Source organism: Cavia porcellus, unplaced genomic scaffold, assembly GCF_034190915.1.
Source record: "Cavia porcellus strain 051 isolate PalLab524CR breed Dunkin Hartley unplaced genomic scaffold, mCavPor4.1 scaffold_26, whole genome shotgun sequence".
Classification (NCBI taxonomy): domain Eukaryota; kingdom Metazoa; phylum Chordata; class Mammalia; order Rodentia; family Caviidae; genus Cavia; species Cavia porcellus.
In genome coordinates this window covers 21,997,048-22,108,462 of record NW_026947509.1, presented here as the reverse complement: position 1 = coordinate 22,108,462, position 111,415 = coordinate 21,997,048, and the positions used below count along the sequence as shown (strand labels likewise).

General features: G+C 42.1%; 6 protein-coding genes across 12 annotated transcripts in view; 3 read left to right on the top strand and 3 right to left on the bottom strand.

Moving 5' to 3' along the window:
* The first annotated feature begins 17,977 nt into the window (after positions 1–17,977).
* Rnf212b (ring finger protein 212B) lies at positions 17,978–54,890 on the top strand. The gene is made up of 14 exons (XM_013157657.3): positions 17,978–18,110; positions 24,503–24,555; positions 25,269–25,343; positions 38,282–38,397; positions 39,009–39,069; positions 40,482–40,510; positions 42,160–42,206; positions 42,542–42,584; positions 42,744–42,812; positions 43,442–43,482; positions 50,299–50,338; positions 50,619–50,713; positions 52,235–52,296; positions 54,825–54,890. Exons 1-14 carry the CDS (start codon positions 18,011–18,013, stop codon positions 54,888–54,890), a joined length of 897 nt encoding a protein of 298 aa, XP_013013111.1. The 5' UTR covers positions 17,978–18,010.
* On the bottom strand, positions 46,301–67,121 carry Homez (homeobox and leucine zipper encoding). Of its 2 annotated transcripts, none has more exons than XM_063236887.1 (2): positions 67,076–67,121; positions 46,301–58,678 (listed from the first exon to the last, which is right to left on the bottom strand). In XM_063236887.1, the coding sequence occupies exons 1-2, from the start codon at positions 67,119–67,121 to the stop codon at positions 57,093–57,095; spliced, it is 1,632 nt and encodes a 543-aa protein (XP_063092957.1). In that variant the 3' UTR covers positions 46,301–57,092. The 2 variants fall into 2 exon arrangements, with proteins under 2 accessions (XP_063092957.1, XP_005005706.1); XM_005005649.4 differs by lacking the exon at positions 67,076–67,121 and adding an exon at positions 65,198–65,412.
* An 867-nt stretch (positions 67,122–67,988) lies between these two features.
* On the bottom strand, positions 67,989–78,641 carry Ppp1r3e (protein phosphatase 1 regulatory subunit 3E). 3 transcript variants are annotated; one of them, XR_010043365.1, is made up of 4 exons: positions 78,262–78,582; positions 73,391–74,262; positions 69,567–73,181; positions 67,989–68,314 (listed from the first exon to the last, which is right to left on the bottom strand). XR_010043365.1 is itself a non-coding variant. In XM_063236891.1 (4 exons), the coding sequence occupies exons 3-4, from the start codon at positions 73,805–73,807 to the stop codon at positions 72,759–72,761; spliced, it is 840 nt and encodes a 279-aa protein (XP_063092961.1). In that variant the 5' UTR covers positions 73,808–74,262; positions 78,262–78,348; positions 78,503–78,641; the 3' UTR covers positions 67,989–72,758. The 3 variants fall into 3 exon arrangements, 2 of the variants coding, with proteins under 2 accessions (XP_063092961.1, XP_003474540.1); XM_063236891.1 differs by having other exon boundaries at positions 67,989–73,181; positions 78,262–78,348; positions 78,503–78,641; XM_003474492.5 differs by having other exon boundaries at positions 67,989–73,181.
* A 39-nt stretch (positions 78,642–78,680) lies between these two features.
* On the top strand, positions 78,681–83,553 carry Bcl2l2 (BCL2 like 2). Of its 3 annotated transcripts, none has more exons than XM_005005648.4 (4): positions 78,681–78,818; positions 79,109–79,196; positions 79,656–80,095; positions 80,676–83,553. In XM_005005648.4, the coding sequence occupies exons 3-4, from the start codon at positions 79,664–79,666 to the stop codon at positions 80,823–80,825; spliced, it is 582 nt and encodes a 193-aa protein (XP_005005705.1). In that variant the 5' UTR covers positions 78,681–78,818; positions 79,109–79,196; positions 79,656–79,663; the 3' UTR covers positions 80,826–83,553. The 3 variants fall into 3 exon arrangements, with proteins under 3 accessions (XP_005005705.1, XP_013012892.1, XP_013012893.1); XM_013157438.3 differs by lacking the exon at positions 78,681–78,818 and adding an exon at positions 78,825–78,992; XM_013157439.3 differs by lacking the exon at positions 78,681–78,818 and adding an exon at positions 78,845–78,863.
* Positions 83,554–91,591: 8,038 nt separating this feature from the next.
* On the top strand, positions 91,592–96,657 carry Pabpn1 (poly(A) binding protein nuclear 1). Of its 2 annotated transcripts, none has more exons than XM_003474490.3 (7): positions 91,592–91,958; positions 92,298–92,412; positions 93,424–93,491; positions 93,756–93,862; positions 94,567–94,654; positions 94,736–94,887; positions 95,760–96,657. In XM_003474490.3, the coding sequence occupies exons 1-7, from the start codon at positions 91,608–91,610 to the stop codon at positions 95,797–95,799; spliced, it is 921 nt and encodes a 306-aa protein (XP_003474538.1). In that variant the 5' UTR covers positions 91,592–91,607; the 3' UTR covers positions 95,800–96,657. The 2 variants fall into 2 exon arrangements, with proteins under 2 accessions (XP_003474538.1, XP_063092960.1); XM_063236890.1 differs by lacking the exon at positions 91,592–91,958 and adding an exon at positions 92,063–92,149.
* Positions 96,658–106,174: 9,517 nt separating this feature from the next.
* The window catches only part of Slc22a17 (solute carrier family 22 member 17), a gene marked incomplete at its 5' end in the record, with an annotated part of 6,273 nt that continues 1,032 nt past the window's right edge, over positions 106,175–111,415 (bottom strand). The window contains 8 exons of the mRNA XM_013157285.2: positions 106,175–106,794; positions 106,944–107,055; positions 107,345–107,562; positions 107,714–107,819; positions 107,926–108,071; positions 108,259–108,424; positions 108,968–109,122; positions 111,270–111,373. Coding sequence (XP_013012739.2) covers positions 106,506–106,794; positions 106,944–107,055; positions 107,345–107,562; positions 107,714–107,819; positions 107,926–108,071; positions 108,259–108,424; positions 108,968–109,122; positions 111,270–111,373 — 1,296 coding nt within the window. The remainder of the gene's footprint in view (positions 106,795–106,943; positions 107,056–107,344; positions 107,563–107,713; positions 107,820–107,925; positions 108,072–108,258; positions 108,425–108,967; positions 109,123–111,269; positions 111,374–111,415) is intronic.

The following is a 111,415-nucleotide window of genomic DNA, read 5'->3' as shown; positions in this document are numbered from 1 at the left end:
AAGTAAGAGTTCCCTTGACTCTGCATTTCTTTCCACCCAGCTGCTCTGCTCTCATGTCCCCTTACTCACTTCCACGCATGTGTGGGTCTATTACATGAGAGATTGTATCCCCACTACCTTACAGAAGTCATGCTTGGCAAGGGTCCCCCAGGACCACAATATGGCCCAGTCCATACATCACTCCAGTGCCTCACTCTTACTGATCTTTTTGTTTTCTTTTCTTTTCTTTTTTTTTGTCTTTTTCCCTTTTTATCGGTACCAGGGATCGAACTCACGACTGCCTGCTTGCAAGGCAGGCGCTTATGCCGCTGAGCTAAATCCCCAGTCCCTACTCTTACTGATCTTGCAGCAGCATGTGGCCATTTAATTAGCTCAGGGAGCTCATTCTCGGACTTTCCTCAATCCCATCAGCCTCTAGGATTCTGGTTGACTCTTCTCCTTTTTCTGACTATTCTCTCTTCTCTATCTTCCTTTACAACCGGGGTGATCTCAACCAATCCTATTGATATAGGGGAACGAAACTCCTGACTTACTGTATATTTGGTATGAGTTCATGTAAAACTGAAGAATGAATTTTAGGAACAATGGAGGTGAAGAACAGAAATACTTATTGAGAGAAAGAAAGCTTCTGTCAGGGAGAGACAGAAGGGGTCCCGAGTGGGTTGGTTGTATTTTTAAGGGATTTTTATAGAGTAAAACCATGAGGTGAGGTGGGCCTAAAGTGGGGAAAACTGGGAACTTGCAAGGCAGATGGGCATGAGGTGGGACAGAGTATAGTCAACCAATAAGTTTAATTGTTCAGGAAAAATTGACCAAACTGGGGGCAAATGGGGAAGCGACTTGTATAGCAAGTGAGCATTTTTTAAGGATCAGTGACTTTGTATAGGGGGTTATGATGGTGACTCCTGGCTTTTCAAGGTGATCAATACCCAGTCCCTAAGGTTTATACTTAAGAGTGTGGTTGCATTTGTTTTGCCTTCTGTCTTGAGATCTGGCCCACAGAAAGAGGGGTGTTTCTCCTCCAAGGTCACAAGATCTTTGGCCCTCTGTGCTGGCTTCTTCAAGGGCCTAGCCCTGTCTGACTCCTATAATATTTCCAAGTAGCTCAACCACCTGTAACACTATGATTTTTTTTTTTTTTTTTTTTTGGTCTTTTTGAGACAAGGTTTCACTATGCAGTTCAGGTTGGCCTTGACCTCACTTGGTAGCCCAGGCTGGTCTCGAACTCTCAACGATCCTCCTGCCTCAGCCTCCCAAGTGCTGGGATTACAGGTGTGTGCCACCATGTCCAGATCCCTGTGTTCTGTACAGTGGTAGTTCCCAAATTTATAGAACTAGTCTCATCTCTCACAAAAACTCTAGAGTCAGCTATGTAACTACCTAATTTATTTCTCTGCATGTTTAATAAGCTCCTCAAATTTATTATACCCCTAAAAGAGAGTATATTTCCCCCTCCAAACTTGGTCTTTCCCTGATTTTCTCTCCTCATTTTAGTGATCGGTTCCAGTCGCTGGATGTGGTGGTGCACATCTGTAGATCCCAGCATGCCACTGAGGTGGGAGCATCAAGAGCTTGAGGCCAGCCTAAGCTACATATCCAGCCTGTAGTAGGGATTGGGTTAATGGCTCCTTCTGGCTTACTCAAGGTGATGCATACCTATTTAGAATATCAATCCCTGATATTTATCCTTATGGTATGGTTGAACTTGTTTTGTCTTTTGCCTTGAGATCTAGCCCACAGAGGAGGTGTCTGTCTCCAAGGTTGCAAGATATCTGGTCTTCTGCACTGTTCCTTTGAGAGCCTGGCCCTGTCTGACTGCCTGTCATATTTCTAATTAACTCAGCTACCTATAACAAGACCATCTTAAAAAGGAAAAAAAATTCTAATCTTCAAAGGTAGACTTTACACTCCATCCTTCCAGGCCATGCATCTAAGAATATAATAAGTGTGGGCCTAGACTAGCCTTAAACTCCTAGTGATCCTCCTGTCTCAATCTCCTGAGTGCTGAGATGACAGATGTGTGCCACTATGCCTGGTTACAAAGTTGTGAAGGAACACAAAAGTTCAGTTGGGTGAAAACTTATGGACTCAGACACTTGAAACTTTTGAAAGACTATAGTTGGGAGATCAGTAGACTATAAAATTCATGGTAAACCTGACATTATGGTACATGCATGTAATCCCAGAATTTGGAAGAGTTAAGTGTAAATTTGAGGCCAGTTTTGGCCACAAAGTAAGTTCAAGGCCAGCCTGAACTGCAGAGTGAAACCTTGTCTCAAAAAGACAGAAAAAAATCCATGGCAAGAGACTGTGGTCTTTTTAGGAAACTTCAAGTACTACATAATTTATCAGACTAATAGAGAAACAAATTCTTTTTTATTGTTTTGTTTTGTTTCATTTTTGTTTTTTTGGAGGCAAAGTCTCACAGGCTAGCCTTGAAAACTCACAGTGGCCTCAAACGCACAGCCTCCTGACTCAGCCTCCCAGATGCTGGAATTACCAGTGTGTGCTACTACACCTGGCTAGAAAGGTTTATTCCAGCTCATAGCTTCAGAAGTTTCAGCCTATGCCCAGATGGCTGCAACATTTCTGGGCATATGGTAAGGCAGAATAGCATGGCAGAGGAAATCTGCTCAGTTCATAGCTGACAGGAAGCAAAAAGAGAGAGCCTGGGAGGAAAGGGTGGGAGGCAAGAATGTATCCAGGGTCACATCTCCATCATCCTCTACCTTCAGTTAGGGCCAGCTTCCTCTTTCCATCACCTCTCAGCAATGCCATTAAATTACGTTCTCACTTGTGGATTAAGCCATGATAAAGCTGGAGCCTTTGTGATGCAATTATAGACCCAAAGCCTGTCAGTACCCCAGGCTTCAGCACAATGATCCTTCTGGGGGGACACTTTGGACCCAAGCCTGAACGTGGGGTGTGTGGAATTCGTGTCCTCAAACATTCGGGCCATGATAGTCTTTGGGCCATGCTTACTCTTCTAGAATCTGAGCTAACATGATGGCCAAAGACTGTCTGCCTCCAAGGACTTCAAGAACCTTAGAAACAAATACTTTCAACTACTTTCTCTTTCTCTCTGGAGTCCAAGTTCATCTTAGTTACCTGGGCTAACCAAAAAAGGCTCACTGGGCTTTTGAGAAAGGCCATGGCATGCAAGCCAGAGATGACAATGTCGTGGCCAATGCAGGGAGCAGAAGACGTCCCTGAGTTCCAAGAATAGAGGACATTGCTTACCTGAAACACAAATGGCAATGCCAAAGAACAATAGGAAACTTTTAGACTTGAAAACATGGAAATAGGGCTGGGGATTTAGCTCGGTGTTATAAGCACCTACCTGGTACATGCATGTAATCCCAGAATTTGGGGGCTGGGGATTTAGCTCAGCGGCATAAGCGCCTGCCTTGCAAGCAGGCAGTCGTGAGTTCGATCCCTGGTACCGATAAAAAGAAAAAAGACAAAAAAAAAAAAATCATCTCGATAATCCCAAAATTTGGGAGAATTAAGTGTAAATTTGAGGCCAGTTTTGGCCACAAAGTAAGTTCAAGGCCAGCCTGAACTGCAGAGTGAAACCTTGGGGGAGAACAGGGAAAAGAAACAACATGTTGAGGTCATGAGTTCAGTACCAAAAATAAAAAACAAAACAAACAAACAAATAAAAGCCATGGGAATAGAAGTTAGAATGTTCAGTGAGAAGACAAATGTTGAGAAATCTGAAAAGTAAGTTTAATAAAAGTTAAGAGATTTGACTGGGGATACAGTTTTGTGGCAGAGCACCTGTCTAAATGTTTGGAGCTGAGTTCAATCCCTAGCACTATAAAATAAATAAGTCAGTAAATAAAAATAGACAAAATACAAAGTAATACTAGCACTTTGGGAGGCCGAGGCAGGAGAACTGTAATTCAAACCTAGACTAGAAAACAGCTATTTAACAAGATCTGTTTGAAAAATCAAAAAATTAAAAAAGAGGCTGGGGATGTAGCTCAGTCCTGCAATATAATCCCCAGTAATGCCAAAAATAGAAGTAAAAAGTAAAAGGAGCGACAGAGACAGAGATGGGGTGGGGGTAGGAGAGAGAGAGGAGGAAGAGGAGGAGAAAAGAGAAAATACAATAACCAAAGAAATAATCCAAATAATGCAAGAAATTGTCCTGGAACTGAGGGTGAGTAAGCTCAAATAGCACACGGAATGGCTGGTATAATAGATAAAAAAGCAAGTCCCACAAAGCATGTCACCGGAAAGTCTGTAACACAGAGGATCCCTAGGGAATGAGAAGGGTATAGAAGGTGGCCCTGAGCTGGGTGGTTTCACTTTCCACTGTTTCAATCACTTGCAGTGAGTGAGGGTATGTACAATGAGATGTGTTGAGAGACCATGTTCATATTCATTTTATAGTATATTGCTATAATCCTTCTTTTTACTAGTTATTGTTAACCTCTCATTGTGTCAATTTACTTTTATTTTTATTTATTTATTTATTGCAATTATGGGGATTAAAAACAGCACTTTTATGCCAAGCTACATCCCCATATCTTATTTTATTTTATTTATTTATTTTGGTACCGGGAATCAAACCTATGACCTTGTGGTTGCCAGGCAGAAGCTTATGCCACTGAACTAAATCCCTGGACCCTACCTTATTTTATTTTTGAGAGAGCATCTGGCTAAATCACTAAATTGCCCAGGCTGGGTGTTGGGATTACAGGCATATGCCACTGCAGCTGCGTAACGACTGTTCCTGAAAACATGCTGTTTCTTTTCCCTGTTCTCCCCCCAGTTTGTGCGTAATTGAAGGGTTTTTGATCATGTCCTTTTTTCTTCTTTTTTTTGTGTGGTAAATACTAGGTTATAGTAGTCTGCCCTTATCTGTGTCTTCAAAATTCTAAAGGAAAATGTTTTTCAAATTAGAAAATTATACATACCTGTTATGCTTTGGGTGTAGATGTCCCCCACAAAGCCTCATACAGTCATAGCTGGGACTTTTTCAGAGGTGGCTGAATCTAGAGTGTGTGACTGATTCCTGGTACAACGCTGGGAGTAAGGGAGAGTGATTACTGAATCAGTTTACTGATTGGTTTGGCGTCACCCTAATCTCAGTAGCCTGGATACAAAATAAGGGACAGAAATAGATTTGTCTTGTCCCTTGCTTGCTTTGCTAACTTTTGCCTGCCATGAACTGTTTCTCCTCTGTGATGCTTGTCTGCCAAGCCACCCTGCTTTGGAGCCAGCTGATTATGGACAGACACCTCTACAAACTCTGAGCTAAATAAAACCTTTCCTCATTTAACTTTCGGTGTTGGGTATTTGTATTATCCACAAGAAAAGTAATAAACACAATACCTGAAATATCAATCAAGTGTAGATATAGAATAAAATCCCTTTCAAAACGTGAGATGTCAAATTTACCTTCTGTTATCAGTTAAAAACTGGTGGTCACTTAGCACCAGCTGAATTAAATTGAGCATGGTGTTGAGTGTAGATGGCCCACCTGAGGAAAGCTGCCAGAATAAAAGGAGACATGGAGAGGAAGAGTGAGGTGTTGTGGGTTCTCCTAAGTGTTGCTGTTTGGAGCCACTGGTTCTCCTGGAGGAGTTGGTCATGGCTAGCTTCCCTGATATTAATTCAGCTATTATCATCGGAGGAGCTCAGGACCTTGTCACTGAGAGTGACTGCAGTTCACTTTGGGGAAGACCGGGTCCTTACGTTGAGCATTGCTTTCTGGCTCTTGAAGGGAAGATGTCTGCAGTTTAATCTCCCAGAAAAAGTTGTCACACTGACTTCCTGGCGTGTACTCTGTTGTTCTCATTGTCAGAGAAGATCAGGACTTCATTGTCACTGCGGATGGTAGTGGTTTTTTTCAGGACAGCCCCAGTCCTTATTTTGAGTGTGACTTCTCAGCTCTAGTATAGAACCTTCAACCTACTAGCACAGCTCCTTCACCTCGCTGGCATAGACTTTTCTAGCTTTCACTGCTGACCTTTGAGCCTTCCCAGCTCAGATCCATAAGATACTGGCATGAGTCCTTGTCTTGGGCTCTAGACCTCCAGTTTGATTTGTAGGAGCCATTGTCATGGACTCTAGGTTTTCAGTTACACTCATACAGGACACTGCTGTGGGATCTAGCCTCTTGGCTGAATATTCTGAGTCTTTAGTGTTGTGGATAGATTTCTTGCACATTCTTGTATTTAACTCCAAGTGACCATCATAAAATATTATAAATTCTGTGTCCTGTATATAATTATTCTCCCTGCAATCATTGTCTACAGCACCTTCCTTTGTGTGTTTTTATGGAAAGCTGGAGAGTGACAATCACCCAGATAAGGGAAAGTAAAGAGGAAAAACCTGGGTTCAGGAGCAAGGTCTCCCAAACCAGACCATGAAGGAGAATTCCAGGGTGAGGGCAAGTGGGCAGGCAGCCTACACAGCTACCCTCCAGAGGCAGAGGAGAATGGAGGAGTCTAGAGAATGTCATCCAGAAAGCAAAACACAGCTGAAGGTCACTTGGGGTTTGTCAACTGAAAACATGTTATTCAAGGCCTGGATGTATGTTTTTATTAAATAAGTTAAAAAGAACACAGTGGCAGTTAACAGAAAACCAAGCAAATAAAAATATGAGGCAAATATTAGCTTCACGATAAGGTTTGGAAGCCAGGCATGGTAGCACACACATGTAATCCAAGCAATTGGAAGACTGAGGGAGGAGGATTTTAAATTTGAGTTCAGCCAAGATAACACAAGTGGCTGCTGATATTGTCACCCAGAAAGAATGCTTACAGGAGAACATGGGACTCAACCTAAGGCCCTGGATGGACCAGTTGCATTAGTCAATTGTCTGGTACTATGGCAAAATACTTGAGATGATCAGTTTAAAAGGAGGAAATGTTTATTTTTGCTCATGGTTTTAGAGAGTTTAGTCTCTGGTCACTTGGTGCTGTTGCCCTTGGCCTGTGGCAGCATAGAGCACTGTAGCCAGGCACCAGACAGCTGCTCACTTCATGGATCCTAGAAATCAGAGAGGGGGGACTGGGGTTCCAATGTCACTTTCAACAGCAAACCTGGGATCTGACCCACTAGCCTCACCTGCAGTTCTACTACTCCCAACAGCAACATTGGTGAGGGACCAATTCGTGGGCCTTTGAGGGCATTCAAGACCCAAACTCCAGCACCAGTCATTGGGCTTAGGCCAAACTCTCAGTTTCTCTTCCTGCTGTGTTTCAGCCACGACCACAGCACCGTGCTCCTGATCATCCGTGCTGGAAACTGTAACTGCCTCCCCCTTCCTTTTCTTTGGTGCCCAGGGTCTGGCTGGTTACCAAGTTCCATTGGTTGTACCTCTGAAATTGTTCCCAGCTGCCTTTTTCTTCCCCTCCCATAGATGTTTCCCTATTCCAGAACTATTCATCACCTGCCCCACTGTAAAACATACCAGATAATCTTGCTGTGACCTCAGGTCTCTAAACTTGGCTCCCAGAGTTATGTTTTGTTGTTGTTTGATTTTTATTTATTTTATTTATTTATTTATTTATTTTTGTACCAGAAATTGAACTCAACCTCTGTTGGGCTCAGGCGCTCAACATACCATACCCAATCCGGGACTAAGGACCACACCAGCTTCCGCAATGCGCTATGTCCCTCTTTAAATTAGCCAACCCGTGCGCACCCCGTGCTCACTCCGTACTCTGTGGCAACTCCTGATTGGCCACAGCTGGATATAGTAGCCAGAGCCTGCGTCCCATTCCCGCTTCCTCGTGGCAGCCTGTGATTGGTCACGGCCAAATATATAAACCAGAGCCCGAGTAAATAAAGCAGCAGTTAAGTGTCGCCCACAAGAGCGTCTCCTGTTTCATTGGGGCTGCGCTGGTCAAACCTCGTGCTTGCCAGGCAAACTCTTGTGCCACTGAACTAAATCACTGGTCCCCAAGAGTTATGCTTTATTTCTATAAAGCATAACTGTTTCACGTTTCTGTCTTGTTTAAAAGCTTTTGATAGCTCCTCTTTGAATAAAGCAGTAGTCCCCAAGACTGGCCGGATAGCATCACAATCACCTGAAGAATTTGAAAGTAGACTTCTTCTGGGTATAGTGGTACACACCTGTAATCCAAGCACTTGGGAGGCTGAGACAGGAAGATTGCCACAAATTTAAGGCCAGCTTGATTTACATAGCAGGTCTCTGCCTTAAAATAAATAAATAAATAAATATGTCCCCCATAAAACAAATAAAATTTCAAAAATTAAAAGTAAAGACAAGACATAAAAACTGGACCTGAAAGTTGGTCTATGTCCTTAAGTTCTATGTAGGAGTAAGACATTCTGGCAAGGGCTGGGGATGTAGCTCGGTTCTTACCTGGTGCATGCCAGCCCCTGAGTGTGATCCTCAGCACAGCAAGGAAAAAAAGGGAAAGAAAGAAAGGAGAAAGATCATTCTGAAGTGTTACTGCACACAGGGTGAAAATAGCTAACAATTACATACTGTATATTTCAAAAACCTGAAACGTTTGATTTCATCATTTCCTGTCTAACATGATCTAGGACCAGGGATAGGATAGGTAGAATTTCTCTGTATGAAAGAATTTTAAAAGTTTTGAGCATGAAGAAATGGTAAAGCCAGGGGTGGTGGTAAATGCTTATAATCTCAAGACTGAAGAGGCTGAAGCAGGAGAATTTTAAGCGCAAGATCAGCCTGGAAAACTTAGTGAGACTGTCTAAAAAGAAAAAGAAAAAAAATTTTTTTTGAGACAGGGTCTCACAATGTAATTCAGGGTAGCCTTGAAATCACAGCAATCTTTCTTCCTCAGCCTCCGGGGTCCTGGGATTATAGGCATTCATCACCAAACCCTGCAAGAAAAAGAAATTTGAAAAGATAAAGCTAAAGAAATGATAAATTTTTGAAGAGATATATTTATCCTGGCTTAAGCATCACAGAATGTTTACATGTTCCAGAACATCGGGTATACCCGATGTTTTATTTTAAATAAACTAGTTGCTTAAATAAAACTAGTTGTTTTAACTTTAAAACAACTAGTACATAACTAGAGATAGACTTTCTCCTGTGGTACCCTCTGATGGCAACTTCCTGCAATCACCCCCCTAATCTTCATTTTAACCCACAAAATTCTCACTGAAACTTAACAGATGTGCCCTCTGCCTGAGGGAACTACTAGTTTAGAAATAAAGTCTAAATCCCTACACAGAGACTTCCACTCATCCCTCAGGCTTTGTCCAACAACATCTTGTTGTTCCTCTCCTTGTCCCATCCTTGCTTCCCTTCAGCCACCCTGGACCTCCCCATGCTTCCTCTTCTAACCTGCCTGGCAGCAGAAGGCTTCTGCCCATCACTCTAGGATGAGACTGTTGGGAGCCGTGGAACCTGGAAATTGGCCACACGTGCAAGGCTGGAGCATGGCCATTCTAAGGACAAAGAGCACCCCGGGGCAGCCACCTGAAGAAGCTGAAGCCCAGAGAACACCTGGCCCCAAAACAATCTAAACAGTGGGTTGCTAGGACAACAGGGTGTCTAGTGATAACCTTCTTGGTGGCAGAGTCCTGAGACAGTGCAGGACATCACAGCAAGAGACAGGCTTGTGTGGGTGCGTCTCTGTGTGTGTTCTCATCTTTCTCTTTTCTTAGTCACGAAGATCCAATCATGGGGGTTTCACACTAATGATCTTTTCTATTCCTTATCACCTGTCAAAGGCCTCATCCCTAAATACCACAGCTGGATTAAATTTGCATTTTTTTTTTTTTTGGCTTTTTCGTTTTTATCGGTACCAGGGATCGAACTCACGACTGCCTGCTTGCAAGGCAGGCGCTTATGCCGCTGAGCTAAACCCCCAGCCCCAAATTTGCATTTTTTTAATCCTTTATAAAAAGGACAAAATTTTCACACCTAATGCCTTGGGAGATACTTAAACATTATTCAAACCATAGCGCTGGCTGTGCATTCATCACATTTAAGAAACCATTGCCAGGGAGTTGGGACTAGGGATTTAGTTCAGTGGCATAAGTACCTGCCTTGCAAGCAGGTAGTCATGAGTTTGATCCCTGGTACTGATAAAAAGGAAAGACAATTAAAAAAAAAAAAAGAAAGAAAGAAACCATTGCTGGGCTGGGGATTTAGCTCAGTGGCATAAGTGCCTGCCTTGCAACCTTGTAGTCGTGAGTTCAATCCCTGGTACCGGTAAAAGAAAGAAACCATTGCCAAAATTAGTGTCATAAAGATTCTTCCTTTACATTTTCTATTAAAAGTTTATAGTTTAAAAAAAAAATCTGGGCATGGTGACTCACGCCTGTAATCCCAGCACTCAGGAGGCTGAGACAGGAGGATCATTGTGAGTTTGAGACTAGTCTGGGCTACAAAGTGAGCTCGAGGCCAGCCTGAACTGCAGACCCTGTCTCAAAAAGACAGTAAAAAATAAAAAGTTTTATAGTTTTTGCTCTTACACCTAGATTTTTTATCTATTTTGAATTGTGTTTTGTACATGGTATAAAGGGTAAACTTTATTCTTTTGCATGTGAACATAGTTTCCTCAGTACTTTTTTTTTTTTTGAGACAAAGTCTTGCTACGGAGTTCAGATTGGCTTCCGGATTACTATGTAGTGCAGGCTGGCCTCAAACTCAGGATAATCCTCCTGCCTCAACCTCCTAAATCCTGGGATTACATGTGTGCACCACTACACCCAGCTCCCAGTACTATTTCTTGAGATTAGGCTTTCCCTGGTTCAATAGTCTTGGCATCCTTGTTGAAAATCAATCAACTAGGGCTGGAGATTTAGCTCAGTGGCCCAGGTGCTTGCCTGATAAGTGTGAGGTTTTGAGTTCGATGCCTGGTATGAAAGAAAGAAAGAAAATCAATTGATCATAAACATAGCATTTATTTCTGGATTTTCAGTTCTATTCAAGTGATCAATATGTCTATTTTTTTTTTTTTTTTTTTTTTTGGTACCAGGGATCGAACTCACGACCTCACACTTGCCAGGCAGGCACGTATGCCATTGTGCTAAATCCCTGACCCCAATATGTCTATTCTTAATGTTCATAGTACATTATTTGGCTACAGTAGATTTGTAGTAAAGTTTTGACATTGGAAAATGCAGGTCCCTTGTTTTCCTTCTGAAAGACTGTTTTGGCTACTCTGGTTCCCTTCAAATTGCACATGAATTTTAAAATGGGGTTTTCAATTTTTGCAAAGAAAACAAGCAAAACAAAAACAAAACCTCCCACAGTTGGCATTCTGATAGGGATTGCTTGATTCTGTATATTGCTTTGGTTAGTATTAGCAATATTATATAATTTTCCATGTAGAAGTCTTGCTTTTTTTTTTTTTTTTGCTTAGTATACTCAAGCCCCTGGGCTCAATGTCTATAGTAGTAGACTGTCCAAAAAAAGACATCTTACACTTCTTAGTTAAAATTGTTCCTAAATACTTTCTTCTTTCAATGCTCTTGTATAGAGAATTGTTCTCTTTTCTTCTTTGGTTCCCCCCCCCCGCCCATCCTTTTTGAGGATAGGTCTCCTTACATAGATCAGGCTAGTCTTGGATTACCAATTGCTGGGATTACAGGCATGTGTCATCAACCCTGGACAATGGACTAATTTCTATAGCTAATTTATTTTTGGCAAAGACAATTTCCCTGAGGAAAGATGATAATTTCAACACATGGTGCCGGAACAGTTGGATATCTATATGTAAAACATACATACACAAACTTTAATCCATTCCTCGCTTCATATACAAAAATTAACCCAAATTGAAATACATACCTAATTGTAAATTCAAAATTATGAATGTACATTTCTAGAATTTTTCTTTTATAGGGGGGGTACCAGGGATTGAACTCACAACCTTGTGCTTGCCAGGGAGGTGCTTGTGCCACTGAGCTAAACCCCCAGCCCCTTTCTTTTATTCTCTCTCTCTGTTTTTACATTTCTAGAAATTTCAAGAAACTTTGTAGAAGAAGATATGAGAAAAAATCTTTGTGATCTTGAACTAAGCAAACATTATCTTAGAAGTGATGTTGGAAGCATGTTCCACTAAAAAATAAATTGGTAAGTGAGATTTCACAAAAAAAGAAAACTCACTTGCCTGGCAGGCAATTACTCCTGCTGAGCTAAATCCCCAGCTCAAAATTTGCTCTTTGAAGAGGCCAAAAAGCTACAGGCTGAAGAAAAATATGTATCTATGAATTTTGCTTATAAGTTATTTCTGTTTTTTTGCAAATGTATTTTTGGGACAGATTTCTAGAAATAGGACTGTTAGATTAAAGATAACTATGTATGTAACTTTCCTAGATATTTCCATTTGCACTGCAGAGCAGTTGTACCATGTGATACTCTCACATATTGTGTGAGGGCTCATTTCATAGTATATTATGAAATATTTGGATATCTGTCAACCTAATGGATGAAACTCTTTGATGGAAGTTTGTATGTATGTGTTTTTTCCCTTTGATACAGGGTTTCTCCATATACTTCAGGCTGGTCTTGACCTCACATGTATCCCAAACTGGCCTTGAACTCCAATCCAGGTGATCCTCCTGTGTCAGCCTTCCAAGTGCTGGGATTATAGGTGTATACCACCACATCCAGCAAAGGCATTTTTCTTTTGTATGTTTTTTAAAAATTGTAAGTAAGGTAGAATATATCCCCAGGCCATTTTAAACCTTTTTTGTTTTTAAATGAATAGTGGTTCATACCTTTTTTTGTTTAAATTTCTGTAAAGTTGTTGGCTTTCTTTTTTGAAAAGCCCTTTGTAGACAGGTATAGTAATACATCCTTGTAATCCCAGCATTTCAGGAGGCTAAAGCAGAATCACAAGTATGAATCTAGCTTGGACTATTTAGCAGTTTAGGAAGATCTTGTCCGTTTTTTGAGACAGAATTTTGCAACAGTTCAGGCTTGCCTTGAACTCACCATGGTAGCCCAGCTGGCCTCAAAATGGCAGGGATCCTCCTGCCTCAGCTTTTTCAATGGCTGGGATTACAGGTGTATGCCACCATGCCCAGCTACAATTTTAAAAAATAATAATAGTGAAGTGCTGAGAGTATAGCTAAGTGCAAAGGTTCTGGGTTCAACCCTTAGTACCACAAAACAAACAAAAATGAAAGAAAGTCTCTTTGCATTTTAAAACCTATTACCTCTTTATTATTTAAATTGATGATTTCCCAATTTGTCACTTAGTTTCAAACTTCATCAGTAGTGAGTTCTGTGTGTCTGTACCTGTGTCCATGCAAAAGTTTTAAAACATTTTGGGGATAGGCATTAGGAATTAGACTCAGGACCTCATGTATGCTAAATATACACTGCATAGTGAGTTCAGGGCCACACAGCAATACTGTCTCAAACAAAACAAAACAAAAATTAACTTCCCTTTCCCACTGAATCCCATACCTTTTACTCTGGGCTTTCGGTTGTGTTTCATTACATGTATGTTTTGTTTCTTGTGGGATGTTTTGCTTTTTGGAGACTAGCAGCTTTTTATTATGCCACAGAAGAGATTACCAATATGCCAAAAAAAAAAAAAAAAGCCATTCTTTTCACTAAGATTTTTTTGTTTCAGAACATTTATTTTCCATGTGTTATATATAAACATTTAATGGGTTTATTATTGTAGTTTTCTTTTTCTTTTTCTTTCTTTTTTGGTACGGGGGATCGAACTCACGACCTTGAGCTTGCCAGGAAAGTGCTTATGCCACTGAGCTAAATCACTGGCCCCATTACTGTGGTTTTCAAATAAATGAATAAATATTATTACATTTCTTGCTTTTATTGACAACACATAAATGCTGACCAATAAAATCCACATAGCGAAAAGCTCGTTGAGGGTTCTTTAACAATTTTTAAAATGGAAAGGACTCCTGAGAGTTGAGAACTACTGCTCCATGGATTCCTCAGGAAGTTTGTGGTTACATTTTTTGTCAGTATTCTTTATACTTGAGCACGAAAGGATATGAAATTCTTGAATCACATTTCCCTTTTTGTACAATCTTTTTTTTTTTTTTTTAAATACTTGGAGTTGAACCTGGGCCCTTTGAAATTTTATTTTATTTTATTTTGTATTTTGGAATGGTTTTGCTAAGTGGCTAAATTGCAGGCTAGATTTGAGTTTGCAGTTCTCCCGCCTCAGCCTCTGCACGCTGGACGGGATTACAGGTGCTCTCTTGAAAATGTCCCATTAACATAATGTGCAGCTTTGGAGAAATCTGATGTCAAGCTCATTCTCTCTCCCTTATAAATGACTAGTACTTTTTCTTTTGTTTCATTTTGTTTTTTGAGGCAGGGGCTCGCATATACTTTGGGGTGGCCTTGAACTCACTGTGTAACCCAGGCTGTCCTCCAGCTCACTGTGATCCTCCTGCCTCAGCCTCCCAAGTGTTGGGATTACAGGCATGAACCACCACACACACTAGACTAGTACTTTTTATCTGGATACATAAAGAATTTTTCTTTACCTTTAAAATCCAACCATTTTCCTGAAAAACGCCTTGGTTTGACTATGTTGGTTTTTCCTGGTTGGTTTTTTCCTTATCCATTTCAGTGTAGAGTCACAGAACTCAAGATTTTTTGGTTTTGTTTTTAGAGCTGAGGTCTGGCTTTGTTGTCCAAATATTATATAAAAATGTACCAGAAACTCCCAATTCTTGGGCTTTAGCATCCCACGTACCTGTGACTACAAGAAATGGCTTCTGCATCAATCTTTTTTAATTTCTGCAAAACTTTTTTTTTTTTGTACCAGTCATTGAACTGGTGACCTCGCGCTTGCCAAGCAGGCGCTTATGCTGCTGAGCTAAATCCCCAGCTCAAATTTCCCCAAAATTTTTGAAAAATAATTTGTTAAATATTTGTTTTAATGCTTTGCGTTAGTTTTCTTTGGAGTACGGAATGTGTATGTAAATTCTCTCATTTGTTTTTTATATTTACAAAGCTTTTGTCTTTCGTTACTTCTTTTTTAAGTCTCTGGGAGGCTGAGGCAGGAAGATAGAGCTGGAGTTTAAAGCCAATCTGGGTTAGGAGAGTACATGTTTCAATAAAAGGAAGGTAAGGGGCCAGGGATTTAGCTCAGTGGCATAAGCAAGCACCTCTGCCTAGCAAGCACAAGGTCATGAGTTTGATACCTGGTACCACACACACACACAAAAAAAAGGAAGGTGGAGAGGGGAAGTAAAAGTAAAAAGAATTAAGGTATGTTATAAACATATACCAACGCCTCACAATGAATGAAATCATGTGCTACAAGCATGGACCAATTAAGAGTTAAAAAATGAATACGAAAAATCTTTCATCTCATAAAAGTTTAAATATTTCTCCCTGAATTGAGTTCTCTTCATGTCCAACTGTTTTGTCTATACTGGAGTTCACTATTCCTGACTTACGCTGCTAACAGCATTCCTGTTTTCCTGCATTTTAAAGTACGCATAAGGTTTACTTCTACATTTGCTTTGTAACCCTGTTTTGTAGCATTTTCTGGTCCTCTGTAGGAACATCATTAGGTTTACTGTCATCTTTCTGCTTCTGTACTAACACGTATGAGGCTAGATCACAATTATTTATTCCCAACCCCTAGAACGCGGTGAACTTTGCTGAGCAGCCAGGCTCGCGCACTTCCCATAAGTGAGATCTAGACTTTAGAACTTCATGGCGGGCCCCGCCCCCACGTTTACCGCCGACCTGAGCCCCGCCCACTGCCCTGCGCCGCTCAAGGTGCGGGCCCCGCCCCCGCCTCGCGCTAGTCCCGCTGGCCACGCCCTCCCTTGCCTATCCCGGGGCGCTGGGCGGAGTATTTATTTTCCCGCCATTCCTTCTCTTCTTGAGGAAAACTGGATGTTTAGGTGAGGTCTGAAGTATTTTGGGACTCTAGTGGCCACCCTGGTAGGGAAGGTAGCTAGGAAATGGGAAATTTGAACTGCTGATTATCTTCATCCCTTTAACTGAGGCGAGTTTTGCCCTCGCTTGGCAGGCGATGCCGCCCCTCCGCCTGTGCTTAAACTGCGATTCCTGCCCTCAGCGAGTCGGGGGTTCTCCAGACTTCCGACGCCCTGGTGGGAAGTTGGTGCATCCTGGGCAGCACACACAGATCAGAAGCTCCTGGCCGTGTGGGTTGTCTTTGTGTCAAAACTGTTTATTCTGTAACTGTTTTTGGTCTTTTGAAAAGGGCCTCGCTATGCAGTTCAGGCAGGCCTTGGGCTCCCTTTTGTAGCCCAGGCTGGTCTCGAACTTGCAATCATCCTCTTGCCTCGGCCTCCCGAGTGCTGGGATTAGCTACGTGTGCCACCATGCTCAGCAACTACTGAGTAATTTTTACTGTAAATCTTGCCTTTTGTGACAAAATCATTAAAGTGGTGAAGAGTAGACTGCATTAATTTAGCAAACCTCTTCACAATACAGTTTTTGGGGGGACTTGAGGATCCTTGCCTACCATGTGGGAAAAAATTTTTTAAAAGACTTAGTAGGGGAAAAGTTACCTTCTGTTTTATTTTTCCAATTAACGTTGAAGGAAATCAGATGAATGACTATTATATCCTTAGACAGCATAGTCATTAAGCATACTATAGCTCACTTACATATTTTTATATCAATTTATTTGTTTAAAAATCCACAGTAATGTTTACTTACTTAAGTACTTAATAAGTTATATGAAATTGGTGTTGGCAGAATATATACGATGTATGGTTGTCCATGTCTAACATAAAGGCTATTTAATGGGAGAGGAAGGACTTTACAATGGGAGTCATGAGACTGGGATTCTAATCCCAGAATTATCACTATCCGTGGAATTTTGATGCTCTTTAAGAGACATTCAGATACATCTTTTAAAGAAATAATACTGGACAAAAGGAAACGATTTTCAAATACATCAAACCAAAATACCTGTTTGAAGCCAGAGATTTAGCTTAGCAGCATACGTGCCTACCTTGCAGGCACGCAGTTGTGAGTTCGATCCCCAGTACAAAAAAAAATAAAAATAAAAATAAACACAAAGTACCTGTTTCAGTACAGTGCTTTGCACAAAAATGGTTCTGGTTTGCACTTGTACTGCAAGTGACAACACACTGCCATTTGTAATTCTATCACTTTTTTCTTTCTTGTTATATTTAATAGGAAGACAATTTGCCAATTTATAAATTTCTTCCTTGAATCACATTACTACTTTGAGAAAAATACTAAAGTAAATGATTGATAAAGCTTTAACATAAACACATACTTTAGCACCCACCAAAGTAAATGATTTTCAAGGTCCATCCCAGATGTATGATTTTGAGTTTCTGCAGAATTGATGTATAAGCTGAGACCATATTATCATTGACCAAACCCTATTTTCTTTACGTAAAATTTCTGGTTCACTGACTCCTTTCTTCTACTCTTGATGTATTACAGAAAACTTAAGAACAAGTTTGTTTTTCTAATTACAAATTGGTACCTGAATTAAACCAGAAAATTTGGAAAATTAAAAAAGTAAAAGCAACACAACTAAATCTTTTTAAAAAGTTTCAACAGTCTATGTATCTATAGAGATATATATGTATATATATGTAGATGTAAATATATAGAGACATATAGTATATATGTATTCTGTGCCATATACAGTGGTTCCTCGGTTCATGAACACTTGTTTGCAAATAATTTGGTTTGCAAGCATAACATCTGGCAAAATATTTTGTTTGTAAATTATATCAAGTAACAAACACAGCCATGGCCATCTTTCCCATACAAACATAAATGTGGCCATCTTTTCCAAAACTAGAACAAATTAAGTTCATGAACTGAGATATATAGATATATAGATATTGCCATATACTTGTGCATATTATATATATTAGCATAGCATACTGAAGTCTACTTTTTCTCATTTTATGTGTACTTCTATACAACTAATTGGAATGTTCACAATGATGTGCCCACATCCCAATAAAATATCAGAAACTAAGCAAACAATTTTATATAGATTTTTGAACAGCTATAATTATATGATGCCTGCCTCATTCTTACTCATTCTCTTTTATCTGTTCCAGAATGGATTGGTTTCACTGCAACCAGTGTTTTCAAAAAGATGGGACCCATTTCTTTGTCACCAGCTGTGGCCATATTTTCTGTAAAAAATGTGTGACTATGGGTGGGTAATTTGTTTTCAGATTCAGTCAAAGATGTTTTTTTTGGTTTTTTTTCCACGCACAACTTATGAGGATAGTCAAAAATGTTTGTAACCTAGATTCAGCTTTTAACCATTTCTCTGACTTAGGAAAAAAATCACATGGTAGGCCAGTAGTAGTGTGGCTACCTTGGAAAACTATCAATTTTGGAAACTGGAATCCATTAATAAAAAACAGTGTTAAATGATTTAGCAAATCTGTTACTTGAATACCAAAAGGTACTCATCAGTATTTTTAAGTCTGTGGTACAAAAGGCCATGATGGGTCAGAAGTGATGATGGTGGCATAATGATGATGGTGTCACAAGCCTGTAATTCCAGCCCTTTAGGAGGATGAGGCAGTAGGATCACTGTGAGTTCAAGGCCAGTCTGGCCTACATAATGAATTAAAGGCCAACCTGAACTAAATAGTGAGACCGTGTCTCAAGAAAACAAAACAAATAAAATTCACACACACACACAAAAGTATTTTTGCTTGTACCAAGCCCTAGGTGGTAATTATTAGTGTAGCTATTTTAAAAATGTGGAAACTAACTCAGAGAAGCACTAATGTGACCAAACTCTTGTAACTATTCAGCCTTAGAAGACTTGGGGGCTGGGGATTTAGCTCAGCAGCATAAGTGCCTTCCTTGCAAGTGTGTGGTTGTGAGTTCGATCCCTGGTACCGAAAAAGACAAAAAGAAGACTTGAGTTTAAGATTGGTTTCATTTTGTTTGTGGTGCTGGGATGCCAGGCATGAGGGTACATGATTGTAACCTCAGCACTTGGGTGGCTGAAGCAGGAAGATCTGGAGTTGGAGGCCAGCCTGGACTATATAGAGAGTTCAGAGAAAACAGAAATACAAGGGCCTGGAGAGTAGATATGGTGTTATGTACCTATACTCTAGCTACTTAGGAGGCTCAGGTAGGAGAGTTCAGGGCCAGGTTGGGCAATATAGTGAGACCCTGTTTAAAAAAACAAAATGAAATAAAACAAAAAAAATCAAACAAAAAACACCTAGGAAGCTAGGCATTGTTGTACGCCTATTATCCCAGTACCCTGGAAGCTGAAGCAAGATTATGGCCACAGTTTTAGACCACCCTAGGCTACATAGTGAGTTCAAGCCTAGATGCTGGGGATATAGCTTAGCAGCACAACAGTTGGCAAGTGTGAGATCCTAAGTTCGATTCCCAGTTACAAAAGCAAAAACACACCAGCCTGCAACTGCGGGGTCCGGTCTCAAAAGCAAAACAAATCCCAAGGTATGTAGTTATGCAAATTCCCAGAAAACTCAGGGTACTATGCTTTGGTAAGGGAATATTTCACAGAAGAGGTGCCATTGGAATATTGTTTTGGATAATAAAGTAGAGTTTGCCAAATGAATAAGGCAGGGAAGACGATTCCAGTTTCAGACAACAGCGTGTATAAAAACATATGCTATTATGAAACCATGGGAGAGATGGGCACAGTGGCGTACTCCTATAATCCTAGCACTCAAGAGGCTGAGGCAGACGGATCCCAAATTCAAGCCTAGCGTGGGCAATTTAGCTACTTAGCAAAACCCTGTCTCAAAAAAGGGTTAGAGTAGCTCAGTGCTAAGCCGTGGGTTTAGTCATACTACAGCATAACAAAATCAAACTGCAGTGCATAGTTGAGATTGTTAAATATAAAGAGTAAAGAAATAGTAAAAGGTGAGGCTAAAGAAGTAGGCAGTAGCACTAGACTAAAGATCCTAAACTTTATCCTGTAGGGAATCAAGATCGGTGGAAGTTTGTTGTTGTTTTTCTTAAATAAATTAATTGTACTTGCTAGCTCACACTGGGAGCAATATGGAACTGACTGGGAAAAACCTTTACTCCTCAAAGAAAAACATATAGTTTAGCTAGCTTCTGTAGAAGCTTTTTTCCTCTGTGTCTATCTCATGACTCTTTTAAATTATCTGCTAATGTAATAAAGCATTTCACTATGGTAACAGCAGCTCACCTTTTTTTTTTTTTTTTTTTTTTTTGGTGTTTTTGAAACAGGGTCTCACTGTATAGTTTAGTTTGGTCTCGAATTTGCAATGATCCTCCTGCTTCAGCTTCCCAAGTGCTGGGATTACAACAGGCAAGCACCACCACGCCTAGTTCAGCAACTCACTTTTTTTTTTGGTACTAGGGATTGCCTCCCACTTACCAGGCAAGTGCTTGAGTGCTGAGCTAAATCCCCAGCCCAGCAGCAGCTCACTTTTAAGTGCTGTGTCTCTGTGAAGCATAAGTTATATGATATTTTCCCCTTCCATGGCATGTGTCTTCGTCAGTAACCAGCACTACTACTAAAATTTCCTTGACAAGGAAAGATGAGGAATTTTATGTTTGCTCCTTTGAGACTGGAGTAACTGGAAACTAAGAGCATTTAGTCAAGGTCTAAGAATATTAATAAAGTGAGAAGAGGAAGGAATAACTGCTGAATTTCTTATAATTCACCAGTGTGTGCTTGCTGACATGTAGCTAAGATTTAAAAACAGTGATTTAAAGTTAACATTACTGTGATGTAGAGGATGAGGGAAGAAGAAAGGAAGAACTTGAATAGTTCAGAAAGAAAGAAAGAAAAAAGAGATAAGAGATAGGACTTTGGTGATGGTACTCAAAACTTCAACCAGAGCAACCAGGCAAGAGAAATAAAAGAGATACAAATAGGAAAGGAAGAAGTCAAACTATTGTTACTTGGAGATGATGTGATTTTTTTTACATAGAACACCCCAAAAAACTTCACCAGAAGACTCTTGGAACACCTTAGAACAATAAACATAGGTATGCTGGTGCATTCCTCTGATCTCAGCCCTCTGGGAGGCCGAAGTAAGAGGAATGCAAATTCAGGCCCCACCTCAGCAAGTAAGAGACTTAGTGAGACCTTGTTTCAAAATTTAAAAAAAAAATTGCTTTTAAAAGCTAGTGATGTAGTTCAGTGCAAAAGCCTTGGGAATTCCCCAGTACTACCAAAACAACAATTACAACTAAACCTTTAAAATGAAACAAATAGGGGCTGGGGATTTAGCTCAGCGGCATAAACGCCTGCCTTGCAAGCAGGCAGTCGTGGGTTCGATCCCTGGTACCGATAAAAAAACGAAAAAGACAAAAAAAAAAAAAAAAAAAAAAAAAGAAACAAATAAAACACAGAATCCTAATAAATTCAGTATATGGAAGGGCATAAAATCAATAGGATTCTTGTGTACCAGTAATGAAATCACCAAGAAAGAAATAGAAGTGTCTCATTCATGGTAGCTTAAAAAAATTAAATATTTGGGAATTAACCTAACCAAGGAAGTGAAAGAACCCTATAATGAAAACTATAGTACTCTGAAGAATAATTGAAGAGAACATTAGAAAATAGACATCCTTGTTCTTGGGAAGACAAACTGAAATTTTAGAATTGGCCATATTACTAAAAATGATAAGTAGATTTAATGCAATTCCAATAAAAATACCTACAGTATTTATCACAGAACTAGAAATAAATTGTAAAATTTACGTAGAACTGGAAGAGACACAGAATAGCCCAATCAGTCCTGAGGAAAAAAGCAAAGTAGGAGGCATTATAATCCCAGATTTGAAGTTACATTGCAAAGCTACAGAAATAAAAATAGCATGGGAATAAAATTTTTAAATATGTTATGCTGATCGATAGAATAGAATTGAGAATGCAGAAACAACTCTATATACTTTCAGGCATCTCATCTTTGACAGAGGTCCTGAAACCTATGCTGGAGAAAATAAAACCTCTTTAAGAAATGGTACTGGTTCTCCAATGCAGAAGAATGAATCTATACTCATTTCTCTCACATTGTGCTAAAATCAAAATGGATCATAGCTTAGATATAAAAATAAATGCTAAATCTGTTGGAAGATAAAATAAGAACAGCCAAGCATGGTGGCACATGCCTGTAATTCTAGCACTCCGGAGGTTGAAGCAGGATTGTTGCGAGTTCAAGACCAGCCTGGGTTACAAAGTGAGCTCAAGGCCAGCCTGAACTGCATAGAAGACCATGTCTCAAAAAGACAAAAATAAATAAATAAATAAAACTCTTGGAGACATAGCCATAAACTTTCTGAACAAACCCAAGTTGCACAAGAAATAACCAAGAATCAACCAATGGGATTATATCAAATTTGAAAGCTGCTATACAACAATGAAACAGTGAATAGAGTAAAAAGACAATCTACAGTATGGGACAAATATTTGCCGGTTACTCCTTAGAGGACTAGTATCCAGGATATAGAAAGAACTAAAAAAATTAGAACCTTCCCAAATAAAAGACCTGGTCAAAAATGAGTATCATAATTACTTTCCCAACACCCACAATTTAAAGGAGGAAAAGTTTATTTTGGCTCACAGTAGTTAAGAGGCGTTAGTTCACAGTCTGCGTGCTTCAAGGCAGGGCAGCATGCAGGAGACAGATTGCTTGTGGCATGGCAGGTAGGAAGAGAGAAGGATCAAGTGAGAAGAAGAGACAGACCTTTCTAAATCACACCCTTCGTGACCCACTTCCTCTAACCAGATTTACGCCCCAAGTCACACTGAGCTATAAACTCACTGTTGAACTAATCAACTGATGAGTATCATACTCATGATTCATCACCTCCCCAAATCCCCACTTACGAGTGCATGAGGCTTTGGGGAACACCTAGGTAGAAACCATAACAATGAGTAATTCAAATGAGTAGGCACTTCTCAAAAAAAAAAATGTGCAAATGACAAATAAGTACATGAAATAATGTTCAGCATCTTCAGCCATTACAGAAATGCAAATCAAAACAACTCTTAAAATTCCATCTTACTCCAGTGAGAATAACGTTATCAAAGACTCAAAAAAAATTTTTTTGGCAAGGTTGTAAGGAAAAAGAGAGCTTCCTACATTGTTACTAGGAATATAAATTAGGACAACCAACATGGAAACTGGAACCCTCAAAAAACTAAAAATAGAAATTGCATTTGACCTAGATATTCGTCTTCTAAGTATCTTTCTAAAACAGTTAAAGTCATCACATTACAATGTGTGCATACCCATGTTTGCAGCAGCGTAATTCACACTAGCTAAATTATGGAAATAACTTGTATGCCCATCAACAAATGAGTAAAAGAAAGTATGAGTCGAATGTGGTAGTGCATGCCTGTAATTGTAGCACTTGGGAGGCTGAGGCAGGAGGATCTCTTTGAGTTCAAGGCTAGCTTTGGCTACATTGTAAGTTCAAAACTAGCCAAAATTACCTAACAAGACCCTGTCTTTGAGGCTGGGGATTTTACTCAGTGGCATAAGCGCCTGCCTTGCAAGTGTGCAGTCGTGAGTTCGATCCCTGGTACTGATAAAAAAGAAAAAGACAAAAAAAAAAAAAAAAAAAGACCCTGTGTGAGGGGGATATATGTACAATGGAGTACTACCTAGCTGTAAAGAAGGACAAATTTGAATCATTTGTAGGAAAATGGGTGGATTTTGAAATCATAATGTCTAGTGAAATAAATCAGACACAGGAGGAAAAATGCTGCATAGTTTCTCTTACATGAGAAACCTAGAATGTAAATAATTTTTTTCAGAATGTAAATAGTTTCAAAAGCAAAATAGAAGAGAGGTGGTAGGAAACTGGTAGATTTTGTGGAGATGAGAAGAGAATGTAGGAAAGAGGGAAAAGGAGAGGGGAGGAGAGGAAGTAAAAATGATCAAGATGCAACATACAATATGCATACTAATTCCCCATGATTGTGATTACTATGCACTGTAAAGAGCATCAAAAAAAATCACTGATTCTCTTGTACCTTTACCAGTAGCTTTGTAAATGTACTCCAGCACTCCTGTTGGGTGTTTAGAATTGTCCCTCCCGACTCATAAAAGAAACCCAGAAATTCTTTTAAAAAGATGGAAGCCGGGCCTTGTGGCTCATGCCTGTAATCCCAGCACTCATGAGGCCAAGGAAGGAGGATCGAGGATCATTGAGAGTTCGAGACCAGCCTGGGCTACAATGTAAATTGAAGGCCAGTTTGATCTGTATAGTGAAACCCTGTCTCAAATAGATAAATAAGTAGACAGGGAGTTTAAGGCCGGGGATTTAGCTCAAGAGCACAATCCTTGCCTGGCAAGGAGAGGTCATGAGTTCAATACGTGGTACCAAAAAGAAAAAGATGAGTTGATGTAAAGTGTGAAATCCTTACTTATACTTCAACCTAGTAGTTTGAAACTGATTTAGAGACCAGAGTCTAAGTTGATGTTCTTTTATAACAATAATATTCTAACTTTAGGAAAAATCCTTTTTTTCCCTTCCTGTCTACTTGACTATTACTGTGTACTTTAGGAAAATTTTAATCTTACACTGAAGAAAACCAAACTTTTTTTACTCTTCTCCCAGAAAAATGTACCATTTGTGGAACTCCTTGCAAGCATCTGGCTCTATCTGACAATGTAAGTTTTCCCCTTACCAATTTTATCTCATTCCTGGCCTGTAGGAAACATACACAAATTATATATGATGTTTTTTTTTAAAAGATATTGTAGAATATATCTATAATCCCAGCATTTTGAGGCTGAAATATGATGATTGAAATCCATGTTTGCAGCAGCATAATTCACACAAGATAAATTATGCAAATAACTTGTATGCCCATCAATGGATGAATGGGTAAAAGAACGTGTGAGCTAGGCTGGGGATTTAGCTCACTGGAGTAAGCACCTGCCTGGCAAGTATGAGGTTGTGAATTTGATCTCTGGTACAAAAGAAAAGAAAAGAAACTGTGAGCCAGATGTGGTAGCACGTGCCTGTAATCCCAGAACTCGGAAGGCTGAGCAGGGAGGATCCCTGCAAGTTTTTGTAGCCAGCCTGGGCTACAAAGCTCAAGCAACTTAGTGAAACCCTATCTCAAAGAACAAATAAATAAAATAAATTTTAAAAGAGTTGGGGATATAGTGTGAAGGCCCTGAGTTCAATCCTTAGAACCTGTATGATGATGATGATGATGATGATAGTTTAAAAAAAAGAAACAGAGGGGTGGGGGTTTAAAAAAAAAATTGCAGGTAGTGATTGTAGAAAGAAAATTAATCTTATTTCATTTTAGTATCACTATTTTATTTCATTTCACTGTAGACATTTTCACTGTGTATCTTAATTCTCTTTGTAGTTGAAACCTCAGGAAAAGATGTTCTTCAAAAGCCCTGTGGAGACAGCTTTGCAGTATTTCAGTCATATCTCTCAGGTATGTGAAACAAAAGTTAAAGAAATATGACTTTACAAGCAAATTCTAGTTGTATCTTATTCCTTTATCAAAAGTTTCTTTAGGCTGTGTTTGTACATAAGTGAGAGAAACTACTCTTATTTCCCTTCTTCCTTGATGATGCCAGTCTCAACCAGTTAATTATGTAGTTAAACTTCATCGAGTACTTCTCAGTTGCAGTGATAATTAACAACTAAAGGATGGCCTAAGGAGCTTTATCATCTTTCTCTGCACCCTCTGAGTATTACCTGCAGATTGCATGACCCTGCAAACACTGGATGTGGTATTTTAACTCTTAATCTTTTGCTTACAGATTCAAGTTCATTAAAGTATGTCTTCTTCTTCTTCTCCTCCTCCTTCTTTTTGAGGCAAGGTCTTACTACATAGTACAGACTAGCCTTGAACTCAAGGTGATCCTCCTGCCTAGCCTCCAGAGTGCTGAGATTGCAGGTGTGTGCAACCATGCCTCACATTTGTTCTTCATTTTTTTTTATTTTCAAGTTTTACTTTGTAGTGATTTTATTTTATTTATTTTTTGGTATCGGGGATGGAACTTATGAACTCGCACTCACCAGGCAGGCGCTTGTGTTGCTGAGCTAAATCCTGGGTTCCAGTACTGTTTAACTCTTAGAATTCACAACTGGTTGCCTAAATTTTACACAGTATTTGTATTTTCCTGATGACTCACATATTGGTAAACCTTTGAGTTGGCAGGAACAGTAGGAATGCAGAAGTAGAGAGAAGGCAGAGCAATCATGTGAAAGAATTCCTACCTTGTAAACACTTTTGTTTTTTCTTTCCATTCTCTAGTTCTCTGCTGAAATTATTTTATAGCCTCCTGAGATTCCTATCTTGGCATATGTCTTGAGCTTTTATTACTTATTTTTTTCCTTACTCTTCCTCTCCATTTTGTTTTCAATGCTGTGGTCAAACCCAGGGCATTGAACATGCTAAACCAGCCCTCTACCACTGAACTACATCCCAGTAGTTCTTATTTTTTATGAGTGTACCTTTTCCAAACAGAAAAATGATACTTAGTCATTTTCTCATTGATGATAGCAGATTGATCTATCTACTGATCTGTCTATCTTTATCTATCTATCTATCTATCTATCTATCTATCTATCTATCTATCTATTTTCCCCTCTAGACCTTAACCCTGGAGTTAGAATAAGGGTAATTAAAGGTTAGGCTGCATCTTGTCTTTAGCTGCTTAAGTGAGCCATCATATTTGAGATACTATCTATGTTCAACATTTTGAAAAGATAAAATCCAGCTGATACTCAAAGAGAAATATTTTAAAAGATCACATGAACAAGAGAAAGAGCAGGTCTCTGGTTAATAACTAAACACAGAGTTAGTTAATGATCAGTAGAAAAATCATATGTAGTCTGAATCTTAACCTGCCTAATCATGGGACGAATTACATATGGTCAAGTAGTCAAGATAAAATAAATAGAAATGTTTAGTTAACCATCACTTTAGTGAAAGGCCAGTTTGGTGAAGTCAGCAAAGTCAGAAAATGTGTTTTCCTAATCTGTGAAGCTGAATAACTGATGTGCCTAATACGTAGGTTGCTTCATTCAGCTCAAAACTTCCTTTCTCTGTCAAACGTTTACTAACTCTGATATCTCAAAAGTAGGCCCAACATTCTTTACTCCTTCCCCTACCTTATTTCTTATCATAGCTCTCAGCCCTTAATATTATATTATGTATGTGCTTATTGTCTGAATCCTATAATACAGTTTTATTTATTGGTCTCTTTGAATACTTCCTATATATCAGTTTTTAACAGACTATGTGGGACATAGAAAGATTTAATAAATATTGGAAAAAACAAGTATAATAGTCTTCTCTATTGAAATATTCCTTTAAGGTATATGAAATATAATAAAGTGGAAATACTGAGAAAATTATTAGAGTAAAAATATCAAGACCAAATCTACCTGCTGGTGTATAGCTTCGTTCTCTGAACCAGTCTTTCACATGTGTTGTAGTCAGGGGTTGCAAGGAGAACAATTTACATACAAAACACAGAATTTATAATATTATTTTATAATGGTCACCCAGAGTTAAATACAAGAAAGTGCAGGAAATCTTCCACAACACTAAAGGCCTAGAAAAATGTAGCCAAGTGCCTGGATCTCACAGCAGTGTCCTGAATGAGTCCAGCTAAAAACCTAGAGCCCATGACAATGCCTCCCACAAATCAAACCAGGAGTTTAAAACTCACAGCAATGACTCATGCCAGTCTGTTTCGTGGATCTAAGCTGGGAAGGCCCAAAGGTCAGTAGTGGAAGCTAGGAAGTCTATGCCAGTGGGGTGAAGGATCTATGCTAGTAGGTTGAGGGTTCTACATTGGAGTAGAGAAGTCACACTCAAAATAAGGACCAGGGCTGCCTTGAAAAGTACCACAGCCATCCTTACTGACAATGAAGTCCTGATCTCCTCCGACAATGAGAACAGTGGAGTACAAGTCAGGAAGCCAGCATGACAAGTTTCTTCAAAAGATTAAACAGCGAACATCTTCCCCTCCAGAGCCAGGAAGTGACGCTCAATGTAAGGACCAGAGCTTCCCCAAAGTGAATCACAGCCACTCTCAGCGACAAGGTCCTGAGCTCCTCCGATGATAATGGCTGAATTAATATCAGGAAAGCTAGCCATGACCAACTCCTCCAGGAGAACCAGTGGCTCCAAACAGCAACACTTAGGAGAACCCACAACACCTCACTCTTCCTCTCCATGTCTCCTTTTATGCTGGCAACTTTCCTTAGGTGGGCCATCTACATTCAGCACCATGCTGATTTAATTCAGCTGATATTAAATTGACCACCAGTTTTTAATCAATCCATATGTAATACTCATTCGACTTCTTGTACAGATCCAATTAGGTAATGTTTTTTAAAGTATTCTCCAAACTGTGCCTTACTGGTTTAAAAAATTATGTGAGAAATTCATAGAAGACTATGAAAGATCACAAACTCACAAGAAAATTAAAGGACTCTACAAGTAAAAAAGAAATATGTAATTTTTATTGTTTTCAAAAGGAAGTACAGGCTGGGGATTTAGTGCAGCGGCAAAAGCACCTGCCTTGCAAGCACACAGTCATGAGTATGTAGCTCAGCAGCAAAAGTGCCCGCCTTACAAGCATGCAATCATGAGTTCGATCCCTGGTACAAACAACAAAAAAAAAGAAGTATAAAATGCCTCAGCTACTTTTAAAATAACAGTTTTATTAAGATAAACTTTAGAAGGTGGAACTGTAATCCCACACTCGGGAGGCTGAGGCAGGAGGATTGTCACAAATTAGAGACCAGCCTGGGCTACAAAGTGAGCCCAAGGCCAACCTGAACTGCATAGTGAGACCCTATCTCCAAGACAAAAAATAATAAGGTAAACTTTATACACCATAGAATTCACCCTTTTGAAGTATGCAGTTCAGTTTTTTTGTTTGTTTTGTTTGTACTGGGAATTAAACTCATGACCTTGTGTTTGTTAGGCAGGCATTTATGCTGCTAAGCTATATCCCTGGCCCACTAGTTTCTTAAAATGGTTTTTAAGAAACTTATTGAGTTTTGTAATCACTACTACCAATTTTGGAACATTTTTTTATTTGTGGTTCTTTGTTTTTGTTTTTGTTGTTATGTCATTTGTTTGTTTGTTTTATGTTTGGGGGACAAGGCCTTACTATGTGGTTCATGGTGGTCTTGAACTCACTTTGTTGTTGGACTCCGAGTTATCCTTCTGCCTCAGCCTTCTGAGTACTGGATTACAAGTGTGTGCCGCGAGGACTGGCCTTTGAGACATTTTTATCACCCCCAAAAGAGACCTTATGCTCATTAGCAGGCATTTCCAAAATCTTGCCCACTTTCCATAAACCCAGGCCATCACTAATTTACTTTCTAATCCTGTCCTATTCAGGACATTTCAAATGTCCTGTCCTGTCCTATTCAGGACATTTCATAAACATGGAATAGCACGACATGTGGTCTTTTGTGACTGGCTGTATTTTCCAAGCATAATGTTTTCAAGGTTCATCTGTGTTGTAGCATGTAGCTTCATTAGTATTTCATTCCTTTTGTGTGTGTGTTGAGACAGAGTCTATACTAAATAGTTCAGTTCAGGCTGGCTTTGACCACTATGTACTCCAGGCTGGGCTTGAACTCCCAGAGATCCTCCTGCCTCAGCCTTCTGGGTGCTGGGATTATAAGCATGTGCCAGTATGCTCACTTCTTTTTTTTTTCTTTGCACCAGAAATTGAACTCACAACCTCAAGCTTGTCTTTTTTTGTTTTGTTTTTTAGAGACAGCGTCTTGCTATGCAGTTCAAGCTGGGCTTGGGCTCATTCTGTAGCCCAGGCTGGTCTCAAACTTGCAATGATCATCCTGCCTCAGCCTCCATAGTGCTGAGATTACAGGAGTGTGCTACCACACCTGGCTGTCTTTAAAATGAAATTTATTTTATTTTATCTTTAAATGAAATTTATTTTAATTCAACTAAATTTGATACAAGTTTTTGTTTTGTTTTGTTTTGTTTTTGGTACTGGGGATCAAATTCATGACCTCACACTTGCTGGGCAGGTGCTGTGCCACTGAGCTCTATCCCCAACCCTTTTTTTTTTTTCAAAGAGAGTCTCATTTGTAGTCATGCTAACCTTGAACTCACTAGGTAGCCTAGGCTAGCTCTGAATTCATGATCCTCTTGCCTTAGCCTCCTGGGTGCTGGAAATACAGTTATATACCAACACACCCAGCTAATATACTAGTTTTTGTATGAGCATATACTTTCATTTCTCTTGGGTAAATATGTGGCTTGGAATCACTGGGTCAAATGATACCTCTATGTTTAACTTCTTTTTTATTTTTATTTTTTAAAATTTTTTTCAGGTACAGGTTCAGGGGATTGAACTCGTGACCTCACACTTGCCAGGCAGGCGCTTATGCTTCTTTTCTTTTTCTTTTCCATGCCAGGGATTGAACCCAGAGCACCATGCATGCTTAGATAGGCACTGTATTTCTGAGCCACATACCCAACCTCTTTTTTTTTGTTGTTTTGTTTTGAGATGGAGTCTGTGTTCTCTAGGGTTGTTTTGAATTTCCTGGCTCAAGTGACCTCCTGCCTCAGCCTACACAATGGCTGAGAAAGCATGCCTGACTCTCACCAGTTTAACTTTTTTATTTTATCTTTGATGATATTAGATATTAGATCTAGGGCCTCATACGTGCTATGCAAGTACTTTACCACCAAGCTATGTTCCCAACCTCAGCCTTTTTAATTCCTCTATTTTGAGACAAGGTCTTTCTAAGTTGCTCAATTTCCCAGACTGGGGTCAAAATTGCAATCATCCTGCCTCGGGTTCCCAGAGAGCTGAGATTACAGGAGTTACCACCATGCCTAGCTAATGTTTATCATTTTGAGGAACAGATTGTTTATCCAATAATCCTCCTGCCTCAGCCTCCTCAGTGCTGAGACTGAAGGTGTGTGTCACCATGCCTGGGCTGCTGTTCTATTATAAACCATATAGTTTTATACCTTGATGCCCAGAATGCTGTTATACTAAAAACTGAATTAACAGTTACCTTTTAATTATAATTAGTGTACTTTGTACATACTGCTGCATATCACATTGTATTTTATTGGTTTACATGTCAGAATGCCTCTTCTATGATATGATGAGTTACTAAAGGATAAGAACCCATGTTATTCATCTTAGTACCTAGAATTACTGCACCTGGAGTAAAGTATTAAGTAGAGGTTAAGTGAAAGGATGAATAATCTTTGCACTATATATTTCTCTCTGACCCTGCATGAGGTGTTTTCTAATACCAGCAAGTTCTCTGGCACCAACTAGGTGTCCAGTAATTGAATTATTTTTTAAATGAGAACATCATTTTTACTAACAGTTTCAGTTTCACAGAAAACAATCTCAGAACAATGAAGTATATATAAAATGTCAAAGGACAGCTTAACACTGTACTCACCCTTGTCTTCCCTTTTAATGCCTCAGTCCCACAATACTGGCTTCACTTCAGATGCTAGCCACAAGTAGGGTACCCAGGCTATCCACATTTCAACCCAGGTAACTACAAACTCAGAAGTCCACCATCCTCTTCCTCTGGTCATCCCAACTTTGCTAATTTACTAGAAGGACTCACAGAACTCAGAAATACATGATACTTACTACTTGTCAACTGTAAAAGGTACAACCCAGGCATAGTCATATGGAAGAGATACATAGAGCAGGGACACAGAGCTCCCTAACCTTCTAGGTATACTATTTTTTCCAGCACCTCAATGTGTTCAACCTGGAAGCTCTCCAGAATTCCTTGTTGAGGATCTTTTATGAAGGTTCTGTTATTTATACGTGATTGATTAAATAATTGACCTTTAGTGATTGAATTTAGCCTTGAGTACTTCTCTTGCCCTAGATGTAAAAAGAAAAAAAGGGGTTAGAGTTGAAAGTTCCAATTCCTCTAATTAGTTGATTCCTCTGGCAACATGCTTCCACCCTGAAATTTTCTAGGAGCCCACCAAGAGTCACCCCATTAAAACAAATTCAGGTGAGGTTACTCCTGTAAAAATCAGAAATTTACATATTTCCAAGATATGGTACAGGGTGAATATTCTCATTTACAAAGGGAGAAATAAGGATATAGGGATGAAGAGAGTGGACCAAAGCAAGACCGGAACTGACCAAGACATATGTTAGATTTTGTATCTCTGTTCCTGACATCCAGGGAGCAATGTGGTGGAATTTGGGCCACCAAAGGCTTGCGTTGCTCTGCCCCTGTGTCTTTGATGCAAGCAGCTTACCTCGTCTCTCTCTTGGACAGATTCTGCTCACTTCCTGTTGTTCCCTTTGCAGTGGTTCCACATTCTTGGCATCTGTAATTTCCTAGTGTTCAGGGCAGCAGTGGTTTCACTGTCACACTTTCATGAATTGCTCTGTCAGAGTTTGCTTGCAAGGATTTTGATTCTAACCAGACTTTCCTCTGATATCATAGTAGAGGCTTTCATCACATCATAGCTCCTTCATTCTGCATGCTTGTAAAACATCATGTGGATGAGCCCAAGGTCTGGCACTACTTTGAGCAGTACATAGGCCCATGTGGACATAGCTGCTGTGACCTTACTGGGAAGCTGAACATAAGTAAATGAATCCCAGGGAAGCAAAACCCCAGGTAATCCTGTGAAAACAGATCACCTCAGGACTCTGAAACAAGTCGTCAATCTTCAGTGGGTCTCACTGATTTTTGAGATGCTCTCAGACATCCTTCCTGCTGTTCTGGTACAAAGTACATAGCTTATTTTAATTTTAATTCATTTATTTTCAGTATTGGAGATTAAACACAAGACCTTTGCACTGAGCTACATCAACAGCCCTTTTGTATTTCGAGATAGGTCTTGGTAAGTTGCTCAGGCTAGGCTTAAACTTAAAATCCTCCTGCCTCTGCCTTCCAGACTGCTAAGATGATAGATGTGTGCCACCATGCCCAATTTTGGCTTCTTTTTAATGATATTAATCTTTAATATCTATAGCCTCCTTAAATGGAAAGAGTTCCGTGTGTGTGTGTGTGTGTGTGTGTGTGTGTGTGTGTGTGTGTCTGTCTGTCTGTCTGTCTGCCTGTCTGTCTTTTTGAGGCAGGGTCTCACTATGCAGTTCAGGCTGGCCTTGAGCTTTCTTTGTAGCCCAGGCTGGTCTTAAACTTGTAACAATCCTCCTGCCTCAGCCTCCCAAGTACTGGGATTACAGGTGTGTGCCACCATGCCCAGCTTGGAACTTTTTTTGAGACAAGGAATCACTATGTATTCCAGGCTGTTCTTGAACTCACTATGTAGTCTAGACTGGCCTTGAATTTGCAACAATCCCTCTGCTTTAGCCTCTCAAGTGCTGAGGTTACAGATGAGCACCACCACATCTGGCCTTAGATGGAACTTTAAATGTACTTCTTTTCTGGCCAAAAGGCAAGTTTTTCAAATATTTCCACTCTGATTTTTGTTCCTTATTCTCATTTTATATAGTATCTAGTATCTAGTATATTTTATATAGTATATTGTAAAATAAGCTAGTAATACCCATGCTGCTTCCTGAATGCTATCCAGTCTTTAATTTTCTTCTACCAGATTAACAGTCCATCACTTTTAATCACAATTTCCCACAAAGTCTTGGGGCATTGAACAACTGTAAATGAGTTATTTACTAAAATGTACCATGACTAACTCCATTCTAATTTTCAGCCAAGTCTTCATTTCCACCTGAAACCATTTCATGAACGTAGCCCTCACTGTCCTCATTTCTTTTTACATTCTGGTCTTCAGAGCTCCACCAGAATTGCCCGTTAACATCAGTTGACAACAGTTTTAAATTTTCTCCAGGTTGCCTCTATAAGCTTTTCCATATTCTCCCCTCAAACCAATTCAAGGGCTTCTGAATTATCGTACTAGGTATAGTCACAGCAGTGACATCACTTCTTAGTGTAGCAGTTTTCTGTTAGCTTTCCGTACTATGATGAAATAAGGAGGAAAAGCTTATTTTGACACATAATTTTGGCGGAATTATGTGGTTGGCTAACTGTGTTATTTTAGACCTGTGGCAAGGAAGAATATGGCAGAAAGCGTCTAGCAGAGCAAAGCTACTCATCTCATGGCATTGACAAAATAGAGATACAAAAAATCAGGCCAAGGTCCCAACAACCCCTTCAGGCAAGCCCTGATAACCTAACTTACTTCTGCTATGCTCTGCTTCCTAATGGCTCTACTGTCTCCCAACAGCACCATCAGCTGTGACCAAGCCTGCAACACATGGCTTTTGGGGATATTTGAAGATCCAAAGCGTAACAATAACTCTGGGCTAGGAATCAAGGATAAAGATCAAATATATATTTCTTATACCTCATTTTATTAGAGAAAGCCTCAAAATCAATTTTGAAATAGTTTTAAAACTTTTGAGCTGAGCATAGTGGTACACATTTGCAATCCCAGCACTGTGGGAGGCTGAGGCAAGATGACGGCGAATTTAAATCCCATCTGGGCAACTTAGCAAGTTAGCAAGACTCTCTCTCCAAATAAAAAATTTTTAAAGGGTTAGGGGATATAGCTCACTGCAAAAAATTGGGTTCAATCCCTAGTACTGCAAACAAAACAAAACAAATACACAAAAACATGCTCTCCCACACACAAACCATTTATGTTAAAGACAATTTTAATCATCTAAAAATAGAGAAAAAATTTAAAACTAACAAAAACAAAAACATAATATAATAATGTATACAATATAATAATTTTTCATGTATTCACAACCCTACTTCAACAATTATCAGCTGATGCCCAATTTTAAGCATTCACATTTCCCCAGTTGCCTCAAAATTATTTTAAAAATTTATTTGCATTAGGTTTCAATAAAGTCTCTGTATTCAGTTTGTGGTTGTTCCATTAAATTTGTTTGATTGTTTAATGGCACAGAGGACTGAACTCTGGTAACACTAAGCTACATCCCAGGCCCTTTATATTTTATTTTTAAAATTTTGAAACAGTCTTGCTAAGTTGTCCAGACTGGCTTTGAATTTGCAATTCTCTTGCCTCAGTCTCCCAAATAGCTGAGATTATAGGTCTCTATAACACTCCCAGTTTCTTTTTATCTATAAGTTTCTTCTCATTTCTTTCTTTTTTTTTATCTTTGAAGAAAATAATCTTTTATTCTATAAAATTGTTCTTAGTGTGGATTTTCTTCATCACATTCATGGAGTCATTCAATATGCTAGTGTGACTCTGCTGCCTATAAGTTGGTAGGTAGATTTAGACTCAATTGCCATCATTTGGTTTATGGAGAGGTAACCTAGTACCATTTTATAGTTATGAAAAGTTTATCATAATCTGTCATTTGTATGATGTGCCATTAATGAACTTTGCAAAGATACATTCACTCGTTAGAAATTGTGAAATGTGGGGCCTGGGGATTTAGCTCAGCGGCATAAGCGCCTCCCTTGCAAGTGTGCAGTCGTGAGTTTGATCCCTGGTACCAATAAAAAAGAAAAAGACAAATAAATAAATAAATAAATGTTAAGTTTAAAAAAAAAAAAGCAATTGTGAAATGCTACTATATTGCCTGTCATTTCTCTGTCAACTTTTTAGTTGGACTACTTCTAAAGTAAAAAATTTCCTTCTCTTAGCTAAATGATTACCCTGAAATATAGTTTAAAAATACTAAGACTTGTAGATACTATACAGTAAAGGAGTCAGTTTCACAAGAGATAAAGCCAACTAATAGATTCTGGACATGATTTTTGTTTTGTTTTGTTTTGGTAATGGGAATCAAACTCATGACCTTGTGCTTGCAGGACAGATGCTACGCCACTGAGCCAAATCCCCAGCCCTACTAATAGGGCTGAATGTGAAAGAGAGACAAGAAGCTTACCAATAACTTTAAAAGAAATTTCTAGGGGGCTGGGGATTTAGCTCAGTGGCATAAGTGCCTGCCTTGCAAGCACGAGGTGTGAGTTTGATCCCCAGCACCAAAAAACAAAAACAAAAAAATACCACATGGGAAAACAAGTTCTCAAATTAAAAAAAAAAAAAAAAAAAAAACCTTAAAAATAAGCATTAAAAAAACCATTCTTTAGTACAAAAAAGATAATCAAGCTAATATTCATTTCCAAAGTGTGTACTACTTTACAAATGGAATGCTTTTGTTTTTGGTAACTCATGTTAAATCAAAATAGCTTATGTCTCATAATGAACCTACGGAGCTTCCACTTTGCTTCCCTTACCTGTGCCTTTTAGTATCTGCTCTAGTTTAGATCTTGAGTGGCCCCCAAAGATTTGTGCATCAAGAACTAGATCACCATCCTGTGACACTACTGGAAAATGAAGAAGGCTTTAAGAGGTGGGGCTTAGTAGAAGGAAATCAGATCATTGGGGATATATCCTTTTTTTTGCTACCCATGGAGCAAAGGGAGTTTGGGGGTATACCCTTGCCCAGATGTTGGAACCCTGGTCCCTTTCTTGCTGCCTTCTGACTATCATGAGATGAAGGCATTCTCTACCACATACTCCTATGTGACACACTGCCTCGTCACAGGCCAAAGACTGCAGGGCCAAGTGACCATTGGCTGAAATTCCTGAAACTATAAGCCAATATAAACTGTTCCTCCAGTTTATTATTCTAGGCATTTTGTCATAGTAACAGAAAGCTGACTAACGGGTAGCATCTTTCAGTGGTATTTCCCTTAGTTTCACTTGCCTCAAAAGCTGGGATTACAGATCTGCCTAACATTCCCTTTTACTGGACCTAATTGAGAACTAAAGTTTAAAAATATTCTTTCAGTAAATAGAAATTATGTTCCATGTGTTAAATACAATTTATAGGAAACCATTAGTTTGGACTGAATGTCTACATTAGGCCTAGTTACCCAAAGTAGATTTATTCATGCTGAAGTTTTGCACCATCAAGCCCCAACTGTTTTTTCGCACCTTCTAAGAAATCAGGGGAGACATAGAGGTAATAGCCAAAACAGGCCAGTTTTACCCTTAACCTTTACAAGGAAATTTATTTTGAAATTATTAATCTGTTTTCTTTGTCTTTGCTTTGTTCTGCCCTTTTGCTTAGACCTGGGCAAAAGGGCTTCCCATAGTGTAGTCTGGCTCCCTAGGGTTCCACAGTGGGGTTTGCTATCTGTGTACATAAGAGGCTTGGTGATCTCAGAGAGAAATGTAACTGGTCTAGAGTAAGATTTGGGTTTTCTTGATGCTAAGAAACTTAATTTCATCATAGACTGATACCAAGAGTAGGATTAGAATATTAGGGATACTATGTCTTAATTATCTGTTATATCTACTCATAATGACTGTTGCTTCCCAAAACTCTTCCCTTAATTTTAGGTAACTCCTAAAATTGAGTGACTTTTTTCTGTTGCTGCTGTGGCCAGATTTTCTAAACTAGACAAGCCTTGTTTTTATAAAACAAACAAACAAACAAACAAACAATATCTCTAGCTATTCATGGTGGTACATGTCTGTAATCCCAGCTACCCAGGGGGCTGAGCAGAAGGATTGCAAGTTTGAGGCCAACCTGGAAAACCTTGAAAGACTCTGTCTAAAAATAAAAGTAAAAAGGCTGAAAATGTTTGTTAAGAGAGTACTACTATCTAGAGAAGGACCTTTGATAGAAGTTCATAGCTGAGAAGGGAGAAAGCAGGTGAAACATAATACTGCTATGTATTCAAAAGTAGAGGTTGACAAAGCTAAAACACAGTCTAAATACTAACTTTTGATCTGACTCAGCAGTCTCATGATAAGTACTGTACCTCAGTATAGCAACTGTTAAAGTGACACAAAAGATACAATTTGTGTCCATGCCCAGAAATAAAATTCAGAAATACGTACTTCTGTGCATCTTCACCCTTCACTGCAGGAGCACGAACCACTTGCAAGTGACTGTATACCTGCTTAGGGAAAGTAAAATGGTCACCAGTGATCTGTAATAGCTAAGTCTATGGAAGGTGAGTCCAAGATAATTGTAGACAAGTTAGAACCAATTCTGAGAGGACAAAATACTGCATTTTTAAAGGACCATTTTATGTCACAATATTACCATTAAGAAATTAGAAAGCGGGGCTGGGGATTTAGCTCAGCAGCATAAGCACCTGCCTTGCAAGCAGGCAGTTGTGAGTTCGATCCCTGGTACCGATAAAAACAAAATAGACAAAAAAAAAAAAAAAGAAAGAAAGAAAAGAAATTAGAAAGCTAGTGTTTGGGAAATGAAAAACTTTTCCCTAGTGCTGAGCTAGAGTTATGAATTAACCCAAATGTTCTAGAAGTAAAAGAGCAGTAATAAACTATGGATTGATAGATTTTCATTCATTGCCAAAAATGAGGGGAAGGGAGTCTTGAAAATGCTGCCAAAGGCCTATTTTTCCTAGTAGGTGTGGAGTTTCCAGAAGAAACAAACAAATCTCCTCATTGCCTTTTATAAGCACAGAATTATAAAGTTAGAAGCAGCCATTGAGGAGGCACAGCAGACAGTGGCCAACCGGGACAAGTAAGTAACAAGTAAAATTCACAGATAGCTTTTCTTCCCTTCAGTGATGTTATAGTCCTTATTTCCTTGTGTTTGCAAAGATCAAAAATTTTCCCATGTATATTATGTTTGTTTTGAGAAAATCAGGTACATAATTTTTGGTTGGTCCCCTCAGTCTCCATTTGGTATTTTTCTTTCTTTCTTGGCTCTTCTTACTTTATAGCGTCCTTTAACTTCCCTGCATAAAGACCACTTCTTCAGTCTTTTGTCACACTGATAAAAATGGGATATAACATTTAAAATATTATCTCTGAGAGGGTGTATTTTGGAAATCTTAAACTAAAAGGTGAAATCCTTGATGGAACTTTTTAGACATTAGCAGGCTAATTATGTGAGAGGAATGGAGTCTATGCAGACTCCCCAGAAGTTGTAACAAGTGTCTGCTTGTTTTGTTGACTTGATTGTTTTTATCATCAATGCCCTGCCACTGTCCCTTAAAATCATCAGATCTCAGGTAGAAATACTCTGTATATCTGTAAGCATCTCTCACTAAACACTACCTAGATGTTGGTAATAATAATAATTTTTTTATTCCACTGACTTGGAATTTATTGCTTCCATCTTTTGCCTAGAGAGCTGTCAATCTTAAGAAAAGAGAATGGAGAACTGAAGAAACTTATAGCCTTCCTAAAGGTGAATGAATATAATTACATTTTCTCTTACTTTTTTATCTGTCTATCTGACTGTATAAAATAATACTTCCTAACCCATTTCATATCATAGAACACATGTAGACTGATATTTGTACTCAAGCACACTGTAGTTAATAGATGAGGCCATAGAAAATCTGTAAGGGTTGAAAGAATTGATGAATATTTAGGACACTTGTAACCAATTCTTGAATATCAGTGAAAACTAACATACCAGTTAAAAGTCTCTCTCCTCTTTCTCTCTCTCTCTCTCTCTCTCTCTCTCTCTCTCTCTCTCTCTCTCTCTGTGTGTGTGTGTGTGTGTGTGTGTGTGTGTGTGTGTGTCTGTGCTTCTGCCTGTCTTACTAGTCTCTTTGTCCTTCTCTCTGTCTCTGTCACTGTCTAGCTATGTCTCGTTTCTCCTCATATTTCTGGGGATTGAACCCAAGGCTGTTACACTTAGCTGTATCCCTAGCCCTTTTAAATTTTTTTATTTTGAGACAGAGTCTTGCTAAGTCCCTAAATTTTCCAGGCTCCCAGAGTATCAAGATTACAGTATGTGCTACTATACCCAGAGAGACAACTCTCTTATAGATAAAACATGTTACCATTTTTTAAATTCCTCTTCAAGAAGTCCAAGAAATCCAGGAATGATGGCTTGTGCCTCTAATTCTAACACTCTGGAGGCTGAAACAGAAGGAGGGTAAGTTCAAGGTTAATGTGGCCTAGCAAGACCTTGTTTCACAAAAAAGAAAAAACAAAACAACAAAAAGATGTCTATGATGCCTCCGGACTCTTCCTCTCATACATACTCTATTTCCTAGACATTTCTTTTATCCTAAGACTGTTTTGTGTATTTATGTGATTGTCGTGTTGATCCCATTCCTGTAACTATTCTAGTACAATGTAATCAGTCCCCCAGAGACTTCATACTTCTCTAAACCAGGAGTAGTGGTGCATGCCTGTAATCCCAAATACTTGGAATGTTGAAGTGGGAGGAATGCAAATTCAAGGGCTGCCTCAGTGAGACCTTATCTCAAAAGGAAATAAAAGAAGGGCTTGAGAATATAGTTCAGTGGTAGAGTACTTCTCTAATGTGCATGAGGGTCTGGATTCAGGCTCCAATGTTAAAAAATGATAATTTACAGGATTCCCAGCATGCTCTTAAGAAGAGAAACTAAAATTTTATTCCCTCAAAGCTAACAATTTTCTAAGGAAACATTGCAGCTTTACTTTCTCCTGCTGGGAATCTTAGCAACCACTAGGGGACACTGCATCTCAGTTATTTTACCCACCAGATCACCAGGAAAAGTTTACAGCTGAGTTACCTAACAAGTAAGATGGGGTCCTTTGGTTAGGACCTTTGATCTGCAGCTTCCTTTACTTCATTTTTTTTTTTTTTTTTTTTATCTACAGGAATCTCCAAGTCGGTACCAAGGAAGCAGGTCAGTTTTATCAGTAACTGTACTAGCCCCCGACCTTGAAACTTTCTGTGCTTTTTAAATTTTTAAAAGATGACACTTAACAATTATACATATTTATGGGGTATAACATGGTAATTTGGTACCTATATACAATGTATAACGATTAGATAAAAGTAAGTACCATCTGCCACTCCTTAAACACTTATAATTGCTTTGCATTGGGAACCTTTGAGCCTGTTTTTGGACTCCTGGCTGTGTGGGCTCTGAGATGGAGAAAGTGATTGATAAGTTTATCTTTTACTTCTCTAATAAAGAGTTACTTACAGATCCTTCTTACTGATCTGGAGATGTAGCTCAGTGGTACAGTGCTTGCCTACTGTGTGTGAGGCCCTGGGCACGCGCACACACACACACACACACACACACACACACACACACACGTATTACTAAAGAGTGCTGATGTGAAATGTTAATTATAAATGCTTGCCTTTGCATATTGTCTTTTGAAGTCACACTCATTCAAAATTCAACTCACATCATTTTCTTTAGAAAGACTACATTAGGTAGAGTCTGTTCACTCATTCATCAATAAATGTTCAGTGCCTACTGTTTAGCAGGAAGTATGTCACATGCTGGATATATAGCTCTAGTTCTTTCAAATGGTGCTGTGTCGTTCCAACTGTGAAATACTTGTACTGTCAGCCCTGCACTGGTGGATTAAAAAACACACCTCTACACTCATAAAAATTACTGCCTCATGGTCTTTTATGTTTGCATATTTCTGATACATCCATTATTAACACTGTTGTGGTTGTCTTCATGGTTCTGGACGTTGAACTCAGGGTCTCAAAAGTAAATGTCCCACCACTGCACTCTGTACCCAGTTTCTGATTATTTTTTATCTTTCTTTCTAGCCTATGAGCCTGTCAAAGAGAATGTTATTCTAGTTGTCTTTGTAATCTTAAGACATAGGTGATATAGATACTATATAAGTGTTTGCTAAGTGAATAAATTAGAGATGAAGGGATGTATGATTGGCTGGACAGATGTAAGACTGAGTACTTAGTAAAGTAGTATAGGAAGGAAGAAAAGAAATATTCCAAAACTTCTGTTATGACTCTGGCAGGCTGAGGCAGGAAGATCACAAGTTTGAGCCTAGCCTAGGCAACTTTAGTAATTTAGTGAGACCCTGTCTTAAACAAACAAACAAAACAAAAAAAGAATTGGGAGTGGTGCAGCTCAATATGAAGAGCTTGAGTTCAATTCCCAGTATTGAAACAAAATAAAACACTAATATGGACAGGGGAGAAGTGGAGGTTTCACTTAGGGAGTTGGAGAGTAAAAGGCCTTGTAAGAACCTTTACTTTCATGTGATACCTGTAATACATGAAAGTAAGCAATCTGTGATATATATATATATATATATATATATGTGTGTGTGTGTGTGTATATATATATGTGTATATATATATATAATTACATTATATAATTTTTTTGATACTGGGGATCAAATTCACAACCTTGCCTTTGTCAGGCAGGTGTTGTGCTACTGAGCTATATCCCCAGCCATGTGCTATATTTCTATGGACAGTGATCTGATCAATCCCCTAAAGTGGCACTTAAATTCTGCTTAGTCAGATTAGAGCAGCCTCTTTCTTTGTTTTTTGTAGGCTGACCACACCTCGACCAGTGGGCATTACTTCTCCATCACAGTCAGGTAAAGAATAGTTTTTCTCCAAATGTGAGATGAATGAATATCTTTTCCTCATATGAAAATTTTTTTCTCAGAGACCATGTGATTCTCCTAATCTTATGTATTATATTAGAAATATTAGATCATCACTCACAACAAATTGGCTAGGTGAGGCAGAGCATGCTATTGGTGGCAACTTTTTAAAAATCACTTTTATTGATACATTTTAGGTATGTATAATGATCACATTCATGATAGAGAATTTGTACCTGCATATGATATAACTTGCTTCTTTTTTCCCAATTCCCCTACCCTCCCTTCAACCTGTTGACAACTTTTCATACTGTACTATTTTTTAGTTACACCACGACCCAGTTCCCAGCATAGCAGCCAGGTGGTCAGGTGAGTAAAAAGCCTATAAGCAAAATTTAAACCACTGGCAAAAGATAGAAGATGAAAGAAATATTTACATGTGGCTCAGATAGGCACTGAAGAGACTTTAAGTCTGTGTCTAAGTTGAACAGCAGTTTTTGTTTGTTTGTTTGTTCTCCCCCTTTACAGTCGGTCCTCCTCTGTGGAATCTATGCCTTATAGAGTGCCTGGCTTTGGTACTGTGGGACAAGTAAGTAATATTCACCTTTTCTTTGTAGACTGAGCTTATGGGGCTGGGGATTTAGCTCAGCGGCATAAGCACCTGCCTTGCTAGCAGGCAGTCGTGAGTTTGATCCCTGGTACCGATAAAAATGAAAAAGACAAAAAAAAAAAAAAAGAAAAGAAAGAATAGACTTAGCTTTCTAATGGAATGCTTAATGAAAGCAAAAAATTAGGACTAAAATCTTAAATTTATATTGGCTTTTAGCATAAATAATTTGATGCTATCCAGACTCTATTTTGGTTTAGCCATGGAGACAAGGTGTTAGAAGCTGACACAATAAATAGGGGTGGAAGGAGTGAAAGCTACTGGTGTTCATCACGTTGGTTTTCTGAGACAGGGTCTTGCTGTGTGGTTCAGGTTGGCCTTAAACTCACAGCGATCCACCTGCTTCAGCCTTCTGAGGGTTGGGATTTACAGATGTGCACCATTATGCCCAGCTTCATCATTTTTATTTTGGAAGTAAAAAGGACAAATCTTTCTTAGACTAGTATGTCCACTCCCAGAGAACAAACTATGCTTGAAAGTGTAGATATACAGAAATAGGGAATAGGGAAGTTAGAAAATAGAGTTATCCTTATTAATGCATATTATTTTTCTATCTCCCTTTCCTACAGGGAAGGAGCACTCCCAGAGACTCTAACTTTGGTAAGAGGCGGGGGGTGTGGGGGCAGTGTCAAAAGTCAATTTAATCTGTGCAGAGACCAGTGGATTTCTGTGCATTATGCCATTTTACTTTGTTTTTTCCAGACACTGATTCCAGGTATACTAACATGTATTAAAAGTTTTCAAATAATATTTTTGTTGGGGTTGGGAATTTAGCTCAGTGGCATAAGTGCCTGCCTGGCAAGCACGAGGTCATGAGTTCAATCCCCAGTACTGCAAAAAAAATTTTTTTTTGTCATTAAACTGCAAAGGGAAAATAAAAAGTTGAACAACAAAAAAGCCAATGGAAACCTCTGGTCAGCAATTTGAAGGTGACTTCTGAGGAAGAGTGAGTGAATTTTTAAAACTGCCACAAGATGGCAGTATAAGTTAGCTCTGAAAGGAACCTTTCTGTGTGTCTAGGTATATATACGTATAGGTGCGTATGCATAGATCAGTAGATTTTCCCTGTGCTGGAAATTGAACCCAGAGCCTTTGCACTAAGCTATATATACCCTAGTCTTTTTGTTTTTTTCTTTTGAGACAGAAAAGAAATTGTTCTTTTCTAAAACAAAATTTCTAAAATTTGCTAAATTGTTCAAGCAGGGCATTTGTAATCTTCCTGCCTCAGCCTCTTTCAGTGCTAAGATTACAAACATGTTATAAACATGAACATATTTCAGTGAAGAAATATTTTGGTTCCAGCCACTTAGTTTCTCATGTTTATATTCCTTTGGAACTATAATTGTTGCTATTTTCAAGGGCATTAGCCAGTCCCTAGAGAATACCTATCAGTATGATCTTTTCTTGGTTTTTGTGTATACTGGAGAATACTGTCAGAAAATGTTTTGTTATTTTGTTTTGGGTTTTCTTTGTGGCACTGGTGATTGAACCCAGGGCCTTCACACTGAACTATATTCCTGGCCCTTTTAATTTTTTTAAACAGGGTCTTGCCTAAGGTAGACTCAGACTTGCACTCCTTTTCCCTCAGGCTTCCAGAGTGCTGGGATTATGGGCAGGCACCATTGTGCCCTGCCAGAGAATATATTATTTTTAATTTTTATTTATTTATTTTGTTGTCGGTACCGGGGATCGAACTCACGATTGCCTGCATGCAAGGCAGGTGCTTATGCCGCTGAGCTAAATCTCCAGCCCCGATATATTATTTTTTTTGAGAATATATTCTTTCACAACAGGAAAATTTGAAATTTCCAAATTTCTTTCATTTAAAAAAATCACCAAGTCTTTAATTCTTCTACATGCACCTTTGAAAAATGTAGATATTCTAGATTTCTATCATGTTGGTAGTATTCTTTCTTCATTCCTAATTTTAGTAACTGGGATCTCTTTTGTTTGTTTTGTTTTCATTTATGTATTTGTTTTTACTGAGGTCTTTTTTTCCCTGGTCATTCATGTCAAAGAACTAACTTTTGGTTTTCTCTATTGTTTTCATTTACTTGTGCTTTAATCTTATTTCCTTCCTTCTGATTGTTTTGGCTCTAGTTCTTTTTTTCATTTCTTTTCTTTTCTTTTCTTTTTTTTTTTTTTTTTTTTTTTTTTTTTTTGTCTTTTTCCTTTTTATCAGTATCGGGGATCGAACACGACTGCTTGCTTGCAAGGCAGGCGCTTATGCCACTGAGCTAAACCTCTAGGGGCTGGGGATTTAGCTCAGCGGCATAAGCACCTGCCTTGAAAGCAGGCAGTCGTGAGTTCGATCCCCGGTACCGATAAAAAGGAAAAAGACAAAATAAATAAATAAATAAATAAATAAAAATAAACCTCCAGCCCCTTTTTCTCATTTCTTAATGTGGAAAATTAGAGATTTTTAACATAGATATTTATAGTCATGAATCTCTTGACTGTATCAATTTTATAAAACATTGAAATTTTAAATATATTTTCATACATGCATGTAACCTTTTGATGGTACCCAGCCCATACAGCTTTTCCCTACATCCACTCCCCAGTCCTCTGTATTCCCTTCCTCTCATCTCTAAGCCAGGCATAGCGGCATATACCTTATAATTCCAATACTCTGCAAGGGCAAGGTAGGACGTTCACAATTTTGAGCCCAGCCTAGACAATTTAATGACTTACCAAGACTCTGTGCTGGAGTACAAAATTTGAAAAGTGTTAGGAATCTAACAGTGCAAGGCCCTAGATTTAATCCCCAGTACTGTAAAAAAAAAAAAAATCTTTATTTTGAGATGTCTCATATTAGGGAAAATGTAATACTTGTCTTTCTGAATCTGGTTTATTTCATTTAATATGATTTCTATTTCATTCATTTTCCTGAAATGACATAATTTTCTTTTTCTTTGTGGCTATCTAAGAAGAAGAATGTATTTTCTACTACTGTCAAGTAGAGTATTCCATAATGCCTGATGGGTTTATTTGGTATTTAGTGTTGCTGAACTCTCCACTTGTTCTGTTCATTGTTAAACATGCGCTATTGAAATCTTCAACTATTATTGAATTCTTTTTCTTCAATTCTGTCAATTTTTAGTTTATATATTTTAGGGCTCTGCTTTTAGGTGCACATATAAATATTATATGTTACTAGTGAATTGACCCTTTTGTTTATTATTTTATTTACTTTTGGATTTTTTTTTTATTGGTACCCACAACCGCACCCTTGCAAGTCAGGCACTTATGCCACTGAGCTAAATCCCCAGCCCCCTTTTGGATTTTTGAGACAGGGTCTCACCACATAGTCCAAGATGGGCTTGAACTCACTCTTTAGGCTGCCCTAAATCTTGGAGCAGTCTTCCTTCCCCAGACTCCTGAGTGTTAGAATTACAGGCATACACTACTACACATAGCTTGTTATTATAATTTTTATTTTTATTACTACATGTTTGCCACACATAATGATTACATTCATAGGGAGCTGATATGTGTACATAGCACATCTTAATTATTTTTATATCTCCTCCTCCTCCCCCTATCTCTTGGCTTTTATTATTATAAAACACCATTTTTTGGTTTCTGGTAACAATCTTTCATAAAGCCTATTTTGTCTATTATCAGTACAACTATTCCTTTTATTTGTTGTTGGCATGGAATACTTTTCTCTCCTACTTTCTTCTTTCTGTGTGTGTGTGTGTGTGTGTGTGTGTGTGTGTGTGTGTGTGTGAGTGAGTGTGTGTGTGAGTGAGTGTATCGTACAGATCAAACCCATGGCCTTGTGCATGTTAGGGCCACAACTCTGCCCCTGAAATATACCCTCAGCTCCTCCATTGTTCTGTTTTCATTCTATATGTGTCTTTGAATCTAAAGTAAGTCTCTGAAAAAGAAATTAGGGAGCAATACCATTCATAATAGCATCAAGAAAAGTTAAATACTTAGGAATTAACCTAACCAACAAGTGAAAGACATCTTTAACAAAAACTACAGTACTTTAGGGCTGCGGATATAGCTCAATGGCACAAGTGCCTGCCTGGCAAGCACAAGGTCCTGTGTTTAATTCCCACTACAAAACAAACAAAAAAAATCAAAAACCAAACAATAACCACTAACCCCAAAACTACAGTATTCTGGAAAAGTAGAACAAAGACACATCAGAAAATGAAAAAACATCTACTATTCCTGGATAGGCAGAACCAAAAATGTCAAAATGTCCAAACTTCCAAAATGAGTATTTGTGACACCTTTTTAAAAAAATTTCTTTTATCGGTACTGGGGATCGAACTCACGACCATGCGCTTGCAAAGCAGGCACTTTTGCCACTGAGCTAAATCCCCAGCCCCTTAAAATGGGTATTTGGATTTAATGCAATCCCTATTAAAATAACAACAGCATTCCTCACAGAACTAGAGAAACAATCCTAAAATTCATATGGAATCATAAGAGATCCAGAAATAGCAAAGTAATCACGGGCAACAAAGCAAAGAAGAGGCATCACAATCCTAGGTTTCAATTACACTATGAAGCTACAATAATAAAAACAGCATGGTGCTCACACAAAAACAAACGTGGATCAATGGAACAAGATAGAAAATACAGAAACAATCCTAGACACATTCAGCTATCTGATCTTTGACAGATAAGCCAAAAAACAAACATTGGAGGAAAGATACCCTCTTTAGCAGTTCTGCTGGGAATGCACATGCAAAAGACTGAATCTAGACCTGTATTTCACCATGGACTAAACTAAAGCAAAATGAATCAAAGATCTAAATACTAAATGAGATCCTGTCTCAAAACAAAATTGTGTGTGGGAAATTTATTATATATTTTTGAAAATTTAAAGTACACTGTTATAAAATGTTAATGTTCATTTCTAAGAAAATTCCAAAAAATAATAAAAGAACAAAGAAACTAAAATAATATGCTAGAAAATAACAACATAAAGACGACAAAAATAGAAGAAAAGAGAACTAAAAAGACAGAGACAAGCCAGGAATGGTCATGCAAGCCTGTAACCAGTCCCGGTACTCTAGGAAGCCAAGGCAGGAGCATCATAAATTTGAAGCCAGTGGATCTACATATTTCAAGGACAACCTAGGACATAGGATGGCCCAATTAAAAAACAAAACAGACACTCGGGAGGCTGAGGCAGAAGGATCTTTGCAAGTTCGAGACCAGCCTGGGCTACAAAGTGAGCTCAAGGCCAGCCTGAACCGCATAGTGAGACCCTGTCTCAAAAAGACAAAAAAAAAAAAAAAAAACAGAGCGGCTGGAGATTTGGTTCAGTAGCATAACCACCTGCCTGGCAGGTGCAAGGTCATGAGTTCAATCCCCAGTACCAAAAAACAAAACCAAGGGCCAGGGATTTAACTCAGTGGCATAAGTGCCTGCTTGGTAAGCTTGAGGTGGTGAGTTCAATCCCTGGTACCAAAAAACAAAACAAAACTGGGCTGAGGATTTAGCTGAGTGATGCAATGCCTTCCTGGTATGTGCAGGGTTCTGAGTTCAATTCCCAGTACCAAAACAAAGCAAAAAAATAAAACATCAATAAAAATACTTCAGACATATGGAAAACAAATAGCTAAATGACAAAAGTTCTTCTTCATCAGTAATTACATTACATGCAAATGGATTAAACTCTCCAATTAAATACAGACCTTCTATATCATCCCTTTTCTTAGCAACACCATTCTTTCCTGCACCATCTTTTGTCTCCCTGAACAGAACAATCGTGATGATCACATACTAGTTGATCTACTCTCTATAGCAGTTGAGATTTGAAACTATGAAATTATGCTTTTATATTTTTAATAAATCTCATATGTACTTTCTTTAGGCTTAATCTACCTTAGCAAGTCTGCAGTTTTGTTTTTCTAGTAAATTTATTCAGGACAGTAACATCTTTTCAAGAAAATTTAGCACATTTACCCATGAAATATCAAATGCATTGAGTAGATGCACATTATTTGTGGAATCTTTTTCATATTTATTTTACAAAAGACAGGTTCAACTATGTGCTGTCTATAAGAGAATCTATTTTTTTTCCACAGTGCCAAGTGTTTATTTGTGTGCTGGGGACTGAACCCAGGGTTCTACTTTTATTACCACATGTTTGAAGTACGTAGTGATCACATTAATTGTGGGGAGTTGGTTCATGTACATAATACATCTTATTTTTATATCCATATTGCCTCTCCTTGTTCTCGCCTCCCTTCATTTCTTGGTGCCCTTCCCATTTGCAAAAGATCTGTCTTTTTGTTTCTTATTGTTTACTTTTTATTTTACTCTCTATGTATACTTGGGGTTTCCCATATAAGTGAAACTATACAATATTTATTCTTCTATGTCTGATTTATTTCCCTTAACATTGTGGTCTCAAGGTACATCCATTTTCCTATAAATGTATCTTTCTTTATAGCAAAGTAGTACTCCATTGTGTAGAAATACCACATTTTGAGGCTGGGGATTTGGCTCAGCGGCACAAGCGCCTGCCTTGCAAGCGGGCAGTCATTAGTTCGATCCCTGGTATTGATTTTAAAAAAAAATTTTTTTTAAAATACCACATTTTTTCCATCCATTTATCTATTGATGGACATATAGCCTATGTCTAAGATTTAGTTATTATGAATTGTGCTGCTATAAATATGGGAATGCATGTATCACTGTAATATGATGACATTACCGTTTTCAGAAAGACATCCAGAAGGGAATAATCAGGTTGAATGGAATTTCTATTTTTACTTTGAGGAATCTCTATACTGATTTCCATAGTGGCTATATTAGTTTATATTCCCACTAACAGTATAGAAGGGTTCTTTTTTTCCCGTAGCCTCATCAGCATTTGTTATTGTTTGATTTCTTGATGACAGCCATTCTTTCTGGAGTGAAATGGAAACCTTAAAAAAATTTTTTTTGAACTGTGTATGTATGTTGATAAATTGCTCAAGTTAGGCTCAAACTTGTGATCCTTTTCAGCTTTCCAGAGTGCTAGGATTAGAGCTGTATACTTCATGCCTGCTCTTATGTATACTTGTCACTGCTCTTATGGAAGAAATAATTTACAGTGCTCTGTCCCACATCTTGGTTAATTTAATGACTAGCTAATTTAACGACTTTAGTCTTTAGTTGTACTTTCTGGTAATCTCCCATCTTAAAGGGGAAACCAACACAGGTACATTAGAGCACATCAAGATAGTAATGGATCGTGATCTGCAGACTCCTGAAATGGAGGAGAAAGCACCTTTGTGAGGTATTGCTATGTGCCTTGTAAGCCTGTTACTCACTATTGGCCCCTAATCCTAACATATACACTGAGTTTTTGATCCCCATTACTTTTGTTCTGGCCCCTAGTATCTTGAATCTCTTTTCTGGTTCCTGGATTATCATACAGGCAAATTTTATATTTTCTAGAAACTCCCTCACCAGCTTCAACTCACAGCCTGCCTTATAGGTGAGTAGCATCATGCTTCCTCTCTCTGAGGATCTGTTCACACTGACACTCTACTAGGGTTACTTCTCCATTGTTCTATACCATTAAAGTTTATAATTTGCTTTACAAATAAAAGAGATGGTTGAATAGCATTGTATTAATGTACATCTGAATTAGTTTTGTTTTTACAAGCAAAGAATTTTTTTTCCTCTCTGACCTAAATGTTTAGGCCCTTCATTGCATATGGATTTTACTTTTATGCTTCCTTTTCTCTGCTTATGTTTTTATTTCTTTTCCTTAGAACTTCATCTGCCTCCTCCGGGCAGGGGACTTTTTTTTTCAGACCATTTAATGGAGAGTCAGGCCACACAAGAGTCCTTAACCCCAGCAATCCTGGTAAGTTTTAACTATTCTCAATGAGTAGAGTTTTAACTATTGTAATCCCAAATATCGAGTTTAGTCATCTAAGTATTGTAATCCTCTTTAGTTTTAGTTTTCCTCACAATCCAAAAAATTATATTTGTAATCCCATTGAGACGTTATTAGAATCCCAGCAAGTTAATTTTAATCTTCTACCACCACCAATGCAACCCATGGGGAGAGTAAAGACACCAAAACATATTCCAAGTTAAGGGCATCCAAGGGGTTTTTAGTCTAATCCTCCTTGTGAGGTCATGTGGACAAAGGCCTTGATCCTAGTCCTCTCCCAGAATTTATTATCTTGTGAAGAAGGGGGGGGGGGGTGGCTCAAGGATGAGTGACAGTGATGTTGGTGGGAATTATGTAACTTGAGCTGGCTGGCCAGGTGGAAGAATGGCATCTCTGTAAATTGCAGAGATAAAGATATGCAGAAGGATCAATTTATACAATCTAATTAAGGTAACAACGGAATTCTTTGGGGGGGGGGGGCTATCACTTCAGTTTCTGATATGTAAACTCTTGTGCCCTGAGAAGTTATAGCCTCTTTATCTTGAGGCTCATACTCAGTTGACATTTTTGGAGCTATTGGCTCTAGCATCCCACTGTGCTCATATCCTGTACATATCCTATATGAAGAACACTATGTGAGGAAACAAGACTGTCTGCTGAATTTAGAGATTATATACAGCAGCTCAGCTAGCTTTATTTGCAATGCTTAGAGCCCATTGAAGAGGGAAGGAAATACCCTAGCCAGCTTTTTACATATCAGTATAAGGAAATAAGTCTCCAAATAATCAAAAAGGCAAAGTAATTTTTTGCATTCAAGGGGAGTTACTGGAGTTGTCCCGCACGTTAACTACTGACACAAACTACAATTAAGATTTCCAAGGTGGGGGCTAGGGACTTAGCTCAGCAGCATAAGCGCCTGCCTTGCAAGCAGGCAGACATGAGTTCGATCCCTGGTACCGATAAAAAGGAAAAAGAAAAAAAAAAAAAAAAGAATTACCCTATTTCCTTTACAGTGGAGAGATTTTACCTGGATAACACTCATCACGTCACCAGTTGAATTCTACTGTTGAGCCAGATTGATCTACAGAATTGGAACAAACTGGCTTTTTTTTTTAGATCTCTATGTTAAACATACTTATTTTGAACATGCTGGGAGCTCAATTGTGAGTTGTATAAAATCAACACCTTTTTTTTGTCTCCATCTTTTAAAGTAAGAGTACCTCTGCTACTAGCCCTCTTGCTAAGGTGCCACTATCTTTCATATTTCCATTCATAGCTAAACTCAAATCTCAGGTGGCTTTGTTGACATCCCATCTTCACAGGTAATAATGGACCTTATGATTATAAATATCTCTGATATTGCTTAGCTAATAGTCTTTTCCTTTTTGAGTAGTGTTCCTTTGATTTAGGAACTACCTAGCGACCCTGACCATAATATGTGGCACTGCTGAGCAACTGCCCAAATTGTCACCATTTCCTTGTCATCAGGTCAAAGGGAGAACAGAACGCCTCTAGAGAGTTTTTCTGGCTTTCAACTACCAGTCATGCAGGTAAGGCCTTGCTAGTCTAACTTACCTATGCACAAAAACTCACATGGTTGGGCCAACACACTACAAGCCTTCTGGTTTAGTTAAAGTGTGGTAGAATGTAATCAGTGCAGAGTGAAATGGGTTTCAGATCTAGTAAACATGTTTTTACCATGCTATCCTTGTTTTGTCTTTGAAACAGAGTCTTGCTATGTAGTTCAGGCTGGCCCTGACTTGTGGCAATAATCCTATATTCCACGTGCTGAGACTACAAATGTATACCACTATGTCCGGCTCCTTGCTCATTTTCAAAGGTTCTGTCGTACTGTCAGATTATGTTCCTGGTTTGGGACTTTTACTTTAAAATTTGTGTGTGTGATACTGGGGATTGAATTTAGGGCTTTATACATGGTAGAAAGTGCTCTAGCACTGAGCTACATTTCCAGCCCCTTTTTAGACAAACTCTCACTAAATTGCTCCGGCTGGCCTTGAACTAGTGATCTTTCTGCCTCAGCTTCCTAAATGGTTAAATATAGCTTTGTAGTTCGTGGGATTTTGTTTTGTTTTTTGAGGCAAGGCCTCTCTATGTAGTTCAGACTAGCCTTGAACTAGCAGCAATCTTTCTGACTTAGCCTCCCAAATGCTACGATTATAGGCATGTACCATCACACCCTGTTTGGAGTTTTTAAATTAAAGTCAAGTGGAAGTAAGATTTCAACCAAGAGGTTTTAATCAGTGGCAGAGTGACACTTTCCAGTAGTTCTACAACAAAGAATTTTCAGTGGACTGTACCTTTTGGGTGAAGGTACTATTTGAATTAAGAAAAATCACATTTCTCCAGATAGGTAGAATAATGCTTTGTAAATTTATGGGAGTATGGTTTTTATCCAGGCAACAAAAGGAAAAGAACATGGCAATGAGAAGTTTGCTAAAGCCTCTATTAAAGGAAAAGTCTGATCTTGCCTTTCAATTTTTATGACTTCGGTTTTGAGGATATTAGAGCTTGATTTTTATTTATGTTTTGGTACTGGGGATTGAACTCATGACCTCAAACTTGCCAGGCAGGCACTTGTGCTGCTAAGCTAAACCCCCAGCCCGGATCTTGATTTTTTCAAAGCTGTTAAAAAATTCCATTGAAAAAATAGGGGGCTGGGGATTTAGCTCAGCAGCATAAGCACCTGCCTTGCAAGCAGGCGGTCGTGAGTTCAATCCCCGGTACCGATAAAAATCAAAAAGACAAAAAAAAAAAGAAAAAATAGCCCAAATGCCTATAAGCTGGTGAGTGGATAAAGATGATTTTTTTTAAGTACAGTGGAGTACTACTCTGCCATAAAGGAAGATACGCTTGAGACTTTCCTAGGTAAATGGATGCACCTTGAGATCTACTCTTAAGTGAAATAAATTAGACATACATATATAATACATTGTTTTTCTGGTATGAGAAGCTGAAAACAGAAATAAGGCCCCAAATGCATATTAGATGTTGTGAAATAGGACAAAAATATTAAAATGGGGAGGAAAACAAAAGAGGTAAGAGAGGAAATAAGAGAAAAGTAAAAAAATATAAATAAATGGGGAGGGGAGAAGGGGTTGAAGGGCAGACAGAGAAATGGGAAAAAAAATCAAGTTATATTATGTACAGGTACAAATTCTCTATGATGAATGTGATTATTATATATATGTAAAATATAAATAAATAAATATTTTTAAAAAGGTAAGTTCACATTCCCAAAGGAATGGAGTGGTAGTGCCTGCCTGTAATCTAGTGCTTGGGAGGCTGAGGTAGGAGGATTGCTATGAGTTTGAGGTCAGCCTGGGCTACAAATTGAGTTCAAGGCCAGCCTGAACTGCATAGTGAATCTTGTCTCAAAAAGACAAAAGAGAAAAAAGTCTAAAATGTACCAATAAAATCCTATTGAAGAAAAAAGTATACTATTAGATAGTTGAGGGATATCAAATGTGTATTGGACATTTGTTATTAAAGACTGGGCATTGTTTAGGCACGATACTGTTTTTTTATTTTGTAGATGCATACAAAATTTTATTAATGGAAAATTAATGATATCCAGATGTTATTTTAGTATAATTTGGTAGATAGGATCAATGGCAAGTAGAAATAGAAAATTGGGCATGAGTTATTTGTTGAAGTTAGGTGATGGGTATATGAGTTCATTATTCTAGTTTGCCTTTTTAAAAAATAGTTATTGAGGAAAGTACTTCCTTGGAGGCATAAGAATTCTGTTTCCCTGATAATCATCTCTGGGCATGGTAATCACATGTTCTAGATCTTCCAAAATAGTTTGATTTTCAAATATTAGTGTCATAAACCACTACTGTCACCTTTAGCCACTGAAATATTTCAGTTCTGTAAGCAACAAGCCTGTCTCACAAGATGCATTATCTTTATCTGTAACTGATCATTATGCAGTAGGAAAAATCTCGGGAAAGCAACCATGGTTATGTTCTGATGAACTTCATATATGGCTTGCCAGGGTCTTACTAGCCATTTTTGCTATAAACACTCAAATCTGCCTTCCTGCCATCTGTTGCAGACTCTTTACCAACAGAGGCAGATGGGATCAACCAGAGAGAGAGAAGGCCACTCCACCTCTAGATAGACCATCATCGAAGTCCGATCTGTACATACTACTGAAAGCTGGACTTAATAGCATCCCGCACCGGTCCAAGGAGATGGCCTAGGAAAACGAACCTCTACTTTGTCTCCTGGTTTCACTCTGTACCTTACTCATTCTGTAGCTTTTCCCTGTCCATCCTGTATTCCCTCCTAGGAAAGTAGTCAAGTCTTACATAAGGTTAGTGCTTCAGGAAGATGTTTTAACTCTCCCTGGGCATATGTAGCTCCTTTCATGTACTACACTATGAAACTTAAGTTGTAACAGTAATTCCTGGCATCATGCTTGAGAGATTGGAAATATACTCAATTTGTTTTGTTTCTAGACTTCATTTTTTAGCTTTGGATATACTGCCCCATTGCTAATGTTAGCAAGCAGCAGCTCTCTGTTCCTTGTATACTCTTCCTATTTATCTATTGTTGCCTGTGTGCCTGGTTACTGTTAAATGTTTTTTGGTTTTCTTTGATACCACGAATCAAACTCATGATCTCACACTTACCAGGCAGGCACTATGCTGCTGAGCTATGTCCCCAGCACTAAATATGTTGATTTTTCCTTTGCTAGAAATATTTGGAGATGGAGATTTCCCATTTACTAAACTCTGTAGATAACAAAGAAGGTGCCCCTTTATTATTGCACCTATTACTTTTTTTCCTTTTTTTTTTGTGGTACTGGGGATTGAACTCATGACCTCACACTTGCCAGGCAGGTGCTTATGCCACTGAGCTAAATCCTCAGTTGCACCTGTTACTATTAAAAGCTCTAGTGGGTTGAATAAGTAGAGTTATCTACAGACCTTCTTTCTCTCTCTGTTGAAGCCTCAGAAACTTTAATCATTCTCATGTGACTTCTGTAAACAATGAAACAATGTATGTGGTGACAGATGCTGACCTACTGCCTTATAGTTTTTGTTCTTTTAATATACCTCAACAAAGCCTTTCCCTTCAAATAATAAAAAGTACACTACATCAGAAAAAAATTCTAATTGATGATAGGAATCCAATCCAGGGCCTCATATAGGCTAGGCAAGTGGTCTACCACCAAGTCACACGCTGGCCCGTAAATTAAAAATATTAATGGATTTGACTTCATCTCTAAGTGCTAAGAGTAGCAAAGTGGAAAAGAAACAATTTAATTTGGGGCCTTTTTATTATCTTCTAGGAATGCAGGGTTTCCACTCTTATTTTTAGAAAGTTAACTAATATGTTTGTTTTTATAATCTCAACTGATGAAAACCATTCTAAAACATCATAATTCAGTTAAAGACTATGGGCCCTCTGTGCCCCAGACAGATCCTATAGAGAGGAAAAAGTCTTTTTTTTTTTTTTGGTCACAGATTAAACATTAAAAAAAAACCTGATAAATCAGTCTCTGTCAAGCTAGACAGGAGGTAGTGTCAGGTTTGTAAAACCAAATATGGTACTACTTTACCACCCTTTGCCAGAACTGTCCCTTTTCCATCACTCTGTAATGTAATTTTATTTTTGTAAAAGACATCTCCCCTAATTCCCACTTTCAACAGCTATCTAGACTAAGTATTTACACGCAATTTCTAAACTTTGTCAAGACTGTGGGAAAGATTTACCCTGAGACAAATAGTGAACAAAGAGGGCGTTTTGTAGCATTAAAAAAGTAGGAGGCAAAGTGGTCCCAGTATCAGAAATGAGAACATTTTGCTACCCGTGATTCAATGAAGCAAGTGAAACGCAATTATCAACCTGGTCTGAGAGACAGGAAGTATCTGAGGCAGGCTGGGATAACGCACTGTGCCCAGAAGGGAAGGATGCGATCCAAGGAAAATGATTGGATTAGGATGCACTAGAATCAACTGAATTATAGATCTTTACTCCTCCTTTTCTGTTTCTCCTGTAGATGTGGGGATGAGGCCTGGCCTCTAGAACGCTAGAGGAGAATAATACCAGAAAAAAGGAGCTCGTGAGCCACTTCCTGGCTCATTGTCTGATCTTTAGCCCTCTCTACTTTTAAGGCTAGAGGACTTTCTGGTATCCTCCCCATCCACCCTCAGCTTACTACATCCCCATCACCACCCTGAAGAACACCAAGCTTCACCAAGCTTTTTAGTTCTTTGCCACAAAGTAATTTTTAAAATGTGGTTTCTTTGTTTAAACAGTTACTAAGTCAGTTCATCCTTTAGTAACAAACTTTTCCCTTTCCTTAGTCCCCCACTCAGTCCTGTATAATCACATCATCCTCCTCCTCTTCCTCCTCCTCCTCCTCATCATCTTCTGGCAGTTCTTCTTCTTCCTCTTCCTCTTCTTCATCTAAACAAACCACCACCTCAGCTGGCTCCTGTAACTGAGAGTCAAACCAATCCCGCACCTGCTGGGCGCTCAGCCTTGACGCCCGGCACAGCTGAGGGACATCAGTTTCCCAAAGCTGATGATGGGCTGCCCAGTACTTCTCCAAGGGTCTGATATCTGGTGGAGGTGGGGGTGCCGGCAGAGGTGGGGTCTTGGCCCATTCTTTCAAGGAGCGAGTTGATGGTGGTGTGGGAGTCGCTGGGTCTTGGAAACTAGGGGCACCAGGTACTGCATTGTCTCGAAACCATTTTAGTTGCCCATGCTTCAAGGCATAGCGTGTATCACCAAACCACTGAATGATCTCAGGCCTAGGTAAACCCGTGATCTGTTCCAACTTATGGTAATCCTCACGCCGTGCCCACTGGCACTGTAGAAAGAAAGATTTGAGGATTGCCAACTGCTCTTTGGTTTTGCGCTTAATCTTTCGCTGGTGTTGCATATCAGGGGAAAGGTATCCCGTGGGGCTGGCCCTACCGGCTAGGGAGTTAGGCCGTAGCCTTTGGGACCAGCTTGCTTCCATGGGTGGAGGCTGTGCCTGTTTACTGGGTGACGGTGACTGTGAGACACAGCCTAGTGGCTGGAGGGGTTTAGGATTGGCAGTAGCTCCATTAGCTAGTACCTGGAAGGAGGAAGAAGAGGTAGAGGAAGAAGAAGTCACACGAGTTGCAGTCTCCTTACAACTACTGGCCAGCGATGAGACTTGTGGAGGTTTATCCCGAGAGCGTGGCTGGTGGGCAGCCGTGGAGTGGTTCCAGGAAATAGTACCTATGCCATGTGAGTGGTTGGGACCCTTGCCTGCCTGCTCCTTAGAGAGGCTACTACTTTGATGATTCTGCCAAAAATCTGTTTGATGAGAGAATGCTCCACTGCCAGGTGTCAAAGGGGGTTCCTTTCCTTTCTGGTGACTTGGTGGCAGTGGCAGATTCTGAGAGGACTCTTCAGGTTCTACCTTCAGTCCTTTTATCTGGGTGGGCTCACTGAGAGTCAGAGGACCTATTCCAAGGCCACCTTGCTCTGTAGGTGGCATTTGAGAAGATGGTACCTCCTCTGGGGGCCGTACTGCATGATGAGTAAAAGACAGAAGAGATTTGAAATGGAGTTGGTCTTGATGGTAGACCACTCGGGCTCGGGTCTCTTCTATTTCTTCAGATGACCAGCTAATGCCACAGCGGAGGCGCTGGGCCATGAACCATGTTTTGACTTTTTCCATCTGCAGCCCATAACGTAGGCAGAGAAGGGCAATGTCTGCTAGACTGGGATAGGGAAAGTAGCTGAAGGTTTGCAGCAGGTGTTCATTGCTGTCCAGCTCACTGGTCTGGGCTGCTTGGGTCCATACCAGCTGTAGCTCCTCAGAGATTGGAGGGAGGCAGATGAGCCCTGCTGGTGAGCTGTGAAGACTACTGGCCTCTTTACTAGGAGGCATGGCTCCTGATCTTTGCCCTTCACAGACAGCTGTAATAAGAAGAGAGACGGCTCAATTCAGAGGCTCCTCTTTGGGCACATTACACAATTTCTACCGAACAGATTGTTGATGCTGAATAATTCTATTGTAGGAAAGTACTTTTAAAAGTCATGGCATGTTGCTTATAAAGTGTTCATTTATTTTATTACTTTTTTTTTAATGTCGTCTAAGTTAGTCTTTAGTTTGTCTTTTTGAGTCAGTGTCCCTATGCAGTTTAGGCTGGCCTTGAACTCACAGCGATCCTCCTGCCTCAGCCTCCCAAGTGCTGCACCACTATATCCAACTTCTAACTAATCTTGAACACCTGAGCTCAAGTATTGTGCCACTTCAGCCTCCTGAGTAGCTAGGACAGAGGCATATCACCATACCCAGCTGTCATTCAATCTTCATAATCAATCCTCATAGCCTACTATAATTTCCAATTTTTGTATGAAAAAAAATAAGGCCCAAAAAAGTTTATCCTAAGTCACTTAACTAGTGAATGTTGTTACCACAACAAAAAGCCTGTATTACAGATTAACAAGAGAAAATTATCCTTATAACAGCTATTACCTTTTTTATTTTGGTGGTACCGGGGATCAAACTGCAACCTTGCCTTTGCCAGACAGGCACTTATGCTAAATCCCCAGCCCTACCTTCCTTTTCAATTCAAATTTGCATTAGCTTTCAAATTCAAACTTGCTTCTGGAAGCTACCCCCCAACTCTCAACTTCTATATTCATGGAATGAAAGCCACACAGCAAAGACAGCCACAAAGACAAGAGGAGCGGTAACCTCAGAACTACTACTACTCTCCTGCCTAACAGGAACAGGGTTACTTCTGTAATACGGAGGGAGGTTGGGAAAACTGTCTGGAAGGTCGGACAGCATTATCCTTTCCCCAGCCCACCGCACATTTCTTTCTTTCCCTTTTTTGTGGTGGAGTGTTGTGGGGAGAGGAATGATAGTACCTTCTACACCTAAATGTAATCCAGATAGTCCCCTCCTTGGCTCAGTAGGTTGAGGTACCAAGATCTGGTATAAACGGGCCCATGCCCCCAGGGTTTAGGTCATGTGGACAGGAATGTTTCCTCCCCCAAGTCGGCCTCAGAACAAAGGTTATCCCCTCCCCCAGCCTTTGTCTCTTCCAACAGCTCAGCCTCTCTCCAGGGAGCCCAAAGAGCTCCTACCAACATTAATAGCCCCCTCCACTCTGGGGGAAAGGCTTGAAGCTCTTATCTGTGCTTTCTTCTCAAAACCAGGTGGACAGCTTCATTATAAACTGTAACCAGTTCAGGCAATGGACTCAGCACAACACTGCTCCCAGGGGTACGGACTCCCAAGGACAGCCTCCAACTGAAATACAGTACCTGCTAAGGTTATTTCCCAGATTATTGAATTTTAATTCAGCTCTCAATATGGGCACGAGAGATCCTTTAATACTTTTTACCTTTTATTCCTAGAAGATTACCAACTGTGTTTATAAATACTACTTCTGATCTGTTAAGGTTAGCACTCAAGTCCATCAAGTTCAAACAATGTAACTTTAGGATCCCAGTCTGCCACTTGCCGGCTAACTATGTGAAATTGGTAAAAGTACTGAAATTACATGAACCTCAGTTTCTTTATGTAAAAAATGAAGACTGCTGCCTGGTACGTGGCACACATCTGTAACCCCACCACTCATGATGCTGAGGCAGGAAGTTTGAGGCCAGCCTGTATTACACAGGGACACACACACAGAAGGGAGAAGGGGACTGCTGAGTGTACTGTATTCTTTTTACGAAGCACCTACTGTGCACTAGGGATTAATGCACAGGCAGTCATTAGAGATGGAAATCTGCGGTGTGGCAGATTTGAGATTAACTGCAGCTCTACACTTTCTAAAATGCTTTTTGTCCTTATCAAAGTTATTTAACCTTTTTTAAGTTTCTCATCAGGAAAAAGAAAGAAAAAAGTACCTGCCTGGCAAATTCATGACTAAATAAAAAAATACCCTTGACACTATGCCTAGAACAAAACATGCTTAATACAAAGCAGTTTTTATTATTACTTCAGCCTTGTGGATGACTCAGATAATGTGCTTCTTTGTGGGGAAAGTAGGGCAAGACTGAATCCTTTAACACCAGCTTTTCAATCTGTTTTTGCAGAGTCTTAATTCTACCCAGCAGTGGAGGAAACTAGGGTATTTATGATTTTTTAAAATGTACTTATTTTTCTTCTGCAGTGCCAGAGATGGAACCCAGAGTCTCACCTTATGCTAGGCAAGTGCTCTACCAGAGCCTCATCCCTAGTCCCTATAGTCAACTTTTTATATATTTATATTGGATACAATCTCAGAATGGATTTTGCAATGTTTAAAAATGTATGAAATGGGTATAGCTCAGTGGTATAGTGCCTGCCTGGAAAACACAAGGTCCAGAGTTCAATTCTTAGTACAAAAAAAGAAAAAGTATGAAAATCATAGCTTCAGAGGATGTGCTTCCATAATTTGGATCCTTTCTGTTTGCTACGTGAATTGACCGAATAATTGCTTCATCTTTTCCCTCCAGGTCCATCCTAACCACTGCTTCATGGCTGGAGCTACACCATCACTTACAAACTGTGGGCCCCCAAGAACACCAATCTCAAAATGGGAAATACTTTATGATGGTAGTGCTTGACTCTTTTGTGTCCTTTTCTGTAAGGACACACAATTCACTCTTTAGATATGAGGAAAAGGTAGCATAAAGAATGAAATAGTCTAGTCCAGTGTGAGGATGAGGGCTGCCATAAAAGTACAAGGCACACACAGCCAAAAGCTTATAGATTGACAGCCTTTAAATTCTCCTAGCATCACCTTGCCATTTCAGTGTAACATGTAATAAGGCAAATAAAATTTCTTGGGATATCAGATATCATTTTCACTTACACAAAATACAAGTTATGGAAAACTTTCTCAAAGAGAATAATGGCTTGAATCAAGGTACAACTAGCTGTGTAGCTGATACTTCCCTGGAAACATAAGGGTTTGAATTAGGAGAAAACTATAACCCAGAATGGCTTATGAAAATTATAACAAGTAGGACTGGGGATTCAGCTTAATGGCGTAAGCGCCGGCATGGCAGGTGTGAGGTCAAGAGTTTGATCCCTGGTACCAAAAAAATAAAAATTATAACAAGTAGGGAAGACCCTCTTGTAACCAAAACAATTTAGATTCTACAGTGTATGTGTTCTCCGTGTCTTCATTTTAGAGTAGGTAGAGAAAGGGAATCAATTTAGAGAACTGCTAGGGGAAAGCTGGTGGTATAATGAACAATTACTACATTTGCATCCCTATTAAGTATGCTAGCTATGCTTTCCTGCTAAAGGCACTAATGAGAAATAGAGCCAGAGCTGGGGAGGTGTGAGTGGTGCACACCTGTAATCCCAGTATTATGGAAGGTGTGGCAGGAGGATGGAAAGTTTGAGCCCAGCCTGGGCAGTTTAGCAATGTAGTAAGATGATCTTATCTTGAATTTTTAAAAAGGTTAGGGACGGGCTGGGGATTTAGCTCAGTGGCATAAGCACCAGCCTTGCGAGTGTGTGGTCTTGAGTTCCATCCCCCGTAGCGATAAAAAAAAAAAAAAAGGTTAGGGTCTCAGCTCACTCAGTGTTAAGGCCCTGGGTTCAACCCTGAGTGCTGAAGGAAAAGAAATTGTAAGGCCCTTCCCTCCCTTGGGCTTTTCTATTCTGAGCAGATGGCAGTAAAGAATTGGGGGTCAAACCAGGTGAGTTGGTGCACTCCTGTAATCCCAACACTCGGGAGGCTGAGGCAGGTGAGTCGTTGCAAATTCAAGACCAGCCTGAACTGCATTTTGAGACCCTGTCTCAAAAAAACCCAAAAAAGTCAAAAAACAAAACTTAAGAGTCTTAAACTTCCAGTTTGTTTTATAGTCCTAGGAAAAAGATTTTGGAGCTTTCTAGTTGAACCTAGTTTTATGGTTAAAGTAAAAGACAAAGTGGAAAACAGGTATGATGCTGAATTCTCTAAATCTTTATTCAAGAGAAAACCTGAATTATTGCCTGAAATGTTTTCATGGTATAGTATTAAGGGCCTTAAAGACTTTTCAAGAAATTTAACTTATATGCTTCGTAACTTTTTGGATCCTGAACCTGGGAGTCAGATAAAGGTTGGACTGTTGGATTAAGAGCTCTGCCTTGTCTTTCCATCTTAATAAAGCCAGTGATGGTAATTACTTAAAGATGAAAGAGCAGTTTAATGTAAATGAATGGACGGAGTGGGAGATGGAAGAATTCGATTAAGAAGGGAACTAGGTATTTGTGGTATCAGATGGAATTAGCATGAAAAGTGCTCAATTGGGCAAGAGCCTGGCTTAGCTGACCTACTGGATTACTGGTTACTACATGACCAGTAACCACAGGGCCCTGGAAGCTAAAGGTTAGTAGGCTACTTCTAGTGCACCCAAATCACTAGCTTCATTCAGTTGTCTGTGTGCTTAGAACAGTTTTGTGTGACTCCAAAACTGCTTAACCCCTGGTTTTTCAGTATCTATGTAACAATGTAATTAAACATCACTAAACCTGTGAAAAAGAGTAATTGGGACAGGGGAAAGGAGAAAAGGGAAAACAAAAACACACACACAAGACAGTAAAAGATAATTATACTAATTTCTCAGTTCATTATGGAAAAGAAAGGTTTGTACAAATATTGTTTGGACAATTAAATGCCTGTTTCTTAAACTTGATTAATTTACAGACAACAATACGCAATGTATTAATCACTGTTATCCTACTATCCTGTCTTGAAATTCTTTTGTCTTTCTTAAAAAATTTTTTAAAAAGGGGGACCCATTCGGCCCCCTTCCTGTCTCTCAGGAGCTATTCCTACTCCCCATTGCTTTTCTCCAATAAATTTTCTTTTTCTTTCTTTTTCTTTTCTTTTTTTTTTTTTTTTTTTGTCTTTTTCATTTTTGCCTTGCAAGGCAGGTACTTATGCCGCTGAGCTAAAGCCCTCTCCAATAAATTTTCCTACTCTGAAAAACAAAAATTTCCTATGAAAACGAATCAAATGCTTTGGAGAGGCAGGATATAACAGAGAATATACATTTAAAGAGTGATGAGTGAGAAGAGGTAGGAAAACTGTAAAAGATTAGGGGTGAATGGGGGCTGGGGATTTAGCTCAGAGGCATAAGCGCCTGCCTTGCAAGCAGGCGGTCGTGAGTTCCATCCCCGGTACCCGATAAAAATAAATAAATAAATAAATAAGATTAGGGGTGAAACTTAAAAATCTCAAAAGCATTCAGCATAGGGGGCTGGGGATTTAGCTCAGCGGCATAAGCACCTGCCTTGCAAGCAGGCGGTCGTGAGTTCGATCCCCGGTACCGTTAAAGTTAAAAAAAAAAAAAAGCATTCAGCATATTAAAGATTGCTTCGAAAGTGTCTAATCTCACTTTAAAGAAACCAAAACTGGCAATCATAGGCGATCCAACTGCTTGAGTAATTCTCACCTCAGAATGCACACTAAAAACTACCTGGGAAACTTAAAAACCAGGCCACTCTCCTCTCTGGTTTGATTTAATTAGTCTGGACTGGGGCCCAGTCATCCATAGTTTTAAAAATTCTCAGGGTGCTGCCAGGTTTGAGACTCCCATGGTAGTTAACACTAGAAAGGCAACTGGGAACTTCACTCAGCAGGCTTACACGTACAAAAAAGTCTCAGTACTACACCAGAAGTACGGTGAAATAAATGTATTTTTAATTGCAATGTTTTAAGATAACGTATATGCATTAGCTTTTAAAATTCTCAACTTTAACTTTTTCGATTACTGCTGTCTACCTATTCTAAATCAGACAAAAGGGATTCAAATATATAGTGAGAAGGAAATTCATATAGGTTGAGAAAGATCTCCTGATCTGGGCCAACATTACCAAACAGGTCTCAGCTTGAGTCTTCTTTCAGTTTAGAAGTCTCAGATTAAGACGCAAACCAGGAACCTCAGAAGATTCGATTCAAACTGTTTCCTGGTCTGGTCTTTAGCCTATGCTGGGCACGGGCGTCACAGGGGCAGCTGCTTCTAAATCTTTCGTTCCCAAAGCCCACTGTTCCCCAGAAGTAAGGTCAGGTTCTGTACATGTGTTATGGTCGCCTGGAGGTAGTCATGGGGATTGGGGGGAGGGCTGGGAAGAAACGTTTCTCCTATCCTCCATTTCACCGGCAGTCTAGAAGGCTCTAAACTGGGTCAAAGAACAAAAAGTTACTACACTTGGGGGCGGTGAGCCCCAGGAGGCAGGCGAATCTCAACCATTCCTTAGCCAAGGGCGTACCAACGCTGCCGTCCCCTCCTCCCTACACACCCCTTCGCCCTCCCCCAATTAGAACGGGGAATCAGAAAGTCCAGAGCAGAAAGGGGAGAGAACCGGGCGACTTCGAATCTGGTCCAGTACAGTATTCTCCACCCCCCGCTCCCAGCCGGCCGGGGATGGAGCTCCGGAGGTCGGACAGCGTACACCGGCTGGGAGGGAAAGTCCCAGGGGCTGGGATCACTCACCGCGGTCCGGCCCGGGCGGCGGCTCCCAGCCTCGCACCAGGGACTGGGGGGAAAGGGAAAAGAGGGCAGAGGGCCTCCAGGTGGGAGTGGGGTACTGCCCCGTGCGGCCTGCTCCGTGCCCACCCGCACGACGGCCAAGGACCGCGTACTGCCCCCCACTCCCCGCCCTCCCGCCCCCGGGAGCGGGCGGATCTAGCCCAACCCTCCCAGCTCCGGGGAGTTGGAGGCGGGGCAGACGGGTGAGGCGGGCGTCCGGGGCGGTGTTAAGGTGGCCCGATTCCTGATTGGTGGATGCAGAGGGCGGATGCTGGCGCAGCCCACAAGGCCGGCTATTGGCTACGTGGGTCTTGGCAGGAGCCAGCTATTGGTTGCGTGATCCTCAACGTGGGTCAGCTATTGGGCGCGTTGAGCAGGCAAACATGTCTACCAGGGCTAGGATGCTGTGAATGGTACCTCGCTGTACCCTCGACCTGTTGGTGCCGGAGCCTCGGAGTACACCAGCCTACGTTCTCCGAAATTTCTCCTTTAGCTAATTGTCTGGACCACAGCAACTTCTTCATTTGGCTCCTTATGAAGGAATCTCTCTGGGAAGACCTTTTTAATAGCCCGTCCCAGCCTTATTTAATAGCGCCTTCCCCGACTCAGAGCCCAACCACTGCCAGCAGCATCAGCTGTAAAGAAGCCTTTAAAGCAACTGCGAACTCATTTGGAGCTAGATCAGATGTCTTGCCACCCAGAAGGACCAGAATCTTAGGAACCCGGAGCCTTCACCAGACTTGTGTGTCCAAGGACTAAATGCTGGCTCTCTCCTTGCCCTAGTGAAAAGGACCTGGAGCTGTATCATATTTGGAGACCTTGGTATTCTCTGTCTTTCATTAAAGTATTATCCTACAGTGTATGAGGATCTGGATCAAAAATTGTATATTTAGGATTCTCCACCTTCTGATTAAAACTTGGGAAAAATACTTTCTGAACTGGCCCTTTTGGCCTGACATTAGTCGTTGAAAAGACTTACTCTTGCCTACATAGGTCGTTTTCAGGCTTCCTCCCTTATTCTCAGAACTCATCACTTCTTACGTATTCCAAGAAACCAACCACAGAACCCCATTTTCACTCTTCATTGCACCAGCCAGAGCTCTTTTAGGGTTACCAGACATCCTAAGTCTGCTTCCTAAGCCTTTTTTTTTTTTTTTTTTAAAGGCAGGTTCTCAGTGCAATTTAAGCTGCTCTTGAACTTGCTGTATAGCCCAGGCTGGTCTCAAACTCAAAGTGATCCTCCTATCTCAGCCTCTAAGGTGCTAGAATTACAGATAGGCACCATCATGCCTGTTTCAAAATTTTAAAAGAGCTGGAAATATAGCTCTGTGTTCAGTGGATAAATATAGAATCTAGCCATATACAGAATCATATGACTATGAAAAGATCTGTTAATGAGCATCAAAAAATAGAAAATTGTATAAGTTTGCCAGGTGGATAACTTCTCATCGGCTTTTAAAAACTCCTATTTTTTTAATCTTAAAATTAATCACATTTGTGCCCAATTTTATGCTTATATTTTCTTAAAAAGAGGTCCCAAACGTTGTATATCTAGGCACCCCAAAACCTGTATTTACTTTTAGGACTAGATGGATATGGTTATTTTGTCCCGTTTAGGAAAACCTTGGTCCAGCATTCTGTGCCTTCTCTTCTAAGAAATATCAGAGCTGGAGGGAGCTGGAGAGCTGGTGAATTAAGACTTGAAGTATTGAGAATCTGGAGTGGGTTTGGGATAGCAAATGCTGCACTCACAGTATCTGTGAAAGAATGAGTGCAGACAAACCTAACACCAAACTAGGATGTAAAAAATCTGGACCGGTCAGGGATAGAGCCCCCACTTACCTCTCCTTGGGTGTCTGCTCCTCATGCTGAATCCGCTCTTCAGCATAGCTGGCCCCACCTATAACACTCACTGAAGGGTGAGTGTTCTCCAGTGACTTCACAACTTGGCCTTTATGATGTAACAAGGACACATCTGATTATGCTACCCCTAGGGCTCCCTCAAAGGAAGGTCTCATTACAGTGTGATTTGATTTTTTTGTCATCCAGTGATATAGGAGTCAATCCCATTAGCACTAGATGTTTTCAAGAACTTCCTTTATTCCCATTGCTCCATCCTGGCTTAGAAAGAGATACTTGCTTTTTTTCTTCATCATATTTCTCATCCTTTGCTTGTGTTGCCAGTGATAAGCAAAAGACTTTGCTTCTACAGTGGTTAAGGAGCAAAGTGTAATTCAAATGGTCTACTAAGGAAGGAGTCAGCCTAAAAGGAAACAGAGCTTTACTTAAACAGCTCCCTTTCACTGCACCAGCAGCTAATGGTGGGTGCCAGGAACTCCAGAGCAGGCCACTCCCCCAGAGCATTAAGATCCTGCCACGGTTCCTTGTACCAGGGCTATCTAATTCCTCTGTATCGCCTTCCCATGCAACTTTTGCATAGCCAGAGGACTCCAGCAGAAAGGGAATACAACCCATGCAGGATTGGGGGTTGAACTCTGGCCTTTGCACTGAACCATAGCCCCAGAAATTTTTGAGACAAGGCCTTGCTAAATTGCCCAGGCTGGGTTTGAATTTACGATCTTTTTACCTTGGTGCCTTAGAGTGCTAGAATTATAGGTGCATGCTATTATGTCCCGAAGGAATAGGACTTTTATGAAATAGAAAGACCAAGAACTGCGGAAAGGACTCAGAGAAGCAATCTTGCTCTGGGTATTTTGTAACTTTTGGCCCAAAACAAAGACTACTTCTGAATGCCTTGTATTTTCATATTTCAACTTTATTTCAAACATGAGGTTTTGTACTCATAAGGGAGGACAGCTGCATGAAGAATCTGGAAATGAGGCACAAGATTAGCAGGCTTGGGGCCCAGAGCTGCTGGGAAGGGTTGGGGAGGCTCTGGGAGGGCCTGGCAAGAACAGTGGTTTTGGGGGGCTTCATGTAACAAACTTTCATTTCCAAGCTGGGTTACCTGTTCAAGAGGTGGACTATTCAGTCTTTATAAGGTCAGTAATGTTTAGCAGCAGTATCAAAAGAAATCCAAAGGCTGGGTACAGGGAAAACTATCATTGTTCCTCTTTATGCCTGGAAGACAAAGTGGGTAGAAATCATAACAAAAAAAAAATTTTTTTTTTTTGGATGTAGTCCTTCCCATGAAAGACCATGGTTCTGAATGTGTGAAATGTTTCTCAGACTGGTAACAGGATGTCCTCAGGGGGCATGAGCTTAAACCCAATCGAGCTGCACTAACAAATGATCTGACCCTGCTGCAGTTCTTTCTCATCTCTGAACCTGTTCTCTGTAAAAGATCCTGATCTCAATGCTCTCTTAAGCCTTTCATGTCTGATTCTATGATCAGTGTGAGTGGCAAGGACCCAGAAGAGCTGCAAAGAAACACTTGTGAGAGTTAGACTGGGAAGTTCAGGGGCTAGGGCTTGCTATGACATGAGCTACGTATATAAAGACAAAGCAATGGAAGAAAGACTATGGGAAGGGAGGTGCAGGAAGACTTCAGGTCTGGATTAGGGGAACTAGCTGTGTGCCTGTTGGACTGGCTCACGGGTCAACACCCTGACCTCTCTTACAGCTCTTCCCAATCCACAGCTGCTATATTATACCCCAAACTGCTCCTATTCCTCAGCCGTTAGAAGACCTCTCCACTACAATGCCTAAGACATAATACCTAATTGGGTCTCTCAACCTTCAGCCAAATTCCTAGTAGTTGCATATCAGGTTGGACAGAATCAGCTGGAAAAAGCCAGCACTCTCATCTGTCAGGGTGTAGCACTTTTTATTTAGTGGGGGTTTTGGAAAGAGTAAAGACAGGAATGAAAGAAAAGTACTACCCCATGGCACTAGATTTGCAGATGGTAAGATACATGATAATGCTACACCAGCTCAGCAGAGGGTGAGGGAAAATTCAGGGTAGGAAGAGCTCAATGCTCAAATCCTGGAGGAGTGCACATCAAAGGCAGCTGGGCAGGGAATATCTTCAGAGAATCTCCAAAGGACTAGGCACACAAAAGCCACTCAAGAAGTTACTAGTTTCTTCCCTATTTTACAAGGCTTGGTGGCACTGGTAGTTGTGTAAGTTCAGGATCAAAGAGATAGACATCCATTATTTGTGTGCAAGAAAGTGGTTCAGTCCAGGCTCAGGACTGGGATAAGAATGGGGGAAACTGTCAGCTTACTTTAGGGCAGCACATGGAAAGAACCAGACCTGTGTTTTTCTATAGACTCATGTTACCCTCTAAAACTGCTTCGAGCTCAGGCTCAGGGAACAGTATTATTATTATTATTGGTTCCCTCTCCCAAATGTAATTTTGTATTTACTCACCCACAGTATTAGGCTGTTCTAGCCAGGGGCTTTTCTAGTGGAAGCATCAAGGAATCTGCCCATTCCCCCCGGTTGGTGGGGAGGGAGAGTGGTACAGCAATCCAACCTATATGGAGGGCTGGCAAAAGCCAGGAGAGAATTCCACGGTATACAAAGCTGGAGTTTAAATAGGTTCCCATTTTCTTGCAGGTAGGTGGGGTGATCCCTTGCTGATCTTGTGGAGCTGGGACAGGCACAGAAGCAAGGCAGCAGCAGGTCCGTGGCAGAACAGAGGAAGCCTAGGACCTGTGCTTTTCCCTCTCCAAGCCAGTTCAGGAGGCTGGGAAGGTAGAGTACAAAAAGATGATATATAGCAAGGTTTGAATTTTTTTCCTTGTGGCCTTACAGACTGAACCCATGGCATTCATATGGAGCTACATCCTCAATCAGTTTTTTTTTTTTTTTTTTTTTTTGTGCTAAGGTCTTGCTAAGTCACTAAACTGCCCAGGCTGGGTTTGAACTTGCAATCCACTTGCCTCAGCCTCCCAGGCTGCTAGGATTACAAGTGTGTACCACCATCCCTCATTTTGTTTCAAAACAGTACAAAACAACCATGGCCTATCACATTGGCTCTGGGAATTGCTGGGTTATATAGGTTATATGGGTCTGCCATGTGATCTTGAACAAATTACTGAGCTTCTCTGGGACTTATGTCTAAAATAGGAATAATGATAATGCTTAACTCGTAAGGTTGTTTGGAGCATACATGTTAAACAATTTTAGCAGATATATATTAGTAAATGTGAGCTATTTCTATTATTCATATGTCCTAACAATAACATACTAGGCAAGACATTATTACATACTGAACCTTGACCCAGACTTCCTGGGTTTCTTGTCAATGCCTAAATAAGTGCAATGCCCAGGAGCCTCCAGTAGTTTCTTTTCACTCTGTTGGAACTCAGACCTAAAGCTGATCTACAAGATACATGAAATTCTTTGTTTTTATTATGATGACTTTTTTCTTTTCTGGTACTACAAATTAAACCCTGGGCCTTCATCCTGAGCCACATCTCCAAACCCTTTCATTTCTTCTTGAGACAGGGTCTCACTAAGTCACCTAGTTGCCCAGGCTACACTTGCAATCTTCCTGTTTCAGCCTCCCAGAAAGCTGATTATAGGTATGAACCGCCATGCCAAGCTAAGCATAATGCTTTAAATTTCTTTTTGGAGTCACCCAAAGTCCTTTTGGCTTTCTTCTAAGGCTGTGGACAGAAAGGGCATGGTAACAAGCCCTATCCATTCTAAATGCAAGTGAGGACACATCACTTGATGACAAAGGAGACAATCTTCTGAGAATTCAGTAAGAGAAAAAAGAAATCTTTTGAGAATTCAGTAATATAAAAAAGTTAAAAAAAAAAAAAAAAGGTATGGAAAGCTGATTACCTGTGAGCCCCTTGTTATCTGTAATGCCAGGAACAGCTGCTCATCCCCTTCCCCGCTTTGGAAGAGTAGCAAGGAGCCTGAGGAAGGGAGGTAGATCACCCGTGGTTTTGAGGAAAAGGAGGGAGAAGAAAGAGCAGAAAACAAGGATGAAGAGAGAAAAGAGGAAATAAAGATAAATACCCTACATGTTCAACGAAAAAGTGATGAGAAGGAAGAGGAACAATGAAGCAAAGAAAAGAGGTTAGGTATAGGGCAAGAGGAAAGGAAAAACAAGCAACCAGCAAAGAAATGACTTTCATATTAAAAGTAACCAACAGGAGAGACTGCAAGCATGAACATAAATGAGAGTCCAACTTCTTCAATTTCACTTGCTCAGAACATGGATCAAACTGCCATGTTCTGATACCATTTAAATTTCAAGCTGCTCTCACGCTTGATGTTTTTCATTCATTTTACCTATAACCTTTTATCCTCAAGAGATGCCCACATTGTTTCATTCTGGTGCTACCAAGCATCATTTTCCCTAAAGATGTCTTAAAGCCCTCAGCCTTGAAGTTTATGGAGGCAACAGCAAAAAACAAGGGGCAGAGGATGAGCCGTGAATTGGGAAAGGCTCTGGAATACCCTGAGATTGCAGACTGTCTGTGGGACACTTCCTCGGTTCTGGAATACCTGTGCCAAAAGCTAGAGGGCCCATCCTAAGCCCCATCACAAATTCAGGGCTCTATGTACCAATGCAGCGTGAGATCAGAGATTCTAACCTACATGGTGCTCTGCACAGATCATAAATATCGAAAATGCAGCCTTAAGCGATCACCTAACACAAATCCAGTTTCCCCACGCAGGAAACTAGGGCCCAAAGAACTCAAGTAATTTGCTCTAAGTCACAAAATTAGGCAGACTTCCTTTTTTTCTTAGGTAGAAGGCATAAATCTCAATTTATTGTTGCGTTCACGGTCCCTTAACAAACACAATCCATAAAGTGCTTAAAGATTATTAGAAGGCACCCAGAAAAGTAAAGCTGGTACTTTTTTCTGGAAGCCCCTGAGTGTATCAACCCCTCTGGTGTCCCACAGTTTGGCCACAAGGACGGACCTACAGCTGCTTTTGCCTTCATTATAATCCCTATCACACTGCCTGGCGGCTGGAGGAAGCTCTACTACCTATCATCACTCCCCATCAAATACATCATGACTGAAATCCGAAACTGTCAGGTGACCGGCAATCCTGTCATACATAATGTCCTGGGAGCAATGACCAAGTTCTGGGAGTAAGCGAGGCAATGATGGTTCAGATAAAGCTCGGATGGCTGGGGCTGAGGGACCTGAAGTGGCCGGTAAAAGGGGAAGCAACCAGCAGCTTAAAGGACTTCAACTGGGGAGGGGTATACATAGCAAACCTCCCCAGTCCTTAATGTTCCTCAACCCAAAGAGGTCCCTTAACCTTTGACTATTCCTGCGAGGCCAACTTTCTGAAGAAGGCACCATCATCTCCTCTCCGCAGTCCTCCAATCCCTCCAGCGCCCCTTGCGGTCTCCCCTTTTTCTCTGCGTCGGATTCTCTCCACTCACAACTAACCCGGGTGCTCCACCCCCAGCCCCAGCCCCAGCTCCGGAGATGCCCCACATCCGCCTCACCCTCCCTCGCTAGACTCCAAAACAGCTGCGCGCCAGTCTCGCTTTCTCCCTTCCTTCCGCCACAAGGGCTTCCCCCTGCCTCCGGGTGCCTCGAGTACTTTCCCCCAGGGGTGGGTTGCAGCTGCCTCGTCTCAAATAAAGTGGATCCAGCCCTGGAGCTCCGGAGCTCCTCCACTGCCCGGGTGCTCCGGGCCACGTAGAGCATAGTCACGGCCGCCGTTGTTGTCCCAGAACTCGTGACCCGTCACGCGGTAGCGCAGGGCGAAGAGGAGGGCGCCCCCGATAGGCGGCGCCGGCAGGCGGAAGGCGAAGCGGTCTGCGCGCGGCGGAGGCGGAGCCGGGCCGGCGTAGGCGGCGGGCGCCTCGCGCTGGTTCCGCCAGCCGTCTGCGCTCCAGCGCACGGTCACGCGCTTCTCGTAAGCCAGGTCCAGCACGCGCGCGCTCCCGGTTACGCCCAGCGGGCCCGCCTCGGCGCGTTCCAGGCAGATGCGCTGAGCCTGCAAGCGGGCGGTGAAACCCGGCTCGCTGGCTGGCTCCAGGGCGCCGCGCGCCTCCTGGGGAAAGAGGAGCGAGAAGGGAGCCAGGGGCGGGGAGAGAGACAAGGGGCGGGGTCAACGTGAGGCCCTGGCCAATCAGAGGCCAGTGGCGCCGGGCCTGCCAAGTGAGGCGCAGCTTGAGGGCCTAGCGGCAGTATCACGCAAAGGAACCCGACACGGGTGGGCAGGTGCAAGCTCAGGCTTGGGGACCGACGGGTGGTCCCTACCTGGAGGCTGCGGGCGCGTGGCTGGCACGGTACAAAGTGGCGGAGGGCGTCCCTCTGCAGCTGCACCTGCACGTGGCGGGGCACCCGGGGCAGCTCTCCCGGGCGGAAGCGGCGCACGGCGGCCAGCTCTAGCCCCAGCGCGTCGGCGAAACGCACTCTCTTTCGGGTGTCGGGGCTACGGCTGTGGGGTGCCCTGTCGCCACCGCCTCCTGCGGGCGCAGAGCGGGCCCGGCGGCCCCGACTCGGAGCATGAGCGCGGGACCGGGCCCCGAGCCGCGTCCCGCCCTCGCCTGGCTCCTCCTCCTGCTCCTCCTCGAGGCTGGGCCGCTGGCTGCGGTAGTAGGCGCGCTCAGTCAGCGCAGCTATAAAGCTCAGGTTGCGGGGGATGTCAGTGTGGGGCGGCCGCTCGTGGGACATGGCACCTTCGGTCTCGATGCGGCCTGCCCTTTCTCGCTCCCGCTCACCCTGGGTCCTGCGTCTGCACCAAAGTCTCCGGGCCCGCCCTGCAGCAGTCTCTGGCCGCTGCGTACTCCCCTTGCTGTCACCTCCAGGATCCTCCACCCTTGCTGTCACCTCAAGGATCCTCCACCTTCCGTTGCTCGGCCTCGTCTCCGTGACTACCCATCCCTCTCCTTGGCCGTCAGGTGCCAGTCTTACACTATCCCATGCTTCCTGGAGTGGTTTCGGAGCTGCCAACTCCGGGCACCAGCTTCCAGCTGGTTCTGCGGGCCTAGCTGCTTCGCCCCCGCCCACAGCCCTCTGAGAGGTGGCTTCTGATCCGTCTCCGCTGCTGCACCAGGGGGCGGGGACTCCATCCTTTTGGTCCCAAGTGAGGCCACCCAGCCTTTTTACTTTTAACGTCCTTTAACTTTCTGGCACGGAGAGAGTTAACACAGGATGGAAAAGACTGTTACTTTTCTTGAAGATTCAAAACTCCCAATGTGTGACTTTGTCTTAAGGATTTACTATTTCCAAAAGCCTAGGTTCCAAGTTTAAAAGGAGGGTGGCAAAGCCAGAAATGTTCTGAGAGCTAGTGGAGTCAAATAGGTGAGTTGTAGCACTCAAGAAACCTGGAAACTGCTCACTGGAAAGAGCCCAGAACTGATTAGCCCTAGCCAGGCCTGGTGGTTAGCTGTGTGCCCTGGAGCAAAGCACAACTTCGCTGGCCTTAGTTGTCTCCTCTGATTTCTAATCCAACTGTAAACACTGAGGGACAGGGGCTGTGTTTGGTCAGTTTTACCACAGGTTAGGTCATCAAAATAATGAATGAGCGGGCCGTGGATTTAGCTCAGTGGCATAAGCGCCTCCCTGGCAAGTGCCAGGTTGTGACGTGAGTTCAATCCCCAGTACCAAAAAAAAAAAAAAATAATAATAATAATTTTCCTTCTGATCTTAAAAATAGCACTTACAATGTGCTAGGTACTGCCGTAAGACTTCTAAAATTATTCACACACAAAATACAGTTATAGGAATACTGAGGGAAAAGTGGAGGTAGGACTCTTGTTCAGAGTCACATAGTTAATAACAGGGAGCTGAGATTAGGACCTCAGCAATCCAACTCACAGTCCACGCTTACCTATTCAAATATACAGTATAAGATTAAAATTTTAATGATAGTGTTGAAGCCAGGCATGGTGGCTCACGTCTGTAACCCCAGCACTCAGGGGGCTGAGGCAGGAGGTTCATTTTGAGTTCGAGACCAGCCTAGGCTACCAAGCCAGCTCAAGGCCAGCCTGAACTGCATAAAGAGACCCTGTCTCAAAAAGACAAAAAAAAAAAAAGATAATGTTGATATCTTCAGAGTAGTAAAATGGGAAATATTAGAATAGAAATGAAGTCTAAATTTAGAACTGGATAGTTTAGTTGAAAAGCTCACAAGTGACAATTGAAAACAGTGAAACACATAGTATCTTGTACAATTCATTTGTATTAGCATTTTCACACAGTATCAACCATAGCAAACCACTTTTTTAAAAACCACTCATTTTTTTTTTTTTTAACAATGGAGGTTAAGACCAGAAAATGTTTATTGATCTATTGGTTTTTTTTTTTTTCTTTTTTGGTCTTTTTCCTTTTTATCGGTACCAGGGATCAAACTCAGGACTGCCTGCTTGCAAGGAAGGCGCTTATGCTGCTGAGCTAAATCCCCAGCCCCTAGGGGATGAACTTTCAACCTTGTGCTTATCCTGCAGGCACTTACAAGACTGAGCTAAATCCCCAGCCCAGAAAATGTTTATTGAGAGAAAGAAAGCTTCTGAAAGAGAGACAAGGCATCCAAGTAGGTTGCCCAAAACCACTCATTTTAAAAGCCATATTGAGTGGGGCTGGGGATTTAGCTCAGCGGCATAAGCACCTGCCTTGCAAGCAGGCAGTTGTGAGTTCAATCCCTGGTACCGATAAAAACAAAAAAGACAAAAAAAAAAAAAAAAAAAAAAAAAGCCATATTGAGTTTTATTTTCTTCACATACACAAAATCCATTAATCTGTTTATATGTTAGGGGATAAAATCATCATACACTAATGTCACAGTTAAGCAGTTTAAAAGGATCTTCTTTGCACTGGAACAATGGTGTGTCACTGAAGTAAAATAGGGAGGTTTGCCGGGGATTTAGCTCTGTGGCACAAGTGCCTGGTAGGTGTGAGGTCATGAGCTTGATCCCTGATACCAATAAATAAATAAAATAGGGAGGTTCAAGGCCAGCCTATGTGGCCTCATCTTTTCTGATAAAGGCTATGTTGCTTTGTCTACAGGTTTTTAGCTGCTATTCTTTGGTTCTATTGGTGTTGCTCTAAGAAGATCCTTGAGATACATAGCTTTGGACTGAGTAGAAATTGTGGCTGCTTAGGCTGACACTACTAGATCTTTAACCCAAATCAGTATTTCTGGGCCACAGATTTAGCTAGGTGGCTCAAGTGCTTGCCTGGTAAGCATGAGGTTTTAAGTTTGATTCCTGGAACAAAAACAACAACAGCAACAACAAAAATAAACCAAATCAGTATTTCTTAAACAGACACCGCAGTGATCTCCAAGCATCTGTCTGGGGCTAATCAATCACTAGCTAGAGGTGTTGATTAATCCATTCAGTCTACATTTACTCAGGGCCCATTTGGCCTACACGAAAATGAGTCCATCTCAGTTCTGGCTCTTAAGGAACTCATAAGTAAAGGGGCAGATAAATGTATTTGGGTTGCCTAAGACATTTTCTTGAAATTTAAAACAAAGTATCTATTACAAGTAAGGGTTTTAGGGGCTGGGGATTTAGCTCAGTGGCATAAGCATCTGCCTTGCAAGCGCGTGGTCATGAGTTTGCTCCCCGGTAATGGTCTTAGGAGCCAGGATTGCAAATAAAGGCCTAGATTAGATTTGCCTCCAAAGCGGGGGCAACTTCTATGCAGCTGGAATGATTAGCTCAAGAGAAAGAAACAGGATGGTTGAAAGAATACAGCCATAAAAGAATGGAATCAGGTATGCATTCCACGGACTTGTAAATGGTGTGCATTCCAACTGCAAGTACAACATTGACTAGCAGTAGGACAGAGGCAATCTCTGGAGGCAATACAATGTCTGAGTCAATACTAAATTTTCAGGTCACACAGATTTAGATTAAGTCTCAGCCTCTTCCTTTAGCCTCAATTTCCTCATCCATAGAATAAGACTAAAACAGCATAAGGATTGAAGTGAAAATAAAATGTAACCGAGTATGGTGGTGCATACCATAATCCCAGTACTCTGAAAGGCTGAGGCCAGTTTGAGGAATTTATTGAGCTAGCAAGATACTGTCTCAAAATTTTTTTTTTTTGTCTTTTTTGGTTTTTATTGGTACCAGGGATTGAACTCACGACAGCCTGCTTGCAAGGCAGGTGCTTATGCCGCTGAGCTAAATCCCCAGCCCCTCAAAAAATTTTTAAAAGGGCTGAGGATATAGTTCAGTGTGAGGGCACTGGGTTCACACCCCCCCCAAAAAAATTGCTTAAGATTAATTATACCTGAGAAAAAGATTAATTATGCCTGGATATGGTGGCAGACACCTATAATCTCAGTACTCAGGAGGCTGAGGCAGGAAGATTGCCATGAGTTTGAGGCCTGCCTGGGCTACACAGTGAATTCAAGGCCAACTTAAACTACATACATAGCGAGATCTGTCTCAAAAAACCAAAATAGAAAACAAAATAATTAATTACAGCAGAACCAAAACAAAACCATCTAAAGAAAGCACTTAACAACAACAAAAAAGCCAGGCATGGTGGCACATTCCTGTAATCCCAGCATTTGGGAGCCTGAGGCAGGAGGATCACTGCAAAGATGAGACCAGCCTGGACTACAAAGTGTGTTTAAAGCCAATCTAAATTGTATAGTGAGACCCTGTCTCAAAAAGACCAAAAAAAAAAAAAAAAAAAAAAAAGTACTTAGCACTTAATAAGACTTCTCAGTTGTGTTAACTATTATTGTTACAGAAAAAAAAATTCTGCTTTTCTAGTAACCATAGGGAAGACAAGGGTACTAAGGCATAGATTGGAGGTAGAAGCAAAGGAAACCAACAGAAAAGAACCAGAGTAGAGGAAAAGAATTGGGCTGCCTCATTCTAGCTTTTGTTGGGGCGGGTTCCCAAAGGAGCTGAAGGAATTGCCAGGTCTTGCCAGGTCCAAGAACCCAAAGGGGCCTGGTTCGAAGCCTGAGTGCCCCCAGCGTGATCAGTTATGGGCAGACCACGCATGTCACCTGGAAGGCTAAATATTAACCTTCATTTTGGCTCGGGGAGGGGCGGAACTTTTATTTTTACGATGTATTTCTTTTTGTGTGGCTGTTTTTCCATTATGAAAATGAGTTCATGCTTGGGTTTAAAATAATTGTAAAACAAAACATGAAGTACCTGCAGAGGCCGCTTGCAGGGTGAGTCCTGGCTGCTTGATGCCCGGCTGAGGACCCCACCCGGGAAGAAACCACCGGATTACGAACCCTTGGGAAAAGAGAATGAGAAGAGTTGGTTTTCCAGTAGTGTCTGCTAGTCCCACAGGGCAAGACAGCCCCTAGCTTCAAGGGAAACGCTCCACTCTTCCAGACAACAAATCCAGGGTCGGAAAAGTTCAACAAGTGCATGGAACATTAGAGACCTTCCGGAAATGCTGAACTGTTCTCCGAGACATTCGGAGGCAGCTTGTATTTTCCTGGGTAGCCGCGAGGCTCTGTTCTCACAGCCATTCTTCGCCTTCGGCTGTCGTCTCTCCAAACTGTAGCCCTTCCCGGGCCTGCGTTGCAGCCCCGCCCCTCTCCCTGGACGCATCTCTGGGCCCCATCATCACCCGGCGCCGGGCCCTCCCTCCTGCCCCCGCTTCTCCTCCCTCCTTCCCTCCCTCCCTTCTTCCCTTCCTCCCTCCCTCCCAGCTCCTGCACCAGGAAACGGCCCGGATCCCGGCAGCGGCCTGACCCGTGAGATCTCTAACCTGGCTGGCGGGCGGGGTTGGAGACGTGGGGGTAAAGGAGGAGCTGGGCCTTTGGGCTCCTTTTAGGGGAAGCCGAAAATAGGATGGTGTCGGCGGGAAGCCCTTGGCCCAGGGATTCCCGGGAGGACAGTCATTAAACATGGATTCGGCCACACAGCTGGTAGAGCGTTGGGGGCAGGGGCCAGGTCCCAGGAGCTGCAAACCCTGTGCTTCTCAGGCTAGCTTCTGATCCCTGGCCTTCCCTTCTCAGCTCTGATCGCTCTCTCCCCTTTCCAGGACTCCAAGCTGGCCGGGAGGATGAAAGGCCCCAGCTGGGGGCTCCTTGCCACCAGCACTGGGTCCTAAGAGCTGCCATCCAGGCTGGGTGAGTGTCCCCTTCATTATTCTGTCCTGGGCAGCCCATACCTTCTCCCATCCTCCTTTTCAGCCTCATCCCCTTGTCGTGGTCACTTCTTTCTTCTGGGGAGGTCTTAAGCCCGGTCCTTTAGCCAAAAAGGTGTTCACTGTTGGGGCTGGGGTGGGGGAGGGGGTATCAGAGTGCCTTAGTGCTGGTGTTGGTCTTTTGAAAAGAATCTGAAATATTAAAAAATAAAATTCTATTTTTTTAAATCTAATTTGGAATATTCCAAATATATTGTCCAGCTCCTCATGCCCTGACCCACACCATGACATAAATATCTGGTTCTTGCCTCTCCTTGCCTAGTAATCTCTGCATGCATTCCCCATACCCCCACCCTGCCACACCATCTTTTTGGGTTGGCCAGACTGGGTCCCTGTCCATACCTCCCTGTATTCATGCCAGTCTCATCCTTACCCCATACAGCCGCCCGGATGGCGACCCCAGCCTCGGCCCCAGACACACGGGCTCTGGTGGCTGACTTTGTAGGCTATAAGCTGAGGCAGAAGGGTTATGTCTGTGGAGCTGGCCCTGGGGAGGGCCCAGCAGCTGACCCGCTGCACCAAGCCATGCGGGCAGCTGGGGATGAGTTCGAGACCCGATTCCGGCGCACCTTCTCTGATCTGGCTGCTCAGCTGCATGTGACCCCTGGCTCAGCCCAGCAACGCTTCACCCAGGTCTCCGACGAACTTTTCCAAGGTGGCCCCAACTGGGGCCGTCTTGTGGCCTTCTTTGTCTTTGGCGCTGCCCTGTGTGCTGAGAGTGTCAACAAAGAGATGCAACCACTGGTGGGCCAAGTGCAGGAGTGGATGGTGGCCTACCTGGAGACGCGCCTGGCCGACTGGATCCACAGCAGTGGGGGCTGGGTAAGAAGCTTCTCCATTGCTGCTCTGACAGCCCTCTGCAAAGCTGATCTCCAGGGGGATGATGGGGCTCTAATTGGCAGCTGGGGCAGCCGTGCTGGGAAGGAGGCTTGGGGCCATATCCCCTGCATTAGGTGGAGTCAGACTAAGATACCCTCATTGTGAGCATCACATTGGATTCTGCACTCCAGGCTGCCAAGCAGTAATCTCTGGATGGGCTCATAGTACCTACGGAGTGCCTATAAATCCAAAGATGTCACACCTGAGCACGAAGCATGGGAGGTGGGGAGGCTCAGTGATGGGTGGTGGTCAGGCAAGCCTTGGCAAAGAATGCCAGTTCTAAGTAGAATTTTTTGCCAAGGCAAGAATGAATTTCACTTAAAGCAGAGAGCACAAGTGAGCTGGCCTGGCACTGGGGCGGGGAGGGGCTCACAGTCAGTAGAGCTTAAAGAGACAAGCTGGGGATGGGGTAGTGCTCACAGTGGACGGAACTGGAACTCTTCCCTCTCCTCTTCTCTCCACTCTTTCCTTTCCTGATATCCCTTTCTCCTCCTTTCTCTCCTACTTCCCTTCTCTCCCACAGGCGGAGTTCACAGCTCTATACGGGGACGGGGCCCTGGAGGAGGCGCGGCGTCTGCGGGAGGGGAACTGGGCATCAGTGAGGACAGTGCTGACAGGGGCCGTGGCACTGGGGGCCCTGGTAACTGTAGGGGCCTTTTTTGCTAGCAAGTGAAAAAGTCCAAGGCCAAGTGGGGCTAGGTATGGCTGGGAGAATAGAAACAGAACAGAGAATGCCCTTAGAAGAAGTGGGGTGAATGGAGGGACATGAAACAGGGCAGGGTGGGGAGGGTGAGGAAGCTGAGTGTGCCAGGCAGAGTTGGAAGAGTGAGCTGGAGACACTGGGGAAGGGGCCAAGAGATAGGATCATTCCAGTGTTGGGGGTGGGGGGGAGGGATCTTCCCAATAAGTCCTGCACAGGTCATAACCCCAAGGAAGGTGCACTTGCATAAGGAATTGGGTCTCCGTGGAATGAGTGGGATGTGAAGAACCTGGAGGGCTCACCTCTGAGCTGGAAGCTTGGGGTTCTCAGGTGACTAGGGGAGGTGGCTATAGCTGCCGGCTGTCTGACACGCGTGTGCATGTGCACGCGTGCTCATGTGCATGCTAGGCTGTTCATTTGATCTGGTGGTGGTTGAATTCTTCAAGGAGAAAACATTCCCTCTTGCACTGGCAAGAACAAGGGACAGTTCTCTGCCCCTCTTCCCCTGTTTGCCCCCTTCCTCTTCCCTGTTCCCTTCCCCTTCCCCTTCTCCGGATGTCTGGAGGCTGAGGGAGAAACGCTGTATCCTGACTGAGGGTGCTGGCTCTTCTCTGCAGAATCTTTGGCTGGGCTTTGGACTGAAGAGCAGCTCTGCAGCTGGCCTTGTTCCTTCATCAGCCCCTTCCTTGTGCATCGCGCACTTGCTGCTGCCTCCTGGGCTCTGACAGAAGGGCAAGGCTGCTAAGGCCGGGCGGGTGGAGGCTTTGATAGCTGGTTGCCACCTGCTTGCCACCCTCCCCTCCGACTGGGGCATGATGGTGCCTAAAGTGTTTCCGATCTCTGGGACCTGTTTACCCAAACTTAAACTCTAAATTGGGGCTCTAATTTTCCTTTTGAGGATGTAGACAAACGCTGACCTAGAATACAGTCTGGGTTCTGTACTGTGTCTTAGTGAGACTGTTGATGTCTTGAGAGGACCATTCAGCTCCGAGCCCCATGGGTGTGAGGGTGACAGGTACTCCATAACTGGCCTATTCTGTGCGGTGGGCTTCCATGCTGCTTAATGAGGGGCCAGGTGTATGGGTTCTAGAGTACCTGCCATGACCTAGAAGCATTTCTGTTTCATTAGAAGCCACGCTGTTTGCATGGGGGTTATGTGTACCTCAGAGTCTGAGAATGCTAACTTTAGAACTCACTGTCCTCTAGAACAAATTCAGACTATAGCTTTTTCTCTTGAAGAAGAAATGATTCACTCCAAATGCATGCCCTGAGCCAGACTCACTGCTGCACTTTTCAAGGTGCTCAAATTGCTGCTCTCCAATGCTGATTTCACTCACAGTGCTCTAGAACCCTGCCTGCAATTCTAAGCAACAGTCAGTGTAGCTTGACCACAGTTGACACTTCCTGGAGATTTTCACTTGGTCCCAGAATGTGGCCACACAGCAACTAAGCTAGAATGTGGGACCAAATTGGCCTCAGGTGTTTTAGTCCAGACCTTTGCTTTTGAAAGAGGGCTGCACTTTCTAATGGTATTCACAGGGGAAGTGGTAGCTGCATGTGCCACTGGGTGAGTGAGTTTGCTGATAGCAGAAACTCAGAGCCAGTCTGCGGCAAGCAGTGGGGTGGGGTGGGGTCTCTGACTTGCTCAGGACAAGCTAGGCCAGTGGTTTTCAAGCTGCTTGGCAGAACCCCAAAGTGTCCTAGGGGTTGCCTCAGGAGTCCTTGGGGAGACGACGAAAGGGGTGGGGAGCTGAGCAAGCTCTGAACTTGCCCTCAAACAGAACAGCTCCCCATATCGCTGTTTTATATATCGGGGTTCAGGGTAAGATTTCATTTGCATTAAGGGGTTTGCTGCTGAAAACAAAGTTGGAAAACCACTTATCAGACCATCACTTCCAATTGGAGCCTGTGCTCTCCCAGGTTTGGGGCAGATTTCACCTCATCCTCTACCACAGGATGCCTATCCATGTTAGCATTCCTGGTGACCTTCAGCAAATGGTTAGCAGGGACTATGGTCAGGTGATGGGATTAAAATGCCCTGCATGAGGCCTTTACACTGGGGTAGAAGAAGAGTTTGTTTTCTGAAAGGATCAAGGGTTTGGTCTGGTTTCCCAGAAGCATAGCTTGGATGGGATCACAGTGGGCAGTGTTAACCTGCCTACCCTTCTTAATTTGAGGGGCAATGTAAACCCCAGAGACTTCTGTCAGGGAAAACTAGGGACTGTCTTCTAGAGCCATATAGTTCCTTGGGATTAGCTCTTGGCCAGGAAGGCTGAGTATGGCTCCCAAGTTTTAAATCTGTTTTTTTTTTAAATGAGGGAAATAAGTGTAATTCCACTTTCAAAGAGTAAATAGGTAGAGAGAGTGTTTCTTGCTTTCTGGAGCCCAAAGGGATAAATAGGGACTTTGCTTAGGCCAAGGAAGGAGCAGAAGTAGGGCAACTCGGTCCTGCAATTATTAATCGTACTCCCCACTTATTCTAGGGCATACATACACTATTTTAATTTTTTAAATCATAAAACGGCAGGAGAACAGATTTGGTTAGTTTAGAAGAAAAGAAAAAGCTCTATAAATATAAATATATATTCCTGTATTTTTATTTAATAATTTATAAATACCAAGTTCATTTGACTTTTATTTTTGTGTAATATGTAATGGTGATATTAAAAATAAATAAAGCCCAGAAGTTTAATGAGAAGGACTTAACAGGGTTTGTGACTTCTATACTTTGTAGTCTGGGGTCAGAATTTTCCTCTATCTGATCATTTCTTCATGACTTTGCTAAGGGCAAGATTTAGGAGTTGTAGGAGCGGGCGTGGTGGTGCATGCCTGTAATTCCAGCCCTCAGGAGGATTTTTGCAATTTCAAAACCAGCCTGGGCTACAAACTGAGCTCAAGGCCAGCCTGAACTGCATGGCAAGACCCTGTCTCAAAAAGAAGGATTTGGGAAAGTTGAGATGTGTTCTTTAAAAGAGTTGTTCCATTGTCTTCACCTCACTCCAACCCTGTCAAATATTCAAAGTGAAGAATTCCATGTATCCCAACTCTCACCTGAAGAGGGTGCAGGTATATGATACTGTGGGACACATACACCTAAACACAAAAAACTTACCAAAAGTCTTTGTGTAAAATCAGCTCCCCAGTTGTGGTTTGGCCTCTAATCATAAGTGTGCAATTATGAGTATTTCTCCTTGATGCCTACATTAGACTTAAAATAGGTCTGGCAAAAATGGGGCCCCTGGGGCTGGGGTTTAGCTCAGCGGCATAAGCACCTGCCTTGCAAGCAGGCAGTCCTGAGTTCGATCCCTGGTACCGATAAAGATGAAAAAAGACAAAAAAACGGGGCTTCTAGGGGCTGGAGGTTTAGCTCAGCATAAGCGCCTGCCTTGGAAGCAGGCAGTCATGAGTTCGATCTCCGGTACCGATAAAAAGAAAAAAAAAAAAAAAAATGGAGCCCCTGTTTCCTTACCTGCTCCCCTAAGACATTGGGTTTCAACCCTTTTAATGCAAACTGATAGACCAGACAAAATCTTTATGATTGTTCAGCTTATGCCCCTGTACTCCATCAAAATTGAGTGCAACAGAGTGACCCTAATTCTAAATTTGAAGAGGAAATTCCTCTTTCTATAATCCAGTGTGATAAATTGGTATTTGGATTTTGTGTGGTGATAAATGTCATTGCTTTCAGCAATTCAGTATAATCAAATCCAGTGTTCCCTTTCCATTCTCTCTCTATGGGGAAAACCTGCAGGAGAAGCTGTAGTAAAATCAGAGAGTGGTTTGATGAACATGGCACCAGGAGAAGTGGGATTAGATGTTCTAATAGTTTTAACAGGCATAATAGTTGGTGCATTTGTCCCTATACACTGTGACTGAGTTAAGCAACTGACTGGTTTATATTTCACTAGTTCTAAAAAAGCATTTGCAGTGTCTTACAATAATATACAAAACACAGGCTGGGGATTTAGCTCAGTGGCATAAAGGCCTGCCTGGCAAGTGTAAGGTCATGAATTCCATACCTGGTACCAAAAAAAAAAAAAAAAAAAAAAGACAATAATGGGAAAATACAGGTTTATTTTTTTTTTAACTAGAGTAAAAGGAATATCAAAATATAGTAAGATACAGCAAAAGGAAAATTAATACACAGGAAAGTGAGGAAAGTGTTCTATAAATATGTGGTATCCCAAATACCAAAGTTAGTCTTTTGAGTACCTCTCTGAGCTTCTTGGCAGCCAAAGCAAATTAGAAAACAAGATTCCCATTCCTCTCAGGATTTCTAAATTCTATCATTTACTAAAGGAGAGCAAAAAGTTTTGTGGATTTTCTGAGTAGTCATCTACTGAGAGTAGACAGCATTCTCTATTAACCCTTAACAGCAAATTTGATGTGGACTTCTACTCATTTGCTCTAGAAACACCAAATGGAGATTCACAAGGTCTTAGATTTGTTCTCTGAAGCTTTTCACAATTTAGCCCAAAGATGCTGCTTTATGATGGTCTGGGTTAGTACAGAGCTAAATCTTAGACTATCCAGATGGATGTGTTTCCTTCAAATAGGTCTCCATGAATATTATTTCTTCAAATGGCACTTTTTCATGTGAAGTTGGGCAACATTTGGTACAATGTCTAGCAAATGGATTGATCGTACAATTGTTTTTACTTAATAAGCAGCTTCTTTGAAAACTGCCTTAAGTATGGATAAAGAAGAGATATATAAATAAATTATTTTAAAACACAAGCAGGAAACTATAGTGGAATGCTATGTCATTGGGTTTTTCACCCATCATTCACTCGTGGAACAAATATTCAGGCATCTTCTGCGTGCTCAGCACAACTCTAGGCACTGAGGTAAAGTGAACGGAAAGATTCTTGCCCATTAGTGCATATATTCTAGTGAGGGATAAACCAGTAAACTTCATAGATGTTAAAAGTGATGAGTACAATAAAGAAAATAATTGAAGTGGGGTAAAAATATGTAGTTAGATTTTTTTTTTTTTTTTGTGGGGGATTTTTGAAATAAAGTTTCACTAGGTAGTCCAGGCTGGTTTTGAACTCACTATGAAGCCCAGGCTGTCCAGAACTCCTGGTGATTCTCCTGCCTCAACCCTCTGAGTGTTGGTGTTATTGGAGTATACCACCATGCCTGGCTGTAGGGTTTTTTTTTTTTTTTTTTGTCTTTTTCATTTTTATTGGTACCGGGGATCGAACTCACAATTGCCTGCTTGCAAGGCAGGCGCTTATGCCGCTGAGCTAAACCCCCATCCCCTATGGCTATAGGTATTATTTTTAAATAAAATATCAGGGAATCCCTCATTTCCAAGGTGACTTTTGAGTAAAACTATGAAAAATAAAATTGGAAAAATATTTTCACTGAAATGGAAAGATGTTTCTGTATTTTATTGGGTAAAAAATGTTAATAATATATATAAAATACTATATACAGTATGATCCCAAGATGTTTCTGTATTTTATTGGGTAAAAAAATGTTAATAATATATATACAATATATACAGTATGATCCCATTTGCTAAAACATGTGTATATGTGCCTCTATAGATTTGTACATCAAACATTTCTGGAAGGGTATATGTCAACATTCATCAATGATTATCTCTAGATGGTAGATGTAATGAGTAATTTTATTTTTTTGCTGTCAGTATTTTCTGATTTTTTGGATAATACTTGGTACAATATATACTAAAACAAGTTTTTCAGATACAAGACTTTAAAAAAATTAACCAATCAGCCCAGCAGTGTTCAGCAGTTAAACAGCCTGCATTGAAATGGCCACTGCACTTCTATTCAGTGGCAGATGAAGGGAGTTGATGTAAGCAGGGCCAGACCACATTAGAAGAGAATTGGGATCTGCTCTAAAATAGAGGTAAGTAGCAGGGCTTGGTGGTGCATGGCTGTAATCCAGTGCAGGAGGCTAAGGCAGGAGGATGGCAAGTTTGAAGACAGCCTGAGCTGTCTGGAAGGGACGGAGGGAGGAAGATGACATAAAAAGAATTAAGATGTGTTATGTACATGTGCCAGCTCCCCATGATGAATATAAATCACTAAGTGCTGCAAACATAAACTAATAAAAGTTAAAAATATAAAAACATGACTCCTCCAAAAAGGTAAGTAAATGATAAAGCGCTAATAAAAACATAATGCAAGCCACATATATAGTTTTATAGTTTCTAGTAATCATTAAAAATGCAAAAGATACAGGTAAAACTAATTTTAATAATTGTTTAACTCAGTATGTTAAATATTCTATCACTTAAACATGTAATTAGTTTTAAACAATTTTTGGGGGGTGTGATTGAACTCAGGGCCAATGCTCTGAGGTACAGTAATAGCTTCTTTTTTTTAAGTTTATTTTGTAGACAGCCATGGTGGCCCATGTTTATAATACCAGTACATGGGAGGCTGAAGCAGGAGGACTGCAATGAGTTCTGGGCCAGCTTGGCCTATACAGTGAGTTTAAGGCCAACCTTGGCTTCAAAGCAAGATGGTGTTTCAAAAAAATTTTTTTTCAAATTTTGAGACAGTGTTTCACTAAGTAGTTAAATGAATCAGACTGAGCCTGAAGTTGCTATCCTGTCTCACCCTCCCAGAGGGATGAGATCACAAGTGTGTACCATCATGCCTGGCCATAATCGATTACTGAGTTATTCCACATCCATTTTCATATTAAGCCTTCCAAATTCAGTCTGAACTTTACACTTTAAGTACATTTCAAATCAAGCTACTCAATGGCCACATATGACTAGTGGCTACCATATTATTCTATGCACTTGTAAACCAGCATGAGGGTACATGCCTGTAATTTCAGCTACTGGGGAGACTGAGGCAACAGGGTCTCAAATTTGAATATAGTCTGAGGAATTTATTTTAAAAGGGGATGGGGATCTAGCTCAGTAAAAAGCTCTAGGGCTCTATCCCCAGTGTCACCCCCCCCCCCAAAATGTAGTTCCAAATTGTAGATTATTATGGCCTGTAACACTGGTCAAAGCAGACATTAAAAACAAGATGTAGGGGCTGGGGATTTAGCTTAGCAGCATAAGCGCCTGCTTTGCAAGCAGGCAGTCGTGAGTTCAATCCCTGGTACCAATAAAAAACGAAAAAGAAAAGAAAAAAAATATTAAAAAAAAACAAGATGCAATTACCCCCTATTTTTAGCCCAAATATTCTGCATTAGGACGGCCTGGCTTTGGTACATATTGCCAAAGAATAGAAAGACAGTATTGGGCAAAGTAAGAGATTACACCTGTAACCCCAGCACTTGGAAGGCTGTGGCAGGAGGATCAAGGTGAATTCAAGACCAGCCTGAGCTATGCTACATAAGTGAGTTCAAGGCCAGTCTGCACTACATAGCATGCAGACTGCTCAAAAAAAAAAAAAGATAGTATTGGGTTTTTCTTCTTTTTCCCCTTATGTCCCAAGTTTTTTAAATCAACTACATATAGTTGCAATCATACTTTATATAGAATTTCATGATATCTTGACATTTTTGCATGTTTATAACATAACATTTTATTAGCTACAATTTTTTTTTTTTTTTTTTGGTATTGGAGATTGAACTCATAACCTCACACTTGCCAGGCAGGTGCTGTGCCACTGAGCTATATCCCTGGCCCCAAAAATGATTTTTTTTTTTTTTTTTTTTTTTTTTTGGTACCGGGATTGAACTACAACCTTACACTTGCCAGGCAGACACTTGTGCTGATGAGCTAAACTCCCAGCCCCTCCAAAATGATTTTTGATGAGATATAATTTGTAGTGTTTATATTTTTATCTATTGTTCAATTTAAGTGTTTTTTCCTATTTTCAGTATTATACATAATTTTTTCATGTGAAAGCAGATATTATTGAATTTTTACATGTTCTGAAAACTGGCCTTGAATTCCCTATATACTTCTAGTTAGCCTCAAGACTCGGGAAAGTTATAGTACTCCACTTCTTTAAACCTTTTTCTTTTTTTCTTTTTCCTTTTTGGTACCGGAAATCGAGCTCAGGACCTTGTGCTTGCCAGGTAAATCTTTTTCTTCTTATCTAAAAAAAAAAAAAAAAAAATTGTGACTTTGGCTAGTTGTGGTGGTACATGCCTATACCCCCAGCATTCTGAGAGGCTGAGGCAGAAAGATCACAAGTTTGATCCTCGCCACATAGGAGAACCAATCTTAAAGAAATTTTAAAGGCTCATAATGTAGTTAAACGTAAGTTCTGGCTCAGTCCCCAGTAATGAGGGGAGGGAAATGTTATGGTCTTGAAAAGATTTACTTGACCCGTTTGTTGTATTATCAATGAGATAATACAAGAAATAGAACCTGTTACAAAATCAAGTGCTTAACAAAAATAGGATTTATGGTGGCATACACCTATAATTCTAGCATTTATAGTACTGCCAGGAGTTCAAGGCCAGCCTGAACTACATAGCAAGACCTTGTCTCAAAAAACAACACAAAACAAAAAGCAAAGATTAAGAAACAAAACAAAACAACCCCATTTCCATTAGCTGGCTTGCTTACATGAAATAGAAGTAAAATGCTCAAAACAATTGTTTTTGAGACAAGATCTTACTACATAGGCTACCCTCAAATTTGTAGCCTCTGTTTTGTTTTTGTTTTTCTGAGACAGGGTTTCACTATTTAGATGAGGGTGGCCTCAAACTCATGGCAATCCTCCTGCCTCAGCCTCTCAAGTGCTGGGATTATAGGCATGCACCACCATGGCTGCCCTGACTTGGTCTTTTTTAGTTTAGGTTCTATTGTTTTTGTTTTTTGAGACACGGTCTTTCTATGTAGTTCAGGCCGGTCTGGACTCAATATGTAGACCAGGCTGGCCTCAAACTCAGTATCTTTCTGCCTCAGCCTCCCAACTGCTGAGATTACAGATTTGCACCACCACACCCACCTCCTGACTCCATTCTGAGTGCAAGGATTACAAGGGTGTGCAACTACACCCTACATTGAGTGCAAGGATTACAAGGGTGTGCAACTACACCCTAATTTTTCAATAAATTAGATCAACATCCGTATAAATAGACCTTTTTTCTAGGGAACTAAGAGTTTGTCTTCAGTGTACATCTTTGTAAAAGTTCTCCTAGATCACTGAAGCTGAGATGGCTGATAAACTTGCAGGGGAGTTTTTAAGTAATTGTGGCTCTGCTCCAAATTCTTCTTCCAAGGTAAGGAATTGTGAAGGAGAAATGGGGGTGAGGGAAAGAGCGGGGCATTAGTGTTTTTAATAATCTGGTTTGCTAATAGGGATCTCCTCACCCCAGCCGAGGTTGTTTTAATTTTTTGCTTGGGCTCATGTGACTCTCGTCCTCAAACTTGTAATATGGTATGCCTATCTTGGAAATTTAGCACCTCTTTACTTCTAAGGTGTAGCTGTCTACTAAAATGTGGCATCCTGCCTTCCCCAGCACCAAGTCTCATTTGGTATCTTAGGGTGTTGCCATGTGGAAACTTGGTAGGGAAAAGTTCCCCAAGTGTCTGAAATGCTGGGAAATTGAAGTTGGTGGGGAGGGAGTGCAGTACACAAATCTCCAGTTTGTGCATGTTTCAGTCAACCAAGATCCAGAAGGGACGGCATTGTATGTTGGGCATACTGTCACGCGGTGTAAATATAAATAGGTATGAGCCCCTCACTGGCAGACTAAAGAAACCTTTACGAGCACAGTGGAGATAGGCCTGCTGTGGAAGGCATCACAGGAGGGGATGCTGGTGTTTGCAGTTGTCTGAGAACAGATTGCAGGTACAGAGGTGTGGTCTGCATGCCAGGTATACCTATGAGGAGGAGGAATGTGGAAACTTTCGAAAAGTCGCTAGGTCTTGGGTTTAAAGCTGCAGGAGGAAATTTGAGCTTTATCTGGCCAAGAAAGGGGAGCCAGTTTGATAGCAGTGCAGGTTGGAGGGATGATGACCTAGAAGCTGATAGACTGTAACAGTCCAGACAAAAGAGACAAACGAGGACGACAAGACTCGTAATTAGTAGGTCTGCGTGAGAAATGTTCTCTGCTTTATCACCGGGGAGACCTGGTGGATGGAGGCGTCATTAAGCAAGCTGAAAAGTAAGCTGTTTCCTGGAATGCTCCATTCAAAACACCCACTTCCGGCAATATCCCATCTTCTAGTGTTTTCTCGCATAGGAAACCAGTTTCCAGGAAACGCCCCACCCGCCTCCACATATTGGGCCTCTGCCTTCCAACAGCTCGCTGTTGGCCAGCAGCACAGCCAAGATGGCGGCCCCCAAGCACTGAGAGATCATGTGACTTCGGGTTTTCCTAGCTTGAAGCCTGCGGCCAGTTCCGAGGCAAGGCTCATTTCTGTCACCCAACGGGTGTCAGCCTTTCCAATCTCGCGAGCCAATCGCCATCGGAGACCGGACTGCGGCAGTGAGATCAGAAGACTGGAGCTTTCCAGTTGCGTAGTCAGGGGCCAATCACCAAGCGTGTATAGTTGGAGAGTCCTTCCGTAGGCAAAGGAGAATCGGGAATGTCGTCACTGTGCAGCAGTTTTGTTACCTAAGTACGCGAGAGGAGGTGGGACATATGTTGATTGATAGACAAATTTCCCCTACCGGGATTTGATAATTTGGTGTAGTGCCCCGCCTTAAAGGCGGGGTCTTATTTGATTGCCAAGTCGTATTCCCCAATGGGGTTCCAGCCGGGTGTGACGGGCACCCTGCTTGACTAATGAATCCTCGACGTGGCCCGAGCAGCTCTCCAATCGCGGAGCGGCGGGCCCCAGTCTGAGCGGCGATGGCGGCGGCGGCGGCGGCGGCAGCAGCAGCAGGGGCTGCGGGTGGTCGGGGCTCCGGGCCGGGGCGGAGGCGCCATCTTGTGCCCGGGGCCGGTGGGGAGGCCGGGGAGGGGGCCCCGGGGGGCGCAGGGGACTACGGGAACGGCGTGGAGTCTGAGGAACTGGAGCCTGGGGAGCTGCTGCTGGAGCCCGAGCCGGAGCCCGAGCCCGAAGAGGAGCCGCCCCGGCCCCGCGCCCCCCCGGGAGCTCCTGGCCCTGGGCCTGGCTCGGGAGCCGCCGGTAGCCAAGAGGAGGAGGAAGAGCCGGGGCTAGTGGAGAGTGACCCGGGGGACGGCGCCATTGAGGACCCGGTGAGGGAAGGAGGGCGGGCGGGCGGGTCACGAGAGGCGCGGAGCTCGTACTGGAGGCCGGCGGGGGTTGGGCTTGGCTGGGGCGGGGAATAACGTGGCTGGGGCCGGGCAGGGGACGGGCCCGGGGTCGCCACTCAAGGCTCGGCCGGCGGAGTCGGGCGTCATGGGTGTCTAGCGTTGTCGTGGGGAAGGTAGTTTGCTTTTCTTTGATTCTCGAGCCTCGCGCCGGTCGAGGGAAATGGCCGAGCGTGGCTGGGGCTGCTTGCGGAGCCAGAACGCGGCGCAGCCCCTGCGTCTGGCCCTCAGAGGCTCCTCTCCATGCCCTCCCATTCATTGTAGGAACTGGAAGCAATCAAAGCTCGAGTCAGAGAGATGGAGGAAGAAGCTGAGAAGCTAAAGGAGCTGCAGAACGAGGTAGAGAAGCAGATGAATATGAGTCCACCACCGGGCAATGGTGAGTAAACCGGTGGTTTGCACGCACCCCGAGGCCTCTGGTTGTGGGGGGTGGGGGGCACAGGAAATACGGCATGAAATACCGGGGACCCCGGAGCTGCTTGTATGGCAGATGCTGTGGTCATAGTCCATTGTGTGCTCCGTTGACCTTTGTGAGAATAGATAAAATAGAACCGTGTGTTTTGGCGGTGGGAGTCTTGTGCCTTCCTTTGTCCTTGTTAAAAAATGTGTTTCTCTTTGTTCTAAATCTGCCTCTACCTCTCTTGAGGTTGCCATCTGCCATTTGACCTTCAAGTCTAAATTTTTCTGTTTTGTATTGTTGCAGTTGGAGAGTCTTTAGTTAGAAGTTTTAAGGGAAAGTGCTTGGCTGCAAGAGGCTTCTTTGATCTAAAAATGTCGAGTCTCAGCCCCTTAGTTTTGTTCACTTTTAAAGGCATTCAATAAGGACTTGGTTTGGGGGTGGAGGGTCTATATTTTTTTGTGACTTTTAAGTAAACATATTTATTCATGTGTTTATTTTTTGAGACAGGGTCTCGAGTAGTTTAGGCTGGTCTTGAGTTAAATGTGTAGCCTAGACTAGCCTAAAATTCGTGACAATCCTCCTGCCTCAGCCTTCTCAGTGATGGGAATATAGGTGTGTGCCCAACACGCCTGGCTTCTTTGTGAATTTTGAGGGTATATTAATTTATATGTTGATTTGCCAAATATTTAGTGAGAAACTGTTAGGTGCTGGGCTCCTTTCCCGGTGATGGAGACAGCCGAGAATAAAATAGAGAAGACCATAAATCCGCCTTGGTTTCGTTTGTGTTATGATGGTAGTGGGAGTGTATATATTGGCTCAGTAGAAAACATGTTTATGTGGGGCATGGTGGTGCATGCCTGTAATCCCAGCTCTGGGGAGTTTGAGGCAACAGGATCACAAGTGTCCGGGCGAGCCTGAACTGCATAGCTATACCCTGTGTCAAAAACCAAAAAAGAGAAAAACAGTGGGTTTCTTTTTTTTTCCTCAAAGCTGGCCCTGTGATTATGTCTATTGAAGAGAGAATGGAGGCTGATGCCCGCTCCATCTATGTTGGCAACGTATGTATTAGGGATTTCATTGAGATTTGTGGGAACATTCTTGGAAGAGTTAATAATTTTGAACATTTCCAGTATAGGTGGTGGATCCTGGGTGTGGGGAGAGTTGGGAAGATGATGGAATTACCAACAAAAGCTCTGGAGTCCGAAGTAAAAGTATTACTTGGTGTGCCTTGCTATGTGGAGATAGCCCAGACTAAAATCAGTCAGGGGTCTTGTTGAGACCAGAGCTGGCCTGGTACCTGTAAAATGTGTTTCCTTCCTCAGGTGGATTATGGTGCGACAGCAGAGGAGCTAGAAGCTCATTTTCATGGCTGTGGTTCAGTCAACCGAGTCACTATACTTTGTGACAAATTTAGTGGCCATCCCAAAGGGTAAGTAGGAAAATAAATTCAAATTGTATTAATCAGTTTAAAAACTGTTACAGCTGGGCGTGGTGGCATACGCCTGTAATCCCAGCACTCTGGGAGGCTGAGGCAAGAGGATTACTTTGAGTTTTGAGGCCATCCTGCACTCTATAGTGAGACTGTCTCAAAACAAACAAAAGATGACTGTGAGGCTTTTGTTTTTGTGGTGGGGGGATTTAAACCCATGGTGCTACTAGTGCATGTTAGGTGTTTTCTCTGCCACTAAGTGGTAACACCTGCAACAGCTAATGCTTTTTTCATTGAGCAGAAATTTACTTGATGTTAAAGCAAATGGTCTTTTCCCCTCTAATATGTTGTATTAATGTTGATGTATATCAAAGGTTGCACATAAAAATGCCTTCTGAGGCCAGACAGACAATAAAATTAAAGGTTAGGTATGGGTAGAATTGAGAAGAGGAGGGGACAGACAGCTTCTTGTTGGCCTCTGCTTTTATTATAGCTATATGGAAAACCAGGCTTTGTGATCCTGTTTTGTGATTTTCTAAGAATAGCTAGAAATTCTGACTAAAACCTTCTATTTTAAAGTGAATAATTAAAAGTGAATAATTTAAAGTGAATAATTAAAAATGTAAACGCATGGTACTTAAGATTAAATGCAACTTGTGGAATGCTTTGAGCTATTTGTGAACTTGGACAATTATTCTCTTTAGGTTTGCATATATAGAGTTCTCAGACAAAGAATCAGTGAGGACTTCCCTGGCTTTAGATGAGTCCCTGTTTAGAGGAAGACAGATCAAGGTAAGCTCTCCCCTTTCCGTTGCAGTGATCTAGGTGCTCTGCAGGCTTATTCTCAGGCTTTCTGTTGTATGTTACTCTCAGGTGATCCCAAAACGAACCAATAGACCAGGCATCAGCACAACAGACCGGGGTTTCCCACGTGCCCGCTACCGTGCCCGGACCACCAACTACAACAGTTCCCGCTCTCGATTCTACAGTGGTTTTAACAGCAGGCCCCGAGGTCGCGTCTACAGGTCAGGATAGATGGGCTGCTCCTCTTTCCCCGCCTCCCATGAACCCTGTATGCTTCATTCTCTCCTGATCTGAGGACCTTCCTTCCCCTCCCCCCTGGTCTCCAGGGACTTGGTCTCCAGGCTGTGCAGGGTGAGGAAGCTAGTTGCAGGCCAGGTCAGGAGGCCAGTCTCATCTTTTTTTCTGGAGCAGAAATGGTGATAAGGGCTGATCTCTTGAGATGCTTCCTCCAGGCGTTTTTTTTTTTTTTTTTTTTTTTTTTTTTTTTTCTTTTGGAGAGCTGGTTGCTGGGAAGTTGTTGACAAAAAGTAGGAGGAATGGGGCCTCAAGGCTGTGATTGCTGCTTTTCCTGGGGTTAGGGAGAGGTCAAAACTCCATTGGAAGACCAGAGACTAGTTGATTATTCCAAGGCCATGTGGGAGCATTTTGAGATACTCTTTAATTGAGCCAGTCTTTTTCCAAGGTTACTTTTTCACTGGGCCTAGTGTGGTGCCGGTATGTGGCTTTGGCTTTGGTTGTTTCTCATTTCTTTAAATTTAATAGGTAAGCATAAGGCCTTGACTTTTCATAAGGCAGCGTTTAAGAGCTGTGCACCATGAAAACTGGATAAACAGCAGGTCCTCTTTCTTCCTGCTGTATCTCAGATGCACTTCTTTATTGCTACTGTTTGGCCAAGTAGTCTTAGTGCCCCCACTACCCCCTACTTGCCAGGTGTCTTGTTATTTCTGGGATTGTGGAGTTGGTTTTAAAGACACTTGGAAACTTCTTTTCCCCACTTTCATTCCCAGTAACTAGGGCAAGGGCCCACGGGGAGGGGCTTGTGCTGACCTGTCTAGTGATCATGTTAACACCTGACTCTCCTTCTTTCTTCCAGGGGCCGGGCTAGAGCGACATCATGGTATTCCCCTTACTAAAAAAAGTGTGTATTAGGAGGAGAGAGAGGAAAAAAAGAGGAAAGAAGGAAAAAAAAAAAAAAGAATTAAAAAAAAAAAAGAAAAACAGAAGATGACCTTGATGGAAAAAAAAATATTTTTTAAAAAAAAGATATACTGTGGAAGGGGGGAGAATCCCATAACTAACTGCTGAGGAGGGACCTGCTCTGGGGAGTAGGGGAAGGCCCGGGGAGCGGGGCAGGGGGCTGCTCATCCACTCTGGGGATCCGCCATGGACACTTCTCAACTGTGCAAGCTGCTGCCCATGTTTCCCTGCCCTGCTTCGCCCCTCTGGGGCTGCTCGAGGGTAGGTGGGCACGGGTGGCTAGGAGGGTTTTTTTTTACCCAGGGCTCTGGAAGGACACCAAACTGTTCTGCTTGTTCCCTTCCCTCCATCTTCTCCCTGCCTTTCACAGCCCCTTCCTGCCTGCTTCTGTCCTGCCAGGGTTACCACCCCACCCCTCCAGATTGCCTGGTGATCTATTTTGTTTCCTTTTGTGTTTCTTTTTCTGTTTTGAGTGTCTTTCTTTGCAGGTTTCTGTAGCCGGAAGAACTCCCGTTCCGCTCCCAGCGGCTCCAGTGTAAATTCCCCTTCCCCCTGGGGAAATGCACTACCTTGTTTTGGGGTTTTGGGTTTTTTTTTTTTTTTCTTCAGTTTTTTGTTTTGTTGGTTTTTTTTTCTTTTCTTTGCCTTTTTTTCCCTTTTATTTGGAGGGAATGGGAGGAAGTGGGAACTGGGAGGTGGGAGGTGGATTTTGTTTATTTTTTTAGCTCATTTCCAGGGGGCGGGAATTTTTTTTAAATATGTGTCATGAATAAAGTTGTTTTTGAAAATAAAAATTGTTCTGGCCTTTTGGGTGTAAAGATCATTTATCTTAGTTCACTGATGGCTGTTAATTTTACTTTCTGGAAGTATTAGTGTTATGGAGGGGAAGTTCCTACTTGTAAATTAAGGGGTAAGAGTTAAAGTATAACTCGAAGGAACATTATGCATTTAGTTTGGATGATGGGTGTTCTGCTAAGTGAAACAATAGCCAAATTAGAATGATCTAACAAAATTTACTTCAAAATGAGCAATCCATAACCACACCCTAGGTTCTTAGCTTTGGTACCTTAGAATAAACTCAAATGGGAAGACCAAAGATCGCTCCATTCCTCCATCGGTAAAGTGACCACTTGGCCCATTAATAAGGAATTAAATGGGCCTAGTTTTGGTGTCTAAAATTTTGCTGGGTAGATGTTTGGCTATCTTGCTAAATATGTCTAAATTTGTATAGACATTGAACCCAGGTGTTTCGTACCAAGCTACATCTTCAACCCTTTTTTAGAAACTTTTTTTTCAGAAATGATGTCTTGGGGGCTGGGGATTTAGCTCAGCGGCATAAGCACCTGCCTTGCAAGCAGGTGGTCATGAGTTCGATCCCTGGTACCGATAAAAACCGAAAAAGACTAAAAAAAAAATGTCTTGAGAGGGTCTTGCTATATTTGAATTAAGTATGTGGCCCAAACTGGCCTCAATTTGTGGCTCAGCCTCATGGGTGCAAGGATTACAGTTGTATACAGCCACACCGTTTTTTTTCTTTTTTTTGACATGTAGTTAGGCTAGCCTTGAAACCTGGACCACCTCAGAGCTGGGATCACACTACAGGAGGATAGTCTTACACACCTGGTTCGTTTTTTTAAAGTTCTGAGAATATCAGTTCCCTGGGCTATCCTCAAACTTGGGGTTCTCTTATGTCTGCTTCCCAGAGTACTGAGGTTAACAAGCCAGAGTTGGATCATGATAGCTAGCTTTACATATTCAACAGCTTGTTTTTAAAGATCTTGGGCACTGCTCTCCTGCACAAGCCTGTAGAATTTTAAACTTACTTTTTAACTTTTTATCGGTACTGGGGATTGAACTCACGACCGCCTGCTTGCAAGGCAGGTGCTTATGCCACTGAGCTAAATCCCCAGCCCCAAGCCTATAGAATTTTAAGACCTGTGCATATTGGATTCTGCATTACCTCTGAGCATGATCTGGGTGTTCTTTTCTATAGAAATCTTAAGTTGAAATAGCTGTGTTCTGTACCTAGGAAGCCTTAATGCACCCCACTAGCTGCATTGTTTTGAATTCTCAGGTCTGGGCTGAGAATTTTACTGTATTTTATTGCTGATTATACTGCTTTCTGTTGTGAGACTGAGCACCCGAAGTCTTTCCTAGACAGCTCTGTGGAAGCTCTAGTAGAGGCTGAAAAGCCATAGACTGGATAAAGTGTGCACGATGACTAATTCACCGGAAGCTTCAAACAGGACCAATTGTGCTAATCCTGATGAGATCTCATCTGCCCACCAGGGGGCACCAAGGGTCTGGTTCTAAAAGATTGCTTCAAATTAGCTCTTGGAGGGTGAATCCCCCCCCCCCCCCCCCCCGTGAATGTTTTCTGACCTTTGGTTTTCATTTTGTGTTGCATCCATTTACTGTGTCATGTCCTTTTGGGTCTCCATTCCTGTCTGCACTGTTTGCGCAGCTTCCCATTTGTTGTTGCCCAGAAGGCCTTGTGATGCCACTAGTATTTACCAGGTGTGGAGCTAAGTTCTATCCCTGTCATATTTCTCTGCCTCATCTTACCCTACATATGATGTGATGTGCATTCATTCCATTTGTGCTGCTGTATTTTCCTGTGTGATTCATGCTGTTCCTTCTATCCTGCTAGGGCATTCTAACTTTTCATCAGAATCATTCACACCCTTTGATGCATAAGCCAGGTACTATAGCCATGCATGAAGCTGTCCAGATTCTTCTGTCAAAATTAATCACTGATGATCACAGGGCAAACTGTTCCTCTCTAGAATCTCCTGGTGTTACAGTTAATTACATCCCTGTTTCCCCATTAGATAGCAAGCTCCTTGAGGGCACAGATTGTGCCTTTGTATGTCTCACAGAACCTGGCATTTATTATTGTTATTATATATACTATTAGTACCTGCTGTTTAATAGATGCTTAAAAGATGTTAAATCCCTTAGGGTTGCCTTTCCTGTGTTTTGTTGTTGTTGTTGTTCGGGAATCAAACTCAGAACCTCATGCTTGCCAGGTAGGTGCTGTGCTCCTGATCTCTATCCTGCCTTTTTTGTCTTAACAGACAATAATGTTCCCTTTATCCTACTGGTTCCTAGCTCCTCCCATCCTCATACTTAGGCAGATTAGGGTGTGGCCAGCCATCTGGGCAAGTGGGGGTGTTGTGTTAGTAAGGGAGATCCAGGACATAAGCACAGGGAAAAGCAACAGCAGTGACAAAAACAGTTCCCCAACCCTGCACCTGGGACCCATCAGAAAATGTTATCTGGGAGCTAGGGGTTTAGCTCAGCGGCATAAGCACCTGCCTTGCAAGCAGGCGGTCGTGAGTTCGATCCCCGGTACCGATAAAAATGAAAAAGACAAAAAAAAAAAAAAAAAAAAAAAAAGAAAAGAAAAAGAAAAAGAAAACGTTATCTTCAATTCCTTTTTTTTTTTGTCTTTTTCATTTTTACCGGTACCGGGGATCGAACTCCTGACCGCCTGCTTGCAAGGCAGGCGCTTATGCCCCTGAGCTAAATCTCCAGCCCCCATTATCTTCAATTCTGGTGGGCAATCAAACAGGATTCTGATATGACAGCCTAGATTTGAAGCCCATCTGAGGAGTAGGGAGACACAAAAAAGGGTGCCCATTAATTTGTGGCTTTTGTAAGTTTTCAGTGGCCCCCTCTGCGCTCAATAGAGGCTAATAATTTTCCTACTTTTATCTCTTTAATAACCTCACTATCTTTTGCACTTGTCTTGACCAATTCTTTGTTCAGGACAAGAAGCTCAGCAGCACCCTAAAACTGAGTAACAACAGGACTTTCAGATTTCCTACTTTCCCTGGTATTTTTCCCTTTGTCATTATCAGTTATCTTTCTTTCCTTTTTTCTTTTTTCTTTCTCTTTTTCTCTTCCTTCCTTCCTCTCTGTCTGTCTGTCTCTGTCTGTCTCTGTCTCTCTGTCTCTGTGTCTCTCTTTCTTTTGATACAAGGTTGCCTCAAACCCATAGCAATCCTTCTGCCTCAGCCTCCCAATTGGTGGGATTAGAGGTGTGTAGCACCACACCCAGTTTGTTTTTTTCTGACACAAGCTCTCTTTTTACACTATAGATTGGCCTCAAACTCACCAAATTTTCTTGGCTCAGCTTCCTGAGTGCTAGTATTACAGAGGGGCAGAAGTGGGCAAGGCAAGTTGCTAGCCTTAAACAAGCTCAGGTGTTTTTCATTCTTTATTACTGACTACTATTACTTTTTGGTACTGGGGATCAAACTTGCTACCTCACACTTGCCAGGCAGGTCCTGTGCTGCTGATGCTCAGTTGTTTTTTTGTTTTTATTCTTTTTTTTTTTTTAAGAGAATAAAAACAAAACAGAACAAAACAATTCAGAACAGAACAATGCAAGCAATATAGGCCTTTAAAACAAGACAATGGCTACCATAATTATTGTATTCCCAAATATGAATTAAGTATAGTAATCTAAGTATTGTAATCCCTTTTCCAGTCTTCCTCACAATCCAAAAAGTAATATTTATAATCCCATTGAGACATTATTGGAATCCTGGCAAAATAATTCCAATCTACCACCGCCAGCAAAATCTTCAGAGAGAATAAAGACACCAAGACATATTCAAAGTTGAGGGCAGCCAAGGGGTCCTAAATCCAATCCTTGTGAAGATGTGTGGACAGAGACCCTGATCCTAGGCTTCTCCCAGAATTTATTATCTTGTTAAGAAGGGGATGGCTGGAGGGCTGGGGATTTAGCTCAGCGGCATAAGCACCTGCCTTGCGGTGCTTATGGTCCTGAGTTCGATCCCTGGTACTGGTAAAAAAAAAAAAAAAAAAAGAAGGGGATGGCTGGAGGATGAGTGACTGAGGATGGTGGGAATTCCGTGAGTAATTTGAGCTGACCAGGCAGGTAGCCAGGTAAGGAGAAAAGCATCTCTGCAAAATACAGAAATAAGGATATGCAGAAGGATCAATTTGCCTAATTCAATTAAGGTAGCAACTGAATTGTTTTTGGAAGCCATTGCTTTGGTTTCTGATATGTAAATTTTTGTGCCCTGGGAACTCATAACCTCTTTACTTTGAGGCTCATACACAGTTGATATTCCTGGAATTGATGGCTCTACCATCCTGCTGTACTTATATATTTTACAGAGAACACTATTCGAGGAAACAGGAGTCTGATGATTTTAGAGATTACACACCAGTACCCAGCTAGCCTTATTTACAATGCTTAGAGCCAACTGAAGTGAGAAGGAAATACCATAGTCAGCTCTGTACCTATCAGTATAATGTCTCCAAATAATCAAAGTCACAGCAATTTTTCTGCATTCAGGAGGAGTCACACAAATTGTCTCCCACACATAATGTCTCTTGTTTTCTTTGAAGTAGTTGTCCAGATTCCTTCTATCCTGCTTCTATCTTAGGTTGAAATAGCTGTGTTCTGTACCCAGGAAGCCTTAATGCACCCCACCTTTTACACAATAAAATCAAACAAAACAAAATAGAATAAAACCAGTCAAAACAAAAGAATGAAAGCATTATGGGACTTCAAAACAAGACAATAGGAAATAAGCAATGGCTACCATAAGTCTCTTGTTTTCTTCAAAATAGTCATCCATACTTTTTTTTTTTTTAACTTTTTATCGGTACCAGGAATCAAACTCAGGACCATAAGCACCGCAAGGCAGGTGCTTATGCCGCTGAGCTAAATCCCCAGCCCCTGTCATCCATACTTTTACACATCATGAAATCAAACAAAAGAAAACAGACTAAAACCAATCAAAATAAAGGAATGAAAGCATTACAGGACTTCAAAGCAAGATAATAGGAAATCAACAATGGCTACCATAATGTCTTGTTTTCTTCAAAATAGCTGTCTACACTATTACATAAAATCAAATAAATCACAACATAACAAAACCAATCAAAACAAAAGAATAAAAGCACTATAGGACTTCAAAACAATATGCTAGGAAATTAATCATGGCTACTGTAATGTCTCATCTTCTTCAAAACTGAAGCTCAGTTGTTTCTGATACCGTGTGTTCACCACTCCTGATAAACTCACTGCTAACTGAAGAATTAAACCAAGTTCAGACTAAGCGAGGTGCTCTTGGTGGAAAGGGTCTTTAAGGAAGAATTTAGGAGAGCCTATCTAAAAATTTCTTGTGTAGGGCTGAGGGTGTAGCTCAGCAGCACAGTGCTTGCCTGGCAAGTGCAAGATGCTGAGTTTGATTACCAGAACTGGTCTAGAATGAGAATTATGAGTCGGATATTTAGAGGGCGTTTGGGTGATGCAAAATAAATCAAGATATCTCTGCACTTTGTTTATTGCACTACTGGAGGCTGAGCTCATGGCCTTCATATTGAGCTACATCCCCAGCCTTTTCTTTTTATTTTGAGACAGGGTCTCACTAAGTCACTAACTTGCCTGGGCTGAGTTTGAGCTTGCAATACTCCTACTTCAGCCTCCCAGAATCTTTTTTTTTTTTTTTTTTTTTTTGATAGGATCTCACTATATAATTCAGGGTGAACTTGAACTCATTTTGTAGCCTAGACTGGGCTCAAACTCACAGGGATTCTCCTGCTTCAGCCTTCCCAGTCTGGTATTACAAGGTGTTCACCCATCATGCCCGGCCTCAGAGTGCTACACTGTGCCCAGTTACTTTTGAATTTTAAGGCAGAATTTGCCTAACCTGACATTGGCAATAGAAAAAAGCACTTGTTGAGTTTTTTCCTCTGCATTTTAAAATTTAGGTTTTGTTTTATTAAATTTAATACTAATTTCCTGCCGTGTTTCAGTAAGAATATAGATTCTAAATCTAAGGCTCCAGACAGATAACCACTAATATAAATTAGCTTCAAATTATATACATTGAACAAAAGAGGGAAGGAGTGGGGAGAGAGGCAGGAGACAGAGGAGGAGAGAAAACAAAGATCTGCACACACATGCAAATTTTCTTTACCATCTTGATGTTAACCTGCTCACAGGCAGAGTAAACTTGTTGGGCTTTTACAATAATTTAATAGCTTTTCTTGCGGTCATAACATGTTGTGACCAAAATGACTCTGCTAACTTCCCATTCCTCTTTTCCTTTCATACTTATAATCATTCATTCAAACAGGCATTTATTATTTATCACGTGCTGGGCACTGCTACAGAAAAAGGATCCAGGTAGCAAAGGAGCTTTTATTTACCAGTGAAAAGTACGCTTGCCACACCTCTAATCTGTATGCCACCAAAAACTTCTCTTTATTTATTTTTTTTTAATGAGACAGGATCTGTTATGCTTTATATCTAGATGTCCTCCCATAGCCTCATGTGCTCACAGATGTGTGCAGTAGTGCGTTCCTGTAGCCGCAGGTACTTAGAGGGCTAGGGCAGGAAATTGGCAAGCTGGAGATCAGCTGGGGTAATTTAGCAAGACCCTGTTTCAATGTAATCAGGACTAGGAGTGTGACTTGGTAGCACAGGTCCCCGGGTTTGATCCCAGATACTATAAAAACAAAACAAACATCAAAACTGATCTCGTATTCTGCAAGTTCAGTAACTTGCTGTACTTATTTTCAGTGGTCTTCTGTCATATATTATCCTTTAGGGGTCTCTGTAAGATATCATCTCTGTAAGACATCATCAGGAAATGCAGTTTTGTTTCTTCCTTTTCATTTTGGGTCTTGCATTTCCCTGACTAGAACTTCCAGTGCAAGGTTAAATAGAAGTGGCTGGAGCAGACTTCCCTTTCGTATTTTTGATCTTAGGGAAGACGATTCCAGTCTTTCACTGATTATGCTACTAGCTATGTTTTTTCATAGATGTCCTTTCTCAGATGTTAAACACCTGCTGGACTGGGGCTGTAAATCACTGGTAGAGCACTTGTCTAGCATGTGTGAAGCCCTGGCTTCAAGGCCTACTATGGTTGAAAGCAAACAGACATTTGCTGATCTCTATGCACACCATATTCTGTGTCATGCCTCTGGGCTTTGCATATTTGTCCTTCTCCCCAACATTTCATTTTAAATACTCAATCCAAATATCTGAGGAGCTTTCATTGACTGCAGACAAGAGAGTGCAACCTTCTGTTGTGGTCTCAGTGTTCCAGTCTTCCATGATTCCTCTGTCAAAAGCGTAATCTCCACATGTTAGCGTTAGGACCTGGGGGCTTTCGGAGGAGTTAGGTCCTGAGGGTCTCTACTGCTTATCAAAGGATCCCCCAACAGTTGTCTCGCCTCCTTTTGTCATGTGAAGACATAGCTAGCAGGCGCCATTGTGAGCCTGGAAGTGAGTTCTTACCAGACACCAAATTGGCCAGCAACTGGCCAGCTCAAACTTTGAATTTTCAGGCCTCCAGAATGGTGAGAGAGAAATTTTTATTTTTGGAAAGGCACTCAGTCTACGGTTCATTTACTTATTTTGGTCTATGCTATTTTATGATAGCCTGGCTGGGCTAAGACATTTTTTCCTCCTCCAAACTGCCACAGTGTTTTCTTTGCATTTTCTGCCGAACACTGTGATTACATCTCATAGTCTTTGCCTACAGCAGTGGTGGCGAACCTATGGTACTTGTGCCACAGTGGGCTGTTTGTATGTATCACTGAAAGCTCTAAAAGGTTTGCCATCACTGGCCTACACTCAGCAAAGCAGGGAGAGGACCACGTGTGCTTCCAGACCTGAGGCCACACCAGGCACTAATTAGGAGGGGGCTGCACGGTGGCCAGGCAGACTCAGACACATCACTTCACAGAATATGTACGGCACTGAGGATTGAACTCAGAGCCTTGGCAGTCAGCTCCTCTTCTCCTTTTATGGAGATGGGGTCTGGCTAAGTTGCCAGGTTGCCTCCAGTTTGGGATACTCTTGCCTCACAGTGCTGTATTACAGAGCTGTGCCACCACACCTGGCTTCATATAACTTTTTAAGGTCAAAAATGTACCCTGGGGGCTGGGGATTTAGCTCAGCAGCATAAGCACCTGCCTTGCAAACAGGCAGTCGTGAGTTCAATCCCTGGTACCGATAAAAACGAAAAAGACCAAAAAAAAAAAGTACCCTGTCTGTCCAGGTGCAGTGGCACATATCCACAATCTCAGATTTAGGGAGTGTGAAGCAGGAGAATCACAAGATTGATACTAGCATGAGCAATTCAGTTAAGACCCTGACTCAAAATATAAAAAGCACTGGGGTACACAGGATAGTTCAGTGGTAGAGTATTTGCCTGGCATGTGCAAATGCATAGACTCAGTCCCTAGCACTGCAAATAAACAAATAATCTTATGTATCTTTTAAATTTCCCTCTAGTAGTCAATCATGGCTCTTAGTGGTGAATCTAAGAATCCATGTTTGTTTGTATAATCCCTTCAAGAAAAGTAGTCATTTCTCTTCTTTGCCTGATAACTATGTCTCTGAAGTTGCTAGAATACCTAATTGATTTAAATTTTACAGGCTGAATAATACTTTCTCTTGTGGTGTTTCCAGCCTGGCATTCATGACTGCAGACTCACTTCTCAAGATCTGGCTATTCTACTTACCAGCACGTCACCTTACATAAGTTATTCTTCTCTCCAAGCCTTCATCTCCCCATCTATACAAGCCTAAAAAATAACAACCATTTTTTATGGCATTATTGGTGAAGATCCAGTGAGATTCTGCAGTTGGTGAATCCACCAGAATTCACTCAATCTGAAAACCCTGACACAAATGCTACTGACATGAATGCTACAGGTTCCTGCTCCTGTACTTTGAGGCTTCTTGGTTCCTCAGCTTTTATGACTAGGTACACTTTTCCTTCCTTCTAAATTCTCACAATTAATGTGCCCAACACATCTAATAAACTCCTAAATTTATTATTACTATTTGTGATGCTGGGGATGGCACTTAGGGCCTGGTGCCTGCTAGGTGAGGGCTCTACACCTGTGCTGCACCCTCAAATAAATAGTGTCTTCCAAAGTTGGCCAGGTTGGCCTTGAACTCATAATCTTCCTGCCTCAGCTACCTGAGTAGGTGAGATTTATAGGAATGTACCACCCATGCCCAGGTCAGTAGAGTCAATTGCTTACAACAATAACAACAAAAAACCCCTAAGGATCCAAACACCTACCTTGCAGTTGCAGTAAGGATTAAAGAGTACAGAGCACCTAGCACAGTCCTGGAAGTATAGCAAGCAATCAGTAATGGTGACAGGTGTCCTTAAATGAACACTTGGGGGCAGGGCACGGGGAAGGGGAGGCAAGATTGCTAATGGTTTGTGTTCCACTGAGAGGAGCTTTCCCCCAAGAGACAGGACAACAGAAGGGAGGAAAGTCCAGGCTATGATGTGCTCATTTATTCAAAATGTCTTTATTGAAACAGGATGATAGAGCAAGAAAGAACGAGGCCTGGGAAGATGTCTTTGGGCACACAATGGAGCCGAGACCCGGCGGTTGCAGTGGGGTGCTCTCCCTGTCCCCTGACTCTTGCGGAGGAAGTGAACACAAAGCAGCGGGGAGGAAGTGGGGGTGAGGACGGCCCTCTGAGCTCTCCTGGATGGCTGGCCAGAGTGCCTCCAAGCCCTCCGGGAGCCCTGCCTTCCTCACTGTCTCCAATCTCCTTGCCAGGGTCCTATGTCGCCTGTCCATATGGGCCAGCCTCCTGCCAGTGCTCGGAGGCCACTCAGAGGGCAGCATTGGGGGTGGCGAGCAGCGGGACGTGGTCACAGCGGTTAGGTGGTGGTTGCCGCAGCAGGGAAGGCTGGCGGCACAGCTCCCCGTCCCGGAGCACCTCGGGCAGGAGCTTGCGCTTGGTCTCTGGCAGAAGCATAATGCTGAGGATGCAGAGGAGGGCGCAGGCTGCCAGCACCACGTGCTGCAGGAAGGCTCCGTGGCCCATATGGAGGCGCTGGGCGGGGCCACTCAGCCCCCCGAGAGCCCCCAGCGCCATGATCAAGCCCAGGCCACGGCCCCTGGGACAGATGGAGGAGGCGCTCAGCCTGTGGTTGTGGACCTCTTCTCCACCCTTCTCCCAGCAGTTTCTCTGCCTCATCCCTCAGACCCTGGCCTCAGTGAGAGGCCTGGAGGCCTGGCCCTACCCTAGCCACACCTCTGCTCTCACCGGACAGTGGTAGGGATGATCTCGGCAGCAAGGAGGGTGCTGAGGACAGCAGCAGCTTGGGAAGAGAAGAGCCCAAGGACAGCGAAGGTCGTGATGGCAGCCTCATTGAGATCTGCAGGGCCACAAGGGATGAGATGAACAGAGGTGGGGGGTCCCATGTGGCCTCGTCCCCAGTACCATTCCTGTGGCTCTTGGACCCCATGGCTCTAACTGGGTGGGCTCTAGGCATCCCCCCATGGACAGGGAGAACAGACAGGGTTGTGCAGTCAGGAGGAAACTTGGGGCAGGGTCTGGTCTTAGCGTGGGAAGCCTGTGGCAGAAGTAGTGTCTGCGCCTGTCTAAGGCACCTCTTTTGGGGTTCCCTTGTTGAGCCCACACTGTGGGGAAGGAAGGATGCTCACAATCCCACAGGCCCAGCAGGACCAGGGACGCAATGCCAGTGAGGGTCATCGAGAGAAGCAGGATGCCCCGACGACCAAATCGGTCCACGGTGACCCCCAGGAAGACACAGGCCAGGGCCGCTGTGCCGCTGGCCAGCAGGGAGCACAGGTAGAAGTCAGATGGGCTCCCTGCTCCTCCCATAGGCTGGTAGCAGTGGGCAATGGCGTGGGCAATGAAGCTGTGAGAAAGGGTGGGAAGCAAAGAACAGTGTCCGAATCACCAGCCCCAGCCTGCCCACGCCCGCAGTCCTCTGTGGGTCCCCTTCCCCCACTCAGCCAGCTCCCATCTCAGCTACTGGCCTGGCCCTGGGCTCTGACACGCAGGCTCACTTGGTGAAGCCCAGGATAAGCAGATTCTTCCAGATGTTTCGGTAGTTGAGGAGTGCCACAAAGGAAAAGGTGGATGTTGCAGGGAGTGGACAGGTGTTCTCCAGGTCTTTGAGAGAGAAGGGAGTTCTCTGTTAGAAAAAGGAGCTGCGGACTCTGGGAGGCAGCATAGCTATGGAGAGGGCACTGCCACACAGGAGGGACCCCTGACTTACCCTGCAGGGCCTCCTGGGCCTCCTCCCCCAGCATCTGCCCATGAGGACGGTTCCGCTCAGCCAGGATCCTCAACACAGACTGGGCCTCCTCGATCTGCCGCTTCACTATGAGCCACCGGGCAGACTCAAGAAAGAGACCGGGCCAGCTGCAGGCAGAGTGGTGAGGTACTCAGTGAGGCCTCCCCTTTCATGACAGATGAGACACATCCCGGAGACACTGGGCAGGTCGGGACTAGGGGCACTCGAAGGGCAGGAGGGTCTGTCTGTAGGCTAAGAGCTAAACTAGAGGTAGGCATGGGAAAGGCTGGGTCACAGGTACAGAGCAATACTAACCCATAAAACAGGAAGAGGATACAAGGAGCGGTGATCATTCGCTGCAGAAATCGCCAGTCCTTAGAGACAAGGGCCAGGCCCAGGAACAGGAAGTGCCCTCCCACCCCCACCAACTCCCCTGCCAGGGCCACCCGAAGCCTCTGGGTTGGATCGCACAGCTCCAGGCCTGGAATAAAGCAGGAGTAGAGGGGCAAGAGAGGGGCCAGGGAGGGAGGACACGAGAGAGAAAAGGAGAGAGAGAAAGGAGGGAGGAGGACAGAGAGCTGGTCAGACCCCAAGCAGAGGCTGCACTCTTTGCCTCCACAGACTAATCTCTGGGAGGCAAGGAGTAGAGATGGGTTAGTCACTTCTCTCCCACTCAAACCTAGGAGGATTCCCTGCTTACAGGCCCTTTCATGTCACATCTCATATTTGACCTGCATGTCAACTCAAGGTCACATAGCTAAGCAAGATTTCTCTTTTAAATCCAGTGGATTTACTGACTGCAGTAAGTCCAGGGCAAGGCTTTAAAGATCACAGGAGAGACAGTGTGGACAGAAGCAGGACCTCTGGACATATCCAAGGCCTGGACACAAAGCTAAGATCCTGAGCAGCTGAACTCTGGGATTGTAGAAGGGGCCGAGAAGCCCCTAGTGGGCAGCTGGGATGGACCAGGCATGCAGAGAGGTGGGTGTGACACAGGAGGGGACTCAGGCAGGGCGCCACTTACGCATCAGATAGACACCAAGGTCAACCCCGGCAAGCAGAAAGCCCAGGAGGAATCGGAGGGCCATGACGCCTGTGGAGGAGCCTGCAGCAGCTCCTCCCACTCCACAGGGACCCACCAGTCCCAAGGTCAGCAGCACAATCCCACGACGGCCAAATCTGGAAAGCAGGGAAGGTTTCTGGTCACTGGGACCCCTGGAAGAGGAGGTGCTGGACAGGGCACAGCTGCCCACTTCAAAATTGGAGATGAGGATGAGGCTCTGAGGCCAGAGATGATGCAGACCAAGGTTTGCTGATGTCTGGTTACTGGGATGAGGCTCTCAGGACTGAAGCCAGGGCCTTTGTCCTGAATTGTATCTCTAGCCCTTTTTATATGGACACAAGAGTCTTGATAAATGGTTCAGGCTGAGCTTGAACTTGAAATCCTCTTGCCTCAGTCTCCTAGAGTGCTGAGATTATAGGCATGTGTCACCATATCCAGCAATTTAGGACCACTGATCCAGGAGACAGTTAGTGGTCAGTGGAAATGAAATCTGTCTTGCTCAGACAATGATTCAGATCATTAATATATGAGCTTAGAGCCCTGAAAGGTGCAGTGGGGCCATTGGCTACTTGAGCATGTGGACAGCACTGGTCAATGAAGATGGAGCTGCTCCTTTCAGGGGACTGAATAATTGATCTTGGTGAACGACATTGTTGTTCCACGAAGTAAGGACAGGAACTTTTAATATGTAGGGGTTGTCAGTAGAATGGGCCACTAGACAGCAAATAGAGCTACTGATCTATGGGAATGGCACTATTAATTCATGAGGTAGGTCACTGACTTTCAATCTTGGAAGAATGGAGAACTGATCTCTGGGTATGGTATCAGTGATCCATGGGATAAGGATTTTAGTTCAGTGGATGGGTGATTAGTAGAGATAAATCTATTAACAGCTGCAAATAATTAGTAAGGATGGGGGTCACAGACCAGGGCAGATGAAACTACTGATAAGTGATGATGGTCATTTACCAGGAGTCAGTGGGGATAGAGCTACTGACCTATTGGGGGCTGGGCTATTGATCTTTGGTGATAAGACTACTGATCTATGGAGATGAAGACTGGTCAGATACCCATGATGCTGAACAAACATAGTGACTGGTTGTTGGAAAGGGGGCATTAATTAGTCCCTGTGAATGAAGCTGAAGGGATGAAAGCTCTCCCCTTTTAGAATCACCTTACTGGCTAATGTAGCTAAGGCTTCTGACTTCAGGAGACTAAACTAGTGGTCTCTGGGTATGAGAGGACTAGGAATAAGGGTACCAGGAAATGAAGCCACTAATGCCCAGGGATGGGCTACTATCTTATGGGTTTAGGACTGTTGGCCCACTCATGTGACTATCGGGACGTGAAGATGGTACTGATTTTCAGAAGTGGACTATTGCACGCTGAGATGTTTTTGGCCCACAGAAGTTGGACTGTTAATCCATTTAGTTGGGACTGCAGATCAGACGAGATGAGTAATCGATGGGAAAGGTCAGTAGAGTTGGAGCACCTGGTCAGTGGTTACAGTGTCTGGAAACAGAGGAGATAGGATTTTTGATACTTGAGGGGAGCTATTGGTTAGTGGGTTGATTTTTAGGGATAAGCCACCTCTTCATGGAAACGGAGATACTGGCCTGAGGGGATCTGAAGGGCCCTTCAGATCCTTGAAGATGGGACTACCAATCTATTAGGGGTGCTCTTGGGACCATTTGGTGGGTTACTGCAGTACTGTTGGAATATTCTTTGGAATAGTTATTGACTGGTGGAGGAAGAGCTACTAGACACAGATAGTCATTTCAGTGGGAATGGGGCTGTTGATATTTAGGAATTAACACCGATCTTTGGGAAACAGGCCACGGGGATGAAGCTAACAGTCCAGGTGGAGCATTAGCCACTGGGGATGAATCTGTTAATTCATAAAGACGGTGAGGGAGATGGTTAGTTAGTGTGATAAGGGCAAGAGAGGGACAGACAAGACTTGATCTGTGAAGATAGGGTTTTTGGTTAAGGACTGGACTGACTTTTCTTGGAGATGAGGCCAATGATCCAAGAATACGGGACTACTTATCAAAGTGAATAGGGTGAAGAGTCCACAGAGATAAGGTCCTGCCTTGTGCCTGAGGGATGTGATGGGGAGAAGATGAGTCAGGGGTACATCGTTAAGCACAAGTCTGGAGTACTGCAGAGTCCAGCTGGGCCTCCTGCTGACCCAGTTGTTTGGGCTAGCTTTCTTAGGCCCCCTCCTCTCTGCTACCAGCCCTGCCCCCACAGCAGCCCTCACCTGTCTGCAGGGTAACCCAGGAACAGGTAGCCGGAGGCAAAGCCCAAGATGAAGAGGATCTGCTCCAGTATCACTTGCCAGCCCAGGTCACACACCAGATCCCACTGGGGATGTGAGAAGGGTGCAACAGCATGAGGTCCCGCCCT

Coding starts and splice junctions, on each gene's coding strand:
- Ppp1r3e (XM_063236891.1), bottom strand. CDS start 73,807: ATGTCCCACGAGCGGCCGCCCCACACTGACATCCCCCGCAACCTGAGC. Junction 73,182..73,390: donor CACGCGCCCGCAGCCTCCAG/GTAGGGACCACC, acceptor CTCTTTCCCCAG/GAGGCGCGCGGCGCCCTGGA.
- Rnf212b (XM_013157657.3), top strand. CDS start 18,011: ATGGATTGGTTTCACTGCAACCAGTGTTTTCAAAAAGATGGGACCCAT. Junction 40,511..42,159: donor AGTCGGTACCAAGGAAGCAG/GTCAGTTTTATC, acceptor TGTTTTTTGTAG/GCTGACCACACCTCGACCAG. Junction 50,339..50,618: donor ACTCACAGCCTGCCTTATAG/GTGAGTAGCATC, acceptor TCTTTTCCTTAG/AACTTCATCTGCCTCCTCCG.
- Pabpn1 (XM_003474490.3), top strand. CDS start 91,608: ATGGCGGCGGCGGCGGCGGCGGCAGCAGCAGCAGGGGCTGCGGGTGGT. Junction 93,863..94,566: donor TTTAGTGGCCATCCCAAAGG/GTAAGTAGGAAA, acceptor TATTCTCTTTAG/GTTTGCATATATAGAGTTCT. Junction 94,888..95,759: donor CCCCGAGGTCGCGTCTACAG/GTCAGGATAGAT, acceptor TCTTTCTTCCAG/GGGCCGGGCTAGAGCGACAT.
- Homez (XM_063236887.1), bottom strand. CDS start 67,121: ATGCTGAAGAGCGGATTCAGCATGAGGAGCAGACACCCAAGGAGAG. Junction 58,679..67,075: donor GAGCAGACACCCAAGGAGAG/GTAAGTGGGGGC, acceptor TTCTTATTACAG/CTGTCTGTGAAGGGCAAAGA.
- Bcl2l2 (XM_005005648.4), top strand. CDS start 79,664: ATGGCGACCCCAGCCTCGGCCCCAGACACACGGGCTCTGGTGGCTGAC. Junction 80,096..80,675: donor TCCACAGCAGTGGGGGCTGG/GTAAGAAGCTTC, acceptor TCTCTCCCACAG/GCGGAGTTCACAGCTCTATA.